Raw genomic sequence first — 144,179 nt, 5'->3', positions numbered from 1 at the left:
GCTTCTGTGGATGAAATCAGGATCCAGTTTTTTATTTCCTCTTGATGTGCTCCACTCAGTGAAGGACGCTCCAGCCTTTCTTACTTGTTTTTTACAACAGAACCATATGTTACTAGAGTTAGGAGATTGCTGAAATTGGAGGCTCTGGACACGTTCCTGGGGACTGTTCTGATTGTGCCACCTTGCTCATGGGCAGAGAGCACCTGTGACTGAAAATCACAAGAGACACTTGCGTTCAAGGGTCTCTCTGTACACAGAGAGGGAAAACTAGAAAAAAAATATATAAATGGTTGTCTGTGTGTTTAGTAACGATCTGCCAACAAGGTCCCAAAAGGTGGAAGGCAGTAGAGTTGGGACAGGGGCTGGTGACTAGTGCAGGATCGGTGCAGTAGCCCAAGACCACCTGGGGTGTCTGGCTTGGCCACCACCAGCAGGGTAAAACTGCTGCTTAACATAGTTAAAGCTCCTACTTAACAAGAGATAAAGCTTCATTAGGGCCACTCCACACCATTGTGCTCTGAATACCACCTATGTTTGGAAGAGGGAAAAGCTTGAGAGGAGCAGCTTCTGGGAGTTACTCTGTTTTGACACAAAATTTAAAATTAAAAGGGAGAAAACCTGTAAGGAACAGATCAAGGAGGCCAGCATTTTCCTTTTAAATACAATTTACACTTTGAGATCAGCCAAGACTCATCTGACCTATCCAATGTGCAGTTCTGCCTTCAGATTTGCTGAGCATGTACCAACATGAAAGGTAGCATGAAAGGTTAGGGGAGCCCGTGACAGAAAATCAAAAACCTTTAGAGAAGATCTGTAGAAATGCAAGATGCCTGTCATCTGTACCCTGTGTGGAGACGTCAGTCTGATGAAGCAGGTCTCAAACGAAGCAGTTTTGCCTACAGAGATGCAGACGGCTGGGGATGCCGGTCTCCAGCATCCCTGGCAGCTCCCATGTACCATTTCCCCCCATCCCACCCTGAACTCCTCCATTAGGAGACGTGTGTTACCTACCTGTGCCTTTAAACTGGCAGGAGCTGGGAAGCAAGATGTACAATGCTAGTACTCGCTTTAATCAACAGGACAGCACTGACACATCGCCCACTGAAATAGATGAACTCACCTTGACTTTTCCCTGCATTTGCATCATTCTTAATTTTTCTCATGTGGAGTTTTTTTACTGTTATTTAAAAGGTGAGAATTTAGTCGACTGAATGCAGTGCTGATTAGCTCAGTACTATAATTGTGCTTCATGGACACCTACTGCTTGTATGTCACAGCTCTCCAAATTCCCATTATACTATTAATCTAGGTTTTATGGTACTTCAGAACTGAAGTATTAAAAAACTATGATGTAAGTGGAAAAAATCACTGTAGTAATTTACCAAAGAGTTCATATGTGGTGTTATGAAAACAACAAAAAACAAAACAAGGGAGCCTGTTTGCGAGAACCAGAGAGAGTCTGCTGTCCCACGAGAATGAGGGAAAACCAGATGTAATGTGGCAATAGCTGCCTTTCCAAAACTGCCTGGAATGTGTCACCATGCTGGGTCCAGGGCTATGCACTTGTTCTTCAGCACAGAAGGAAGAAAACAGTGTCCCAAAGACAAATGAACAGAAGGTACACGAGACCACTTGGCAATGATTTAACAAAATCCATTCCTCTCCACTCAGATTTCCTTTCTGTGGCGTGTGTGGGCGAAGAGAAGGAGCCTGTTGTGACCGTGTTAATACACTCTCCACATTCCCATTTGTTGTTTTCTCAGCCACCACACTCAGAGAAGGGTTTTATACCAGAAGAGAAACCTTTGCTCCCCAAAGACTTACACCCCCAGGGATGCTGTAACAGAAGCATCTCAGTCACTGCTGTGTTTGGAATATCATTCTTGTGAGCATTCAGCCCAGCATAACCATACCAGCCCTGTTTTGCTCTAGCGAAATAACACACAAACCTGCTCCTCAGAGTCAAGAGGCAGAGAGATGCTCCACTGATCTTTTGCTGCTTTCAACGAGCTCCCCGTCCAGCTGTCCTCTTCAGCCCTCCATGACTGGGGCCTGGAAAGGAAACTGTAGAAAGAAAAATGGTTTAAGATGAAGTGAGCAACATTTGGAAGAAGTCTTACAAAGAAGTGTGATAAATCTGCCTGTGCTTCATGTGTGCTTGGAATGAAACCAGGAAACCAGTTATTTTTTACGGGAATGCACCACCTCACTTTGTTACGAAACAGTCATCTCCTTGCAGCGGACTAGAAAGGGGGTTCCCTGGGGGATCTTGGGAGAGAGGAAGCCACTAGAAACCCTTCCAAAAGCTGTAGCTCACTGAGCAAAGCAAAAGCTTTGCCTTTCCATCAGCCCTAATCCAAACCTTAACCCTTTTCTAACCCTTAATCTACATCCACCTCTAATCCTAACCCTTCTCTATCCCTATCCCTAGGTGGAAAGAAAGACGACAACTTCAGTTTTTTCTAATGCAAGTCTGAGAAGATTTCTCAACCCATGTTTGGGGTCAGGGTTGAAAGAAAGAAACGCCAGTACTGCCATGGCAGCGAGGCTGGAAGGGGGTTGCAAAAGGAAAACAGAGGCTGCAGAGAGGGTAGCTGTGAGAAATACTTCGTCTGGGTAACATCCGGAGGAAAACTGTCAATGGTTCAGTCCCAGCTGGGTTTAGGGTTAAAATTAGCATCAGGCTTAAGAGAAGGATAAAGTTTAGAGTTTCATTTACAGTGGGGCTAGAAAGGAGCAGCAAAAAGAAAACGAAGGCTGCAGCAGCAAAATATTTCAAGTGCATCTATTGCATTAATCCTCACCAGCAGCTTGTGAGGTGGTGGGGAAAGAGCGACCCGCTGCTCAGCTGCACCTCAGCACCCAGTGACACCTTCTGCCACAGCAAAACCTCTCCCAATTGCCGGGTGTCCCTCCTCCAACACCAGCCAATGCACGAAGCGCCGAGATTTGGAAACAAAGGTACTTTTCTTTCAATATCATTTAAGGATTGAGTATCCACCAAGTGTATTCTCTGTCATTCCTGGCCGATAGCCAGCACCAGCTCTGGCTCCTGGGCCAAACACATGGTTCGCTTGCAAATACAAGACTCAAAAAAGATGATTTGCTCAAAGTGCCTGATATAGAGCCTGACAAAAGAAAAATACATGCTACTCAGATACAAGCTGCGCTGAAGCACGTTCCTAGTTGTCCCTAGCCTCATTATGCTTCACTTGTTTATTAAGAAAAGTAATGTTTCACATCACTGGTCTCCAGAGGCTGTCGAACCAGAGCCTGCTAATTGCTCACCTACAAGGTGGCCCAGGTGGGTGCAGAGAAGTGGTATAAGGCTGCTTTCACCGACTGCGTGGCTGCTCCTGCATATCAAAGACCTACTGACAAAGGCAAGATCTTTGATTCCTGCCAGCAGAAAAGCAATTGCAATCTTATTGTTCCCTGGACATGAGGACAAATAGCTATTTACTGTGAACCACAGACTCATTGTAAGAAATTAAATCCTTTTGGTGGTTATGAATGTAAATACACATCTCTTCTCAAGATGAGACTCACAGATTCCAGGATTTGTTTCCTGCTTTACATTTTGGGTGAATAGCCAAGTCCGAGCTTGAAAAACGTATGGCTTGAAGTGAAGAATACTCTCCCCTTCCTTTCCGTCATTGCTAGGCAAGGGAGGGGGAACGCAGGCTGAGTCCAACTGTGGCAAAACCCTTGGGAGGATGTGCAAAGCCATCTTTTTTATTACATAATGTCTCTGCAAGCCCTTTGCCATTAAAATATGATTAAAAGCAGTGGCCAGGAGGAGTTCACCTTTAGAAAATGACACTTACAAGAAATCACTTCCCAAACAGATAGTTGCCTGAGTCCCTGAGATGAAGAAGAGGTTTGATGGATGAGAAGGCAATATTAAAATGTCTCCTAACATAAGAAAACAGAATGAGAGCAATCATCAGAATTTATCAGCCAGAGAGGAGCAGAGTGTTTTCTTGGCACTAAAGGGACACGATACACTAAATCAAAACCAGAACACAGGCTCATGAAAGAAAGAGACAGATGTCTTCGCCGTATAAATACCATATAAATGAACTTTCTGGAATGGGGATCTTATTTAAACACACACCACAGTGACATCTGAGAAAGACATACAAATCAAAGCGGAGCACAAAGTTGGTATCAACATTGGAACCACAGCAATTTGTGAAGGGTAACGGCCTGTCTGTCAACCACGCTTGGGAGTTACGGCTTTTTTATTTTGTATCTACTTTTTTGCAAAACCCCAGCACACTGTGACACCTGAATCAACACCCATGTACTTGCACTCCACCCATTTTGAATACATTCAGCCCAAAATGTAGTCCAGGCTCATTAGAAGCCTGTCCTCTGAGGGCAACAGGAGGCTCCTGGTGAAAACAGGAGCAATCTCTGATTCGAGGTGAGCTGTTTGTCAGGAAGCTACGGCTACACCCGCAGCACATCCCGATGCACAGCAATGATGCATCGCCATTGCAATCCCAGAAAATACGCTCAGAAAATAAGCATTGCCCCGAGACCGCTGGGCAGGGTGCCTGCTGGGACCGGCCCCACTGCTCCCCTGCCGCATGTGCAGACAGTCGTGGTGGGGCAGCCGGCCGAGTCACTCACTGCTCTCCTGAATTAAAATACATTGCAGTCCTCATGCTGAGCTCCTCAGGAAGGCAGTTTGAATATGGTTCTTTGTTAATACATGTATTAATCACTTTGATGCTGTATATAAGCCTATACAGATGAGCTTCAAAGGTTGGACACTTAAGCTTGCTGGCAGTAAATATCCACACTAAGTTTTAAGGTTCCCTATTTTCTAAGACTAGTGTCTTCAGACATGGCTTTTCCTGAAAGGTTTTAACACCTCTCTTTTGATTATATGCCAAACAGAAAACCATGACTGTAAACTTTCTTTTATGAAGACAAATTGAGTCTTAAATCAAACCAGACTTGAGCCTGAACATGACTTTTGCATGGCTGCTAAATATTCACCCGTGTGAAGTATGAAAAATGACTTCAGTTCCGTAATAGAGAGATAAAGACTATGTGGGGCTCTCCTGGCTGTAGAGGGGCAGAAAGGAGTCACACAAGGACTCAAGCTTTGCAACAGCTACCTGGGTGAAATACAGAGGGAAAAAATGGCTTAGTAGCACTTTATGTTAGAATAAGCTCTGAGAGCATGCAGGCACTTCCAGGAGAGGTCAAATATGAACCCCTGCTTGGGAATGGGCAAGCTGGCACCCATCGTAGCCATCTACGTTAACCTTAACTGTGGTGCTGATTAGCCGTCGTCCCCCTTCCTGGAAGAGCAGTCTGCAAATAGCATCAGGCCTGACCTACTTCTGCCTGCTTAGCTGCAAATGTGAGTTATCGTCATTGGAGCCTTTCTGTGCTGGGTTTCTTCCTGCAAAATGTCAGACTTTTCTTCCTCGCTCTTCAAAGACATCACATGAGCTCAAGATCCCAAAACGTGTTCCTCTGAACCAGGGAGGAGAGGGAGGGATGGGCTGTGGTGCGGGAGGTCGCCCAGCAAGGCACAGCTCCTTGGTACCTGGGTGTTCGCAGCGTCGAACGAGCGGCGCTGGCAGAAAGGGATGACGTTTTCAAGGCATGACTTACGCATCTGGGTGAACGCAGCCCGTTTCTCACAGGCAAGGAATGACTTTGTAAAGAGACATGGAAACATGAACAACATGCTTGACAGCACATTTATTTGGTGAGAAGTATTATACAAATGCCATGTGTGTTGAACACAGTTTAGTGCTTTGAAGGCTGAGAAGAGCTGGGGAGAACAGGTAAGGTCATCAGCTAACTCAAGAAAAAGTCTTATTGCTGCAGCTCAAAAGTGTTTTGTTGTTTTTTACTGCTGAGCTCTGCCTTCTGAGCAAGAACACTCAGGGACAGCCATCTGAACACAAAAAGTTTTGTCACTCAGCTATTCCAAGGATGCATGTCACCTCTTTGTCCCAGTCATTAGGAATTAGGTTGCAATTAATTGGGGAGTTAGGATAAGATAATGAATTAATTAGTTTTAGAAGTTTGTATTTCATCTCTGACTTGACAATTTATTATTTCTTAACAGGATTTTTTTTATCCCTCTATGGTCATACAGATTGAACATCAAATATAAATGGACCAGTAACATTTTCATCCTAGCCAGAAATAAGGAAAAAACTCCAACTTCTTACCTGTATGATGTAGAAATAGCTGCATCATGTTAATAGTAGGAATTTTCCTATTAATAAATAACACAGAAGAGAAAAAAAGTCTCGTCCTGAGTGAAATGTCATAAAAGAAAAATTCCTACAAGGTCCAGTTCCGCAGCCCTTTATTGTCATGCTTCCACTAACGCAAGTGGAAATGCAAGTGCAGACCCTTAGCAGGACACGTTTTTATGCTATGCCGTGTACAGTGCTATGTACAATGGTCTGTCCTTTCCAGGAGCATGAAGTCCAGTTTAAATTTTTCCCCGCAACTAAACTGGTGCAAGGAAAATCAAAGAAGATGGTAAACACGTGGAGATGGAGTGTTCTTTTGATACATTGATCCTTGTAGCAATATACACAGATCCTAGTATTTATTTTAACTCTCTTCAGTGTTCTATCATAACATGTTTATTAAATCGACACATAAAACCTCTTACTAGGCAGATGGCAGTCTGGTCTTAGTTTGACGAAGTTGTTGAAAAGCATGGATGATTCCTCTTTTAAAATTATAGATTTCTTTCAAGATTTTGAAATTTCTTTATGTTGCAGCAAAATTCACTAATGCCTGTTTTTTATACAATTCCTTTCAAGAAGATTAAGAGATGATGAAGAAACTGCTCATTCAGACAGAAGACAGAGCATGGACTTTGCTACTGCCAGGGAGTCTTGGGAAAGTTTTTGCTGAGGTCACATTTGCAAAACCTGCAAATTCATGGTGACCAAAAATTTTGAGAGACAAACTAAAAGTGAGCAGCAAAAGTACATATTTACGCAGTTTGTTCACAAATCCTTGATTGCATCCCTGAAAACCAGTGGAGCACTTCAACTACTATAGCTATGTATGAAAGGGCTGAATAATTTTATGGCCAGTAATAGTAGCATTTTTACTTTCGAAAATAAAGGAAGCTTGTGTCAAGCAGAAAGATGATTGCCACAGGCTTTAAAGAGAAATGAGCATGTGTGTGTAGCATTGTGTGCTGGACCAGGTTCATAATGCTCGGATGAACATATCATCAAACTTTCTACTAATATTCAATTTCATTTTCATTTCCTTCGGGTTAGAACCACTCTGCCGGATCCCAGAAGCTGGTGAATGCACTGCCACCCTGAGCAGTTAGACCCCAGCACTAGGTGGGGAAGGTTGCAGGCCATTTAAGGCCATTCAAGACACAAATTGTTTGATTTAGACACTTCTCTCTCTTCCTTTGGCTTCTGTAGGGAACAAAACGACTCCAGAGGGAGATGTAGAGCACCTAACACTACTCTTTCTACCAATGATGTAAGGAACCACTGTGAGGCCTAAGGGAGTTCCACTCACCCCTCCAGTCCTCTTCACTACAAGAGAGACATTGAGGTGCTAGAGCGTGTCCAAAGAAGGGCAACAAAGCTGGAGAATGGTGTAGAGAACAAGTCCTATGAGAAGCAGCAGAGTGTATTGAGGTTGTTTAGCCTGGAGAAAAAGAGGCTCAAGTAACACCTCATAACTCTCTACAACTACCCAAAGGGAGGTTTTAGCGAGGTGGGTGTTGGTCTCTTCTCCCAAGGAACAAGCAATAAGACAAGAGGAAACCGCCTCAAGTGTGGGAGGGGACATTTAGGATGGATATTAGGAAAAATTTCTTCATCAGAAGGATCGTCAAGCATTAGAACAGGCTGCCCAGGGAAGTGGTTGAGTCATCATCCCTAAAGGTATTTAAAAGACATGTAGATGTGGCACTTAGGGACATGATTTAGTGGTGGACTAGGCAGCATTAGGTTAACAGTTGGACTTGATGATCTTAAAGGTCTTTTTCAACCTAAATGATTCTGTGATTCCATGGACAGGACCAAAAGCACAGGTGATGGTCCTATCTGGCACATTAGCCTTATAGCCTGGGAAGTGGGAGATTCTGGTTTTTGACTCCATAATATTGACAAGGATTGAATCATTGTCCAATAATATATCCTGAATAGCAAATACCTACTATAGGACATTGGATCACCCAGGGATATTAGATAGTCATTTAATGACACATCAGGACACATTTAAAAGATCGCTACTACGCTTCATGGAGACCTCCTGTCCAAGTGAACATCACCAGGTAGGCTGGGAGTCTCTGATTCTCAACACTAAGTTCATCACCCTGAATGCGTACCCTGCGCCCAGTCTGCCTGGCAGCTGTCACATGTGAGCGTCTAGGACTACTAAAAATTTTCCCTCCCAAAGATCCTGGAAAAACATTCTGAATGGGAACCAAATAAATCTCACTGCCTCTCCTTGTTCAATCCCTGCCTGACTCTCCTGCCTCATTTTCCCACCTTCTCAGCTCCCTACCGCCCTCTACAGACTTCATGTGAGGCTGGTGAGATGTCCCAGACATCACAGCTCACTTTGAGTCCTGACTTGTACCACCTCAGACCTCGGTGGAGCTAACACTGTATTTTGCTTTCATAACTCCCCTTGGTTTCCTGCCACTGATCTTCTCTAAAGGTGCGTTTGAAGGAGCAGCAACGTATGGCAAGTTGCTGCAACCTGACCTAGAAGACAACACACTTGGCACACTTCACAGAGATGCTCATTTTTCAGTGGTGCTCACACAAGGAATAGGGCCCGCTTGGCCCTACTGCAGCACCCTGGAGTGGCTGAAGGATTGTCCCCTCGCAGTGGGAATATCCAGCAGTACAACATGGGATGGAAAAACGCCTGAGACATTTCTATCTGAAAGTATTAACTCTGGTAACGATGTCTGCAGTCCAGAGAGAATATATTTCTCTTTCTCAGGCTGAAATAAAAAGTTAGCATTTTGAGAGCTTCGCATACATTACAGGAGTCAGATATACTACGCCGCAAACAGTGTCGTGCGGCGCAGGGCCTCTGCAGTGCTTTGGATGTATGTGTCTATAAATCAGATGCTTCAGAAAGCAAAAGAGGGTGATCTCTCCGCTAACACTACACGGCACGGCAGGAACTTTCCATTGTTTGATGGCAGCGTGACTGTACAGCTGAGAGCTCCTTACAGGAGCGAGAGCTCCTTACAGGAGCAAGAGCTTGCGCAGCACCTACTGCAGTGGGGCCTCGAGGACGTAGCTGTGTCACCAGATGTTCAGCAGCAGCTTCTTAGACAGCGTTTGCCATTTGAACGACATCCCACATCCCTTCCCAAACAGGCTCTGTCCTTTTCTCCCTGCCCATCCAGCTGCAGCTGCCATGCTCCAGTGAAGCCAATGGAAAAAGATATAGTTGTTTCTTCTGCTCTCCTGCACCTGGAGCTCTACCAGGAGAGAGAAGCGGACCCGCACACTCCCTTTGCGAAGCCAGGGAATGACGGTTCAGAGGACAGTAACTGAACCTTATCAAGGGTTAGACAGAAGCTGAACTTTAAACTGAAATTTCTTCCCTGACTTACTCCAACACCCATGGAAGGTCACAGCAGAGTAGCTGATGACTCCCTTGGCACAGGACTGGGTCTCTACAGTGCAGATTATCTATTTCTTTTCCTAAGAGGACGGCACGAGGCCACTAAGTGACTTGACTTAGTTGCTCACATGCAAAAAGAATTAATTTGCAGTGGCTGTAAAGCAGCAGGACAGCCAGGTGCAATCATGAATCTCGGCAGCTCTTCATATTTATATTAGGCCCTTTGCAGCTGCTCTAGAGACGCCTCACTAACTCTGAACTTCCCCTGAATACCAAGTGACTGTGGCTACATGCAATGTGCTGTCCCTCCTCTCAAGAACACGTACACAGCAGAAAAAGATAAAATAATCAAAGGAAGCAGTTGGAAAGTTTTTCCTTTTAGAGAAAAAAAGAGGTAAGCGATTCTTCTCCCACAAGAGCAGTGTGAGAGGATGGAATAGACTAGATCAGCTCCCTTCTGCAGTCAGGTCAGGGAGGTCATGTATCAAGAACCAGGATAGCCCAGTTTGTAGCACCCCAGGAGCCAGGAGGGTTATTTTAATCCAACATTAGAAGTAGATATCTATATATTTATGCCTGTGTACACATACAAAGAATGCAAATGAGACACACCAATGGAAAAACTTGTACATGTATCTAGGCATGCTCCTTCACTGAGCAAGAGCATGGTGATGGGATACCAGTTGCATGAGCTTCTCAGTTTGGTTCCAGCCTCTCCCTGTAACTTTGTCACTTGCTGGACCGCTAACACAAGTGTGGCTTCCTGGCTTAGGTGATTCATGACCCACTGCCCAAAAGGCTAGCCAAATTTTATGCCAAGACTGATGTAACCTGAGTTATGGGCCACACTTGTGCACCTTCACCTATGCTTGTGTTCCAGTACCTTCTAGGTATGTATGGGCTACAGGTGGCTTTAATGCATCCCTGCATCTTTGGATCCCTGTTTTGCTTCATCCTTGTGCCATGTGGTGGCACACATGGGTGTAAAGGAGACACCCAGACACTTAGACACGTTGCCTGCATGTAGCTGGAGACTGAGCAGACAAGTTGACCTCTCCCTCACTTGAAATCCATCTCCTGACCACAAGTGGTTAAAAAGTTTGCACCATAACATTTTGGCAACATGTGTCATTTTCCTTAAAAGTTTCACAAGGAGATTTTGCAGGAAGGGGGTATTTCTTAAAATTACTTAGGTGTGGTGCTCTGATTTGGTACATGAGACATCCACACTCAAGCCTCTGCTTGGAAGCGTCTGCAGTGAAAAGTGATGTGCAGAGCAGGGCACTCAGCATGGATCTCTCCCAGGAGAGAGGACTCCAGCGCCCAGCAAGCACCAGCGTCGTGTTACTGTCACAGATACACCCCACATTTTGGTGTGCAGCAGAACTCAAAAAAAATTTTAAAAATTGTAAAAATGGACTAATGGCCTCTGGCTAACTGTGCCTTGACAGTGAACTCTCTGCCCTTCCTCATGTTGCAGAATGGGCTCAGGAGGCCTGACGGGGACCCTGGCCGTACCAGACCAGGCTCTAGACCAGAGGAGTTCTGCAACCATCTGACCCATCACAGACCATTGAGGTGGTCCAGTTGCACTTTAAAACATGTCTGAAGTGGTCTGGGGAAGAAGCCACAGGCTGCAAGATGTTAGCAGGGAGGGATGGATGCCTGGACACAGGGCTAAGCAGCACGAACCAGCTTGAGGCAAATCCATGTGTATGAGTTTATCTAAGACTCAGAAAAGCTAAAGAAAAGTGCGGTGTCACAGAGCCAGGGAGAGCAGCAACCAACATGACTGAAAAGCAAGCAAGCAATAAATAGAGTAGCTACCTATTCTGTGCCGTGGAGACACACTGCCAGCCTGGCTGGCTTTGACCAGGAACCTGCAGAGATGCCGGGTGCAAGCTGTATCACTCTCGCTCCTTGTCTCCCTGTGTTCTCACTTTAAGTACTTAACTAGATGCTCTGTATCGACCTGATGGTGCACTTCCTCACCCACATACGCTTCTTGGGTGTGCTTTATGTCAAAAAGCTTATAATCCTGTGAAGGAGTATAAGAAAGTCATGTTACGTGTTTGTCCCTCCAACATCCAGTATGAGCATCCTCTGTTGCTATAATGAGATTCAAATACGACATGGAACTGGAGGACCACTTTTAATTTGAGTGAAAGACAGAAGTTCATTATCCCGTAGCCTCAAGGGACCTGTGTTCTCCAAGGCTATCCCATTCACGTGGGCAGTGTACCCAGCCCTGCTCTCCTCCGTCTTCTAAACCTCCATTTATTTTATCCAGTGATTTAGGGCATCTCTGAACCTTTCTGAATAAATTTACTCAATAAAGGGCAAAATAAACCTCAACAGTCTTCAGAGATCTGGAATTTCACTAAATAGATGTAGAGAGGAAAGAAAAAGAAGCGTGAGTGTTTTGACGCTTGGCCTCAAATTATCTCTGCGGCTCAAATCCCCTGCTTAACTAACTTGTGTCATCTGTACTTTTCAGCTCCACCTGCGCAATCATTTGCAGAAACATTATTAGCTGTTTGATTTTTTCCCCCAGTTTGCTTCCATAGCAACATCCATCCGGAAGAGAACAGCAGGAGCATATGGGGAAGTTACAAAGCACATTTTCTACAAGAAAAGGAGGCCAAAGCATTTAACAGACAGCACTTAGGTTTCCCTTAGTAACTGAAAATCCAAAATACCTCTCTTGTTTCAGTATGTCCTAGTATTAATTAGGCTGCTTAACGATGTACCAGTGCAGGCTGGAGGTAACACTTGGGTTGTCTTTAATTAATCAGGGTACTGGAACATTTCTTTGAGATTTAAGCTTATTGCCAAAACACAATCTTGTTACATTTTTGTGTGCGCATGTTTTACAAGCAAGGCTCGGAGCTGTTAGACAGCCTTTGACATGCTAAATATTGGGGAAGAATTTTTGCATAAAGCTCCAAAGAGAAATGCAAGAGCTGAAAATTATCTGTTTGAATAGTTCGAAATCCGTCACCAAGGAATAGCTAGAAACTGTCAGGTCAATTTTAGAATAAGTATATAAAAAAATAAAAGCATATCTCCTGCTTAGTCATTTCTCTCCTTGCCAGTAGCAACCTATATACCATGCACACTGATATTTTATTAATGAAAACTGTACTGGTGTTCCTCTTTAGTTTAAAATACAGCCCTTAAAGCTCAATATGAAAATGTGGTTTTGAGGGAAAGGAAACAACACCTCCTTACTCTCCAGTCTATGAGGGAAAGAAGGAAAACAATTTGCAGCATATCAATGTTGGAGAAAGCTAACAGGCGAAATAAAATAAACCAGACAGCCGTCTCTCTATCTCTCTCTGAAACACCAAGAGTTGTTAGGCCTTTTTAGTAAATCAAATACTCCACTTGTCTCTTGGCTAGATCCATGTTTCTGACACTGCGTGCTTGAAATGGAGATGCTGATGTTTTGGGAGATGTTGTATACTGCCTAAGCATAAACCTGACAGGGAGACTGATGAGACTGCAGTAAAGGACGTTGATGGAGATGGAATTACTGGTGCCTGGACAAACACCCTGGAAGATGTTGCACCGAGCAGAAATGCATCCCACTGGCAGACTGTCATTTGTGCCCAGTGCGTCTGCTAGCTCGGAAGCGCAGCCAGTGCTGGATGTAGGATGAGATACACCATAATCCTCCTGGAGCCACTGAGAAACGTTGTGAAATGTAGCTACAGTTTCATCTTTTTCTTTCCATCTTTCCCTATAAATTCCTTGCTTGCTTTCTTCCCATATCCACATCATTCCCTGCTTCACATGTGCCTCTTCAGCCTCCCCCACTTTTGGCTCCCCATCTCCTTGGGGCTTTCCTCTGTGGCTCCTTCTCCGCCTGGTCCATTTGTTCACTGCTGTCCAAACTTGCCATCCTTCAGAATCAGCTCTGCCCCATGCAATGTCAATCCAACTGCCCTTTCTGCAAACAGTTTAACAGTTCTCTCTACTCCCATGGAAACACTTCTGCCCCTTCCCAGCTCCGTACGTCCTCACCTCCTCCTCCATCTCCTCTTCCTGGTAGTCAGTCCCCATCTGAGCCTGACTTGTCTCCACCACCCCAATGCCACCTTCTCACCTCCTGTAGCCCTTCCACCACTCAGCCAGCTCTGCCTCTGTCCCTCCACCTTGTAAGGGCAGAGCAGGAAGAAGAGCAGGAAACGTGTCCCGCTACAGCAGAGAAGAGTAAAATCCATTCACACATTTCTGACATATCTGGAAGCCTCCTGCCACCCATCAAGGCCACTTTGCCAAACCTGAGCCAGATCCCAATGTGCTGCCCTGCCGCCTCCATCAGCTCTGCAACCAGAGCAGGCTTCTGCAACAGGACCCTTAAAATCTCACTAAAAATCAAAATTTGCCAAGAAGCTCCAACTCTGGCCTTAGACAGCTATTGAGGAATGTAATTTCCTTGAGGTGTCTGGCCAAATTGAATGAACAGACTTAGAGCTACTTGGGTACATACAGCTCCAAACCACTAGCTACTGCTGGAGGTTGCTTTATATTTGTGCTAAAGTTTTGCTCTTTGAAACAAGCAAACATGACTTTGTCTTCTTTCTACTCTCATGTCCCAGGTTGCAAGGGTTTGCTGTACAGTAACAAACTCTGCCATTATGTAGCCACATAAAAATAACCCACTTGCCAATCCACAATCACAAGTGAAACAGTGAGGAACATGGACAAGTAATCGCACTGCCTATAATTCAGCCAGATGCAAATTATTGGCATTTTTTGGGTGATGTCAGTGTTCTTCTGAAAAATACATGAACCTACGCCCCTACACCATCCCCTGATTTTGAAGGAAGAACTAATTTCTTGCCATTTGATCAGTGGCATGGGTTTCAAGTGGGAACCTTTGAGTGACCATGTACGCGAAGACCAATCCTGCCTGATGAGCAAAGGGTTAAGGCTGCCTGGAGGACTAGTCCTTCTTTAACACTGGGTCCTCTGATATTACAACAGATCCAGTTTCTATTAAGGATGGTATAAGCAGAATCTATCTGCCTAGAAGTTATCAAACACGAAATGAACAGGAAAGCAATATCTCTCTCCCTTTATTTAGAAAGCACCTGCTGCATCAACTAAGTTATAGCACAGATCGAACATGAAAAATAAGAGCTGGCAGAGACTAAATTGGAGAAACAATATTTCAGTTGGTCCTCCTACAGGAGCGACTCTTGTCAGACTAGCCATGAGGATGGACAAAGCCAGGCTCTCCACCCTCCTTGGCTTTTAGAGGCAGCTCTGGTAGTAAATCCCAGCCAAGGAGTGCTGTTGGCCAAGGTTTAGCAAAAGCAAAGCCAGCAAAGCGCACAGCAGGCGAGAGCAGGGAGGCTGAGACAGCCAAGCCTGGGTAACGTGGCATTAGGCAGGATTCCTCTGTCTGTCTGGAGATGCCACGCGGAAGAGACAAAACGAATTGGTTTTATTCCAGATAAGACCCTAAACTTTTACTGCTCCAGAGGGGTTGTGGACAGCATCTCTTACCTCAGCTAGTGGGTATTTTTTGTTTCTTAATGTGAGCAACATGTCATTTATATATATGTAATGTAAATGCCATTTTAATATATGTAATGTAATTACAGATAAGTTCTGAAGGGCAGATGAACCCCAGCTTTTGTTTACTACAGAGTCATAGAACTAGAAGAACCAATAGGACTTCATTGTTAGCAAATTAGAATAATACCATTCTTACACTGCCATCATTATTAAGACTTTTAACTGCTGAACTGTGCTAAATGCTCTGTAGAAAACCACAGGGCTACATTCAGACTATCAAGTCTAAGGACAGAATCCAGCTCCAGACTAAATCAAGGTGCCACCATTTAAGCTGCATCTTTAAGCTTGTATTACACTCAAGGGGAGCTCATAGAGTCAGCAGAGCACAAAGAATGATTCAGCTCACTCTAGCAAAGTCACCTCCAGAGTGATTCATTTGCCCAAAGACAGGCATCAAGTATTTGAGATGTTGTAGGCATCCTGCTGGCATCCCAGCAGTGATCTCACAGGCTTATTGCCATATCCACCAGCCCAAGCAAGTGTCTCAAGTATCTTGGGACATCTAGAATAACGCAAGCTACTATGTTTGGGCACCCTCAATAGCTGGGAGGACAATTTGCTCTCAGGGCTCAACTGACTGTATTCAGCCTAAATAGAGGCTTCAAGTGATATTTGAGATGCTCAAGAATCTGCTTCCTGAAATACAGTGGCCACACCAGAATGGCAGGCTTACCCTGAGTCATTATCTGCCAGACTAGTGAAGTTGCTTCAGATACACGCGGAGCATCTCAAATGGCCATTTCTTAACACAGGCACATAAATCCACCTTCCACTGCCTATACTGCGAGTGAGGATCCCTAACCTCTACCTGTGAATAGATGTCTCAGAGAGATCCCTAAGCTTAGAGTACTGGAGTCCGATCCTCCAGGGTATGAACCCTCCAGGGCCTGCAGAAGACCCTGTCCTCCTGGACCAGCTTGTACAGGAAAACTCACTCCATCCTGGTGTCAAAGACAAATATTTCATCTGTGAAAGTGTCACACTAAAACAAAAGCACTTCAGTGTCCAACCCTCCTGCTCAAGCAGGCCACCTAGAGCCAGATGCCCAAAGTCCATGTTAATACGAGATTATTGTAAAATTGTAATGGGTAGGCCTGAGAGTTGTCAGCACGAATGTGAGTAAATGAAACTGGACAAACGGAGTCTTTCAAGGGTCATTAGCAACCCGAGGGAGATCAATCCCAGAAGCCAAAGGAAGGACTGGTAGGAGCAAAGGTACAGTTAGAGAATACTCAGCTCCTTCACTGAGCCTAGAGAACGGGGTATAAGAAAGTGGGGTCAAGAAGCAGGGGAGACAAGTGTCAGCTTTATGAAGATGGAAAATCAGATCATTGCTTACACTTTAGGAGGAAAGAGGCAGGGAGGGCAGGAGATTAAGGCTGAGGGAGAACCTGCAAGATGCATGAGTCCTCAGCAGCGGCTGAGCCAGGGGTCACGAAAGCGGGATGGGGGCTTCCTCAAGGTAAGCACTGAGGGCAGGGGTGAGGTCAGGGCTCACTCTCTGATGTAAAGGACATCAATACTGCTAAGAAGAGTATATGGTGTGTAATTTTTTTGCCAATAAAAAAGAGAAAGTATTGTGAAAAAGAAGTACTTGCTTTATTACTGCAAATAAGTCCAAAACCCTCAAATGTTCACTTTATCATTCAACTCACCCTCTGTAACCATTCTAAATCTCTTCTGAGACCCTCTATTTTAATATTTTAAACAACTCTGCAAGGATTTAATAAGGATTTAGTGCTTTTATCCTCCTATGGATAACAACGTGAGGCTCTTTCGCCTGTTCGTTGCTGCACTCACTCCCTTTGCTCTCTGTGTATGTGACACAGATGCTTTCTATTCCTCTGCTCCGAAAATTAGCCTCCCCAAATACTGACATGCTTAACAGCTGTTGTTCCTCAATTTGCACAAAAATGGAGTATTATTCCATAATGCCGCATAATTTGCCAACTCTTACACCTCCACAGTCCTGAAATCTTTTTCTCTGCATCAGAAGGCATTTGCATACCTCAGGTCATATCTAGCCTCTTTATGAAAATCAAATGCAAACCATGCCTGTTTGTTTCTTAATGTACCAGCAGTCTGAAATTTCTATTACCTGAGCTGGTTGCAAACAACCCTCTCAACTCCGAACCCTAACCAGCATCATCCCTTCCCATCCTTGCTGGGAAAAGCCAGTGAGAAATTTTGGAATTTGCCCTGGGGGAAGTGCCCAGTGACTGCCATGTGTTGAGACACCAGAGCAACATGGCCATGCAAGCGGGCGACACATGCCACTGCGGTGTCACCACAGCTGTAGGTGCTCAGCTCCAAGCAGAGAGGTCTGCAGGGCACAGCACCACAATTGATGGCAATACCTGCATCCCAGCGTGGTGGCTGCTGCTTTGTGCATGATGCTGCTGGTGGGAGGACTGAGCGGGGTTGGAGGAGAGCAGCTGCTCATAGCCTTTGGTTGAGGAGTGGGCTGTGCATAAATTCCCACCCATCTGGCATTTAGAGGTGTGGACCCCATTCCTGTCCACTTCAAATCTGTCTGCACCTTATGCTATACCATAATCATGTGTTTAAGCTTCACAGGCAGTTAAATGTTCCTAGGAGTCCTTGCTTTGGTCTGACCACATCTTAACAATGGGTTTGGAGAAAGATATGGCTTCAATGGGCTGCCTACGGGATACAAATGTGCAGAAATGATCTACCAGGCCATATCCACAGCCAGAAAACACAGGCAGAGGGTGCCAGGAGCATGGAATGGTAACTGGGGACATTGCTTGGATGCCACAGTGTAATGCTGGGGCTCTGTCTGCAGCCCAAGATCTTCTACATGGCACTTTCACTCTTTGTATGGTCTTGACATTGAAGAAATCCAGGCAGGATTTCTGGTGTCAGAATTTCCTCCCTTGTTGTCATGGAGGAGGTCTTGCACATCCTCCTGTTGATTTAGGTTGCTATATCTCTCAGGAAGATGCTTGCACCACCTCAAGCCCACTTCAGCCCATCCCCAGTCCCCTATAGGTGTGTCTGGTTCCAGCCTTGTATCTGGCTCATGGACAGGACCCCCTTCTGTCACCCCCAGCTCTGATCATCTGCTCGGGGGCTGTGAGATGGTGGCCAGAGGTGAGGGCATGGCCCATGCCATGGTCTCACATAGCTTGGCCCCTCACAGAGCAGCCCTCTCACTCACCAGAGGCTGGAGCTGGTGGTGGTACCCAAAAGCCTATCGTCCTCAGAACCCAATGCACCTGAACGCCTTACACATAGCAGCTACAAGACTGCACTTTTTTCCTCTCTTCTTTCTACAAAACCAGATGAAAATACTGTTTTTTCTTTGTCACGGTATGTTGGACTGCGGCTACCTCAGCCATCTCCACTGCCAGTAACCAGCTGCTTGGTCCAGTCTCTTGCTCTTTCACAGGGCCCTGCAGCACACACAGAGGTGATGCCCTCCCCTGCAGAGTCCTGCTGGACGTGGGGCTGCAAAGGACGAGTCATCTCATGTGACAGTCATGACCCACCGTGCCACCTCCGGGCTGAGGTGCCTCCCTGTGCCAGGCAGCAGAGCTGAGCACTGCCTGTTCCACACATAGGAGATACTGTGAATGAGACAAGAGGTAAAAAAGCCTCCTGCAGTTCAACCCGCTTCATTTTTCAGCCTTCGCGAGGTGTTAGAATTGAATTTCCAGATACACCACTCTGCCTTGGATCTGACGGAGAGATTTAACGCTTCAAGAACATATTTTCTGTCTTGTTCAGATGCAGATGAAAACTCACAAGAACAACTATTCTCATAGGATTTTTGCCCAGAAGTGGTAGAAATCTCAAACAAACAATCCATTTTATAATACCTCTGGCTTTCCTGCTGAAAAATCTCATGAGGATATTTTCCAGGACAGTTGAATTTAAAGCTGAGTGTTACCTAGGTTAGGTCTCAAATCCAAGTGAGTCCACATAATTTTTCCCTCCCCCCCTTCTTTTTAAAAATGACTTGGGCTACTAAAAGAGAGCAGTGCTCCCTGTGCTAGCATCGCTGCTTGGTGCCGTGCTGTCAGGAGGCACAAATGAAATGGAAGCAGTCGCAGGGTGAGCACAGCACAGGGCTGACTCCCCAGTGGCATGCGGTGGGGTAGGGGCAGGTCAGCAGTTGGCTTCCTTTACAAAGGTCCTGATTTTTCACAGCTCCACAACCTCGTTGTGATTGCACACAACTGGTAAAGAAGCAGCAGGCTGACCTGGCACAGCTCTGTAGTGGGCAAGAGACCTAGGACCACCCTGACCAGGCTCTGCTGGACCAACACATACCTCTGGCCTTGGCTTTCTGTCTGGGTCAATGTGTCTTTCTGTCTGCAGCTTGAATAAGGCATTCTTCAAAAACAAAACCAACAAAAGCATAGCCATCAGGTATTTTAAATTATCCCACCAGTAGATTCACCACCACTAGATCCCAGATTCTGGGATTTGCTTATATTCCCACAGAGTTTGCAGCATGGGAGTTTCCTTCAAGTTTGAAAACCTGTGCCTGTGGCATGAAGGGTGCTGGGGCATGGTCACAGATGTACAGGCAGGATCTGTAGCTGATGGGGCATATTGACTCCAATAGTGAAAGCAATTTTGAGAGGAAAAATAGAAGAACAGAGGAGAGAGAGAAAAAAAAAGAAAAAGGGAAAGAACACAAGGCCCTTTGTAGTCCAGTAATAAATGGCTTGGAGACTACGGTAGGTAAAATGTCTTGGGGAAAAAAGAATTGGAAGGTGAAGAGCAGGGTGTAGGAAAGCACAAGGGAGGGAAAGGGACAGGCTGCGGGAGAAAAGGAGAACGAACAGATCTGAAGATGAGTGTCCTGTGGCTGAGAAACCCAGCCTGTCTTGGCTTGGTGCCTCTGAAAGTCCTTGCAAGATGGACTAATACATTCCCAAGAAGGATGAGAGAGAAAGAAGGGAACAGTGGATTTTATGAATTTGGTCTTCCAAACATACTCTATGGAGAGCTTGATGAGACAATGAGCAAACCCTTGGGAGATAACACTTCTCTGCGTCTCCCACTGCTAAAATGGCATCTGAAAGTGCCTCCTGCAGCCCCGGTGAGCTGTGCTGCAAAATAACCAGCTTGTCCCAACTGCAGCTACAAGGGGGAATTTATGGTTTAACACTCCAAAATCTGACTCCTTCGGACAGACTTTCCACTGAGAACAGTGCAAAATTCCCCATGTGCACCTCTCCATGCTCCCTTTCCAGAGTATTTAGACTGCAGGTCAGGACCTGCTTCTCAGAAGGGGCATGTGCAGCATATACAATACCAAGGGCTCTCAGTATTATTAAGATCCTCAGTGTAATAGTGTGGTTATATTAAGGAAGAATAGTGGTATCACACTTGCAGACACCCTCAATCCTATTGAGCTTAACAAAACCAATGACTCTCAGTCAGGCAAAAGAGCGGTATCGAATCGCTGTTGCTCATTGAGGCAGACTGGCAGAGCATCCCCTTCTTTGGTGCTCCTGACAGCCCAAAGGTTATGGAGAAGTTTCAAAGGTCTGCCTGCAGCCTCCACCTGCTACCGGCACTTTTATCTCAAAGACAGATTTTGCCTCTGCGCCGTTTCCTAGAGCTGTCAGGTAATCACAACTGCTTGTGCTCTCCCAACAGATTTCATGGCTACAAGGCTTCAAAATGAAACAGCCAGGCAATGAGGCGTTTCTCTGGAGAAGACGTGTTGACTAAACAGTTTAAGATTTTTACTTACAGTAGAAGTAAAATGTACCTGCCCAGTCCAAAGCCCGCTCCTGTTCAACAGAAATACAAAACCACTATCCTGTGCAAAAAGGAAAGGAGACAGAAATTCCACAGAGGACATGAGAGGTAAAAGGTCAGACCTGCCAAAACTTCGGGGCACCAAAGCTGCTGTGAAGTCCTGTAGAAGATAGATTCCTGCAGCGTAACTCAGAGAAAAGGTTTTCCGTGGTTCTTCTATTAGAGGAAGTGGAAAATGCAGAATAAATTCAGTTAGAGTGGATCTGGTCCTGCCATCAGCTGTGCCTAAAAGATGGGCGTGCTGCTCAGTAGCTATATGAAAACAAGAAGTATGAAATGAGGTAGACTGGCAGTAATGGCTCCTGAGCGCTTCTCTAAAATCTCTGAGTAGGTCTATCTCCTTTCTAACTTCCCTGGCAGGCCAAGCCCTGACCCGGGGAGCTTGACATGCAGGAATAAGGAGGTCTTCCCTGCCCTTTCAAGCCGGAACATATTCGCTGGAGCTGTCAATCAGATGAGCAGCCAACAGTATTTGATGAACTTCTCTCTAAGATGTCACACCTTGGACATGATGGAGTCTAGTTTTTAGCTTTGAGGTCTTTAAAAGACAACAATTTCCTGCATGATGGTAAATGGCAAGAGTGACGATCAGGAAAAGGGAAGATGGGAAACTCATTCATCTGACTGGAGATGCCTGCAGGGTACAGGGTTGCATCCAGCTAGTCACACCAAGGCTCCTTTTATAATGACCAGGAGAAAGACGCAGGTTTGGGGCAGAGTGCCATTTGGATCTTTCCAGATCTGCCTTACATTTCTGTCCATTCAAGTGCACATGTGGTCAACATTTCTGGCCATTCAAGTGTGCCTATGGTCAGATGATTCATGCCTGGCATGTCCAAAGTTTTGAGCAGTGGTCTGATTTCCTGCTTTCTCCTGCAGGTGGAAATCCAGAGTTTCTCCAATGGTCTCCTGGGAGTCCCTTGGCACAGTCAGAGAGGTTAAACAGATTCTGTAGCCAGGATCTTGCTAAATTCAGACAAAGGTGCAAGGAAATACAAAACCAGAGCTGTGCTCGTATTTGTCTAGGCAAGATTTGCCTTGACAGAGAAAAACAGGTTTAAAATACAGTAGAAACAGACCAACTGAAAAACATTCAGGAAAAAAACCCGATGCATTACTTGCACTGATGTATTTTAAATGTCTGAGAGTAATGAACTGGCACCTCACTTGAACGGAAACAAAAGAGGAAAAGGTCTCACAAGGAGGAGTGGGGGGAGCAGAGAGGGATTAATCCTGATGCACATGTTGTTCTCTGAATGTAAACCTACTTCACATTCCTGTGAGTTAACACACCCTCCATGCAAACATCGTTACACTGAAAGAGCTTTATTTATGTTCATATAAAAGGAAAATTTCTGTTGCCCAGAAAATGTGAAAGAAAATTAAACCAGGTCTGACACAGCCTGCTGGAAATAGCAAGAATAGAAAACATGAGGTGGTCTCAGTGATAATTTTACCTTTCCATTACAAGCAGTTAGCCCCACCTTCCTGGGATGCACATACTGCGTATATGCTGTGTTTGCTGGGAATGGCTGGGCACAGCCATGGGATTGAGGGTAGGATCCTAGAAGTTGGGAAGAAGCAATGGATAACCAATAAAGAAGAAAACCACCTGTTCATCAAAACCTTCAGCTCACCACTTAGCAATTTCATCAGCAAAAAGAATACAGAGGCACTGTAAGGACAAGCTGTGCGTAACTCAAGAGCAGCACTGGGGATTAGGGGAAAAAAAAAAGTAATCTGCTAGATAAATATTTACTGCCTTTTCTCTCTCCTAACCTCTGTGGCCCCAGGCAGTGGGGAGCCTTTCCCGGTCTGTAAGGCAGATGGTGGGGTCTCAGCTGGCTTCTCTCTGCCTCGCCCCGGCAGCTCAGCGAGGTTCAGCACTGTCTGCCCGCGCAGGAAGCCGCCTGTTTGATGTAACTGCTCCCCGCTGCACAAAGTGGCCAGGTGCTGCGACAGCTCGTTGGAGCTCTCCAAGTCGCTCTGGCTGGGTTTTTCTACCATTATCCTCCCACAGCCCTCAGGGATATGATTAATTCATGGAGCGTCACTGAAGGCATCTTTCTGTGGCATATGGAGTTAAAGTGTCCTCTTCACAGAGCTGCCTGGGGACAACAGTGGAATTTGTACAGACAATCCCACTAGGTAGTCAATCTTGTAAAAGCACTGATATTACAAAGTAAATACAAGTGATCTATTTGTTTAAGGTTATTACTGTGACCGACAGGGTATTAAAACAATCTTTCTACTGACAAAAGATATCAGGCCTGCACTCCCATTTGATGTTCCCGGGCAGGCTTTTTCTTCTCTCTTTCTCAGCCACCGAGCTTTGGGGTGTTCATCAAATTTGACTGATACGGAGATTGGAGTACACTGCACAACCAGCCCATTGAAATTCAATTCAGATATGGGCTTAAATTATAAAAAGAAACCTTAGCTAGTAATAACACTTTGATCTGCAGATGCATAAAAGTTTTAACTTCTACTTTCTTCTGAAACAAATCAGCTTCCAGTCATGCTATTTGATTCATATTTTATCTTTTAATACATCCAAAGCACGAATATTGAGCATTACCTTCTGTGGTCAGGAAAATTACAGTGGGTGCCATATGAAGGCTTCCATTTCATCCTTTTATCAAGGTTGTATACGGACACTTCCCTGGGACACAATATACTGCCCAATGTTCAGAGAAAAAAAGTCAATCCCTTTACACCTGGCCCCTTTTCAAAAGCGTACCATTTCTTTTGGAACTGGAAACTTCAGCTAGAAAAGGACATCACCTTCCTGGCTGCATTATATAGTCTAGCAGCAGGCAGACCTAAGGAGGAAGTCCTGGACACAGAGAACACCCGAAAAGGCTCCCTTCCACTCTGTGCTTTGCTGCCCATGCCTCGCTCTCCTGGCTGCTTTCTATTCTGAATTATGCTGGCCTATGCAACTCCCCACTTTGCTTATTCATCCATTTTTGCTTTTATTTATGTTTATCCAACAGTGTCAGAGCTTGCAAAGCCAGTAATGCTCTAACATCTCTAGTCTGCTGTACCAAACCCAAATCCTCACTCACCCCAGGAAGAAGCCTTACCGTTTATTCACCCATACCCATGCCAGAGCAATTTTCTGCCTTGGGCTCTTACAGGATCCAACAGCAGGTACAAAACTCTTTGCCTACACAATGTCCAAACCTAGCAGTGACCCTAAACTTAACAGAGCAATAATTAATTATCACCTAAATACAATCCACGTGTTCATGTGAGAATCAAGCTTCACTGGAAATTTATGGCTCTTGCAGGATTCTGTCAATAACATGTGAAGCCTGCACTTCACTACCTCTAGCCCTCAACCCCAATTCTAGTTTTAAACCCAGCCCAGCAATATCTCTGTGCCCCCAGAATTAAACATGAGGGATTCCTTCATACTGGCACTAACTTTGATCCCAGCATGATGACTCTTACAGAATTTAGGAAGAAACATAGTTTATCACTAACCAGGAGACATTTGTCCAGTTTTCCTCCCTCATTTTAGCATTTCATGTTTCCCCCATGTGTTGCTCACCAGCCTAGGCTGCAGCTCTAAGGATGGCATTGCATCTTCCACAACCAGGAGGAAATGGCCCACATTTTGTAGGCAGGGCCTAAACCTTAATTAGATAATTACCAATTCAAGCCAGCTGGGTGATATATCCATAATTCCCCCTTTTTGTTTTACAGGTTTTTTTGGTTTTCAGGAAGGCTTTACAGTGAGCAGAGACCCAGTTCATTCATTCCAACTCCAGCACACTTCCCTCTTTTGGGGTAGCAGCTTTACCTTCTTTATCGAAGGACTCTCACTCCAGCTCTGGCTCTTTTGGCTCTGGCTCCAGCAAGGGAGTCAGGGTCAAGGTTTTCAGGGTCTCTCATGAGGATCACATCGGGTCACCAGATGTTGCTCACCAGCCTAGGCTGCAGCTCCAAGGATATCATTGCATCTTCCACAACCAAGAGGAAATGGCCTGCCTTTTGTAGGCAGGGCCTAAACCTTAATTAGGTAATTACCAATTCAAGCCAGCTGGGTGATATATCCATACCCATGATGCTAAACTGAACCATGTCTTTAATCATAGAATCATAGAATGGTTAGGGTTGGAAGGGACCTCAAAGATCATCTAGTTCCAACCCCCCTGCCATGGGCAAGGAAATCCTCCACTGCACCAGGTTGTCCAAAGCCTCATCCAGCCTGGCCTTGAACACTGCCAGGGATGGGGCAGCCACAACTTCTCTGGGCAACCTGTTCCAGTACCGCACCACCCTCAATGTAAAGAATTTTTTTCTTATATCTAACCTAAATCTGACCTCTTTCAGTTTAAATCCATTGCCCATTGTCCTATCGCTACATGCCCTTGTAAAAAGTCCCTCTCCAGCTTTCCTGTAGGCCCCCTTTAGGTACTGGAAAGCTGCTATAAGATCACCCCGGAGCCTCCTCTTCTCCAGGCTGAACAGCCCCAACTCTCTCAGCCTGTCTTCATAGCAGAGGTGCTCCAGCCCTCTGATCATCTTCGTGGCCCTCCTCTGGACTTGCGCCAGTAGCTCCATGTCCTTCTTGTGTTGGGGACTCCAGAGCTGAACACAGTATTCCAGGTGGGGTCTCACGAGAGCAGAGTAGAGGGGCAGAATCACTTCCCTCGACCTGCTGGCCATGTTCACTTAATCCTAAAGTTCTTAAGAACTTAATCCTAAAGTTCTTGAGGTTTGGTCAGGATTAATACTTCAGTGTGAGGAAAGGACTGCAGAGCTAGATTTATGTTTCATGCCTTCATGGGCTAGGGTGAAGACCCGTGCCCACAGGAGTGCTGGTTTGTTTGCCTAGCGATACCATCTGAGCCAGTACACAATGGCACATGCCAGCCCATGGAAGCCTCACAGGGATGCCAGTGCACAACCCCCCCCAGGCCCTTAATTCCCGGCTTTGAAGCTGACCTTAGCTTTAAGCCAGACACATAACCTGTGAGTAGGTTCATCCCAGAGGAACCATCCCTCACTCTGATGCTTCAGGACCTTCAGATGTCACCTCCAGCTCTTTGGTGCTGTGCCCCACACTGTGCAGAAAGTGTCTGAGCCAGCTGACTCCATCCAATGCCCTACCAAGGACTGTGCTAATAATTAAACAACACAGTCAATCGCACATCCTGGTTCTATTTAGTTTGCTATTATAGATACAGCCAGAGACACGATAATAAATATGGCCCTGCAAGGCCTGAAGATCAGAAAGCACGTTCCTTATCCCACTCCATCTCTGTCTTAACTGCAATGCCATAAACAATAACTGTGCTAGATAAAAAACAAGTCATTCAACCCTCAGGCATCAGTCTTGATTCTAGTATGGAGGATTTGGCAGAGTATAATGCAGATAAACAATAAATGATTCATTTCCCAGGTCCCTGTTGTAAATGTTATTGCTGGAAATTAAGTTCTAGGACAGAAAAAGGTAAAATCAGATAATTAGAGAACAGTTTAGATGAGAAAGGATGATCGATCAGAGGCCTGTGGCCCTATCTCCTGCTCAAACCAGAGTCAGCTTCAAAGCAGAGCACATTGCCCCAAGCCTTGCCCAAGATGAGACTCTGCAACTGACTTGGCCACCTTGTTCCAGTACATAACCACTCTCTTTCAAAATACTGAAAGAGCACAACTTGAGGCTATCGCCTCTCGTCCTATCTCTTGTTACTTGGGAAAAGAGACCGATACCTTGCTACGACCTCCTCGTAGTCAGGTAGTTGTAGAGAGCAATAAAGTCTCCCCTGAGCCTCCTTTTCTCCAGACTAAACAACCTCAGTTCTCTCAGCCACTCCTCGTAAGACTTGTGCTCTAGACCCTTCGCCATCTTCATTGCCCTCCTTTGGACACATTCCAGCACCTCAATGTCTTTCTTGTAGTGAGGAGCCCAAAATTCGACACAATATTCGAGGCATGGCCTCACCAGGGCTGAGTACAGGAAGATGACCACTCCCCTAGTCCTGCTGGCCACACTATTTCTGATACAAGCCAGGATGTTATTTGCCTTCTTGGCCACCTGGGCACACTGCTGGCTCATATTCAGTTGGCTATTAACCAACACCCTCAGGTCTTTTCCCTCCAGCCAGCTTTCCAGCTACTCTTCCCCAAGCCTGTAGTGTTGCATGGGGTTGTTGTGACTCAAGTGCAGGACCTGACACTTGGGCTTTTTGAACCCCATACAATTGACCTCAGCCTGTCCAGATCCCTCTGCAGAGCCTTTCTACCCTCAAGTGGATCAACACTCCCACCCAACTTCGTGTCGTCTGCAAAATTCCTGAGGGTGCACTCAATTCCCTCATCTAGATCATTGATAGAGATATTAAACAGAACTGACCCCAGTACTGAGCCCTGAGGAACATCACTTGTGATCAGCTGCCAACTGGATGTAACTCTGTTCACCACAACTCTTTGGGCCAGGCCATCCAGCCAGTTTTTTGCTCAGCAAAGAATATATCTGTCCAATTTCGTGAGTTTCTGTTGGTCCACTCTTCCAACTTTCAAGGCCACTCTGAACAGCAGCCCTGCCCTCCGGTCATGAACCACAGCTCCCAGTCTGGTGCCACCCATGTCTGTACCCATCTCAGCAACAAGCCCTGAGGAACGCCAACTTTACTTAATTATCAATTAGACTTTGAACTATTGACTACGCCTTGAGCCAGAGAGGTCAGGTAGCTTTTTGCCCATCTTATGGGCTACTGGAATGGCCCAAGTCCCTTCAATGGCCAAAAAAGCCAGACACCTGCCTGGGACCTGGCCTGCTGCCTGTTACCTACCCTGCTGCTCTCCGTGTCGCCCTTGCCGGAGCCTCTGAGGTTTGTCTTAGGCACAGCTTTAGAGCAAAGGATAATGCTCCAGATAAACCTAGGGCTGAGATTCCCAGGAAATGGACAATTAGACTTCCTGGTGGCTTTCAGGGAGGCCATCAGGGATAAGGGGAAGGCCACTATGTGCTGGAATTAATATGGATTTTTTTTTGAGAAAATGACTCCATTTATTGTAACATACACTGGTTAAAATTAGATTCAGGGTTGTAGATCTATGTGTTGGTGGGCTATGATCAAGTGTTAGTAGACTAGGATGAAGACTAGGCTTTCAGTTCAGGCTGTGAGTGGGGACTTCAGGAATTGATGAGTGTAGGTTTTCCCCTTTCTCTCACAACAGTTACTGGATTTGGGCTGGGATAGGCTCCATTGGACAATTCAGTGTTTTTCTTACTTAAGGCCTTAACTACACCAAATGGCTAAACTTTGTGTTAGATTTCCAACAGAGGGAAAAATCTCTTCTGCAGGCAGAAGGAAACAACTAAACACGTCAGACTGATGTGGGAGCTAATGGTAGTGGAACAGATGGACTCTTTTAGAATATGGGAGAAGCGGTTTCCTTAGCCTGACTGAAAGCCTGCAGTGACTGCAGGCAGGAATGAAGGCTGGTGTGAAATGAGGCCAGTAGATCAGAGCTATTTCTAAACTTAATAGTACCATAGCATGTTGTGCAATGATCATAAAAAAATATTTTTCAGCCCCTAATTTCTAAACCCTACCCCATATCTATCTATCTACCTCATCTTCTAACAAACAAATAAATGCAACGAGCCCTAGAGCAGATCAGTCACCTCAGTGAACACTGCTCCTTATCTTAGCAAACGGGCCTTGCAGGACACAGCAATGGCACTGGCACTTCACTCACAGGAATCCCATGTTTGTTACATGACTGACTATAATGTGCATGATTCCAGTGGCACCAAACTCGGGCAAAGGCTGCATATTTTGCAGGACTCGGTACCGTACTAGTTTTCCAGTCCTGGATTTCACAAGTTCTAATACAAACCTGAGGACTAGGTAGCAACATCTGTAGTTCAAAGAACTGTAAGTCAATTGATCTATTGGCATCAGTCCTTCGTCCTCTTCAGAGACTGTGATGACAGAAAGAATCTCTAATTTTTCAGCACCTGGTTTCTCATGCCTCACTGAACCAAGTCAACTATGCGGTATATGATATGTACCTCAGGATATGACCTTGAGCAACGTGATCTAGCTCTGAAGTTGAAGCTAGCTTCAAAGGTGGCCATGCTTTGATTGCAGGGTTGAGGCTGATGCCCCCAGACAATCCTACTAGCCTTAGCTCTATGAGCCTGCATGTGAACTCAGCTGGCCAGCGGGTCGAGGGAGGGGATTCTGCCCCTCTACTCTGCTCCCATGAGAACCCACCTGCAGTACTGTGTTCAGCTCTGGGGCCCCCAACATAAGAAGGACATGGAGCTGTTGGAGCAAGTCCACAGGAGGGCCATGAAGATGATCCGAGGGCTGGAGCACCTCTTCTATGAAGACAGGCTGAGAGAGTTGGGGTTGTTCAGCCTGGAGAAGAGAAGACTCCAGGGTGATCTTATTGCAGCCTTCCAGTACTTAAAGGGGGCCTACAGGAAAGCAGGAGAGGGACTTTTTACAAGGGCGTGTAGTGATAGAACAAGGGGCAATGGATTTAAACTGAAAGAGGTCAGATTTAGGTTAGATCTAAGGAAGAAATTTTTTACATTGAGGGTGGTGAAGCACTACAACAGGTTGCCCAGAGAGGTGGTAGATGCCTCATCCCTGGAAACACTCAAGGTCAGATTGGACAGGGCTCTGAGCGACCTGATGTAGTTGAAGTTGTCTCTGCTCATTGCAGAGAGGATTGGACTAGATGACCTTTAAAGGTTCCTTCCAACCCAAACTGTTCTATGATTCTATGATACTTTTCCACTACTCACAGACAGAGAGGTGTTGATCACTCTCCTCTTCCCAGCCTTGCACGTGGTGGCTCCCTGTCCCCTGCCACCACACATGCCACATTCCTCTGAGCCACACTGCTGCTCTCTGTCTCTTCTCTCTCACCCAAGATACAGAAGTGTATATTACTGGCTTTACCCTTGTACCTGTCCTTTTTGAGAAGATTAAAGCTTTAATTTTTCCCCAAGTCCTCAGCTTCTTTTCTCAAGAATGAGAGTAAGGTGAACTTTCCTGGCTTTCTAAAAACAAATACCAATTACAGCATTAAGATGGCATTTGGAGAACCAGGTGAAAAACTTGGAAGTTAGGGGTCACCTCTAATTTAATAATCAAGTAAGACTGGGATGTCTCTGATTTAATTTGCTCTCTTGAAGCTGCACCTTTTAATGGAGGAAGAGTTTCCCCTTCAGAGCAAAATCAGCTCTTGCCTCTGCCAAAATTCAGCCTGGCACAGAGCTGTGTCACTGTGCCCTTCTCAGCTCCAGGGAAATGAAGACTTGTACAGTGCCCTTACTGAGGACCCAGGGACACAGCATGTGGCAAAGCCCAGGAGGAGTTTGGGGCTCCTATGGCCCCAGAGTGTCCCCGGGCACAGCCTATTGAAAACCAGCAAGTGGGACAGGGGGATCTCAAATGCATCTTGGTCACAGCAGTCGAAGTCTTTTGCCCTCTGCAGCGTCATCCCTCATTTACGCCTGAATGTACAAAATGTAGGTTGTCCAGGTGGACGGCCAGTGGCAGGTACCTAACTCACCAGCCACTCGTTCCAAGCTGCGGCTGTTGCTCAGGTTAATTTTCCTGCCAAGTCTTAACTGTAATTTAAGTTTCCTACACTATTTAAGCTGAGCAATCTGTACTTCAGATCTCTTGAGCATTAATAAAACAGTTATGAGAAGTTTCAGGATAAAAGGTTAAGCCCATAAAAATATGCAACTCATTTATAAAAATAACTCCATCAGGTTTTTCACAGACTATAAAGACAAAGGTGTTAATTTCTGCATTTGTAATAACCTTGGGACTGCCAGTGGTAGAAGTCGCAGGAGCAGCCCCTCTTTGGGAATCAGCTGCCCCAAACTTTTCAAAATCTGTAGCTAGACCATGGGCTTCACAGCACAGTGTCAGTGTGGCATTGCCTACTTTGCAGCCAGAGAAATAGCTTGGGAGACCGAGAGAGATCCTTGGTCACCTCAGGGTGGCTTATTGGAGCTCACGCCCTGCTATGAGGCTCAGAGCATGACCCTCTCCCCCATTATGACCCCAGAGCCTGAATGTCCCAGCGAGATTGTCCCTTTTAGCAGGATGGGCCATTTCAAAGAAGCCATGTTCTCCACCACCTGGAGATGCTCTTTGTAGGGTCACAGAGACTATCTCCCCATTTCACCTGACCATGGCAGTGCCACTTATGGGAGATGCTCCAGGGCATGACAGACATCCGAAGCACCCTCAACGGCTCCTGTTGGCTGGAATGAGTCAGTTTGTCTCCCCTGTGACCAGGGGAACCACAGGGGCTAGCTCCCACGCAGCCACTTGACATTGTGGACATCCAAAGTACTGTAAGAAGAATCTCTTCTTATCTCTCTCCCCTCTTGGTAAGGAGAATCAAAGCTGCCAGTGTTACCAGTTGAATTCAATTGAACATGGTTAAAATATTCCACAGTCATTTATCTTTACAGTAACTTTGTAATTAGTGGTTCCCTTTTTGGGCTGGGATTGCCAAAATCTAAAGTGTGTTAGCTGCCCAGCAGATAACCAAAACCAGTGGGGTCTGGAGACAACTTTTAAGCTCTGTTAAAACCTCAGATCTTTTGCTATTGCTGTAAAATGCTATGAAAAATGTTCATGCAGTTCCTCAGGAGCTCAGAAATTATTTTAAAATAAATCAGCTTAAAATAAGCCAAATAATTCCTTGTTATACGTGATACCATATTCATCCTCATATAAGCAGCTTTTCTCGCTAAGCATTAGCCTGTATTTGCCTATCAATTTTCGAAAGCCTGGTTTCTCTCCATCTAGCAGCTTTTAAAGCCTTTCCCTCTGCAGCATTTGCTGGACAGTCAGGTAAGTGCAAGGCAAGCATCCTCCTGGCTCGTCACTGCTGATTACCCAGCTCTGGCCTGTTTTTGTGCAGGCCTGGCCTTTTCTGGGAACTGCCATCATTCCTCACAGCAGCACAGCACAGCAGAGCTGTTTCGAAACGCTGCTTTTTGTGGGGTGTGAAAGGATGCCGTGCTGGTGCTGCTCACTGTACGTGATGCTACTCCAGAAGCAGCATGCGGCAGCCCCAGGCTTGGCCGCAAATGTGCGGCCAGGTTCTTTACTAGAAAATACCCAAATTTACATCTAAACTGTGCAAATCTATGTTGCCATGAGCAGTATCAACCACTGTGGCAAAACCCAGCGACGGGGATTTCTTGCCTGTTTGATGTCTTGGTCACACACCACACCACCATTAAGCTCCAAGCTATTTATTTAGCTTTACTCTGATATAACTAACATCTATGTCTGCCTCAATGTCTTATTCCATCTTACCCATCACAAATGACATTTAATACAAATCCCCTCTCAGACCAATCGCTTAATGAAAGGGAGAAGTGCCGTCTCCTCCCCAGCCTGCCTGGGGAGAAGGGAGCTGGCACTCATCGCCCACAGCCCCGCAGCCACTGCCCTTGGGGGTGCCAGTGAGGCGTCGTCAGGTGGGAGCAAACTGTGGTGATGCCAACGGGAGATTGAGCAGGTCCCTGGAAAACATTGCCTTGTTCAGAAAACCATAATTTCATGTAAGCTAGCTCACCATAGGCTGACCATCCTCCTAGATGTATTTTTTTCTTCCTATTGGTGTTAAAAATGAGAGCGGAAGCAGGAGAGTGCTTCAAGCATATACTGTGTGAATAGAAGTAGCAATAATAGTACTTAGCCTTTATGTAGTGGCTTTTCATTTGTAGATTTCAAAGCACTCCCACAAAAGGATATTACTGTCATTCTCCATGTTCTCCTGAAAGCAGAAGGGACATGACCAAGCTCACCAGCACATTCCACCAGCCTCCCACAGCTGCCAGCTCTCAACGCTGGCCTCCTCATCACTTGTCCTGGTGTGGCTGAGCTGTGCTGGGTTTCTTCTCACCACTTCCCTTCCCTAAGTGCCTACCAGGACGGGGACCAGCGCTAAGTGGGTGGGAGCAGCCTGCGAGTGGGAGCTGCTGCCAGGGACCTGCTGCTGGGTGATGCAGGGAAAGGGCTCTCTCCAGGCAAGGGCATCTTCCTAGCTTCTCAAGATGGGTAGCCTGAAGAGCTGTTTCTCTACCTCCTGCTGATAAAAAAGGAAAAAGTCAATTAGTGCCATGTTAACAAAACAGACCTCCAGGTTTGTTTGCCTTTTTTTTTTTTTTTTTATAAATGCACAGTACTTATACATAAAATAAAGACCTGTGAATAGGGAAAAAAGAGTAATCCAGTTGCTCTTTCCTGTGTGAGGAGCAAGGGATGCTGTCAGAGCCCACCTTCATTCATCCCTCCAGCAACCATGGACACTTGAGGGATATGCAGTCACTGCCAGGAGAGTGGTGGTCATGTCAATGTGAGTTTTGTACCTGCCTGCAGGTCTTTCACACCGGCCTGTGCAGGAGTCTGCTGCAAGGTCAGATTCCTTCAAGGTGTTTCAAGACAGTGAAAGGCTGAAGAGCTGATGTTTAAAAACGTTTTAAGCTGAGCTGTGGTACCGAGTGAGCAAACATCAGCAGGGAGCTCCTGGCAGCTGCAGGAGGATCTGGGACTGCTCTTTACAGGGGTAAAATGCATCTTCTGCACTTCACCCTCGTGCACTGAGAACGGGCTGCAACATCAGGATTTCCATGGAGATGGAGGCGTTTCGTATTGTTGAGGCAACGATGTGAATTTAAAACAGAAATATGATTGATCTCCAAATGCTGCTCAGGGGGCAAGGCACTGTTACGCTAAAAACTGTGTTTTCCAGCCCTCTGCCACAGCCGCGGAGGGCTGCCACTGTTAACTCCTGCAGTCCCAAACCTGATAGGCATCCTGAAAACGAACCTGGCTTAAAAACTATTCAGATGTAGCAAGGTACCTGCCTGCCTGATCCCTCAGCTCCAGCTTTTCTGTGATACAATTGTTTCCTTCGCAGTGTGGCCATAAGTGCTCCCCCTGCAAGGTGTTGGGAAGCTTCAGTTCCCCCAAGGAGTGAAAGCGGAGGCTCAGCAGCCTGAAGGAGAAGGCCATCAGATTTTGGATTTGCAGAAGAATTTAACATGAGGAGTTAACAAAAATGAGAAAAATGTTTTTCATATGTCAGCCTTCCATTAAATTCCAGAAAACGCAAGGAAAACATATTATTCAAGCCAAATAAATATTTAGTGCCAATATTCTCTCCTTTTATGTCCCCTGCCTGCAACTCAAAACTTAAACTGAACTTGAGACCAGGAGAAAAGGAAGAGAGAAGGAGGAAGATGACTTGACAGGTGGTTTCAGCTACTTTTAGCTAAAGAAGTTCTCTCCTCAGATGAAGGTCTTTTAAGCTCTCTTAGGACTGAGCAACCACAGAAATATTAAAAACAATGCGTATTGTGCACCTGCAGAAAAAACCTTGGTGTATCAGTGCGGAGGGGCAGTCAGCCTTGCAACAGCCCTCACACCAGTGCACAAGGAGCAGCCAGCCCAGAAAGTACGTGGGTGAGATGCTTGGGAGGGAGACACGGAGGCAGAGAAGATGGTCACCTCTACAGAAGTAAGACAGAAGAGTCTCTACAAGAAGCCGCTGAGGGTTTCTGATTCAGCAGGGACATAATGTGGCTCCTAAATCTGTCACAAGAAATTTGGCATGGTGGGAGGCCAGAAGCAACCCTTACTCTCTGCCTGGGGAAAATGGTCTCTCTGCTTCCCCAGAGGGATGGCTGGGGAATGGCCTCTCTGCTGCCAGCGTCCTCCAGCCCTGCAGCCCTGCCTGCCACCCAGGGCAGGTCCCTGAGCCCAGGGCTGCACCAAGGCACCGGCACTGCCATGAGCAGGCTACTGCCAGCATTAGGAAAGGCTATGGAGTCTTTGATTTATTTGCAAAGAGCTGAGGACCTTGTGAACAGTGTTACAAACCGATTTTATTTAGGATTAGAGGCACAGGGAGTGAAAGGGGGAATTAGCAACATACCCCACTGTGCTGCATTTCTGTATATGACGAGTGAAAAAACTCTAGTCCGGAGATCTTTGGGGCTCAGTGTCCTTTGGTCCTCTCAGAGCAGCACGTCTGAAGCCCTACCAGCCTTTCCTGGCCCCCAGATCCCAACAGCTTTCCCCAGTCACTGCCTCCTGCTCTCCAGGCTCCCCGGCTGCACGGGTCTGTTCACATTCTGCCTGTCCGCCTGCAGATGGAAGATGTCACACCATTAATTGTTTGTGACAGGACTAATGTTTGTCTCTCGCTGCTCTTCAGACTCCACAGAAAATGAAGCATTTTACATACTCTTGATTAGACGAATGGCCTACCAAAGGCAATCTTCATTAAAATTCCATATACATAAGTATCATTAAAACACAGAGCTGGCTTGTCCACACATACAAATTTCTCAGTGTTAAATCATAGAATTATAACACTTAATGGTGTTAGAAACATAAAAGTTGATCTGGCAACAAACCATCAGAAAAGTACTGCAGGCCTGAAATTCATTGTAAAACTATTGCTTGGTTGTTGGCGTTTATTTTTAACTCTACCCACAATGTCTGGAAACCGCAGACTGAAGATTTCTTACAGTTCTGAATAAACAGAGTGCGTGGGAGGGAGAGAACAGAAAAGCATGCCGTTCAGCATGAGAATTTTGGGAGGGATCAATCCAGACAAACGGGTCATGCCAGCAAGAAGCACGAGCCTGCTGGGTCCTCCCTGCTCGTGGAGTTCAGCCGTTGTCATCTCAGCAGTCAGGCAGTACCATCTTCATAAACTGACCCAGGTCCACCTTAAAGTTATTTAGATAGTTGCATTTCCTCAGCTAGGACACTATTCCCACATCTTATTCTTCTAATAGGTTGGGATCCTTTTAGTAATTTCCAGCCTATGTTTATTCAAGATCAGTTTGTATCCCTCGACTAATATGTCCTTCAGATCACAGGGCATGTAGTGATAGGACAACGGGCAATGGCTTTAAACTGAATGAGGGTAGATTTAGATTAGAGACAAGGAAGAAATTTTTCACTCAGAGGGTGGTGAGGCACTGGAACAAGTTACCCAGAGAAGTTGTGGATGCTCCATCCCTGGAAGTGTTCAAGGCCAGGTTGGATGAGGCTTGAAGGAACCTGATAGAGGGTGTCCTTGCCTGTGGTAGAGGGGTTGGAACTAGATGATCTTTAAGGTTCCTTCCAACCCAAACCATCCTATGAATCTATGATTCCATGAAATCTCCCTGAGGATCATTCCTTGAATATTGTATTTGCAGTGAGCATATCCCCTCTCAGTCCATGTTTACCAGGCTAAACACAGACCCTTTGCTGTCTTCTTGAACGGTATCTTCTCCTTTCCACAGACAGACGTAGTAATGGCTGGGGTTTGCAGGCACCTATTCTGGACGCTGGTGATCAGACCTACATATTTGCAGTCCACAGGATGAGTCTGGATTTGAAGGTGGTCTAGAAGGTCAATGCTGTCAGTGTAACAGCAGTCTTACTGGCTTGAGGGACTTTGATGCTTGCGTTAGGCAGTGATTTGCCATCCCATTCTCTTTGGTAAAAATAGTTCCATTCCCTGGTGACATTTTCAAATGCAGCCAAAGGAATGCTTAAATAGAACATCCATCTTTGTGCTCATGGGATAGGGTGGGCTGAAAGCCCAAGTGCCATCACGCAACGCTCTACCACCGTCCAAGGCTGCAGGCTCTTCCATTTCTCATCTCCCAGGCTGCTAATTAAGTTGGCCTTCATGTGAGCAAAGTTTAGGTGCATCCTCATATTCTATCTCAGTGAAGACTTCGATGTGACAAAAAGATTCAACATAAAACAGGTTTCAGAGCAAGTGACAGGGGGATTAAAATCCAAGCAGAGCATAAACATACAAGGTTAGCATCATCAAAATGAAATTACTTTCGCCTTATTGTTCTTTATAGACTGCATATTGACCATGAAAGTGAACTGTTTTCTATAGCATGTTCAATTGACTTCGGGAAACATCCTTAAATCAAATTGGAAATGTTTTGAGACTTCTCAGGAGAATAAATGAGAAATAAATAGCAAAGCAGCATCTCGCTGAAGTGTCTAGTCACCAGTCATCATTAGATCTGACAGACAGAACAAGATGTTTAGAAAACTTATTGAATATGGTCTGTTATCTAGCTATGTACCAAGGCTTTTATCTGATATATCTCTGGTTTTCTTTATATAAAAAGAACTCTGTTGTGTTTGCAACAAAAATATCTGTTTATCCTAAGGACCTTGTTGTCCATGGTATGTTGTCTCTGAGCACTATGCAATCTATTTTACAGCAACATAGTTCTCTGTTTTAATATTGCTGTGAAAAATTAGGAACATTGCAGTTTGTCTGGTGAAGGGCAGACAAAAATCTGCTCTTATTTATGCTTGAATAAATCGAAAAAAACTGTTGACTTAAGTTGCTCATCTAGATACCCACTGCTGCACCAGAGGAGAAACCCATCCACAGAATGATGTGGGGTTTTTTTTCCATAACGCCTGTCCCTACATGACTGAGTCCAGGGTCCTGATGGATAATGTACCAAGACTTTGAAAAAGTAATTGTCTTTCAGTCTAGATCTTCAGCCTTGCTCTGACCATAGCTCCAGCCTTTCTCTGCTACGTTACAGAGACTCAGAAACTTCAGAAACCTTTTCCCTGGGTAGGGACTTACAGGCTATGACTGAGGCACTTAAGCTTCTTCTGGATAAATTATACTGAGCTCTTAGCACTCTCTAAGCTTTTCCAGACTTCAAATCATTCTTGCAGTACTTTTCTGAATCCTTTCCAATTTATCAGCATACTCTTTAAACTGGGGATCCAAGAAGTGGTCAGTTTGTTCCAGTGATGCTCTTGCTAATGCCTCACAGAGTGATAATTTCTCTTCCCACCTCCCATCAATATTTTCTTCCCAAGCAGCCAAGGATTGCTTTAGCACTTTAGCCACTTGGCTAGACTGGGAGCCCATCAGCAGTCAGCTATCCACCGTGAAACCATTTCTTGGCTGTTGCTTGCTGAAATATAGTCCTGAGTCCTATCAGTACTCCCTGCATAAAAATATTCCAGCGTACACAGTTCCATCTCCAGCCCAACATTAAAAGGTGCATTATTCAAGGAAGAGCAGGCTGCTGGGCTGTCAGATGGCTCTGACGGGCTGCCCTTTATCACCTGCCCCCTCAGTTTTTGCAGCCAGGTCCCCTATGGTGTGTTGGCACCCTAACTGCAGAGGATGTTGATGTGAACAGGACCATGAGCAGGCACTTTCTGAAATCCCGGTGAACACGCTCCACTGGGAGACCGGTTTCTCAGATATAATTACTTTCTGACATCTGTCCATTAGCCGATTTCTGAGCCTTTTGATAAAGGTTTGTATTGCCTTGTGTACAGAAATGGTTATTTTTTTTAACGGAATGTCGTGCGTTATCAAGTGAAATGCCTTACGGTGTCAAGTCTGGCAGTGCTGTTACTTTTATCAGTCAAACTGCATCTCAAAGAAAAAGCAGTATCAAGCTCGACAGAAATACCGCTCTGTGCTCATTTGCCTGTGCACACAAAAAAGCAGTCAATCTGCAAAACCTCAGCAAATAAGAAAATATATTCAGTTATTTAAATTTTCAAAGCAAAAAACAATCTTTATTTCATCCTCTATGCCATATTCCTGAAAACAGAAAGGTTTTTACTCCTTCCTGATACTCAGCAACTCCCATAACATCTGAGACAGCTAATTTCCCTCTCAAGCCATTTAAAGCAGATGGACTGTAGTCATGCACAAAACTCTCTAATGAATAAGTAAAACTACAGTTACTTATTATATTATATAATAGCCATTTGTAAAGAACTGATCATTGAAGCAGTTGAAGTTTTCAGTTTCTCTCGGCCTCGCTTTATTTAATTGCCTTTGTCTGCCTCCGGTTTGTTGTGCATTTACTGCCATCCAGTGCTTCTGTGAGATATGACGCCACCAGCCGCTATGAAGAGCTAACCCAAAGCAAGAATATTTGGTTCTTAACGAATTCACTGACCTCATTTGCAGGAGAAGTGCTACAGGTATTTTGCAGTGACAAGCCAGCGCATCGCCCCACTGTAGCAGTGTTCTGAAACGATGCGGTATCTGACTGTGCTGACGGCTTCATCATGATGGGACTCTGATTTTTCCGAGCCTGCAGGTCGGCCTCCATCTGCCTGGCTTCGGAGGGGGCTGATTTGGAGCTGCTATTTTGCAGGTGCCGAAGAGAAGAGGTTTCATGATGAGTACTTTAAATAATGGTTTGCTTTGGTTTTACAATGTTAATCTTCTGGTTGTTTTGTGTTTTGTTGGTTTTTTTTTTTTTTTTAAATTCCCTGCACAGAATTTGCTTTTGCATTTTGTAGCCTGCAAGTATTCAGAGTGTGTGCTACTTCTGCTTCTCTGAAAGATAAAGCTTCGTACTTGAAAAGCACCCATCTGACCAGGATGATTTCTTTTTGTTCTTTTTAGACAAAAATCACACTTCATAAGATCTGCACAGGTTTACACAATGCCTAAGGAAGTTAAAGTAGTAAAGATTTCAATTTTAAAATATCTAAATTTTTCATATTTTCAGGAAATATTGGGTGGGCTTCATAATGAATAGCCCATGTAGCGAAAAAAAACCTGGTACTCTCTCATTTTACTAAGTCCGAGTGTCTTAATTCTGTGAGGAATGAACTGTCTGGGGCTTCAGAAAGGCCAAAACTGTTATTTCAGATCTCATGAGAAGATGGACAGAAGATGGATCAGATAAAATGAAAAGTTCAGGGCTGTGAGCTGGGGAGTCAGGCTTAACCCTGAATCTGGCCAAGTCAATCAGATCACATTTCTGAAGCTCTGTACGTACTCCTTGGTTTGGGTGGGTATGAGATACTTAAATAGCTTTATGTATCCAGCCATCTTCTTTGTACTTCTGGGGTTTACCAGCTAGTAGCATTTTCCTTATTACAACGACATAATACATTGTGGTGAAAATTTACTTAAGGAGAAATGTATATTTTTGTGTTAAACTGCTGTCTATTTTGCCATTGGATGGTTATTTCAGGGAGACGGAACTTGCAGTATACTGCATTTAACCACTTTTTTTAGTGTGGGGGACATCAAACACTGGAACAGGCTCCCCAGAGAGGTTGTAGAGTCTCCATCCTTGCAGATATTCAAAACCTGACTGGACATGTTCTTAAGCAACCTGCTGTGACTGACCCTGCTCTGAGCAGGGGATGGACTAGATCGTATCCAGAGGTGCTTTCAGCCTCAGCAATTTGTGGTTGTATGGTACAATATATAGATTTGTCCTGAAATACAATACTACATAGACACAGGAAAATACTGTACACTAACCCTCATCAAAATCATAGCCCAACAGTTTAATTATGTTCACGAGCTAACAGCTTTTCACTTTCTATTAAGATAATGAACCTCTAATGACACAGCAACTCATAATAGCATTCATAAATATGACAGAATTTAACTTCAAATATACTAAAATGTTCAAGCACGTGCTTAGGTATCGGAATAATCCTGCTGTGATCAATACTCAGATTTAGGCTAAGCACATGGTAGACGAACACAGAAGCTTTACCTCTTTTAACACATTCACTACTCTGGTATCTGCATTCCAGACCACAGAGCTGGCTAATAAAGGGCAAAACAAGGGTTTTATGGATACTAGAAGCTGGTGTGTGTCCAGGTGAGACACAAGTGAACAGGGAGACTGAGACCCCAAAGAAGAGAGAACCTGGCCCAGAAAACACTTCCTCGTACAACCATAAATCCCCATGTAAAACTTTGAGCACATACAGTTCAGCTACTCCACATATACCTGGGAAGCTTAGCCTCAGACTGGAAATACAGGGAATTCATACTTCTACAGCTGTATTTAACCAGGGAGGCTGGCATACGTTGAAGCCCTCAGCTATCCTGGTCCAGTTTTCCTGATTGTCTGGTCCTTGCCTGGAACAGCATCCCAGAGGTCACCCCATCCCCAGGAGCACATGTCCCATCAGGCACAGTGCTCCATGAGCACCAAAGCCTTCATCTCCCCTTACCATGAATCCACCCTACACGTAGACCTCCCCCAGCCTTCCTTCTCTCCTAGAGTAAAAGACAAAAAGCCTTCACAGCTCTCACCTGCGAGCTGTGAACACCCACACCACTGTATGTACCTGAGCAGCAGCGCCGTGCTGGCACTGAATGCTTTCTGCTTAGTTTCTGCCCCACAGCAGCAGAAGGCTAGAAGGAACTGCTGAATGCAATGTTTAGTATTAGACTTTGTGCTACAGTGGCATATTTTTACTTCTAAAATCATTTTAATTAAAAATCTTTGTCTCAATGTCCATGGCTTATAGAATTTTGACAGAACATTTAAAAAAAAACTCTTTTCCCTTTTATCATTTTTTCTATTTTTGTGTTTCTTTCAGAGTGGTGATTCGAAGAGGTTTAATCTGGTTCACTTTGGGTTTTAATTGATTCCAATTCCAGATGGTTTTACATCCTTCAAATGTCTTAAACAGCGATGGCGGGGAAATGCAGTTCCATTCTAATCACAAAAACTGTCCTGAAGACTTCCGTTCTCATCTAAATCACAACACCAAGAGCACAAAAATCTCAAACAGGAGTTTGCAGAGAACCCACTTAAAAGATCTGAATCCTGGGGAGAAAACTGTAGGGTTTTAATCCTCAGCAGAAAACAAAACAACATATTACTGGAATTTTTGTTTTAATAACTTCTCCCTACAGCTTTAAAAAATCATAGAATCATAGAATCATAGAATCATAGAATGGTTAGGGCTGGAAGGGACCTTCAAAGGTCATCTAGTCCAACCCCCCTGCAAGGAACAGGGATATCTCCAACTAGATCAGGTTGCTCAGGGCCTTGTCCAACCTGGCCTTGAACGTCTCCAGGGATGGAGCATCCACCACCTCTCTGGGCAACCTGTTCCAGTGTTCTACCACTCTCATGGTAAAAAATTTTTTCCTAATATCCAACCTGAACCTACCTCCCTCTATTTTAAAACCGTTACCCCTTGTCCTATCATAACTGGCCCTCCTGAACAGCCTCTCCCCATCTTTCCTGTAGGCCCCCTTGAGGTACTGGAAGACCGCTATAAGGTCACCCCGGAGCCTCCTCTTCTCCAGGCTGAACAGCCCCAACTCTTTCAGCCTGTCCTCATAGGAAAGGTGCTCCAGCCCTCTTATCATCTTCGTGGCCCTCCTCTGGACCCTCTCCAACTGGTCCATGTCCTTCTTATGTTGGGGACTCCAGAACTGGACGCAGTACTCCAAGTGAGGTCTCACGAGGGCAGAGTAGAGGGGGAGAATCACCTCCCTCGACCTGCTGGCCACGCTCCTCTTGATGCAGCCCAGGACGCGGTTGGCCTTCTGGGCCGCAAGAGCACATTGCCGGCTCATATTGAGCTTCTCGTCCACCAGTACTCCCAAGTCCTTCTCCTCAGGGCTGCTGTCGATCCATTCACCACCCAGTCTGTATTTATGCCTGGGATTGCCACGACCCAGATGTAGGACCTTGCATTTGGCCTGGTTAAACTTCATGAGGTTGGTACGGGCCCACCTCTCCAGCCTGTCGAGGTCCCTCTGGATGGCATCCCTCCCTTCCAGCGTGTCGACGGCACCACACAGCTTGGTGTCATCGGCGAACTTGCTGAGGGTGCACTCCATGCCACTGTCCACGTCACCGACAAAGATGTTGAAGAGGGCCGGGCCCAACACGGACCCCTGAGGGACGCCACTCGTGACCGGTCTCCACTTGGACATTGAGCCGTTGACCACTACTCTCTGAGTGCGGCCATTGAGCCAATTCCTTATCCACCGAGTGGTCCATCCATCAAACCCATGACTCTCTAGTTTAGAGAGAAGAATGTCGTGCGGGACAGTGTCAAAAGCTTTGCACAAGTCCAAGTAGATGACATCCGTTGGTCGACCCTTGTCCACCGATGTTGTCACCCCAAATATGAGAGATGCGCAAAAGAAATGGCATCAGGTTTGGGATTCCTCAGGGTAGGGGGCAGGTTGTTTATTGGTCCCACTTTTTAAAAAGAAAAGGTAAGAATCTGACCCTATGGGTGGATTCATCAGCAGCTCCTTCACTCACCTGGGTCCATGTACATTGAAACAATGCTCTTAATTCTAGTCCGGTCCCAGATTGTCCTGAATGGAAGTAATGAGATCCAAATGAGCTTTGATATTGCTCCGCCCACAGAACTAAATGGTAAACTGATCATCTAAGTCTCTTTAAAAACATTAAGAAGAATAAGTAACATGGTGACTGCTGAAATCACAGTCGAGCCACAGAAAATAAGTTTGCTTTTGAAGCAGCAGGAGAAGAATGGGTTTGGCTTTTCCACTAATGTCTGTGAAATCGGGTAAAGAGAGACCCCTTAGCCTTTTCTGAGCACTGATATGTTTACAAGACTGTTTGATATGTCATGTCTCCTGAAGTTTCATCTAACTTGTTCCCAGATGCCTGCACTGTTGGTGACTCAGCTCCCTATTTCACCATGGCCTAGCCTGTTATTCATACTGTTAGATTTGTTGCAGAATATAGCCCACCTGTTCTCATGCTTGGTTTCTTCTCCTACAGTCTCTGAAGAACTCTTGACATTATACATTTGCTGGCACGGAAGTATTGACGGGCTATGACACCATCCCGGTGACGTCCCTTCCTGTACTGCATCACACCAAGTTTCTTCAGGAGCTCCCCCTCATGTTATCTGGATCTTAATTTCTCCTTGGTTTGTGCTTTTCCTATGCTTTTAGAAACTCTGTGAATCACATCAGTCCTTCTCTCTGCATTTTTAATTTTGTTTCTGGATCTGAAATGAGCATTGGCAGGTAAATGTGTGGTGGATGCTCTGCAGCCTTGGCAGACCTGGGTGTTAAAACAAGTGAAGGAAAGGAAAAGAAACCTTGCTGTGACTTCAGCCATGAAGAATGTTAACTCTAATGCTTGCTTCCTGTGCGATCTCACCCTGAAATCTCTTTAGTCATTTCATGGTGCCTGATCAGACATAAACCCTGCCGAACCTAAAAATATTAATTGGGTTCTGTCTAACACGAGAGCAGTTTGGGAGTCAATATACTTTCTGAAAGTAACTGAGAAAACATAGTACAGGTAAATTTATCACATCGAAAAGTGGTGGTTCACACAAGTCTCCTTTTTCCTGTTGGGAATTTGATGCCATTACCAAACAAGTTTACAAAGCTCATCAGGAGCTTTCTATCAAAAGGATTTTTGGATTTAGCACGACTGTGGGTAAACAATGGGAGATGTAGTTGCACCAAAGAGAGAATAGCCAGGCCCTCAGCCCTTCATATCTTCTCAGGACGCTGACAAGGACTCATGGAGGTAAATGAGAGAAAGTAAAGTAGGTTGCTGCCTAATTGGCATTCCTTTCCCAGGATTTTTGGCTATGAGGTAGCAAAGCCTAAAGACTAACGTCACGGGGGAAAACGGGAGGAAAGAGGATGTAAATTCATACCCCGACAAACTGCAGCTTCAGGGACAGGTACGTGCTATAAATTGCAGCTTGAAGCAAAAATGTCTAGATGTTTCCAAATTAGATGGTGTTTTTTGAACAATTTGTTCAGATTTTTATGTGCACTCACGTGAGGATTCCAGCCTGCATGAGGACAAAACAGCAAATGTTGAACAACACATTTTTCCCCTGGGATAAAAAAGCTAATTTCTACTTGGCTGTAGAAAATAAACAATCTGCAGTAGCTAAGAGCTTAATTAAAAGCAGACTATACCTGTGGCAAGAACTGGCAAACATCGACTTTTTAATGGCTTCCTTGAGCAATCAAAAAATCCCAACAAACCAACCTACTTGACTTTGTAGTTTAAGGAGGAATGTGGTTCTGAAGAGCAGCCAGACTTTGGGACCTTGACCTTTGCTGATGGTACCCTGGGAGATAAACAAGACCAAGGCAAGCACTTAAGTGATACATGGATAGAAAATATTACCTTAACGACATGTATTTTATAGAGCTATGTGTTTTTACTACCAGGTCACAATTAAGACCTAATGAAAAACAGAAATAGAAGTGCTTTTGAGATGGTGGAAACAAAATTTATTACCATCACTGGTGGAACGGCAAAGAGACCTAAGCCACTACGCAGCGACGCAGCCAGTCAGCTGGTGGAAAACACAGCAATACTCAGCAGAGATTACATGGGCAGGATTTTAAAGAAATTACAGCAAAACATGCAGGGTTTAATTATATTTTAAAGGATTGTTTACTGTGAACCTTCTAAGAAAGACCCCCTGTGATGGTTTGATGTGGGGGGGGGCGGTTCTGGTGGCAGTAGCTGGCCACCAGATTGGACTCCCATCCCCCTCGGGGTTTGAGCCAATCAGCACCTCTGCGAATTGACCTATTTATGTTGGGACAAAGGAACCGAAAAGGTGTGCTTTGCCCAGGAGGAGAAAGGGGGAGGAGGGCACTGCCCCGGCTCCTGGCTCCCGGCTGGGCCGCTGCCCGCATCAGGCCGGCACCACCCGCTGAGGATGGTGGCAGCGGCAGAGCCACCTGAGCCACCTGAGGAACTCGGGGAGAGCCCCGCTCCTGGGGTGTCCACTGGGCCGAGTTCACCCAGAGAGGACTAAGACCTGAGAGAAACAGCCACACAGACACCAGGTCAGTGAGGATGGAGAGGGAGGAGGTGTGCGAGAGCTGAGTTTCCCCTACTCTGGGGAACCGGTGGCGAGACGGCAGGTGGCCCCTCTGCAACCAGGACAGACTCGGTGGAGCAGAGACCCACTCGCAGCCCGTGGAGAAGCCCACGTCAGGGAAGGGATGCCTGAGCCTGAGGACGGTCATGGAGCATGGGATGCACGACGAGGTAGAGAGGCATCTAGGGTCTGTGTGACGACCCATGCTGGAGCGAGTGGCAACAACTCCCTAAGAATCCGAGACTGTGGTGAAGCCTGCACCGGAGCAATCCGATGGGGAAGGATTGCATCCTGCAGGTAGGACTCACGCTGGAGAAGTTTGTGGATTTTCCTCATGAGTAAGGGATTCACTGGAGCATGGAAAAAATGGTGTAAGGACTCCTTCTCCTTTAAGAGAGGAGCAGCAGTAACAACATGGATGAACTGACCTGCACTCCCCCATTCGCTGCCCCCCTGTGCTGCTGGGGGGAGGAGGTAGAGCTGGGAACAAAAGGAAAGGGGGGGGGGAGGGGGAAGATGTTGGTTTTAAGATCTGGCTTTGTTTCTTTTTATCCTCTCAAGTAACTGGTTTTGTTTCCCTTTGTCCCTTTTAAGTAACCGTTAATAAATTGTTTTGTTTTGAGAAAGCCGAGTCTGTTTTGCCCGGGACCATGGTTTCTGGGTGCTCCCTCTGTTCTTGTCTCAACCCTCAGTCCTTTTATTATTTCTCCTCTCTCACTTTACTGGAGAAGGAGTGAGAGAGCAGCTGTGTGGAGTTTAGTTGCCGGATTGGCCTAAACCACGACACCCCTGCTTGCTCTAAGGCTTGACTCACAAGTGAACAGAAAGCCATCACTGCAGAGCTGGACAGGATTCAGCTGTCCTTAAGACACATTCCAATAAGAAGAAATAATTAATAGCCTTGAACAGGATAGCAGATGAACAGAACAGAGTTCCTATCAAACTCTCATCCTTACCACTGCTCTAAAACACATTCTAAGACTCATCCCATTTGTGTGAATGCTTTCTAAATGGCCCATTTGTTTAAAAGTCCTGCTGAATCTCCCTTCTAGTAAGAGTCACATTTCACATTAATAGTAGTGCTGGAGCTAGTGGACCCCCTGCTAACACAGTGCTCATCGCTGCTGCCTTCACCGGCTTGCAAGGAAGTTATTCCACATTGATTCATTACTAGGGAGAAGATGCAATAGCACATTCTTTCAGGCTTGCTGATTTGTTCATCTGGTAGTCAAATAAACAGAGCAGGGGAAGCTGGTGAATTTGGTATCGGGAAGGCTTCCCTCACCAAAACATCACAGGCAACAAATAACCATTCAGTGGGGTTTCATTTGTTCCCTTGATTATTCTATGTCTGTAGCAAAGAGAATTCATCCGGTGTTATGTCTAAATGAAGAAAACATATATATAGTCATTTGTACTGAAGTCATATGTGGGAAATCTAAGATGTTTGCAAAGAAAGATTAAAATTGAAAATAAACCACACACAATTTATTACTGACTTTAATTCTTTTTCTTCTTTCTTTTAGACAAGCTCATTACAGAAGGAGAACTGAATTTCTGCAGTAGCTGCTTTCGCTCACAGGCCTCTGATGAGCAATCAGCACTGTGCACTGAAGCATGAACTTTATATGTGTACAGAAGTTCACAGTTCAACAAATCCCCCAGATCAACCTGGAGATGGAATAACAACAGGATTAGACGTGTTATTACAGATCGTGACCCAACACCTTAATTCTTCGTCTTTCATTTACCTTTCCCTTTGCCTGCATCCAAAATGACAAGCTGAGTCTGTCTTTGCTCAGTCACTTCTGTGATGAAGTGTTCGATTAAATTTCTGCAGGCCTAAAATATTACTGCTTTCTTTTTAATTTTGATGTTGTTTTTCTTACATTGCTATTCATGTAGAAGCCACATACTGGTGGAAGAGATAAAAGAAAATGTCACATTGTACAAATTTTGAATTAAAATAAACTTCTTGCATCCCATTTTTTTCATATAGGAAAACACAAGAAAGATCCTACTTGTCTTCCACTTTTCCAAGAGAAATCACTGGGTGATTTTAATCTTTGCCAGTGAAAGCAGCAACAATTTCAGACTGCAACAGGTGGGATAATTTTAGTATCTGTTGTTGACTACAAAGCAAACTTTTCAGCCAAATATTTCTCCTCCCCGCAAGCCTGACACCATGTCCCTGCTCATCATGCTCTCCGAAAGGCAACTCCAGCCCCTCTGTGCTGCACGAGCCACAGCGATGGGCATCTCTGTGACACCGACAATGGGCAGCCGAAACGCCAATGTCCCTGGGCTGACCCAGCACCTGCAGCCAGCGCAGAAGACAACGCACCAGTTCCTGTCAGGGTGGTCAGTGGTCTGCTGGGGCAGGCAGAGATTGTTGTTAAATTACAAGGAGTTATTAGGTCCATCATTTTTAGTGTATCTTGGCTTTCCTTCTTCATACTAGTCTGCAAGGCTTGCAAAGGCATCAGCTTCTTCCTGTGGCACTGGGGAGAAGGACACCATGCTTTTAGGCTTGTGGAAAGTGAACCTGAAATCCATAGGAGCTGTTTGACAAGATCTTCTCATTTAATATTTGTATATTCTGAGGCAAAGAAAGGAAAGGGTGGCAGTCTCAATTTTGGATTTACTAAAAGGAACTCAAGCATTTCTCCTACTGAAAATGGACCCAGGAGCAAGTCTTGCTTTAGCAAGGCATTGCTGGGCCACGAGCAACACAGGAATGTGCTGCCTGACTCCTAGCTGAGCAGAGCCTGTATTTTGCAGTGGGACATCCCACTACACATCACATGCTGCCAACCAGGCTGACAGCATGTGCTGGTTTGGGCTGAGATATAGTTAATTTTCTTCACTATAGCTGGTATGGGGATGTGTTCTGGATTTGTGCTGGAAACAGTGCAGATAACACAGGAATGTCTTCGTTACTGCTGAGCAGCGCTTACACAAAGTCACAGCCTTTTCTGCTCCTCACCCCACCCCACCAGCGAGTAGGCTGGGGTGCGCAAGAAGTTGAGAGGGGACACAGCTGGGACAGCTGACCCCAACTGACCAAAGGGATATTCCATACCATATGATGTCATGCTCAGCATATAAACCTGGGGGAAGAAGAAGGAAGAGGAGACATTTGAGTGATGGTGTTTGCCTTCCCAAGTCACCGTTACGCATGATGGAGCTCTGCTTTCCTGGAGATGACTGAACACCCGCCTGCCCATGGGAAGTGGTGAATTAATTTCTTGTTTTGCTTTGCTTGCGTGTGTGGCTTTTACTTTCCCTATTAAACTGTCTTTATCTCAGCCCACAAGTTTTCTCACTTTTACCCTTCTGATTCTCTGACTCGTCTCACCAGGGGAAAACGAGGGAGCGACTGCGTGGGTTTTAGTTGCTGGCCAGGGTTAAATCACGACACAGAACTATGAGTTCATGAACAACACATTTATGCACAGATAAAGGGAGGAGGGTCAGGCAAAAACCACCATAAAATCAACACAGCACAACTAAGCACAACTGCTTGGTGTCAATATCCAAAACCAACCTGTGCAATGATTCTTACAGATAAAAAACACATTTACTTCATTCACTAAAGGGATAAATACATTATCATATTTTGAAACAGTCCCCAAAAGACTAGAAGAAATGCAAGTGTGTCTGGACAGCACCAGCTTCCCCCACTGGTGCTCCTTGAAGGCTCCTCTCCTGCTTCTGCCCTGGCCCCCTGCCCAGGGGATCATCCTCCGTGCCCTTCTCTGCAGCCATTGGTCCTGTGGAGCTGGCCAGGCACTTGCATGCCAGCATTAGTGATGCTTTTCATTTCTTTAAAGTCCTCTAGCACACATGTGTGTCCTGACAGGCAGAGAGATGTCCTACAGTGAGTGCTGGGGTTTTCTCCTTGTCTGCTTCCTCTTTCGAGCCCTGCAGCTGAGGTCTCCTTCAGCCTCCCTTCAGGTCTCCCAGTTAGCTTCCTAATTCAAAGCTACTGGCCTCCAAGCACAGCATCACTGCTGCAGTTCCTCAGTTGGAAGTGCCAAGGGTGGTGGCACACAGGGTCCCACCACTCAGCTTTATGGCTGTGAGGACTTGAGGGTCCAAAAAGGCCGAACATCTTCAGAGGTTTTCCCTCCCTGGTACCGCTGCAGCGGAGCCAGACTCCTCACAGAGCACGTTTGATGTTGCACCAGTGATGGAGGGTGTCCCTGACAGTATTTTAATTAGTTCAAGCTGGCTTATTCTCCCGTAGGGGATCACAAAGGTCCTGTAGCTTTATCATCACAAAGCTCTGAGCCGATCGGTCTGAGAGCAGCCTGCATCAGATCTGTTTGCCATTAAATCATTAGCGGCCCATAAAAGCTGAAAATGTATCAGGCTACTATTCACCAGATTTTTGACATTTCCTAATCTCATGAAACACACAAAAATAGTTATGCTAATGACATTGTTATGAATCCAGTTTTCTTGCTCGTCATTACCATTTTAAAGTGGCTTAAATGGGCTAGTAATCACCATAGCAACAAAGCAGCAGTCAGGAGGACTACTATCAAGAGAATTTGGCATCTTAAAAGGAAATGTGTTTTTTTTACATCTTTTCAATGAAACCTAGGTTTCTTCTGATTTTGAACCTGATAACAGATCAGAAAGAAATAGGAAGAAAATATGAACATTCTCATGAAAGCACTGAAAATCCCCAAATCTACACTTCTTATTTATTGATGCAAAGTTTAAAGGGCATAAATAGAGAAGCAAGTAGGAATTAGTACACCAGGAAAGATCTAAGTATACATTAGGGTAAATAATGCATTCCAGTAGCAAAAAGGCAATGTTGCATCTAAGAAAACAAATAACTGAGGTCTGGAAGAAGACCACAGTGTCTGGCTGAACCTCAGTGTCATGGTTTGATGTGGAGGGGGGGGTGGTTCTGGTGGCAGGAGAGGGGTTTTGCTCCCTGCGACCTCCCCGGTTTTGGAACCGGGTTAGGCTTAGTTCTGGCCACCAGATCAGACTGCCATCCCCCTCGGGGTTGAGCCAATAGGGCGCCTCTGCGAATTGCCCTATTTAAGTCAGGACAAAGGGACCGGAAAAGGTGCTTTGCCCAGGATCGAGGAGAGAAGGGAGGAGGGCACTGCCCCCGCTCCCTGGCTCCCGGCCGGGCAGCTGCCTGCGTCGGGCCAGCGCCGCCCACGGAGAATGGCGGCGGCGGCGGAGCCGGCTGGGGAACTCGGGGGCACCCCACTCCCGGGGTGCCCACTGGGCTGAGTTCACCTGGAGAGGACTGAGATCTGAGAGAAACAGCCGCATCGACAGCAGGTCAGTGAGGATGGAGCGGGAGGAGGTGTGCCGGAGCCGAGTTTCCCCTGCGGCTGATGGTGAGATAGCAGGCGGCCCCCCTGCAACCAGGACGGCCTCGGTGGAGCAGAGACCCACTCGCAGCCCGTGGGGAGAAGATGCCTGAGCCTGAGGATGGTCGTGTTGGGATGCACGACGAGGCAGAGCGGCATCTGGAGTCTTCATGACAACCCACGCCGGAGCGAGTGGCTACAGCTCCCTAAGTACCCGAGATTGTGGTAAAGTCCACACCGGAGCAATCTGTGGGGAAGGATTGTTTCCAGTGGGCTGGACTCACGTTGGAGAAGTTTGTGGATTTTTCCTCGTGGGTAGGGGATCCATTGGAGCAGGGGAAAAGGGTGTAAGGACTCCTCCTTTAAGAAAGAGGCAGCAGTAACAGCACGGAATGAACTGACCCGCACTCCCCCAGTCCCTGCCCCCTGTGCTGCTGGGGGGAGGAGGTGGAGCCGGGAGGAAAAGGAAAGTCAGGGGGGGAAGGTGTCGGTTTTAAGATCTGGTTTTGTTTCTTTCTGTCCTCTCGAGTAATCGTTTTTTTTGTTTCCCTTTGTCCTTCTAAGTAATCATTAATAAACTCTTTTGCTTTGAGAAAGCCCTGTCTGTTTTGCCCAGGACCATGGTTGGTGGGTGCTCCCTCTGTTCTTGTCTCAACCCTCAGTCCCTTTGGTTTTTTTTTTCCTCTCCTCTCTACTTGACTGGAGAAGGAGAGACTGTGTGAGTTTTAGTTGCTGGATCAGCCTAAAACCACGACACTCAGGCTTCAGGGATTTTTTTGTAATGACTTTTCCTGCTTCTGTCTCCTCCTTCCCTTGGTAAAAACTCACAGGCCCTTAAAATAACCTGTCAAGGTATACATCACAGTCTAACATTGTTATTTTACTTGTTTCTTCTCTCATGGAGATCCAGCCTTGCCAGAAATCAGAAGTCTGAGCGAGTTTGTCACCACCGTCCCCCCACCGTCGTCTATGTCCCGTTGCACAGTGTGTGGCATCTCACCCAGGTGCTCAGGTCTTCTCTCACCAGCTCATCTGTTTCTCAGCAATCTGATGCAATTGCTGAAATGGCACTGCTGAAAGCAGGGGAAAAGCATCTTTCATCAGGGCTTTCTTGATAAGTAATGAAAACATCTAATTTCTAAAAACAAGAACTAAGACATAGAAGTAACTGAAACCTGGCACCTGTATGTTGATTTTATATTCTCCAGCAAAAATATTAGCAGCAAGAAGGATTATACAGTGTTACAACATAAACGCATCTTAACATAAACACATGCTACGCACAGAGGGGTAAGATTTTGGCCTGTTCATTTTTTGGCACACAGCTCCATGCCCACAGGCTCAAACGCAGAAAGGAGAAGGTAAAACTGGAGAGTAATATGAGTTAAAGAAAAACCAAAACAAACCCATCAAATATATCCTTATTTATTTCAATTTAACAACATCCAAGATCCTTACTTGTGATTTTCAGGAGGATGGGACAAGTCTGCTGCTCCTCCTGTGTGGCTGCTCTGAGACGTGACCCCACCTACCCTCAGCTTCCAAGAGGGACCAGCCAGACATGGCGCAGGGCTTCCCTGTGCACTCGGCGCTGCTGGCAGAGCTGCAGCCCCTGAGACAATATACTCAAGCGGAAAGACCACGACCGCTCCTGGCCGTGCTTCCCAGCGCCCCAATGACCATCCCTGCTCTGATGGCGACCACACAAAAACCTAGATGGGCAATTACCACCCCCTCCTCACCTTCTTTTTGCTGACTCTGGTTGAAGTTTTGAGAGAAGGAGCAGGAGAAAAGTCAGTGCTTCAAGGAATCGGATGTAGCAGATTAAATGCAGCTCTAACGACAGTGTACCGACTCTCTTATTGGCACAATCAAGTTTTGTGCAGAGCTAACTTGCACACACAGACGTGAGTTTTAACTCAGTTTCTTGGCGTTATTCTTTAACATTACAAACTCAGGATCAGCTTTTAATGTTTACCCAATTTATATTCAAAAAAGATACCTCTGAAATCTGATGGACGTTGCAAAACTGAAAGGGGAACAGAGAGGCAATTGGACATACCAGCTCTGTTGTGGTCACCAAAAACATAGCCAGGGCTGCAGATCCGAGGGCAGCTAAGCCAGCCCATAGCAGCTTGCTGTGCTGGAAAGGGAGACATATGCTGCTCTTCTTACTGCGCTCATGTCATCTGCTAGATTTCAGTCGTTTCAGGTCTGGTGAGCCCCAGGGCTGGCCTAGGGTAGGTGGCTGGAGGAGGGAGCTCTTAGTTTGGTGTGAAACCACAGACAGCTCAAAACGTTTGCAGAAGCACAGGCCAGAGTTCAGGCTTTTCAAGAAGGTGTTTACCCAGGTGGACCTGGAGCCTGGCACACCTGTAGAAGTAGGCATGAAAGGGCTCCTGTCTCTACAAGTTAAAGAGAAAGCTGTACGGTGCACTGTAAGGTTTCACTGAGCAGTCCATGTTGTCAGGAATAAACCCAATAAAACTATTCAAATACTAGGAATAAATCTCAGGCTTGAATTAGTCAAGCAGCATGTTCAGGTTGTTTGCTGAAGCCATATATAATTTTTGTGGGTGTTTTTTTTTCCCCAAAAGTCACCAAACGCAACTGATATTCACCACAGTGGCCTCACATGAAGACCATGGTGGTCGTTTTTGAAAATGGCTGTTGGGGTAATACAAAAACCCCACATTCTTCACATGAACATTCTTTATACACTTTTTGGCACATTCAAAAGCAGAGTCTCAACCTATTTACATGTCTCTGAAGACAGCATCTCTTCTCCTTTTCCAAAAGCCCTTCAGAACTCTGCTCTGCCACAGATGGTGGGGGGAACACCCACAGCCATCCCAAGTTCCAGTTTTGGACTCAAAGATGCCTGTCCTCAGCATCCCATCTGTCCTCCCTTCCAGCACACACTATTTTAGTCCTGCATCACCTAGATCAAGTCCAGGGCTTAACCTCCCTCTGGTGTGTTTTGCTTTCCTTGGAAAGTGCCCAGAGCCACTTATCTTGCAGAAGGATTTGAGCACAGACACAGATGCCACCACTCCATGAGCTATGTAGTCGGGGTTCCTTATTTTGGGAAGTTGTAGGGGTCACCACGCCATGAGAAACACAATGTGAAGCTCCATGTATGTGCAGGAAGGTGGTTTTCTGAGGCATCTCCCCTACCAGGTGAGCAATGATGATGCCCTGTGTAGCTTTGGAAATTTTCCTGGAGCCTGTCCGCTAGCCAAGACCATTCAGATGTCTTCTGCAAGCATCCAAAACACAGGGTATTGCAAGAAAAACCCACCTGAACGCAGGAAAGTCTTGCATTAATATAGTAAATTCCACCCCGACAGCAAAGATAAATACTACCATTATATATATATACACTTCACAAAGAAATGTCCAATGGAGGTTGTCGTTAGTTCACACTCCAGGACCCATCCCAGCTTTTCCCAAATAGCATCTAGAACATTTAATCTCTTTCCCTGACCTTTTTTGCAAAGAGCTTCTTTTGGTCCCAAATGCTTCTCATACAGATCCCACTTCTGCAAATTTATAGATTGCATATTTTTAAGGATTGTTTGGCTTTGAAATAGCTCATGTGACTCCTGTTGTGTGGCTGGTTAACATTTGTGAGTGGCTAATGACATTTCTGGTCAGAGGAGATGATTTTTCAAAAAGCAAAACCAACACTGAATATAGTTGTTTGGTTTACAGACTTTACACTAGGAGCAGTCCTTATCTGACCTAAAAAAAACTATGGAGAAGATTTTCAGAAGTTCTCACTGATTCAGCTGTGAAAGGGTAAAACCTCACACCTTGTGCTGAACAGAGAAGCATGGAGATGCCCGAGTTTAAGTTCAAACAGTCCTTCTCAAATACCATTTTTCAGCAGGCAGCTACTTCTACGTTTATTCCTCTGCAGACACGTATATTGCTCGACATAGGCTTGCACCTGTAAAACTGGCTTGGTCATAGAATCATAGAATGGCATAGGTTGGAAGCGACCTTAGAGATCATCTAATCCAACCTCCCTGTCATGGGCAGGGACGCCTCTCAACTAGATCAGGCTACTCAAGGCTCCGCCCAACCTGGCCTTGAACACCTCCAGGGAGGGGGCATCTACAACCTCTCTGGGCAGTCTATTCCAAAGTCTCACCACCCTCATACTGGTCAAGAAGAGATTGTCCACTTTGAAGAGCTCGCTCAACAGTTTCAAGAAGCATCCACTCCGTTCAGCTGTGGAGATCACCAGGAGCAATGACATGATACATCAGCATGAGAAAATGGAAGCCACTGAGTAATCCAAATCAGCAGACACAGTAATTTAGCTCAAATTTACACAAAATGGAAGATGTAACAAATGGAAGCAGCTTTAGTGAACTTGTGACATGTTCATCAGCACACGGTCAGTCAGTATTTCTAAATAATCAGGACTGAACACATGAGAGTATTTTTGTCATAGGAAGAAAACTGGAACAACGCTGAAGCAGAAAACCACAAATAAGAGGAAACAAAGTTTTCAACTAAAAAAATGAGTAGTCACGAGGATAGCAAACCAGAAATTAGGGCAGTTTAGGAATGAAAAAAGAGCAACTTCTCTCTGGACATAGTTCAGCTTGAACTTTCAGCTAGACTGTAAGGTAAAAGCCAGCTACAAATTACTACATGAAGAAGGGACGAAGAGAAATTTCTCATCTAGGCACACAAGCACTTAGCAGGATTTTATCCGTTCACATGAGATCATTCAGAGATGAAATAAAGAGCAGGGGATAAAGGGATGCAGTAGGCTAAATGGGCCAATTGGTTTTGAAGGAAAGTTTGTCTACGCACATGAGGAGAAACAAGAAAGAAGCATAAAGGAAAACACACACAGAGAATTCAGAGAGGGTGAAGTGTAAGGCAGAGGCTATAGAATAAGCAAAGTTAGTAGTTAATACAAAAACATAGTGAAGAAGTACCATTGAAGGAAGTAATTCTCCACATATAACTATTTTCCATGGAAATTGTCAAAGATGGAGCTTCAATAGAGGATGCAAAAGCAGAGGTTTTGCCTAATTAACACCTCAGATAAGCTGCAAAGTTCACAAGATTCAATGAAAAGCCAAGTATTTAAACACAGGAGGTATTTATCTTCCCTTCATCTTCCCTGCCTCCCAACCAAATCCAACCTGGCCAAATACAGCATCAGTGCAGGCTAAATATCGTATCAAACACATGTTCACAACTGCATCTTTGAGGCACTGCATTAAGCTCAACTTCTAGAGCATTCACGGCCCAGTGAGGACACTGCTGCTGCAAGGGACTGCTCCCTTTGCCATGCCCTGACTTCCCTAACGCAGAAAAGGAACCCTCCACATCTTTAGTTCCTTATTCTCACAATGTAAGAAAAATATTTGAAGGTCAGAGAGAAGCCAGTATTTTGTGAGTGAAACATTTATCTTATGCTAAAACCATTTAAACACAGGAATTTACTGAATCCAGGGATTCAGTAGAGGAACTCAAGACTTTTACTTAAAAGTAACAGCAAAGAACACCCCTCAGCTTCTCCAAGCTGAAAGCTGTAACTGTCCTTTACCATTAATTCTGGTACTGCACAAGGCCCTGCTTTTATCCGCTCATCTGCATTGAGCCAGCACGTGCTGGTGACCCCCGCAGACCACGGCCGGCATGTCTCCTTTCCTGGCACAGGCATTGGAGTTACACGACGGCTCGTTCGATTCAATTCTATTATTTTCATCAGCTGCTAAAACGAGCTTGAGAAAGCAAACGCTGCTTTCAAGGAGACTGTCCCCTCCTCCCAAGTGCCATGCAGTTCATGGCCAAAATGAGACTTCCAGGCTCCACACTCTCCTTCCATGAGGCTTCAGGCAGACACGGCTGAATTCAGTCTCTGTGAGTGCTGCCGCAGATGCAACTCATCTTGTACAAATATTTAACGAAAAACGCATTAAAGTAGTACAAGTGTGAAGTTAAGTATCCTCAGAACACATAAAATACCAGCTTAAAAGCACCATCGCATTGCCGGACGCGTCGCTGCCATCACGAGAAAACTAAATATTGAAATAAATAGAGCAGCACGCATTCCTGACTGGAGGATCTGTCCCAGATGGATCTATTTCAGTGGGGAAAAACACATTGGGAGCATTGTAGAGGCAAACAAATCGGTCTGGATTAGATGACCAGGCAGCTCACTCCTGGTATTACATTCCTCACTGCAGACAAAGGCCTGCGTACTCAGTGAAAGCCAGCGCTGGGCAGCGAGCCTCCCTGGCACACACCGGGATAAGGCAGCCCTGCCAGTTATCCCTGCCAGGGTTACAGCTTACATGGAAGCACAGCCAAAGGCTCAGCAATTAGGTACGTGTCGGTGTGACCGACGAGCTGAAGCGACCACAGACGCTGCAGAAGAACAGCCACATCTGGATGTGAAATGCTTCTACTGAGCACACGTTCCTGCACACCACTGGGGTGGAAAAGGGCTTATTCCCACCCGCAGTGCCCACCTGTAGCAGTCTGCAGCTGTTTGTTTCATGGAGGAGCTCCAGCAGACAGGAGTCTGTACTCCTACAAACAGTCTTGTGTCACCCATGCCTTCCTGCAGCGGCAGCATCTTAGAAATCGCCGGTTGCTTTTTCATCCCTTAAAATAACTGAGTGATTACAAAGTGACGGATGTACTTACACACAAAGATCTAACCAAAAATATACAAATGCTCTCTGATACATTAACAGGATTACTTAAAATAAAAGCATGTTCCTTGGGCTTCAAAAGCAGTGAGAAACAAAACCCACCCACCCCCTCCCCAGTGATGGACTTGAGGTGGCTAACGAATCTGCCAGAAAGCACTAACTCGCCTCGTTTCAAGAAATCAGGTGTATTTTTGATAGATAAGTTATATTAAATTTGTAGAAAGTGTTAGCACAAAGCATTTTCAGGTTTATTTAAATAAAAATTATAATTTATACAAGACTTTTTAAACAAACAAGATTTTCTTAAAAAATTTACAGGGCAAATCATTTCATTATTTCAATTCTTCATACAGTATAAGTCTGTTGTCAAACAAAAGTTACACTGATAATGAATTATTTACAACTTCAAAATATAGACTCAAACTTCAGACATAAAAATTTTAACATCCATTATATTTCAATGATTAGTAGAAATTAAACATCTGCCAAAATGTACAGAGTTCAATAAAAACTACCAGTGTTTTTAATACAAGTTTAAGTAGCCAAAAAAAAAGTACATCCTTTCATCTCTTCTTTTTGTCTGCAGGAACAAGGGTAGGTTCTGCTGCTGGCATCCTGTGTGATGTTGCTACTAATAAATAGCTTGTTTCATTCAATCTTGCCTCACAAAAGCTACAGTGCACGGAAAGGCATGATTTCATATTTCAGCTTTTTTTTGCCTTTTGAATTTAAATGGTCACGGATAAAGAATTAAAGCAGTCAGTTTTCATCTCCCTTTTTTTTTTTTTTTAACTCTTTAAAAGGGACTCAAACTAACCAACAAACTTCTAAAGAAGTTAAATCCAATTACACGTGAATGATCCAGCAATGAACCACAGACGCCAACAGAACTGCAAACATAAACAGCGAACGGACAGGCAGAATGACAGGAACATCACTTTCTGCTATCAGAAAGTAGCACTTTACATCAAGTGGTATGACCCGGCCTGTTACTGAAGTACAGCAGGCTATACTGCAAAACTATGTAGGCAGATTGGAATTTAAGGTGAACTTCAGTGTAGTTACACAAGTCAAGTGTACATTTACTCACTGTCCATCCCCTCCTGCCCTCCAAACCTGTGAGGGTGTAGCAGGAGGAAAAGCACAGGAGTACCTGCCCGCAGACGCACTGAGGTTTATCTTCTAGTGTCTCTGATGTTACGTACACGACAGGAGCAGTTATGTAGCAGGAACCTGGACAGCCCAATGTAAAGTGAACTTTGCAAAATATGTACACAGATGTTTGTTAGTTATATTACAACTCTATTTTTTAAAAAAAACAATCCAGTCTGTTTTCTATATGTTAGAATGAAACAATGTTGCATTGCAGTTTGCGCTAGGTTTACTGCTTTAAGAATTGCTAATTTTTACGTTCACACTGTTAAAAGTGCGGATTAATTTCAAATGTCAACACACTAGATTTTATAATAAGTTTCTAATTTCCTTCTCCAGAAAAAAAAAGCATTTAAGAGCATATTGTACGCATGAGGCATTTCAGTCTGGGAAAAGGATTACAGCTTCTTTTCTCCCTCTCCAAAGCCTAGGTATGGTTAATTGTCCTGGCACCATCTGCATAGGACCTATAGCTCCTCTCGGAACCAGAATCTAGGACAACCCTACCTACTAGGGTCAACCAGTGAAGGGTGGGACGGGAAGGAGGTCATAAGTGCAAGTCAACTGATTTCCTACTGAAACTGCTGTTATGATCAGAGTGAAGGTATAAATTACACTTGAAAAATGATACAAAAATAAGAAAAAGAGCATGCTCTCTGTAAAAAATATAGTTTTCTGTTTCTTCAAAAAAAAGGATAACCTCAAACACACCCAAGGGATTTCTTTTCTTAAGACAAAACAAATGAATCTGATTAAGATTTCTATAACATTAAGCGATTTTAATGCCTATTTGTTAGCCACACTTAGTATTCAGGGAAGCTTCTAGAAAGGAAAGCCAAATGATAATAGATTAATTGAACTTAAAGTAGGTTTGATGAGAAAAATTTAAGATGAAGGGTCTTCCTTAAACATAAAACCTGCATGTGTAAAGTGAAGAAACCATAAACTGTCAAGCTACACCCATATTAGACGGTGGCAAAATGGATCTCCCTCCAGCTTCACTTATAAGTTTTCAGACCCTGTGTTACACCATACCCAAACAGGTGTTAGAAATGCACCCCTTTCTCAGGTCATGTAAAGACACGTTCAAGTGCTACTCTAAAGGGAGAACTCAAAAATAGTATTTCAGTCATTACGGTGGATTCTCCCCTGTTCTTGTTCACGTTTCCACCCACGGCACAGAGTTTTACCCCATCACTGTTTCACTTTATAATACCCAACCAAATCACAGTATTCAACAATATTTCTTCATATCAAGTTCTTTGTATCATCCCTCTTCATGGCCAGACTGAAATAAAGTTTGTACAGTTTGACTGTCACCTTTTTCATTACTGCTGCATTTGTTGAGAGACTTTAATTAAATTCTGTGCTAAGAGTTGAACACCCTTTGGTGTTTGTCTCCCCTCTCCCTCCTTCATTTTACCCCTTTCCCTATAAAGAAAGAAATTCCAGTTTAAAAAAAAACCAAACCCAAAACAACTGAAAAAAAAAATAATCCATGAAATGAAGTCCCATTTTTACACAATGATCTGCATCTCCTTTGCTTTTTTGGGGGACATTAATATAATGTCTGGAGACATCTATAACACTCAACTCAAACGACACGGCAAAGGAAAAGACACACTGGAAGGCCTGGCGTAACTCCTACTGTGCTTTCGTGAAAATGCAAATAAAATTCTAAACCTCTCAGATGGGTGCCATTATATAGAGTAGAAAAGCTTTCTAATACTAAAGACAAAGGTCAATATGTGCTTTGCTGCTAGAAATGCCTGAGAGAGTTTAGAGAAGGAGCACAGCCTTCCTGTTTCAGCTGGCAGTTGGGTTTAATTGTTACTAACATTTAATTTTGCAAGGAGAAAGACAGCAACATATCAATGCCCCTCAAATTATGCTTTGAAAAGGAACTAGTGCTTTCAGCTGCTATATTATAGTGTTTTTTTATTACAAGGTAACTCAAGAGAAAAGTCAAATTAAAAAAAGTCGTGTCTCAGTTTAGTTTCATTATTCCCACCTTCCCCAACACAAAAAGCCTGCGAGTCCTTAATGCATTAACATACAAACACCTTGTACATACAACATGTACAACAGTTGAGCCCTTCTATGACAAGTATCTACAGAAATACAAATATACGATGCCTAACATTTTAGGAACAACATTTTGGTGCCCTCTTTTATAAAAAGTATCTGCCTGCCTTCCCTCCTCTTGCTTTGGTTAATCAGGAAAGGAAGATATAGTTACAAACTTTCTCCTCCAATTCACTGTACAAGCAATTCAAATGTCTGTGCTGGAAAAACTGAACCTAACCAAACCAGGAAAATATCCTTCTGCAATGCAAGAACTAGCAAGAAGGAGTTATTTTAAGTGCAGTTATAAATACGGAAATACTAAGATGATAATACTTCCTCAGTGTTGCTATCAGTTTTAATAAAGAACCCAATTAAAAAAATCAGAGCTGAAGAAAGAGACTTCAGGCTGCTGCAGTCATCATTCTCACACCTCGGGGAAAAACTAAGATAAAGGGACCAATGTATCCCTAGTGATACCAGTGGAGTCAAAGGGATCAACAATCTGTTTCACTTTGTTAATTTGTCAGTTCTCCAAGTACCTTCCCAGCTTTTAATGTCAGTAAATAAACATTAAAAGTGCTTAATGTGCAAGGCTAATAGTGATGATAGCACTTTCAACTGTTTTGTTTCATTTTGTTTTTTGTTTTCTTTTTTTACAAAAACCTTAAAAACAAACATGAAGGCCTATATAAAATACACTCAATTTATGTAACAGATAGAATATAAACCACCAGACAAGAAAAATTATTGCAAAATAGATGAGGATGTTCATTTTTTTCACTACCAAGTTGTAAAATAAGAAATTTTCCATTAGATCTTCTAAGATAAGATACTAGCTCTCACTGCTTGATGATGCAGAGGTTATTTTCACATATTGGTTGAAAATTGTCTCGAAAGCTTCATCTCTGTGTACCATGGCACCAAACACTAAAGGCTAAATGACAGAAAAAAAAAAGATCATGTCAGTGTGGAAAAGAAAAATCTTCCTTTAGGTATAGTTTTGGCCAAATCAATATGAACAGGAGATGAACTGTACTCAAAGTGCATTAACAAAGACATAAGAATATTTTTTCTGTACTAAATCCTTGGATATATGGCAGAGTTTCTAAGATTTTTTCACTCCTCCACGTTCTTAAAACAACCATGGCATAAAATGCATCTGCACAGAATATTAGCAATCGAGAACACTTTGACTCTCCTCTCCATCCACTCAGTGCATGATGTCTTCCTGATTGACCTCTACCCCCATTAAAGATTTCTAAAAATCTTTATCAGTGCCTTTTTGTTTCAGCTCATATAATATTTATTTAGGCAGATGAACATTTTCAAACTCGTAATTAAGTAGTACTTTTCAATATCAAACAACAGCAGAAAGCCTGGTACAACAGTTGTGTGACTTAGAGAAAAGTTATTTATAGGTGATTAGTTTAAAATCAGGTTCAGTCATATGTTAAGAGGAGCTTCAGTTGCCCAAAGGGTAGTTGAGGCTTAGAGAAGCTTAAATCTTTACCATAGCAGACTGAAACAGGAAAACTGCATCGGAGGGTCGGGCCCTTCTACCCCAAAGCCTCCGTGCCCACAGATACTCTCAAGCCATCAGCCTTTCATTCCAGGCTGCAGAGCAGAGCAGCCCCCATGCTCCGGATAGAGGATGCTGAGGGAATGGTCAATGGAGGTAATGAAATAATGGAGCAAATCTTTGTTATAGTTAAAATACTCCAGATGCAGAAGAACAAGCTAAATATTTAAATCATTAAAATTCTGAAGCCAAATACACTGAATAATAGACAAGTGAATTTTTTATTAAAAAAAAAAAGCAAGCCATGCACTGACATAAGGGGAAAAAAAATCCACATAAACTTTTCCTTCTCTGGCTAGCACCAGCATAAGACAAAAAGGGCATGAAGTCCAACACAGCAATACAGATACAGCTAGCTACTTACTTTTTGTGTAGATGGTGTTGATACAGCAATACCCATCCCTGATCCCGGGAGAACAGAGAGCACTTTATACTGAAAAGAAAAAACAAAACACACAGACCAAGGATACCTTATGTACTGAACTGCTGCAAAAGGTGCTGAGAAGGTTACACATCTCATCACTGGTGTATCCTCCCAGACACAATGAACAGACATCTACTACTAACAAGAAGAGGCCAGACACTGTCCTCTCACCCTGGAGTCAACGGGCACAGCATCACTCCTACAGCAAGAGCCTGCCTCTCTCTTCTTCCTCCCACGTGCTGTGGAACCCATCCTGCCTGCTGGATCCATCCCCGGCCCCAAACCGAGAACCCCGGTACTGCTACGGCGTGTGGGAACTGGCCCAGCCATGATGCCAGGGACCAAGCCAGCAGCTGGATGGTGCGGCAGGTAGGACAGCCCAGCCCCACGTGTACACATACACGTACGTGAGAGTGTGCCTGTGAGTGTCACCTAGAGGTTTCCCTACAAGTAACATTTGCTCACTGTTTAAAGGAGCAGCAAGCAGACCAGAAAAAGCTGCTTTTTCAAAATCAGACAGAGTGTATATATGTTGTTTGTTTGTTTTAAAGGAAGTCCATAAGAAGGAATACAGTTGACTGAACTGGGGAATATTCCCAAGGGGGAAGAGATCCTGAGTCTGGCCTGCGTTTCCCACCCTCAAATAAAACCAGGCGCAGTACATTTTTATGCTTGGCTGCATGATCCCTGTCTCAGCTTCACTGAAAAAACTACACAGATGCAAAAGGACCCTTATGGCAGTAAAGGCCTAATAAACAACAGCATTATTTCAAGTATAATGTTTAAAATCCATCAAGATGAATTATTAATTCCAACAGGAATGTTCAAGTTGAGCCTAAGTTGTCTGGTTTATAGATATGTGATATAAATAGAAGGAATTCATTTGAAAATTGGGAGATACTTAGACACTGGGCTGAGGTATTTCTTTGCACAACATGATTTAATCTGTGGCACCCAGGGCCACAGGATGTGAGTAGAAAACAGGGGTGTCTGCGTTTAAGAGTAAGACAAGTTAAGAGAAGGTAACAGAAAGCGACATTAAATGCCATACAGAGTGCTGCAAGGCACCAATAAAACCATCGGTGACTGCAGGCTGACAAAACGTGACCAGAGGAAGGATCACATTGTATTTGCCATGCTTCCAACCATCCACTACTTGCCTCTGTTAGTGATGGGATCCCAACCACGGGAAACTCCAGCCTGATCCAGCCTGGCTATTCATCATTTACCTTGCTCCACTAACAATAACCCCTCTTCCCTCTGAGGCATCTACTTTTAAGATGGTTCATCTATCGATATCAACACCCAAACTGAAGTTACTATTACACAATTCTTGCTAACAATAAATCTTCTTAAAGCCTACACAGCTCTAGTCAATGCAGGAATTAAGAAACAACACAACTTAAAAATTAAAATAATTTACAAATGTAAGGGTTTAGCAAACTACTTTGGTTTTATGCTCATAGTGAGCTTGCTTATCGTGAGTTCAAATGGCTAAACAAGCTGTTCTGGGAAATACGTTGGATCAAAGAATTACATTTTACTTATAAAAATGATAAATGGCATGCTTTTTCAAAATAACGTAAGCAGAAAAGCAGAACATGACTAGCTGAACAGAAAACCAGCTTTCTCCCCTATTTGCAACACAAAACAGACTTACCTTCTGAATATCTGTTATATCCGTTAGCTTTATAACTTTATTTCTTTTAGATGAGCCGGATTTGGAGCTTTCAAAGCACAAGTAACTGAAGACAGGAAAAGAAAATGTTAATTTCAGACAGTATTCTAAAACAAAGCTCTAGATATCCCTCCTGTCACTTCTGAAGTTTGAAATCTTACAGATTAAAATAAGCTTTAAAAAAAAAACCAAAGAGGCACACAATATGCAATTCAGTTATGTTTTCTAATTTAGAGCAAATATTCATAAATTCTAGCAACTGGCTAATGTGTCTGAAAGCCTAGAACACACGGCATGCACACACAAAAAAGTCTTGTATTTTTATTACTGCACTGAACGGTTTAACCTGACAAGCATTTTAAACACACAGGAAGCACATATATCCTTAAAGGGCTGAAGTACCAAATCTCAAAAAGCTTATAAATATTTTACCATCTTAAAAGAAGATTAATGGAAAACACTGTGTTAGTGTCATGTTGTTGCGATGCAGACAAAAACTCAGATTTCTAAATGCTGAAGAGTGGTCTCCATCACTAGGTGACATTGCATACAGATGAGCTTCACTTCCATTCATTACATTCCAAAGGAATTTCGGTGCAAGACCCAAACAGAAGTGACAACAGTTATTCAGCCCTGGGAGGCTGAGGGTTAAGTAAGGATTAAGAAAATAAAAATTAAGTACTCGTTTTGAAACCAAGACTTGAATTTCTATTTTCTTTTTGTTGCACATTGTTTCAAGGGAGCTATACATTCAATTTGTTTTAAAAAAAGAAACTAAGAGTATTTGCCAAATAAGCATTGATCACAAGTCTCAAAATACACTTAGCTTTTAGGATTTTTTTTAAGTGGATAGATAGATAGATAGATAGATAGATAGATAGATAGTATGTCATCCACATCAAGAACTGTGGATACTAACAACTGACTACACAGAGCTACTCTCCATTCCTATGCAAGCCTTTCCAAGGCAAAAATCACATTTGTTAAGAGTTACCACACCCCAGATTCAGTTCTCCCTCTCCTACGGTGCTTTCTTGAGGTTTTAAAGCACCAGGAAAAGGCCTTTTTGTTTCAAAACATTGTTAAAGGATTACTTTTATATTCAACGTTTTTTCACATTGGTTGCATTTCCCTTCTAAGAAATGTGTGTAGCGCAACGACTCACTTTTCTGTGACATAAAGAACTCCATTCCTGATGTAGTCTGTAGGCATCTTTCTATCTCTGTTAATCAAGCAACAGCGCCAGCCATTTTCACACACTGAAAAAGTCATAAAAAGAAATCTTACTTTAAGAGAGAGACAGGCGTTACCCCCAATAGTTTCCATATTAAACAACAGAAAACACTGAAAATTAAACTTTAGATACCTAAAACTAGAAATGTTTACAAATAAAAGCCTAAATAAGGTGGTTTTAGACATCATAACATCTGTTTTAACATTGATTTTAAAAAAAAACAAAACAACACAAAACCCAAAAACCACCCACACAATTATCCCCTCTAACTTGACTACTTCATTTGCATCACCATAAAAGACATGCCAGGCTGCGCATTCTTTCAAAGAACTGTATAAATGTGGAATGAAAGAGACTGTCTCCATTCATCCTAATTTAATGCAAGTCTTTTTAATCAAAAGCTTATACCAGTACATTGCACAGAAAGGGAATTCAACTTTAAACTATCCTTGGCTTTTTAGAAAATACTAATGTAGCCTCCCTGTTGCACGATACCTGCCAAAGGACGCTCATTTTCCGACAGGTTAAAAACTTCATGGAAATTCCCCCTCTTGGTGGTATGAAAACGACTTGTGTCTTCATCTTTGCTTATTCCGGTTGGGGCACTTGAGCCCACGTAACTTCTGGATGCTGCTGTTTGAAGCTGCAGAAAAATAAACACAATTCCAAAATTTGAACAGCAACATTTAAGCTAGGCTCTTAGAAAGAACTTGGCTAACTATTCTTGCTAAAAAAAAATACAATAAAATCTGTAACACAACAATTTTCATTAACTACTTCAATAAAGTTAACGTGGACTATTGCACTACACTATTGCTTTAATACAAAGCTCTAATGTGCTATCTGAAGATCATATTTCAAAGTGCTGCCTTTGATGGATGCCCTTTGCAGGGGCAAAAGCACATGGTGCTAGATGTACCTATCTTAAAATACTATTTTTCTACAGTAAAGAGTATATCTGATTAGATACAGCTAAGTCACTGCACACAACTCCAATTATTATACTAGTGAAACTAATAACAGTTAATGTATTATCAATACTTGGTTTGTCTTCAAGAGACAGACCAAGCATAAACTATCATTACACAAAGTAAGGTTAGAAAGAAAAAAAAGAGCAAACAAAAAAAAAGCCACACAAAACTACAGCAGCTCATTAAGAACACGTATGCTGAAATTGAAAGGAAGTTTTCCACGCTACGATCCATACCTTTTCATGCCCTGACAGCTAGCAGGAAAAGAAACAAACAACACAAATGTGACAGTGACAAAAGAAAAAAAGTGAAGTCTATTTAACAGTATAATACATAGAATAAAACATGAACTGAGTGAAGCTGCAAGATCTTGCTCACAAACCAAGAGACTATACACAATGAATGCAATTAAAAAAAGAAGAGTTATCAGTGGTTAGAGCACACCAATTTATTCAGGTTCCGTTAGAGCCATTGATCTTTCCTTTGCTTTGAAGATGCACTGAATTTTGAGCGTTGACATGCGAAATAAAATCAGAATGCTTGTCAGCATCCTTAGGGAGGGAAAAAAGGTAGCATGGAGTTCTCAAAACCAAAGTACTTGAGTAAAATCTACTTTTAAGCAGAGCTCCTGAACCACTGGAGACTGCCCTGGCAAACAAGCTTTGCTTCTGGAAGGACAGCAGGCTGTTTCTTTCAGAAAGCTTGCTTGCGTTTGCTTTTTCATCTTGGTGGGGCACCACACGATTCCAAAGGCTAGCTTCTGTCGTCGAAGCACTAACAGCTCCGTTCTTAGTCCTACCGTACACACGTAGTTAAACAACTGGCAAACTGACAACATGCAAGCTCAGGACTAAGCCCTTCTTCTGTAAAGGCCCGATGCTCTTGGAGGCCAACCAGCCTCTGCTTTTTTTTTTTTTTCCATGTCAGTTGGCAGCACTTAACACTTTGCAGGATTTAGCGCTAACAAAAGAAATCCAAAGCAAACGAAAAACCAGACTGACAAAACAGGCATGACAGAGGGTATTTACCATCCAGCTTTTAGGGTAACTGTAATACAACGATGCCTCGGGAGAAAAGAATAAAGAAAGTTGACATGGAAAGCAAATGGCTGATGATAACTGTACTCTTGCTTCAGTTACTGCCCCTCTGCTGTGCCCTTAGCAACGATCAGGCCGCTGGAGCCAAGGGAAATAACAGCTTCTCCAACAATTTGTGTGCAAGTGAAGATTAGATGAATTTTTGGAAGTCTTTCTTGGACAAGTTATTTGGCTCCATATGCACGTAAGCAGGTGAAGCTCCATGGCCCAAAACATACAAAAGGTCAGGGCAAGAGATCTAATGGTTTTTGCACTGAAACGAGGATTATTCCTGCTTTCTGCTACACTACCTCCTACCTACCTGTTTATGTAAAGAGATGGAAAAAAAAGTCTTTAAACTTCAGTACAACATCCCACACAGCAACTCAAGATGCAAGAAAGTTCTGCCCTTACTTCTAGTCCCTCTTAAACCAGGCAAATGTTTCCTCTACCCTTAAAAGAAGCAGCTAATTTATCCATAACCACGCAGGCTTGAGACAACCTATGGTCCATTACTAAAAGAAAAGCATTGCATCCAATTTTGATAAGACTTAAATCTAACTGGAAGTGATTGGATTTGTAATGCTGGAAGAGTCTTGACTGTCTAAAAATGTCACCAACAACCTGGGAGGTAGGAATACCTGGAGGTATTCCTTTTCACTTCATCTGTCATCAGCTTTTGACATACAGCCTTTACCCATCAGATACCCTTGTCAGGATTGTTCTCTAAGGACACGGGGCCATTGAGGGTACAGGCAATGAATATTGCATTTTGTCTAGGTTTACGGTGTCTTGTACGCTGTTTAATGACAAGAAGCCAAAGCAAATGCACGTATGCTGGCACGACATGCTTTCGCACTCTGCCTTTTCTATTAAAAATCGATTTTGTTCTATGAAAAAAACCCCAAAAAATCTATTTTGGTTTTACTTTTTTTGTACAAAAATCTATTTTTCACACTATGAGGTTCCCAGAAATCTCTCAAGGGGTAAGAAGGTCTGTCTAAAATTATTGAGACCAACTTAATGTTTTCAAAGACATTTGGAAGCAGATAATGCAGTCCTGCACATCCTTTCCAGGCAGACAAGTCAAGCTCATCAAGTCAGACACAGCAGTACTAAAACCCTAGTCTACTTATCAAAACTTAAGCCATAAGGAAGAGCCAGAAGGGAGAATTACTCTCTAAGTTTATGGATTCAAGTTCAGCAACTCAGAACCTTTCCACCTCTAAGGCAGATTAGAGATGTCCAGCAAGAAGCTGCCATAACCATCACAGTATGTGAACGATAACCTGTAAGTTCGAGAGGCACAGAAACTTTGAAGATCATCTTCTGCAAGCAAGAGAGACGCAGGCTATGGACGGCTCTGTCCAAGTGCTCATTCACCTCTCTCGTCCCTTGGCAAATAGGAGCAAAAGACTCACTTTCTGTCAGAGGCTTTCTCTTCTATTTCCTTCTGAAATACTCAGATGACACTGTAGTTATTTTACCGACAACTGCTCCATCACCCCCAAAACCCCACACTACTACTCCTTTTTCACAGGTTAAAAACTGAGGGTTCACGTGTTTATTGCTTTTGCTCTCCAGTTGTGTACCCAGGCTGCATTATTGCTAAGTGCTGCACGTTTCACTCAGGGAGCTTCTGACAGAACTCAGATAGTCCATGAACGCAATTAGATATTGTGATAAGAGGCCTTAAGCCAATGCTAAAATGGGATTAGACTGAAGTTTTATTACAATTATTTTTATTCTTAAACTAATAAACATCAACAAATTCAGGGATATGGAAAAGCGTGACTTGCTTTTCAGTTATCATGGCAGGCCCCAAAACAGTTTGCAGAGATGCACAAACTATGAGATATTAATAAAAGAAAAATTTACTGTTGGAGTACCAACATGGAGAATAGCCATTTGTCACCACTATGTGAAAAAGTCACCTAACACAAATAACTGTAAGACATAATGCCTAAATCTGTAAACTACTTTATTACCTCTGCTAATGCTTATCCCTTTAGTAAGCTGCATATTATTGTCAAGCTTTTATTTATTTTTTTTTAACTAGCTGTTCTTCAATCTACACAAGTATCTGAATTTCCACTGAAAAAGAACGTCTAAGAACAGAGAAGGGGAATACAAAAAGACTAAATTTGGACAATAAAATCACATAGAATGTATGTTACAGAAATTGATATGAATATGGATGGTGCTATTTTTGTGTGTTTAGCTACATACAATTTCTAGTATATATATTCATATACACACTTCGATAACAGATTCCTTTCATACAAGAAACATAATCCATCTAAAAACTCTTTGGATTTTGAAAATAATAAAAAATAGAACTAACATTGACTGTTAGGATTTAATTAACCTTCCCTTGAATGTGCTCTAGTCACTGGGGAGAAGGGAAAGGGAGAAAGGGATCTGACTTTCAGATGTTGAGAACAGAGGGACAAAAAGATTTATTACCCTTACCCGTCTCGACACTGTAGCATTAGATCTTTCTTTGAGCTGAGGATCTGTTGGGAGACTTGTCCAGATGATATAAGGAGTATCATACTTAGCTCTTAGTCTAGGGCATCGTTTGAAGATAAAATCAATAAGGAAAAACTTGATTCCAGCATAGAGTCCTGAAAAAAAGGTCACTTCAGTATGCGTGCTGAAGGGGCATGAAGAACATCACTGTTTTGATCATGTTTTAACAAGTTCATGAATTAAACCAAATTCTGTCTCTTCGGTCATAGTGCTAAATCATTCTCTTGGTTTTAATATTTTGATTCTTCTTCTAAAGACAGAGAACTATTTTTCTTTTCCTCCCCTGCCCAGATTCCTTCCTCATCATCCCCAGGTTCTTTTAAACCACTTATTATGCAGAAGAACAATAAAATAATTCAAACATACATTCCTTATTACCAGAAACATTCTGAAAACATGATATAGTTTCAAAACAGAAAACATGCCAGAGCACTCAATTCTGCAGCTCCTTGCAAGAATTTAAATGGCAACAGAGGGCTCTCATGTACTACATTAAACTCTGTCTTCCAGTGCAGTATGTCCTCTTATCTCATACAAGTTATTTCCTTGCATTCTGCCAGATTAAAAAGGGGCTGAAATACTCTCTCAAAACATTAATTAATGCAATTCAGATCTCTTTCTAAGAGTCAAAGTAAAAAAATAATTCTTCACACATCTAATTTACAGCCATGTCAAGCAAACCTACGTTTATGTTCAAGCCAACACAATTTGAAGTTCACTGCCACTAAAAGTAATACTCATTTGACTATATCACTACTTTAACAACCAAAAAAAAAAAAAAAAAAGAGAATTCTTGATTCACAGGACATGGCTTCATATCTTAGAGAAAAGACAGTCTCACACTGTAGCAAGGACTCTCTTTTCCCAATTTCTGCAACTTCACCCACAGTAATCTGTTCATTTCATCCAGCCTATCCTCCAAGTTTTACAAGTAATCCCATTAACCTTTTCAGTTTTTTCTAACCCTGTCACCTTTGTGCCTTCTATGTGGTCCCACATATATAATTTGCAAGGATGTACGAGTGAAAAAAACCCAAAATATAGGGCTTCCCAGAAGCCTTATAGCTGACTGTCTGAAGACCTCTGCTAACAGCTCATCATAAACTTTCCCTCTTCAAGAAGGAGCAAATGCATTATCCAGTCTTTTTCTATTATATTATGTATCCAGAGATCGTTTTCGAAATGCACATGATGAATGATGCCAAGCACAATGAAAATACTTTAAAAGACCATGTTATTTATTAATGTAGAGTTTTCTTTCTTAAACTCTAAAATTCTCCCTCTAAGGATCACGTTAAGTTTTAGCATGTTAAGTCTTGACTGTAACAGCTCAATTATTCATTGTGTTTACCCATTGCAAGCCCAATAATCCTGTAGGGCAAAAAGCAGGATGCAATAAAAGCTGCCCATAGAGCAACGTAGAGTTTCTGTGTTATTTCTGGCTGGACCCACATGAACAAGCTGAAAACAAAAAAGAAACAAAATTTTATTACTAGAGTTCCAGATATTGGTCAAGTCTTGTTTCAAGAGGAAAAAAAGACTCATGTCAGCTAACTTACTTTTTAATTTTTTCCAGTATGTCTGCCATCTTGCCAAAAAGGTTCTGCATAAGAAGCAAGAGAATTAAAACCAACCTGCATTATTTTGCTTTTTTGTCCACATAATAGAAACCAACAGTTATCTTACTTTGTTGGTAATAAGCAATTCATCATTTTTTTTAAACTTACTTTTAGCCATTTATGCACTTCACAGTTGAGAAAATAAAGAACAGAATAGCAACATTCGACGACTTCCACCTCATTTAACACCTTGTTCTGTAACTCGCGATTGATTGTTAGAAGTGAAGAAGCTATCTGACCCCTCTGTCACGACTGGAAAGTGTTTACATCACTGCAGAATTTTAAATTAAGCTGTTGATCTAAGAGTTAAGAGCTTCTGTCAGTAGGTAACAAAAAGGGAAGTTTCTTCACACATTTTGAGCACTGAAGTGTCAGGAAGTGGTTACTGAGTTCATCAAATGTTGTACGGTTAGCTTCTTTGGAAACACACTACTACTGAGTTTTTAAAATACACCCAAATACACCCTTCGAGTTACTAGATTCCATGTAGTTCCAACAACTATTGATGCAAACTGACTTCTGCTCAGGACTAAGCGGGTTATTCAGTCATCTCCTCTGACCAATCTTTCCTGTTGCAGCACCTGTAAATTTCACCTTCCCAATAAATTTCCAAAGGTGTCCATATAAACATATGCACCGCCACCAGTAGAAGGAATACGAGTGCACACAGCTGGCCAGAGAAAGGTACGTTACTTCCAGCAGCAGCACATCGTTGGACATGGCACAAGGCTGCAGTTCAACTGGATGGTGGTGTCACTCAGCTGCTAGGGTAGCTCGAACTGATGGAGCTGGGAGAAAACCTTCCTTCACCCTCTCCCACACAAGCAGATTTCAGGGCTGGCAGCGGGGGTGGTGTTGTTTAAAATAGGCTATTTCAGAGATGCTGTACAAACTGTTGAGTTAACACAGTTAAACGGACAGTAGCCTTCAGCTAAATCTTGAAGGAACAGGGTCTCCTGTTATGGAGACCTAATATGGATCCACACTCCAGTACATTGGTTAAGATTTTCCACCTGATCTACATTATCCGAAGCTCATATGCATATATTAGGGGAAAAACTGTTAGAAGCTCCTTCTGTTCCCCTCCAGACCTCGCTCAGAGCCGTGACTGGAGAACCTCAACCAGTTCTCTGAAGCACCGTAGCATTTCAGAAGCTCCAAGAATCTTGCTGAGATCTCTACTGCTCCTAGGTAAAGATCCCTATGCAAGGAAAGCATTGCTTGTCTGAGTGTTTGTTTTCACATGCCGCGTAACAACGCCCTTTGACCGCTTGGACTATGAACCTCCTTGTTTCTAAGGAAGCAGTCAGAGAGGTCTGAGAGCAGCACAGTACCTGCGCCTTCTGAGCCACGTCTAGAACAAGCTGAAACTTTTCAGACACGGTCAGGTCCTCTTTTGGGGGTTCCTTGGGCAAGAAAGAGACAATCCATTAATTTTCAGCTCAGCTAAAACCGGTATTTTACAGAACTTGTGACAAGGGGACCCCTGAACATTCTTGGCAACAGTCCTCTCACTTCAAACAGTCTCTAAATTTCTGAAAACAGAAATAAATTCCTCCCTTGTTTCAGATCTATTGCTTATGTCTTTTGTTGCCAGTTATCTTTAGTTCTCTTTTCCTTCATGGTATGTGCAAACATACTAATATGAGGCTGTTAAAGACTGAGGCTGCTTTGGAGCAGCACAGTTACCATGGCTTTCAGTCTATGACCACATGCTTAAACTGACCCATTTCTGGTCTAGCACAGAAATACCATTTTTTTTTTTAGAAGATTTACATACAGAACTTCATAATTTATTTATTTAAATAGATTATTGGCTTCTTAAGAGTAACAAAATTACCCTGGAAGCAAAGCCTTACTAAGTCTTAGTAAAAGGCTTGAAATTCAAAGAGCTCCACCTTACATTAACACTTAAAATGCTTCCTGCTTAAAGCAGAGTAGACAAACATTAATTTGAAAACGTTAAAGAAAACAGAATGCAAGGCTTGCAAGGCTTCTTGAAGATCCCACAGGATCTAACTTGACCCAGGCTGGCATATTAACATTGATTCCAGAAACGTGGTTCAGGTTTGGAATACTTTAGGGTGAAATACCCAAACTTAAGAGTGCTGTTAGTGAAGATTTCTAAATTGCAAAAGAAAGAAAAAAACCCTGTGGTGTCTTTGTTTGCACCTCACTCTTCCTTCCTTTCACAACTACCCACATAAACACAGAAGAAGGTTTTAAAGGTGCAACTTTTAATGCAGGCATACAGGACAAGCTGATCAAAGACCTACCATGGGTTCAGAAACTTCAGGCACAATGCTCCACTGTATTCTCCAACCCCTAGAAGTTACGGAAATAGTTAAAGAGAGCAAGCACTTCTTCTCCACCTGCCAACATGGATTATTTGTAAGAGGTTAAAAAGCAGTTTTCTGCAATGAGCACTTATGGCTTAAAAAGATAGTAAAATAATCCCCAAATCAATGAAGAACCCAAACATAAAAAAAGTACAAGTGGCCAACCACAGACAGCTTCAAAAGTATATACGTTTAAAAAAAAAAAAAAAGAATTGGCTAGGTAGATACTAGATAGAATCACTGCTTGTGAGTTTTTAAAAAAAAAAAGTAAACTGTGTGCACAGAGTAAATAATTAAGAATTTTTTCTTTTTTTTTTTTTATGTGAACAAGATCACATCAACTTATTCAGTTGCCTATTTTCTACCAGTGGTTTTCAGAGAATAAAGTGTTAGACAGTAAGTACCAATTAAGAAGTCAGAAAATATGCACATTAAGGTCCTCTCCATCATTTTAAGCAGGAAAACACCATCAGCCTAAAATAGCATTTTAAAAAGACCCTCTCAGTACAGAAAGAAAACGTACATTAAAAAAAAAAGTCTTAATTTTTAATAGAGACTGAATTTACAAATGGAAGATACTTTGGATAAAGTGAAAATACTGAAAAAGGCAAAACTGCAGTTTTAGGCCTAGGTGAAAATTCTCTTCAAGGAAAAGCAGCAGCTTCAATATTTAAGGTGACATTCTCCAATGACTCTGAATGTTGCGGAATTTTATTTTAGAATTTCAGCGTGCTGAGGGGTTTGTCTGAGAGCATGCAGCATTATTTATGACGACCTAAGTCACAGGACATGAAGATAATTCCTTAGAATAGTCAAAAATTATAGAAATTGAGCAATGAAATTAAGGATATTAGAGTTCAAATTTCACTTTGTTAGACTTAAATCACAATGTTAGAAAAGGTAACAGTTCACAAATCAATGCAAGGATAAAAAAAGCATCTTTCAAGCAACGTGCTACAAGAGAATAATCTAGTATTTAAGTAAATACCTGGCTATGAGGTAATTTAGGGACAACCTCAAAATTGCTAAAAATAAGAACATAGGAATGGCCCAGCCATGCCATACAGCATTCATGTAAATCTGCAGATTAAGAAAGAAAAAAAAAAAAGAAAAAAAAAGAAAAAAGAGAGATGTGTATTACAAACTGGAGTACAGCAGTGAGTTGCATGAAATACCGTTTCCCACTGTACTGTTGGGTTCAGAATCATGCAATTGAGATCACAAACACTAATAAATTTTAGCCAACAACAGCACTGCATTCATGAATGTAAAGTTGAAACTAAAACTGAACCAAATCTCCAGAGATGACACTTAACCTGTTCTCAGCTGCTTGAGAGAGAGCATAGAGTATTTCCAACACTGCAATTACATGAAGGGGTAGAGGGGAAGGGAAAGTAAACCCTAAAGTCTGTGAATCTGCTGTGTGACCACGATACAGTTTAACCTCACCTCAGGCAGCTGAAGCAATGGTACAGTAGAAGAGTTACAACAATTAGCCCCATACAGGGCAACAGGATAAACTCTCACTCTATTATTTCAGGTGAATTAAATCTCAATTTTTCATCAAGCTTAAAAAGATTGCAAGACGACAGGTTTTATTTTACCTAACAAGTACAAACACAGTGCCTCAAAAGGTATTCTGTTTCCTTTCCAGCTTCTGAAAATACAGAGACTACAGCCTCCCTGCTGAGTGACGTTAGGCTTTTTACTTATAACCCCAAAATGAAGCATCGCTCTGGCTCTGAAGTCCCAGAGCCTTCTGAACAGCTGAAGCTCCTTCTTTCAGCTTTTATCTGAATGAGTTTGTCAGGAGAGGCAAGAGAAAAATCAGTAGATTAGGAGAAGGGACAGACACAGGAAACAGGGAGTGGAAAGTCTCCTCCTCGATATTCCTTCAGCTGTGCAAAGTAGCATTAAATAAGGCCTATAACTAACAGGGAGGGATCATTTAATGGAAAGGTGCGTGATGTTTTCACCAAAAAGGTTCATTCAGCTACAACGACCGGTAATTCATTTGATATCAAAATATCTCATATACACTGTGACCAAAGAACTTAAATAATTTAACTAACAATTAGAAGGAAAACAAATCAAAACTCCACTAGTTACATCACTTTGTGGCACGCGAACCTCCTTACATAGCATGGGAATGTTGGAATTCAGCTCACAGACTCAATGTTTGCACATTAAATATCACGGTATTTTGTCTCTCATCAGTAAGCATGACACTAACGAATGACATAGAACACTGATGGTGAATGGCAGCTTCTTATCAAACATAGCCACTTCAGCCCTAGACAGTAAGAGATTTTGCAGAGGCTGAAGTAACCATCAAATTACTGGACTGGGAAACAGGAAACAAGAAATGAGAGAACAATGCTCAGATTATTATAAGTTATTTTAACAGTTACAGAACTATGCCACAGTAAACCCAGAATACACAATTTAAGTGGCTCTGAAATATAATTGAAGTGATAACTACCAGTACTTTGTGTTAAATGAAATTACACTATGTGCTTTGACTTAAACTGTAGCATAAGCCCTACTCAGATACGGCAGTTTCAATGAATTTCAGCAAATACGTTTTAAAAGTTCTTACTACTCCTGGAAGAATAAGATAACTTACAATAAAGGCAATAGCAGAAGTGTAGATAGAATACCAGTCTGATAAGGCAGAAAGATTCTTCACAAAATTAGTAACAGGTTTGGCACCTCTCTCTAAACAGAAGGGGAGAAAAAACACAACTGTTAGAATTAGCCGGCAGTGGTTAAATCACTTGTAAACGACAAGCAAAGAAATAAGAAAATTAATAGGAATATTCAAGACATGTCATGATAAAAAGGCTAATTCAAATCAAGAAAAATAAAAGCCACCAATGTAACTGAACGATTAGTTAAGGAACACATTTCCAAAAGCTAAAGTGTTACTCAAGACAAAGATGATGCCTAAACTTTTAAGTATAGACACAAAAAAAAAAAAAAAAAACACACAAAAGAAAACAACAACTCCCCCCCAAAAAAAATCTAAACCAATATCCTTTACAAGGGTACTCCGGCTGCTGACAGCAGTCTGTTCTGAGCCCTGTTCATACTACTCGGAAGACCTTCACACAGGTGAGTTCATCCCACTGTAAAACAATGTGCATCAGCCTGACAGGATTCCAAGCCACTGAGGAACACCTCACTGCTGCTTGACCAAGCTAGGTTAAAACCAGGATAGATCTCTCTTGGCTACGTTTCTGCAGGAGTCTATCCACTGGTAGCACTTCGTTGCTTACTCTTCCTCAGCCAAGAGACACAGGACGTCGCTGTCTGAAGAAGTTTGTCTCAAACCTCTGCAGACTTTTGCTCTCACAGTCACTGCCCAGGAGACAAATCTGTCCCAGAAGAGGCATCGCTCCCACACACAGATGCACACAGCCAGCCAGAGCTCTTCCTCAGCTCCCTAAAAAACATTAAAAACCTAAAAACTAGGACTAGATTTCCTTAAGCATCAGTGGCACAACCAGAGCAGCAGATGAAGTAAGTGGAAGGGCATGCCCAAGGCACTGGAAGTGTTCGCAGACTCAAGCAGTGCTTCCATCAGCTCTGCTCCACAATCCTACACCAAACCTGCAGGAAAGGTCAACACCTGGAAACCACTGGTGACAATAGGCCCTTGAGAGCTCCGGGTGATCGTCAGGCACCCTTGGACAACAGGGATCTAGAACTTGTAGCTCATCTCGTGGAAGTGAAGAACCACTCAAAGCTCAAGTTTAATACTGTTTTTTTTAAAGCGATTCTGAAGGCAATGCACGTCCACCAAGTCACAAGTATTCTCCCAAATGAAACTAGAATGAACACCAGTATTAGAATAAGGAGAACAAAACTGACCTTACATGGAGGTTACGGACCCTTATTTCAACTTCACCTTTTCCCCTACAATTTAGCAATCTGGAGCACAAATCTGCCTTTTTTTTTTTTTTTCTCCCAGCAATTCTTTGCTGCAAACAACTTTTGGAAGACTTAACTACTTTGTTTAATCTGCCATCTTCCATCCTGCACCTTCCAAAACAATTTATCAGCTGTTCAAGAGAAACAAACGCAAGACACACTCAGAGTGTGCATTGCCCAACCCCTCTCTCTTTGAAAGTATAAGTTAATAGACCAGCAAGCGAACTACAAGCAGCTCAGGCGTAAGTGTATGAACACAGTTACTTTTGCCATTGGACAAATAACCTGTTTTCATTCATTCCACGTTGTGATGGTTTGATTGGGGGGAGGGGGGGCGGTGCAGTTCTGGTGGCAGTAGCTGGCCACCAGATCGGACTCCCATCCCCCTCGGGGTTTGAGTCAATCGTCTGGTGCGAATTGCCCTATTTACGTTGGGACAAAGGAACCGGAAAGGTGTGCTTTGCCCAGGAGGAGAAAGGGGGAGGAAGGCACTGCCCCGGCTCCCAGCCGAGCGGTGGCCCATGCCGGGCCGGTGTCATCCGCTGAGGATGGCAGCGGTGGAGCTGCTTGGGGAACTCGGGGAGCGCCCCACTCCTGGGGTGTCCACTGGGCCGAGTTCACCTAGAAAGGACTGAGATCTGAGAGAAACGGCCACACAGACACCAGGTCAGTGAGGATGGAGTGGGAGGAGGTGTGCCGGAGCTGAGTTTCCCCTGCAGCTGGTGGCAAGACGGCAGGCGGCCCCCCTGCAACCAGGATGGTCTTGGTGGAGCAGAGACCCACTAGCAGCCTGTGGAGAGGAAATGCCTGAGACTGAGGACGGTCGTGAAGCATGGGCACAACAAGGTAGAGAGGCATCTAGAGTCCGTGGGATGACCCACGCCGGAGCGAGTGGCAACAACTCCCTAAGAATCTGAGACTGTGGTAAAGCCCGCACCAGAGCAATCCGATGGCGAAGGATTGCATCCTGTGGGTAGGACTCATGCTGGAGAAGTTTGTGGATTTTCCTCATGAGTAGGGGATCCACTGGAGCAAGGGAAAAGGGTGTAAGGACTTTTCCTCCTTTGAGAAAGGAGCGGCAGTAACAGCATGGGATGAACGGACCTGCACTCCCTCATTCCCTGTCCCCCTGCGCTGCTGGGGGGAGGAGGTAGAGCCGGGAAGAAAAGGAAAGGGGGGGCGGGGAGGGGGAAGGTGTTGGTTTTAAGATCTGGCTTCGTTTCTTTTTATCCTCTCAAGTAACTGGTTTTGTTTCCCTTTGTCCTTTTTAAGTAACTGCTAATAAATTGTTTTGCTTTAAGAAACTGAGTGTTTTGCCCAGGACCATGGTTGGTGGGTGCTCCCTCTCTGTTCTTGTCTCAACCCTCAGTTCTTTTATTATATTTTTCTCCTCTCCACTTTACTGGAGAAGGAGTGAGAGGGTGGCTGTGTGGAGTTTAGTTGCCGGATTGGCCTAAACCACGACACATGTTTAATTAACATTACATTTTTAGTTCAGAGATACCCTATGTAATTCAAGACTAAAGGCAAGCTTCTACCATTGCTCCTCTAAGCTACTTTGAACACTAATTCAGGATTTCAGAATAATTTCTGCTTAGGAACTGGCAGAAACATTTCAAAACACTGTATTTTAAATTTCAGCAAATCTCCTAATAGAGTTACTAAGAGCTACTTTTATTTCCACAAAATAAAATACTGCTAAGTACTTACTTAATCTTCTCATATTTTCAGTCAACCTGAAAAATAATGGATAAAAACAACTTGTTACATAGGCAAGTAGTGCACAGTTGTGTACATTTGGTCCCTGAAATACAGCTCACAGTTATAAATTAGAGGCTTCATTCTTGGCTGTAATGAAATGTGTTTCTAGTAACTAATAAAGTCTACCTTGCATCAGACCAAAAACTGAAACGTAAAAGCTCTCCAGCCTAACTAAGATTTTGTCCACAGTTTTTGAGAGGCATATACCACAGAACCTGGTTAATAATACAACTCTTATTCTACCTCAGACAGCAGATAGACTTCAAATTTCATGTTTTGGCCAAAGCATTCCCAAATGTTTTTAGATGGTTCTGTATTTTCAGTTGTATTACTTGTTACGCAAACACTTGCCAAACTATGTAAAAGGTTGTAAAAAAAAAAAAAAAAAAAAGGAAAAAAGCAACTCGTAAAGAAGCCAACAATTTTTCACAATCACATTAGAGATTTACCTTCTAGCACTAAGTGGCTCTTCTGTTTCCACTGTATTTTCCTCTGGCTGAAATCTGAAGTCCTCAACATACTCCCCAAATTTGTCACAAAACCACTTCTGGAGTCTTGAACAGACTGTGTGACTACGCTTATCTATTAAAAAAGAAAAAAAAAACACAACCAAACCCCCAAACACTAAGTATCAGGATAATACCAGAAGACATCTTCAGCCAAAGTCTGCCCCTGTTCCCACACGCCGTGCTTTGTTGGGAAGCAGGCTGGTACAGTTTTCCCATCCTTCACCAACGCTCTTCATGGAAACTCACTATGCAATTTACTGCTGCCATTGCACAGAAACCCTGACTGCACTAAGCTGGTAAAATAAGACTAAAGATGACTTGTGCTTTGTGCTACATACAGCACATGGAAGCATCTTATTACAGAAGTACAGAGATTACTTAAACATCCTAACAAACGAGAATTTTTAGCAAACACTGTAAAAACATTTTCCGGTTAAGAGGTTCCTGTAAACAAAAGACTGACATAAATCTCAACGCTCCCATTGTGCTGAAGGGTCCACCTGGAGAAAATCAAGTGTAAAGTAAAGCACTCCTGAGCAGGAAAACCACCTCGCAGTCACATGCATTTGACAGGAAAGGGAGGTGGAAACTTCAGCAAGATTCTGCAAGAGGCATTTTTACTACCACTTTCCAACCATTTATAGGCTGCAAAGAGTGTGTGCGCATGCGTGTATATATATAATGTGCACTTTCTTTTTTCTAAAGCCAGGCTACAGAAACTATGCTGTACATGCCACTTTCTATATATGGAATACATAGTCATAATACTGCCTGGAAAGTCTTAAATGGCAAAGTACTGAAGCGATGCACACTTGCTTTATGTCAGTTTCAGCGGAAATATAAAACATAAATACATGGGTATATGGAAACAATATAACAGTAAAAGCCTTAAGGCAGCACAGGTGAGAACAAAACAATCACCTTTTCCTTCAGCTGTAACTCAGAAAAACACTGTGTAGAAGGAACAGACAGACTATTCTTTGGAAAGGTAGGTCAGTACAGCAGTGTCACGATGAGGACATTGGTCACAACTGTTCCAGAACCAAACTTAGTACAGAACTCCATAAAATTAAGATATAATTAAATAGAGGCATGAAATATTAATACAACAGCCAAAATGATGCTTTTAAGCATGTGACAAAAAGCAACTGGCGTTCAGAAAACAGAATCAAACTATTTATTAATGAATGGCAGTTGATATCTAGAAAAACAAGAAATTTAGTGATGTTTTACAGCTGAGACACCACTTCCATTTGCAAATAAAAATCTATGAGGTAGCTTCCCACATGCTAATACTTTAGAAAGTACTGAGAAAGAAATTTTGAGTGCACAAGGCAGAAAAAATGACAGGTTGTAGTTCACATAACAAAGTATTGACATTATGGGAGCACAGGAGGAGTAACTTCAAATTTAATTCACAGATTTAAAAGCCTAAGTCTCAATCAAGAGGTGTGGAGAGGAAAGCTTGAGTGTACTGAAAGAGTGAGAATCTGCCTGTTGCCTTAGTTCCTTCAGAAATCACTATATTATTGAATTAATAATAAGCAGCAGCTTGAGAAATGTAGATGACAGTGTAGGTGTCCAAAAAAATGAGTAACCCTTAAGCTTATTCCTTCTAGAAAAAGGAAGAAGTAATATGGTTAATGGCATGAAAGAGCTTTTGCAGATGAGAACAAAACAGAACACCTTTTCTATGTATTACACCTGTTTTCTGGTAAGTCAAGGATCAGCAAGGCATGCAAGAATGATAAAATCAGGCAACAGGTTTCATTACGTTCCTAAAGGCTTTACAATACACAATAAATTCCTCACTCAGGTGTGCAAAGTCAACTACAAAAAGTAAATGCAGAATCATGCACAGAGAGGTGTGAAGCTGCTCAGATGGTCTTTCATATTTGGCTTCTTCAGAAACCCTGCTTAAGGATCCAGCAAGCTTTTCAGCAAGGTTTGATCTTCTAAGGATCAAAAGAAAGCAGTGAAAAAAATCTGACTGAATTAAATTGCTAGTAGAGAACTGATCAAGATTACCGGTTCCGTTGGCTTGTGTCTGTGGCTTTGCAGGTTGCTGAGCTGCAGGCATTTCTTCCGTCCTACAAAGGAAATGGAAACAATATGAAATGCTACATATGAAGAATTTATTCCCTTTAGGTTAAGGGAACACTGGAATCTCCATGGTTTCTATAGCTAATACAACCACGACAAGAGGAAACCAAACTTACGTCCATTCAAAAGATTCAAAATATTAATTGCACTTAGGATCCAGGGAAATGCCATCCACTGGAAGGGGAGGTGTGCTTTGGCCAGTTCCCATCACCAACAGCTCAATTTCATAATTACTACATAATTTAGTATCACACGTGTGTCATTACTTATGCCTTTTGTTGTACATTCATTGCAATGCCTGCCAGGAAAGCTCTTGGGAGCCTCCGCTTTTCCAACAGTAATAAATGAAAAGGGAAGGGATTCCACACTGCAAACTGATAACTGCAATACTAGAACTAAACCACAGCTTAATGCACAAACCTTGAATTCTGCCATCGTTACTAGAGTCAAACACTACTCATCTTCACAAGGAGAGGAACAGGTGCCAAGAATTATTTAAAATGTTACATTGTAAGCTCTTGACATGCACAGATACTCACCAATTTTAAAAATACCTTTTTAAAAACTTGTAAAATTTAAATAACAGTCTGAAATACTGAGACAAAAATGTTCTAAAAATATATGGTAAGAAGCAGGCATCATGGGTCTCATCTTTCAAAACGAGTCAAGAATAATATTCTCATCCATTAAAAGTGAACAGATTTTGGAAAACGCAAATGCTTTTGCCATTCTGCACATGTGCAAGGCTTCAAATTACATTTGCATTACCCACAGTCTCCAACTGCCAACCTGTCTTGAGAACACTTCAGGCTTCAGTCCGAAAGTCTTCAGCCATCCACAAAGATATCCTACAGCAAGATTTCTCCAATGAAGCAGCAGCTCTGACAGTAGAACACCAGCCACAGCAAGCTTTACTTGACAGGGAGTTGTACGATTGAAAAGATTAATGTTTTAAACAAAAATGTGTTGGTTGTGCAATTTCATTATCCCTCATTTATTAGACAATGTAGGTGCTTTCAAATGGTCCCGTCTTTTGCTCCTCAGGAAGGGAATCAAGTGGGACGCTGGTCAGCAAACAGAGAGCAGGAAGAGGGATCCCACTGCACGGGGCAGATCATAGCAATATAGATGGATATAGAGTTCTCTCTCTTGCTGTTCTCCTCTAGAAGGTACACTAGGGAAAGATCTTGCTGTACTGTCTGCACGTGGAAAAGGTCATTACTAATGCGTGCTGCCTCAACATCAGCATACATCAATGAGTATGATGGAGAAACTACAGAACTGATTACCTCCCTTCCTTCCTAAGCACTCCCCATATTTAACGAGCTCTCCACATCCTTGTTCATTTCTAAAAGGAACATTTCAAAAAATAATTTACTGATTTATAAATTATGACTGGACATCTATCAGTGTGCAGTAGCTGAATTCAACTGTTTCTGCTTTTAAGCCACTTGTTTTCAGGACTTTTCCACACAGCTTCTGTATTTGCAGCAACTTTTCAAAAGCCACTTGAAACTCCACTAGTTTATTTTTCCTAGCTAAACTTTAACTCTGGTTTCTGTCCCATTCTTCCTCAGTTTCTATACAAACCACAGGTTCCCCACCTAAACTCTCCTCCTTTCCTTACTCTTTCCCCCACACCCTTGCATCTCCTCCATTTCCAGCTCTGTCTCTCTGAAGACAGACAGCAATTAACATGACCAAATTTGCACAAACTATTGCACATCAGAGTCTTGTTTTCCTCCATCAACACATCAGACAGTTACACCGTATTGGTGGGCATTTTCATCCAATCTGTCTCCACCACCGTGTTTCATTGAAGCTGAAGACATATTTAGATAGAAAGGATTTAGTCATTCACAGGCAGGAGCCAGTTACTCAACCTGTTCCACTCATGGAAAGGCCCTGGGGGTGTGTCACACCTGAATGGCTCCGGTGACAGAGCCGAGACGGGATCCCACCACCACCGGCTGTCAGAGCCTTCGGGCTGGGTCTTCCTTTGACATGCTGAGATATATTTTCAGAAGCAGCACTGCGTCATTACTCGCCATGTTTCTTGGCAAAAAAAAATCTCAACAAGAAGGAGTTCTGGACAGCAGCCTCACTGGGCTCCACCAAGAGCACAGGATGGTTTGGCTTTGGCCTTTCTTAGTGCTTTTTTGTTTCATTTCTCTGGCAATGTCTTATTTGCCATCTGCCTGTTACTCCTTCCCCATGAAGAACCTGACCTTTACGAATCATCAGGTTAATGACAGCTCATTACTGCACCTGTGAATCAGGTTATAATTAGCCACTTCAGACAGATTTGGGACAGGAAGCTCAGAATTCATTGTTTAGGCTTGCACACCCACTGGGAAGCTCAATCCCAAAACTGGGTCATGTACCAGCCAGTACATCAAGACCACTGACAGAAAGGAGGAATTATCTTTCCTACAGTTTCTGAACCACTCTTCATGCCAGAGATCAGTTAAAAGGCTAGAAACCAGAAGTGGTCTCCCAGAACAGCGCAGAAGGTTGTGTTTCTATGAGGGCTTCCTACCTGCAACCTATACCAAAGAAAACAAGCTGCACGAATTCCTCCAAGACCACAGTTTCCACCCAGAAAAAGGGTGTGATTGGTAACACTAACAGGTCCCCATCCTGAGGCTAGGTCATGTTCAGGTAACTAGAGATTGCACCCATTTAAAAGCACAGGCTGATAAAAACAGATAAGAGCAATGACAGCCAATGGAGAAGATAAACACAAATATGCTTTTTTTTTTCCTTTTTTTTTTTTTTTTTTAAATATACTGAAGTCAGGGAAACATGAACGTTAGAGCTGTTCATGACCAGTACATGTGTACCATTCAAAAACGACCAGCACACTCTGAAGCAGCATCCACTCAGCCCTGCCCCACAGAACAGCACCAAAGCATTACTTTTGTAGTAATTGCACAAAAGTAGTAGTAGTATTGCAGTATTTTGTAGTATTGCACAAAAGTTAAGGGAGTCTTGACACTGAAGGCCATTTATCTTAAATAAACATTTTTGGTTTATGCATATTTGGCCTTGAACACAGATGCGAATTGAGGCATACGTGAATCAGACTCCCCCAAAAACTGCGTGAAGACCAGACTTGCTGCACGCAACAGCACCGGTTGCTGCTGGGATGTTCTCAGCCACATTAAAAGCAATTTTCCTACAGGCTAACTCCAAGTTCACAAGCAACCCATCATCATTATTTCGACAGCTGTTGTGGAAGCCAGTCAAGGCTGTTACATCTTTCTTACGGCTCAAAGCAACATGAACGTGTGTGTACTTCCATCACAAACACCTTCCAATCTCAGAAATGCAAAAATAAGCACAAAGGAGGTATTTTCAAAGCCTAGTTTTAAGACACATCATTCAGGTATGCATGGCTTCTTAACCTGAGGAGCTGTCATAAAACTGAGTTAATCCATTTTCATGTTTTTCATCTTCTTCCCATTAAAATACACCAAATGCTTCAGAAGCTTTTGCCCTTCTCATCCGCATTTTACATGGCTAGTGTCCTAAATGTGTAGTTTCAGAAACAAAAGAAAAGGTTTCTGAAGAAATGTCATCAACCTACAGCCATACAAGTGTTCCTGGGCAGAAAAAAAAAATAAAAAGAAACTCTTGACAGGAGCTACTTTACAAGCAGCCTGTCACCAAATCTGCTAAGTTCAAACCAAAGACATGCACAGAGCACAGCCAGTTGGTTATGTCAGCAATCGCATACGTATCTCAGCAAGCCCAGCACAGCACAGAAGCCAGGTGAGAAACTTTTGACTTGGATCTCGGGTTCTCGCTACCTGTGCAGAGCCCCAGTCTGACGGGGATCCTTCCAGGAGAGAACGTTTTCAGCCTACAAAGCAATCTCAAGCTGAGGCATCTTCTCAATGGACAAAGTCAACCATGCTCAAAACATCGCATGTGTGGAAGACGACGTCGTTTAACAAGAGGCCAGGAAGAGTTAACCAAGATGAGCAGCACAGAAGGAGTAGTGGCTTATGCAGAAGCACTGTCTATTTGCTCCTTTTAAAAATAGTTCACAATGATGTTAATATAAAAGCTTGCATAAGTCACAGCTTGTTGGTAGGTGTAGTTACAAGGCTGCTTTTTTTTTTTTTTTTCTGTGTGATGGAGCTAGCTCACAATTCGTAAAATAAGGCAGCAACAGACCACAATTTACACTAAACAAGCACTGCTCTCACAGACTATTCCAAAATTATTTATGCATTGTTCCACTAGCAAAATGTCTTAAGCTTCAGCTGTTGTACTAAGTGCTGAGATGTCCCAAAGTGTGTTTATGGAAAACTTCAGCTGAGGCCACCATGTTTCTGAATACTCAGACATGCATATTATGAACACCATAACAAACAAAACCACTAAAAATCCTCTTCTTCCACTCCTCCCTCCTCCCTATGCCCAACTCAACAAAAAAAGTCCATGTTCTTCACAAAAAAAAAAGTAATAAAAAACCCTGGATTGTTAGTTCATTATTTTCTCCTTGCTGAACACTTTGCCGTATGTATTTATACAGCTACATGTATTGATCTACTTCACAAATACTTTTGAATACTGTAACTATTAAAACAATTGCATCCTTCTTACACCACAGCATGATTTGTTTTTCATTAGTACTTCATGTCTGTGAGAAAAAAAAAGAGCATAGGCATACATGTTTACGCCTATATATATTTAAAGATTATATGCACAATTAGATAGCTGAGAAGTAGGACTGATTTGTTGACATAAGCAGAGACAACTTTCTGTGATAACTTTGCATGATAAAATTAAGTTTCCATCAGGTGTAAATTTGTCCTATTACATATTTGATTGTGTCAGCCAATACTTTGCCTGTACTCCTAATAAAATTATTTAAAACATCTACAGCGAAGTGCAAAAAGATAAAAGCAGTGAAAAAAATTTTCACACAATGGAGCATAAGTTAAGGAAAAACCACAGGCAACCTGCTTTTTCTTCTTCTTGGTAGAATCTGGGAACATCAGCAAGGTATTTTTCTGTTGTCATCTTACGTATACCTGCCTGTCCTAAAAGGTTGGAATGTTAGCAACACTAGTTAGAAAAAGACTCGGATAAAGGGGATAATTGGCTGAAAGTAATCCCTAAGTGTAATACCCAAGCTAACAGGGCTAGTATAATGCTTAGGATATCTAAATGGGAATACAACGTTGAAGCAGACAGGTCATGCTACCTTAATTTAGCAATGGCACACCTGCTAGAGATTTGCTGTGGTCCACAATCCAACAAGACACAGATGTTGACACTCATATTGATAAACAAAGACCTTCAAATCCTTTTTTCTATGAAACACATGTACTCATATGTCACAGTGGGTCCTATCAGACCCTGGGCCATCCTCATTACTCTGAAAGAGAGCAGGATGATGGGTACCTTCCAGCAGAGGAAGGCAGCTCCTCATCCTTCTCCAGGGCTCCTGGCAACGCTGGGATCACTCTCCCCCTTCTCTGGTGCATGATCTAGAGCCCAGGCATACCTGCTCTCGGGAGAATGCCTTAAGGTCTATGCTGGTGTTAATGGTATACTCTGTACTGTGCTCAAAGACAAGCATGTGGAATGAGTATCTCAAATGACTTCAAGGCAGCAAATTAGAGACAGAAGGTATCCTGAAGCATCAGTTTTATCTACCAACAGTAGAAAACAATACTCATTGCTTTGTACTGCTGTTACAGAGCTAACAGATACTTTTAGCGTGGGCAAAGGTCCAAGTTTGTCCTCTTCCACGGTCCCCAGTAGCCCACTCAACCAGGTAACATCAGTCTAGACACAAAACGGAAGTTACATGTGCAAACAGCCAGGCCAACTAGCAAAGGCAATATGTAAGCTATAAGAGCAACTTTAAAATGCCACCAAAAAAAATCCCAGATCAGAGTCATTCAGATCACCTTCCCAGTGCATGGTCATGGGCCTGGCTTGGGAACAAGCCTCCTCCACAAGGACCTCACAGAGCCCCTTCCAAACGTGCAACTTGGCAGCTCAGGTCAAGACTGCATGTGGACCAACCTTGCAGGGAACCAGTGATACTGGAAAACTGTCAGTGTGAAACATCAGCCAAAAAAAACCACAAATCACTGTACTGAGTACTGAGGACAAGAGGGAAGGCCCGATTTATCTTCTATATAAAGCCTTGGCAAACTACGCTTTGAATACTGGATGAACTCAAGCTCTTCATCTAAAGACATAATAGTTAAAGAACAGCAACCGAAGCGATGAAAGGGATGAAGTACTCTTAAGGAGACACTGGAAAAGGTGGAATTCTTCAGTCTGGAGAGAAGTGTAAGAAAGGAAAGGCCTGATCTAGGGCGGTTAATAAGCTGAATGCTGAACAGTTATTCACCAAATCTCACAATTCGGTAACTATGGGACACTTCCTGAAATCCCCAAGAAATCTGTTAAAAAAGAAAGAAAATAACTTTCTTGTTTAGAGTCAAGAGTGGACTTCTGTAATGTACTGCCTCCTCTCCTTCCAGGCAGAAGGTACTGCCTCTACCTCCTTCCAGTGGTAGATAGCACCAGCTCTTTCAAAAGAGGGTCAAACAAATTTATAGATAACAGGTCTGCTGCAGATACTAAAGTGAAAAGGCAGCAATGTACGTTCTGATACCCCTAATACAGTGTTTGTGGATGCTATAGGAGCAGAAGGTAAACAGATCACAGAAAGCAACTAGGCTCACATGCTTCTTATAAACAGCTCCTATTCCCATTGCTACATAATACCAGGGGACAGAGACCACTGCCTGATCAGAAAGGCATTTTTACACCTAGCATGAGTATAGAAGGAAGCACCAGGCTGGGAAGAGCTTGTATGGCTTTGGGAAACTTCATATCCAAGCAAAAACTTTTGCCAGCTTGTTCTTGCTTGTCACCTATAAGTAACTGGCAATGCTTATCGCACATGATTATCACCTCAGCCTGCACTAACTCCTGACAGTAGTTGATGGTGAACCACGAATCCTACTAGTCAGCCAAGTAATCTTGGCTACTGCTGAGGAAGATAACATAGGCAGCTACATATGCAAGTGGTCTAGACCAACAAGGCCACCAAGTAGCTGCTACGGTCTTAAGATCTGAAGTCCATGCAGCTAGGCAGGCTAAGGAGAGACAATATCAAATGCTTTTCATCATCAAGGTGGGTGTCCTCAAGGCTGAAAGGACTAAAGGGTATAAGGAGGTATGTTTCCATTTGTCACTGCAGCAGCAAGGAAGGCTCAAACTCCAGTCACTCTCACACGTTTAGGGTTGTGTGGTGGTACTGGGATGTCTTTGCTGCTGGTAGAACAGGAATAACAAGGACTGGGCAGTCTGCAGATGACAGAAGTTTTGGAGAGACAAAGCATATGCAATGGCATGGCAAAGGCTCTGGCATTCAATAACACACAGTGCACACTCATAGCTTCAGGTAGGTGAAATTGCAGAGGGAGGGCATCAGAGAAGGTGAAATGAAGAATACCCCCACAAGAGAAATGTCAGGACAACTCTGTAGCCAGGGCAGTATGCACGGCCAAATAATCCAGGCGTACGTGGGTGTACAAGATGTACTTTTACAGGAAAACACAGAAGACAGCTTCTCTCTCTGTGAACTACTAATTTATTTTAAGAGAGCCTAGACTGGAAACGGATGCTTTCGCCAGAACTCCTCAGAGACAGTCAGAGATCTCAAGTGGCTTTCGGCTTTACAGTGAAGATATTTCTCTTACCTTGCTTTAGATATTTCTCTTACCTTGCTTTAAGTACTTCATTGACTTTTTGTTCTAGTTCTAATCTCCTCTGCCGTTCCTTTTCCAGCTCCTGCCTTAATGTTTCAGCGTTTGTTTCTTCTCTCAGCTTCCTGAGCTCCTCCTCTGTTCATTAAGGGAGAAAAAAAAGATTCAGTTACCCTAAAGTATTTGTATAAGAAAATTAAAACCTAATTATGACAGATTAGATGGTGGGGTTTTTTTATGTGTGCTATACCAAATATATTCACCGGAAAAAGCAAGTAATCAAGGGCTAGAAAGACTTCATAAAAAGCACACAACTGTATCATATAGAAAACGTTTAGTTATAATTGTTAACGCAAGGAGAAAAACAACTTTAAAGTTTTATTTTCAAGACACAATGTATCAAAAATAAGCCCTTGGCACAAGCTATCTAAATACAATATGATGTAACCTTCATTCCCCAAAGAAATAATCAGCAGGAAAGGCTGTCTATTGCTAAATCCAGTGGTCATAACAAGAAAAAAAAGACACTATCTGTTTTCTTCCTCCAGTGTCTATGAGTAGAAAAAAAACAAACATATACTCACATAAAATTATATGATGCCATATAACCCTCTATCCATCAACTTCCGGCACTCTTGTATTTTTATGTAAGTGAGACAGCCCCATCATGGACCTGAGCATCATCATCATGGACACAGTTTTTAAGAAGGGGTTATGAGATGAGGAACTAAGTTCTGATTTTTACTCTTTTCTGAGGTTACAGTGTGCCCTACTAACTTCCATGTAATAATTTCTATGTAAATATATACACACACACAAATATTTACTTATACAAACATATATACACTCTCACAACTTTTTTCATGAGAACTTAGTATCAACTATGCATAAGGCTCTTTTTTGTGGCTAATTAGCCTTGCTTTTTTGTCACTGGCAGTAACGTTGTTCGTGTCCTTATTTTACTCTACAGCTACAAGGGCGACACTACACTGATCACTTTTCCCAGATAGGCATACAAGAGACATGACAGAAAAAGATTGGGAATCTCTCTTTCTTTTTTTTTTTCCTTTCTTTTTAAACAAAAGAATTTCTCTGCATTTTAGTCTCTGAGCTGTTTTTTAAGCTCAATCTCAACAATAAATAGTAGAACAGCAGGTGTATTTCAAGTTTAAAGCAAACTTGCTAAACCAGAACAGAAAGTACTTGCTAATTCCACTATCAACACAGACGCAGGGGTTCAGACTTTATGTCGTTTTACAAGATTCGTACATCACGTTCTACCCTTCAGCAACTTCTTCTGTTTCTTTTCACATATTGCGCTGTGAATCTTTGATAATCAGGTAATTTTGATATCTGAGCCTCTCTGACTCCAATCATTATCTCTTTTGAGAAGCCCTAGTGCAAATATTCAGAAGAACTGATAAAATCTCTCCTCTCTGCAGGAGGCCCTTGTGCAGCATCTCCGATCATTTTATCCACTGTGCAAGTTAGGTGGTGGTAGATTATCTGTATTGCTACAGCATTAAGAGGTTTAGAGCACAGAATTAGGAGAGACAGGAAAAAGATACACAAATTGAGAGGACATTACAACATGACGGCTTCCACTGTGAGGCTACAGGTTGAACACCACCAAACTGAAAGGAGTGCTGTCATCTCAGCACTGCTGCTACATTAGTGACCTCAGAAAGAAGAGTTGGAGCACACAAACCAAGTTGTCCTCCAGCAACTAAACCAGAAATTTATTCCCAAGGGTAACGTAAGGAACTTTCACTGTTGCAGCAGGTATTGTCTCTCCTGTAAATAAATGGAAAGATATGGACATAAAGGCATATCTGTACATGGAGCTGTTCCTAATTATGTGTCCACAAGGAATTTTAAATCCAACAAGAAACTACGTTTATAATTAGCTTACCCTACTTTCACGGGCTCGCCTTGTTCCAGAACAAGAGCGTGCACACAGCTGAGGGGAAACATCTGTTGCACTTCAAATGCCCTGGACCTTGTGCAATATCATGAAGACACCACAAAAAGTTCCAAAGCTTGATAGGGATGTTATCTTCTCAAGACCGTTAAAGGGAAAATATTCTTCGTTATGCACATCTTTTTTTTTTTTTTAAGAGGAAATGACTATGCATTTTGTGTACATAAGAAAACCACAAGTAGTGTAAATTAACTTCAGTGCCCTTGAAAATCTACTCAGATCTTCCAGTGTCCTTAGTTCCAGTTGTTCTGATTGTGCTACATCTTGTTCTATTAAAAACAAAGCAAAACCCCCAGAAACTTGACTACCAAGAGGACAAGCAGTGCTAGAGATGCAGAATTTCTGTACACAACGAGACAGAGTTAAAGGGTACACAACGAACGAGGCAGAACTCCTATAAAACAAAACAAAAAATACAGCATCTCATCATTAAGAATTGTCATAACTTCACGTTTCATGGCATTTCCTAACTTTCAAGTACATGACTTTGCAATTTAAATCCAGCCCACTACAACTGTTCTAGCCCCTGCAACTTTTTACGGCAGCATTTGTTGCTACTTTGGCAGCAGTGTGGTCTGGCACTGTAAAACCTCTGTGTTTGGTTAAATACTTTATGTTTGCTAAGCAACAGAAACCACAGGGCAGGGGGCGCAGGGGGGGAAAGAGAAGTGTTCTTCCTTGCTTTCTCCCCTGAAATAATCTACAATTTGGCCAAGCTGAACTGAACTCACAGAGGAGGTTTCTCTAGTCCTGAGGGGTCCTCCTGCAGAACGAGTGAAGTTGGCTACAAAGAGCAGAGGTCATGGACCCTTGAGAAGAGCCTGTAAGAACATTTCACCATCACATCTATCTACTGAGCTTTACGGAGGAGTATCCTCCTTGACAATGAGAACAGAGGGCTCCTTGGATTTTTTCTTCAGATAGTCAAAATTCAAACATCCTCCCCCCTCCACACCCACACAAAAGGGTAAAATATAAAAGGTCAAGCTTCAGGATCAAGATTAATCAGCTTCTGTAATTTTCCTCCCAGGTACATCAATCTCAGCTCCCAATGTCCCGCTGGGCAAGAAACTTTAAAATATTACAAGAGGCTCAGTGCACGTCTTAACTGGACACGCAGGTGATGTGAGCAGCCATAAAGGTGATGTGGTTAGAAAGGGAAAATTACTGAACAGAAGAAAACGTCTGCTGAAATGACAACTGAAAATGCCTGCCAGCCTGGGAACCAAGCCTGGGAACCAGAGGAATCCCTGAGAAGTGCAGCTGGTCTCTTAGATGTACACAGTTCGGTACCTAGAAACCAGAGACATCCTGAGATACCATTGATAAGTGTAAAAACAAGGAACTGTAACAGCAACTAACCATCTGAAAAGGTGAAAAACAGTGTGGGAAAAGAGGAAAACATCCTGAGAAAGTAAGAACTGGTAACTGCCTCTGGCTGTTCTATCTGCAAGAACAGGAAAACAGTCTGGAAAAGTAAAACCTGGCCTGTGAGAACAGAAAACATCAACATCTATTGGCTATTCTGGATGAAAAATAGAAATTAACAGCATTTAATTAACAGCTGCTGAAGTGATGGCATCCTGCATCTTCTTATTTCTCTATCATATAAAAATGACTTATTTTTTATCCAAAATAAAGCTTCTCTCTCTGAGAACTTCCCATGCAGCATGCTGTTCTCCTTTCCTAAATAGGTAGGAGTCTCCACACAAACTTTCTAAGAGATCTTGGACCTTCGCCAGGGAGGGCTTGGTTTGTCCTCCAGCTTCTAGGATGGTTGGGTCCCCCTCTGGGATTGGTTTGTTCTCCCCTCTGGGAGGATTTGGCACCTTGTGAGATCTGTCTAATGAGCTTGATACTGGTATTATTATGAATATACACATATATGTTCCTATAAGTAATCTATCATAAGTATTTCTGCTGCTACATTATCAGTAAGTTTGCTTCACTACTTATAAGTTTGTAGTAACCTGTAATAATATGCACCTACTCGGTTGCTGCCATACTATTGACTGCTGCTAATAATTTCTAACAGCTTTATATATATGTGCATATATATATTTTCATTCATATATATTCACTTTATCAATCACAGGTATAGCTGCTAGTGGTGATTTTAGTGATGTTTGTGGAAATCTATAAAGTAAAGAAATTTAGAGTAACAAAAACCTCTGTGTCCTTGTATGTTACGGAATCCTACCAACCCATAGTCACAATCTCTATATACCTGCAGGCTGGGTAACCCTTTAGGTCCTGACAGCAAGCGTGACCCTGAAAAAATGCTTTAAAAATCTGTGTAACAAAGTAAATTTGTGTCGAAAAGCAGGACAACGCCTGGATAATATTGCACTTTGAGGGAAAACTGTGCGCAAAGGCAACAATAGAGTTTCACCTACATTAACTTGCATATTATTGCACTGTAAACCCTAGGAGAGGTGACCTCATAGGAAAGACCACCATCAGTGATGTGTCTCACAAGTTAAAAATGTACCATTTCAGGTTTTCTACAGCATTTTATCCTGTATTAGGTGTAACACAGCTGTCACATCTGCACTCTAAGGATTTGATCATTTAAACTGAAAGACTTAATTCAAAAAAGTTTAGTTGATACAACATAATTGTTAAAAGACAAGCTACCCAGCATTTTGTTCCATCATCGTATATCATCAGTCACTAGGGCAACTGAAAAATTTCAGTTTGCTCCCCAGAATGCAGGAGCTTCTAAGAAACGTTTTGATAAAAAGCTCTTAAATACCCAAGTATCTAGTTCAGGTGAGACTGAACACTATCTGAGCAGCATTTAGAAAAGCAGGATGATACATCAGGCTGGATTTCTAACTCAATACCGCATGTGCGGTAAAGCGGATGTCTCCCTTAATACGGATATTGGAGGAGGATTAGGGAGTCTCCTACTAGCTGTTTTACATAACAGCATTCCTTCCTAGGCCTACAGGTACGATGCAAAATACCCCTACCCCAGACAAAGTGACTAAAATAAATTAAAAAAAACCCTATCTTTCAGAGCATATCCAGAGACTGCAGCCCACTGTTTCTAGCTACCAAACCAATTCAGTGTTAAATTTAAGGAGACAAGAGTTAAAAACTAGAAACGCCAAAAAGGCGTACATGCACTCTGTCATATTTACATGGGGAAACACCAGTACTTAACACGACAGAAATAACCCTTCTACGTCCATGTTAATTATGGCAAATCTCCCTACCACCCTTTGAACGTTACCAGAGTTCAAGCACGTTGTTTAATTGGTACTCAACACACTAAATCCCAACAACACACCATCAAACAGGATCTCACCAGCCGCGCTGACGGGGCCAGACATCAGCAGTTTTCTGCAGGGCAGGCAGCTGCTACCCTTGCCAGACTCCCAGCTCCTACATAAAGGCAATATTTTAACTTTGTCCCAACTAAACCAATTACATGACATTACTAACAAGATGTTAAGAGTTTGAAAACGTGTCTATTTTCATCATTATAGACACTGAAGAGCTTTTAGTCTTTGTCTTAAACACCAGCAGAAAACGGCACTGCTGTTAGAGATGTGGAACGGCTCCACCACTTGTGATAAAGACATACAAAGAACATTGACCAACAAGCAGTGAAGAAGGAACAATCCACCACAGAAATCCCTAACCTGTTTTTTTCCTGTTTACAGTTATTTTGTAATTCATATACTCCTTTGAAAGGAGACAAGTTCACAATTCACAGCTATAACTGGATATGGCTTAATTGTGTACTATTTGCTACCTGTTCTTCTAAACTCTGACTCTCCTTCCTCAGGGTTTATGTCCTTTCCACCAGTGGCTTGTGAACCACAGAGACTGCCAGAGACTCACCACATATCTATCCAAAAGACTTCAGAGAAAACATTAGCCTTTGATCCCAGACATTGCAAGACATTCTACTTCTTTGCAGTAGAAGAAGAACCTAAAATTCTCCCTTCTCAAGCCTCAAACTCCAGGCTAACTGTTTAACTCTTCCTTTGTCTTGTGTGGTTAAGTGGTCACTTCTGAAACGGATATCAGCCTTCTCGTTCTTCGTAGCTCTTGCAGAACTGGACAACGAGCGGTCTGCAGACTCTCAGCAGATGGACAGCAGCAATAGTGGGAGGAAGGTGGGAGATGTAGCCCAGCTGTGGCGTTATCTGATCACAGTTTTAGAAATTCCTTCCTACTATACCAATACCAGACACTATTACCAAGATGATTCAGTACAACAATGTAAACTGACCACATTTCAAGCAGGAGTTCTTCATGTTTTTTTTCCTGGACACTGTCCTCACATTCTTCACTGGAAAAGTAGAAATCCACATTATTTTAACTTTAACTCCAGCAATTCTTTACATCAACAGACTAAAGCCAAATTATGTTCCTACTCTGTATTTTTATTTTTCTATTCCCTTTAATTCCGAAAAGCCATGAGCGAACTTGGTGAGGCATAATGATGGGTTTCAGCATCTCTGATCCCTCTTTGCCAAGTGCTTCCTCAGAATTTGGTTTGGTAACTATGTTTTATGTGGACTCCATATTACACCATTTAGTTTTCAAAAAGTAGATAATGGAGGTCCTGCCAAACTGAAGGCAGAAGATCTCAGACTAACTCAAAGGTGGTTCTTTATAACAACTCAGACACAAAGACAAGAATGGTTTTTTTTCATAGAATCATAGAATGGCATAGGCTGGAAGGGACCTCAGAGATCATCTAATCCAACCTCCCTGTCATGGGCAGGGACGCCTCTCAACTAGACCAGGCTACTCAGGGCTCCGTCCAACCTGGCCTTGAACACCTCCAGGGAGGGGGCATCCACAACTTCTCTGGGCAATTTATTCCAATGTCTTACCACCCTCGTACTGAAGAATTTCTTCCTAAGATCTAATCTAAATCTGTTCTCCTTCAACTTAAACCCATTTCCCCTTGTCCTGTCAGTGGACACTCTTGCAAAAAGTCCCTCCCCAGCCTTCCTGTAAGTTCCCTTCAGGTATTGGAAGGCAGCTATTAGGTCCCCCTGAAGTCTTCTCTTTTCAAGGTTGAACAATCCCAGCTCCCGCAACCTGTCCTCATAGCAGAGGTGCGCCAGCCCCTGGATCATCTTTGTGGCCCTCCTCTGAACACGGTCCAACAAATCTATGTCTCTCTTATGGTGGGGTGTTTTGTGAAGCAACACTGAGGAGGCTAAGTGCCATATACAAACATTTCACAGATACATCAAGTGAAATGAAAGAGTTACTGAGTCCAGCGTCCCATTTGGCAATGGTCAGGAAGAGGTACTCTTCCACCGGCACAAGAAGAGGGACTTGTGGCAGTACCCTCTGGAACCACCACCTACCTGCAGCGCAGGGACTGCCTCTGCTAGGGATGCTGCACAGTGCTAAGGAGTGGAACAGCAGCCAATGTTAGAGCATCACAGAGAGTACTACACAAAAACTATTCCCAATACATTGTGATTACAGTTTCCTCTTTCTATGAGCACAGTTTATGGTGACAGTGAAAGCATTAACCACTTAAATAAGGAACAGAGCCATCTACAAGCCCTGACACACTTCCATAACCTAAAGCAGATCATGTCATAGTGAAATTCCCCACAGCTAGAGTGAAATTCTATCATATTTTTTGTATCATTCAACAACTTATTTATTCAGTGGTAAGCAGTCCTAGGTGAGCAAATGAACCCCTGTACAGAAAAAGTAAAACTGCAAAAACACCCCACCCAAACTACCCCAAATCCAGTATCTCACCTGATCCGCTGCTATGTAGGAATCAAAATGCCTTGTCCACACATTCAGCCACACAACTAATCCTCAGTGAACTCTCATTCCTCCTTCCTCAAAAATGCCTTTTCCTATTGTTCCAAATGACTCGTCCTGAACTAGTCTTTAGTTGATCTTTGCTCAGCTACACTGTGATGAAGAATCACAGAATGGTTTGGGTGGGAAGAGACGTTAAAAATCATATAGTTCCAACCCCCCTGCCATGGTCAGGGACGCCCTCCACAACACCAGGTTGCTCAAAGCCTCATCTAACCTGGCCTTGAACACTTCCAGGGATGGGGCAGCCACAACTTCTCTGGGCAATCTGTTCCAGTGCTTCATCACCCTCAGAGGGAAGAATTTCTTCCTTAGATTTAGATTAGATCTACCCTCTTTCAGTTTAAATTCATTGCCCCTTGTCTTACCAATATATGCCCTTGCAAATATCCCTCTCCATCTTTCTTGTAGCCTCCCTTTAAGTACTGGAAGGCTGCTAGAAGGTCTCCCTGGAGCCTTCTATTCTCCAGGCTGAACAGCCCCAATTCTCTCAGCTTTTTTCTTTTTAACCCAACCAGTCTAGGATGGGGACAAAAAGTAAGACATCCAAACTCTAATCAGATAAGAGGTGGAGGGGAACACAAACAAACAAAACCAAGTCAGCAAAGAAGGAAAACTGAAGGAAGAACTATTAGGGGGGTTTTGCATTTGCCAACACCTTGCTTTGCAAATTTAATGGTTTCCTCTTGCGGTCAGGCCTCCTGTTTGTTTGCATGAGTCTTTCATACAGAAAAAAGGGGAAAAAAGATTTTCTGATGTGAATATTAAGTGTCATAAAAAGCCAAAAAAGCAGATAGAAACATTAAAGATGAACTACGTTTATTGAGTGCATATCCTTTCCTCCTCCTTACCCTGTTTTATATAGGCACTTTGGTAGAGTGGAGAAATGAAAACAGTTACATATAAAAACCACATTTTCACTATAATCTTTCTCCAGCTCAGTCTGGTTTATGTACAGACATCAAAACCATGAAGTGACCTGTCATATTTGGAAACAGTCACACCAATTAGTCTTAAAAAAAAAACCCTAACACAGGTCTGGCAGTTAAACAATCTCTCTTTTTACTTTTTTTGTTTCTGTCATTCTGTTGTGCCTTTCTTTGCTCTTTCAAAAGCAGAGCTTTTGAGGATCAATTTTTGAGTCTCTTTGCATACGCCTACAGAGCTGGGAGCTGCGTGGGTTCTCTCAACGCTGATGGGAAATGAGGCAACTCTGATCCAGAAGCTGTGGAGGGAAGGCTAAGTCTGAACCATCAGGCAGGGGGATTGGACTAGATGATCCTTTGAGGTCCCTTCCAATCCCTAACATTCCATGATTCTGTGATTCTCAGTGTAATTAACATTTCCCTGGTACGATTTTCCTCACCTCAACTGCAGAGTTTCCTATAAAGTGTTCTTCTACATTATGTGATGAGGGAGACTGCTTTACCAAGCACTTCATATTTGACAAGATCTTCTTCCTCTGTGCAAGCTGGTCTAGTCTCCTCTCTCACCATTCCTGTTACACCCCACTTCAAGCAGGTGAGGTTAGACAGAATTAAGATGCCATTACTATGGTACGTACAAAATAGTTATACTAACAACCAATTAGTAACTTTACATTCACATATAGTGTTTTCAGCGGAGCTTTGTTGTGTTATAACAGATACAAGATCATCTCCCCTTCATTACAGAAGGATTTTAAATTAAGCTTCCTGAAAGTATCTGAACTATCTTAAAAATCAATAGCTTACCGAGACAGATCTTCTCAAAACATTAAGTGGAAAGTTTTCTATCGTTAGATTCACTTTTGCCAGCTTAAAGTCATGAGATGTACTGCTGCTCTATGAATTTTTAGAAATTTCAGAGACTAAAAATGCCACAAGAGTTGCAGAAACCATCTAGAACGAAGGGAACTGCAAAAATTTTGTCATTATTGCAGGAACTGTTTTCACTCCCTGGTTTTAGCAGAAGTGAAACAGGCTATAAACATGTCAACGTCTGGCTCAGGAATACCAGCAGGCTCTTCCAAGGCTTTTATGGCATTAAGCTGGGAAGGGCAGGTTCCACATGGGGCTCCCGAAATCTCTGGCCCAGTTATACAAAGGGGACAGGCACAGCAGTCCTGACCTCTGTCCTGTCTGAGCTCTCACATTGACTCCGCAATTCATGAAGCCAAGTTGGGTGCCCAAAAAGAGTCAGAAGCAAGAGCACATCCCACCTACGTAACACGATGCGCAGGCAGCATCTGTTTGAGCCGGTGGAGGAGCTAAAACAATACATCTTTGCAGCACAGTGCTGCACTTCAGTTAAATCAGCCCCAAGAAAAGGCAGCGTGACAGCAAGTGATCCTCCAGGGTTGGGCTCTCCAGCTTTCCGGCATCTTCATGCCACCATCATTCATATGTTTTGTCCAATGATGAGGGCATATTGCACAAGCTCAGCCTGGAACAAGGACTGACCCTTTCTCTCTCCCCTGGTCTCAGGAAGCTTGTGCTCTTGGAAGCCAAGCTGAGAGCGAGCAAGAGCATTACCCATCCTCCACCACTCAGAGCTGAGTCCCTGCAGATGAAAAAAATGGAGGTCTGAATCCTCCTTTATCTGTACTGAGGCCTCCTAAACCCCAGACGAGTGGTCTAACCTGCTTATGATTGCCTCTTCCAACAACATTCCCAGGAGAACCGAGCCAGAGCTTTGGAGAGTTTTTTTTGTCCAGGAAGGCTAGATATGAACTCAATATACATGGTGCATCATGTACGCATCTCTGGGTGTAAGTAAAACCTTTCCTACACCTCTTAATAAGCTTTCTCTAGTTTTACGAGAAGCCTCTCAGTCAGAAGTCAGACCTAGAAAAACTTCTGAACAAATCTGTTAGTACAAAGCAAGCGAGAGTGGCTTTGGTGAACAGACGGCTCTGCAGCAAAGCCTGGACTCACATCTTCTTCCTGTGGCTTCTCTGGGTGCCCAGGTAAAACATTCAAGAAGATTCCTCACCAGTCACCATACTTAAATCACAGTCCTCATCAGAGGACCTCCACAAGAGTGAAGGACACATGCAGATCTCCCAGAAACACCCTGTTAGCATCTAGGAGTCCCAGATTTTAAGCTGAAAGAAAGGAGGCTTAGGGGAAGAAGTAAAGGGTGGAAGAAGCCCTGGGTAAGCTCCACTCCAACAGCAGCCTTGGTGCTCACCAGCGTCAGCATAATTTAGGAGCCTGTGCTGCAACATCAGGATTCCTTGGCCAGGGTTGACCATCTAGCAAGGAATGGCTACTATGTCCCACAGCTGGTATCTGGGTGCTTCAGATGTACGCAGAAGCTACTTACTTCTTACCACAGTCTTCACCTGCTACACAAATCAACTCTTTATTCTGCTTCAAGATTTCTGAACCAAAGGTGACTATAGGCTTACAGGTCAGTAACAAGACAGTGAAATCAACACAGTGAAACTATTCTCTGCTCTTCTCTAGCTTCTCTCCTGGCATGAGGTGCTTGATCCTCATGCCAGGAGAAATTACACCAAGGGTGTTCTGACACAGCTGGTAATTGGACTCTGACTCAGCTTCATAGTCAATTTGTTGCATAAAATTACTAGGGCTGCTCAAGGAGGTATTAGCATTTTTTTACAGAACAGGACTTTGTAGTAGGTATTTGCTGGTCACAACCACCACCACACACTTCGCCTCTAAGGTTTACCACTTCCTAACATCCCAGATCTGTCCAATGACCATGTATGGTTTTCTAGAGCTCTACTTTCATGAGGTTTGTATTCTGCTAGGTCACTCTTCTGACAAAGAATCATCAGGCCACTTATACCAAAAAGCATAAACCAGAGAAAACACTGTGGAGCTATTTACGTACATGGTTTAAAAAGGCACATGAGAATGAAATTTCTGCTCCCTCACACTCTTCAATGGGAAAGAAACATAATCCTGACCTCTTTTGTAATGCTGGTATAAAAATCATAACCAAAACCGGCAGTTTTGTTAGCCCCTAGCCACTCCAGCCACAGCCTGCTATACAGAGTGGAATGCAAAAGCCTTGTGGGAGAGGACTTCACTTCCTCCTGAAGCTCTTCATCCTCACATGGGGTTTCTTCAATTTACCAGTTCATGACTAACCGTCTTCTCTAATCGCCACCTGGTTTGTTTACTCTTAGCTACTGCTACCACCAGCTCCTCTTCCCTGAGCAGCTAAAATTAGCACTGCAAAGGGCGTGAACATCCTTGAATGAGAATTAGCCAATACTTCATGTAAACCATAGGATGCACCTGTGCTTATAAAGCACCTTGTAGAATTGGGACCAGAGTGCTAATACCTGCAAAACTGCCCTCCATAACAGACAATAATAGGAAGAAAAGCAGAGTGTCCCTCAATAAGGTGCAAACCCAAAAAGGTATTGCCTCTCATGTTCTCTTTCAAATGCAAGAACACAAGGCAAGTTTTTATTCTTTTTTTAGATACAACTAGCTTTTGAAATGGAAGCACTAAAACCACTACTAATCTTAGAGCATTAACCTAGCTGCCCCTGTGTAGTAGTTGCCTTCCAAACCTGAACTCTCAGCCAGCACCAAGGCAGTGTTCACATGCATTAAAAACAAGGCTATAGTAATAGAATCACAAAATGGTTTGAGTTGGAAGGGACCTTAAAGATCATCCAGTTCCAACCCCCCTGCCATGCGCAGGGACACCTTTCACTAGACCACATTGCTCAGACCCTCATCCAACCTGGCCTTGAACACTTCCAGGGATGGGGCAGCCACAACTTCTCTGGGTAACCTGTTCCAGTGCCTCATCTCCCTCAATTGTAAAAAATGTCTTCTTTATCTCTAACCAAAATCTACCCTCCTTCAGTTTAAATTCATTGCCCCTTGTTCTATCACTACACACCCTTGTAAAAAGTCACCCTCCAGCTTTGTTGTAGGCCCCTTAATACACAAAGTCCTTTAGCATGGATGATTCTGATGGTGAGAGCTCCAAGAAAAACTTTATCCATCCACAAGCATTCAGAGGTCCAGCAGACTGAGCTCTTTGCACTTTTTGTTCAGCAGTTGTTCACCCCTTGGTCTGCAGGAACCCATCCCGACACCACAGCCTGGCCAGACCCAAGAGACACTGAATGTTTTCAGCATTCCTGTACTATGGCCCAGAAGGGGCCATTAGATTACAGAGATTAAGACCATTCCCACACAGACAGGAAAAGCAACTTTAGCCCTTTTGGCTGGAAGAGCCAGCTGATCCCTCCCATGCTTAAGATGTCATTATCCAAGATCCCTTCCTCCGTGTGCCTCATCCTCCTGTCAGTCTGCAGCTTTAACCTCTCATGTTTCCAGTCACATTTTATTTGCGTTTACAGCTACGCAACACGCTGAGCAATTCCTCTCCATCTTCACCTCTCCGGATCATCTCTTGCTAGGGAGGAGATTCATTCGGCATCTTAGAGGAAGATAGTCTCCCTTTACTGACAACTGTTTGTTTCCAGCAACTTCTCACTCCAGATTTCCTCTGCAGCTTTTAGATGCTATAGTTAGGTTTGGGATGTGTTTCACTGAAAACCCCACCCCAATGAAAGTGCACCTTTCACTTGTGCCTGCTAAAGGCTGAACGGAGTTCAGAGAAGAAGAGTTTGCAACTCCTTTAGCCAGGCACTTGCAACCACAAACCCTCTGTGAGTTGTAGCTGTGTTGTGTATGTGTCTCTGCCCATGGCAGGGGGGTTGGAACTAGATAACCTTTAAGGTCCCTTCCAACCCTAACCATTCTATGATTCTATGATTCTATGTGTACATTATACACGAGATATAGCTGGGAGGAAATCTCTCCTCTTTAAACCTCCTAAATAATAACAACACATTTATACAAATAAGAGGTATAGAAGAGGCAAAAATAAAGTTACAGGATCAGGCTGACAGCAATTAGAAACGCAACATGTTAAAAAGCAAATCCATGCTGCTTTAAGTATTTCCCCCACATACTAGCAGTTGCTTTGATTTTTGCACACCTAGTTGGAGGAAATGGAGTAAGAGGAAGTGGCAAATGGTGTATGTAAAAATACGGTTATAACAAGGTGTCCTTAAGGAATGTAATAATTAAAAATAGTATGCAAATACAGCTGAGTGACTAGTCGTCTTAAAAAAAACACCTATTGCAGCAATAGGATTTTAAAAAAAATAATAACCAGGCTTTCTTCCAAGGATAAATTAAAGTAAACAAACTGCAAATTTCAATAATGTTTTTCTGCTCACCATCAGTCTACTTTTGGAAAGAAAAAAAAATAGTATTTCCAGTATTTCAAAAAAAAAACCAAACATGCAACTCAAAGAAAAGGAAGAAGAAAATAGAATACAGGACCATATCCAAAAAAGTGAGCTCCTGCTTCACTCCAACTGACAAACATAGTTACATATTTCAGCTCAAAATTTTGAATGAGATGTAGAGGAATAAGGGATAAGCTTTACTGTGCTTATTTCTCTACCAGTTTATCATTCTTTCTCTTGTTTTTACGTATAGATTTACAACCAACTTGCCAGGACAACACTACAATTGCAGCCACAGCAAGCCTCACGCTTTGGTAGAGAGCTCTTGATGTAGCAGCAGGGGCTGGAGACACCCAGGACTGACCCATGCCACTCAGCTGAACCTCTCTGCTGGCCTAAACCTCCAAACATCTACTCAAAGTTCACGTGAAAGGGCGAGCTTTGTTAACCTTTACCTTGGAGTTTGCTACAAAGGTCTGTGAAAAGGAAAAAGATTCAGCTAGAAGTGGTAAAACTGTTGATCAGAAGGTTTTCAAACTACAGCAAGAACCTGAAGAGTAAAAAATATTCACAAATATTCACAAAAATGTGTGCCCCGTGTACTTACTGTAACCACATACTATGGACTGAGAATGGATTTGTCAGCCATAGAAGTGTTAGGGAACCATACCGTGTTTTTATAGCAAAAAGCATGTTCTAATTCAAACCAGAAATCAGTTCTGGGAAGTCCTCCTGTTTCTGTTACACATCAGATTACATCAGGAAATCACAAATGTCCCATCTAGTTTAAAAAATAATCTGATAACAGGAGCTCAAGCAATACGTCTTTGGGGATGGAAGGAGTACGTGGTAACTCTGTATTGCACAGTTAAATAAGAATTCAAATAAATCACTGAAACCAACAAAGCAAGTCAAATAGAGCTTTCAGTTTTTGCTTGATATTCCAAACATGGTACCTCTTCCAGATACCAGTGGAAGCTGATGGCAGCTCGCTATAAATTCTTGCCCAGTCTCCTTTATCATGCCTCCCTCTCTTACACAAGAGAAGAAAAAAAAAAATCTTTCCAAATGATAAAAAAGTCACAGAAAATTAATTCCAAACCCTTGAGAATATGCTGAAGATAAAACACATTTGTTAGTAATGTAGAAGTTGAATAGCATCTATAGCTTTGTTATTTCTACCCCTTAGAAAATATGACAAGCTTTGAACACATAAAAACAACTCTCATATTCTGAAGTTCAAAAATAATCCATTAAAATGACCATTTTGGGAAGGAACTGAGTAAGAGTTCTCCTTGATTTATTACAGAGGTCTCTACTTCTATTGAGCTAAAGGAATGCTTGTCTCCTATTTTTTTTGTTTTAACTATCCTATCTTACAAGTCAGCAGTTCAGATCTGCTGAGATAAATCCCAAAAGTCTTACAGCTGCCTTTAGCCATGAATGACAATTTTGTCTCATATATACATATATACACACTTAATACCAAATAATAACTCTTATCTGTATTTCTTATAACACTTGGCAGTAATTCATATACTGTGAAGAGACATGTTTTAAGACATATTACTTGTTGAAAGCTGCTGAGGAAATGCATGGATCACCCCTTCAGAAATCTCTTCCTTCTTACAATTACTACTAGAAGAAAAACAGCTATTGCAACCACATTAAGGTTGAGTTAATTCTAAGATAACCTGAAGATGTCAACATCAAGACTTCAACTAAGTAGCTTTTGTCATGTAGTGAGGTATGTTCTGAGGAATGCAGTAAGGAAAAAAACATTCAAGTGACCCAGAAACCTTGGGAATGCTTTTAAGTTCCTCCTAGAGAAGTATCAGCACACGTGCTTTGTGCATCAGCACACCTCAAAACTCTGATGCCAACTTCTGCAGTTTAGGGAAGCCTTATTTCAGCAGGTTTAAACCATTTATTTCCACACAGTAGTAATTTTATACTTACGCAAAAAGTGTTTTTCCAGTAAGGCTATTTCCAGGTGACCTTTGATCTCATTCAGTCTGTCAGATTCCGTTCTGTTAAAATCCTGGACTCCTGAAGCCATGATGATGGTCCCTGGACCAGCCTATAAGAAAGCCAGAACACACTGACAGCTCAGAGGCATCTTTTCTTTGGTCATTTAAATACATCAGCTTACTTCTGGGGCAGTAATTTAACAGTCACATGAGAAACATACAAGTATCGATAACTCTGCATACCTCTTATTGAGCATTAAACTACCGAAATGAGTGAAAGCTAATCGAATGCACAGCATTTCTCCCATTGAGTTTACAAAATGCACTTCTGCAGACCTGAAAACAAAGACTTTTTTTTTCCCCTCTCCTTTACCAGTTCTGCTGCATCATCATCTAGCCTTTCTTCTGCTGATTTAAAAGGTGTATTTACACTATCCCTCTCCTCTTCCCATTCACTGAACGGTCAATGCAATATCCTTTACGTAAAAATTTGTGAAGCTGGCAAAAGTAATACTTTTCAAGATACTCATTGAGTTATTAGAAAACACATACTGTATATCTTAATATCCATTTATGGATGTGTAATTCTGAAGAGCACAGTCTCTCTGCAAGGAAGATCAGTGTAGGGGACAGCAGCTCCCTCACCTCCAGTACTGCCCAGCTGCTGCTGAAGGATGTGGTTGGTGCCCAGCAGTTCATCCTGGCAGGCCAGGAGAAGGAGTGAGTGAGGAGATTATGCCTTGACTGCTTTACCAGCATCCCTCGAATGAACTCAGCACTAGAAATACTTCAGAATGCAAGAATTAAAGAGTGACTTGATTAGTTAGGACAAGCAGGGACAACTGCCACCTCCACGAAGGGAGCACAGAAAAACCCCAAGCTCACACAGCAGAAGGCAGGTGACACTGCTCTTCTCCCGTAATGGGTATTTTCAAACAGCCAGAGAAAGGGAGGGTGAGGGCATCTTCCCAGTAATGGCTGTTCAGGCACTGTGTGCAGTCCCCCTCAGGTACAAAAAGTCTGTCAATGACAATTATAGGAGCTTCTCCAACAGCTTATACTCAAAACCAAAGTGCTAGATTACAGAAGCCTACATCTGAGACACGATCTCAAGACAAAAAGTCCTCAGTCCCCTACCCCTTGTTTGAGCTCTGAAAACATAGAGGAGTTGTATTGCATTCAAAAGTCAGCTTGTATATATCTAACCACGACAGCTTAAATTACATACATATATCAATTCAACTAATTTACATGAGAGTTAATTAAAAGATATTTTCTATGGTCTAGGAAAGATGTACCGAAAGCTCACTGACAGCAAAGTACTTTCACTATGTGCAATGATTTGCACTTTCAAAATTAACCAATGTGGAGATACCTATTAAACATCTGTTTTTCTTTCTTGAGCTGAACAGATGCTGAGTTTAAGCCTCCAAATTTGTCTATACAGGCAAATTAGCACTCCGTAGGCATTTACTGCCTGGCGTTTACCTGGTACCAACTCCCCGCCTGAGCTCGCTCCATACAATGCCAGGCAGAGATGCTATTTCCAGCCCTGGAAGCAGCCTGGTGACACCCACGCAGCTCTGCCAACGCTGCTGGCCCCGAGCAGGAGCAGAAGCCATCAGCTCAGCAGCAGCCCTGTGCTGCTTCTTGTTTTGGAGCCAACACGAACCGTGTCACAGTAGAGATGGACAGACTCCATGGCAGTCCTCATGTGGGGAGCGCTACAGCACAGTGTCCTCCTCCCCGTGCTCCGGATCTCTCGTTCACAGCTGCCTTTAGGCAGAGAGGTGCTGTAAGCCGTGCCATTTGCAATCACTCCAGTCGTTGCTGAAGAGTAACAGCTGTCTGTTTTCAGAGGAGCATGGGATGACAATTAACCTCTGTGTTGATTTCTTATCTATAGAGCTATGTCATATTTATTTATGCTGCAATATTTAGTGTTATCACTAATATTCTCCAGACACTTGGAGAGCCCCAAAGAGGAAGGTGTGGCTGAAGTCGAACAGCAGCATAGGTGGACATCATGCTGTGTGGACAGGCAAAAGGAAAGTGCTATTAAAATAAAGACTGCTGTCCATATGTGCTGGGTTTACGTGATGGGGTTTGGTAGCACAGGAAGGGCTGCAGAAATGGCCCCTGTAAGTAGCTGTGAAAGCCAGGCTCCAAAACCGGGGGCAAAAACCCACGCGGGGGCAGAGATGCCTGGGCCTGAAGTTGTAGAGAAAGGTCTCTGTGAGCTGCTGCAGGCTGACGACAAGGTGGAGAGGCATGTGAAGTTCGTGGAGAACCCCACGCCAGAGCAGGTGGCAGCTCCCTAAGAAGCCGTAACTCTGTGGTAAAAGCCCACGCCAGAGCAATCCGATGGGTAAGGATTGCATCCTGCCAGAAGAACTCATGTGAACTGTCCCATGAGGAGGGGATCCATTGGAGCAGGGAAAAAGGGTGTAAGGAGTCCTCCTCCCTTAAGAAAGGAGCAGCAGAAATAACGTGTAATGAAATGACCTGCAAACCCCCCCCTCCCACTTTCTCCATCCCTCTGTGCTGCTGGAGGAGGAGGCAAAGCCAGGAAGAAGGGAGGGGTGGGAGGAAGGTGTTTTTAAGATCCGGCTTTGCTTCTTGTTATCCTCTCTGAATGAACCGTTAACAAATTAAATTGATTTATCCCCAAGCTGAGTCTGTTTTGCCCGGGGCCGTGGTCGGTGGGTGATCCCTCCGCTGTTCTTTTCCCGACCCTCAGGCCTTTTGTTACGCCTTTCTTCTCTGCACCCCACCAAGGGGAGGAGTGAGCGAGCGGCTGAGTGGTGGCTGAGCTGCCAGATGGGCTGAACCACGACACCAGGCATTAAAGCATGGCTTTCCATATTGTATATCCACGTCTGGTGCGAAGGGACAACCTCTGCTACTAGCATGCAGCTTAAAAGCTACTACCACTGCTTAAAAATAAATAAATAGATAAATAAATAAAATCACATACAGGCCAAAGAACAAGATGCTGTACTCATCAGGAATGCTCCTGGCCTCTGAACACGTATTGGGATGGAATGGCAAGGTTTTGGTAGCAGGAGGTCTACAGAGATGGCTTCTGTGAGAAGCTGCTAGAAGGTTCCCCTATGTCAGACAGAGCCAATGTCAGCTGGCTCCAAGATGGACCCACTGCTGGCCAAGGCTGAGCCCATCAGAGACGGTGGTAGTGCCTCTGGGATAATATATTTAAGAAGGGGAAAAAAAACCTGCTGCATAACAGGAGCTGGAAGAGAAAAGTGAGAACATGTGAGGGAAGGAGGAGAAGGAGGAGGAGGTTGTGCTCCAGGCACCAGAGCAGAGATTCCTCTGCAGCCTGTGGTGAAGGCCACGGTGAGGCAGGCTGTTCCCCTGCAGCCCATGGAGTAAGTGGATACCCAAAGGAGACTCTAACCCCATGGGAAGCCCACACTGGAGAGGGCTCCTGGCAGGACCTGTGGGGGATCCATGCTGGAGCAGTCTGTTCCTGAAGGACTGCAACCTGTGGAAAGGGCCCACGCTGGAGCAGTTCATGAACTGCAGCCTGTGCGGAGGACTCACATTGGAGAAGTCTGTGGACGACTGTCTCCCATAGGAGGGACTCCACACTGGAGCAGGGAGTGAGTGTGAGGAGGAAGGAGCGGCAGAGACAACGTGTGATGTAGTGGCCGCAACCTAAGACAGCATCTGGCTCCTGTCCAAGCAGTCCCTGGTCATCAGCCCCACGTGCTGCAGTGGGGACAGGAACATGGAGACTGAGGTGAGGGAGGAGAGGAAGAAGAAAGGGGCTAGCAAATATCTAAGCATATTCAAGTTTTCATTCTCATTGAAGATATTCAAGGTACTTCACTAAGAGATGAGGTACATTTCAGAAATCCATCTAGGGAACCACCAGCTCCACTTTTGCTTCTTCAGAGACATTAAGTTATTAATTAATAAGTCTAGGATACTTTGACTGTGCCTCTTAGGAAGCAGGAAAAAGCAAAAAGACACCTAGGACTGAGGACCAAGTGTTACACGTGAACAGAACTCTTTAAATTTCCAAATGTGTGTATCTGCTAAAGCATTAGAACTAACAAGTCTGACATCAGTTAATGGGTTAAAAATCAGCAGTTATACATCATTAAAGTAACCCCAAAAGGTTACAACAACCTTCTAAGAGAAAAAAGGAAAAAAAAACAACTAAGTTAAAATATAAAGCCGCTCACTAAGAATACTAGGAGCAAGATCATTTTATTATTACACAACAATCGCATGGTTTAACCAGAGTAGAAAGATACAGTGATCTAAGTTTGGTGGAAAACAAAGCATGCAATTTCCAAAATTAGTGACAACATAATGTATTAATGAATACAAGTTAGAAGCGTTCAGAAAACTGAACGCGTCCACGACAGCGATATGGGAGAAATGTAAGCAGATGCTTCTTTTGTCCCAGATTTTTTTCCCCACATCAACACACCTCGTTGTGTCAAGAGGTGTTAATGGGCTAAAAAGATAAGAAATAAGGTCTATACACTTGGTCGAGATCAACTGCCTGCCTCTGAATTCAAAAAAGTACCTGTCTGAAGTCATCATAACTGACTCAATTCACAAGTTAACAAAAAAAATTATCTTGTATTAATTGCAGCAGTAACTGGGCAATGTTTCCTCTCTGCTGCTGCCTCTGCAGGCTAGTGCTGGGACACAGGCTGGAATAACTATGCTTTTAACTTCACTACAGATGCCCTTTCTTGCTTCTGACTCAGAGTAAAAGCCTTGAAGGTTTCCACAGATTTCTGCTTTTCCTTCTGCCTCTCTATCTTTGACAGTATTTGACACAGGAGCCCTCCTAAAATGTTGGCAATCACTATTACTTAGCGAAGACCATGCACAAGGCTCGGCAGTGCCTAGGAAGCCAGCAAAATGCCAGAGTTGAGCACGGAGAGTCACAGCCAGAGGGGTTAAAGGAAGATCTCTGATGACGACAGATTGCCACTGACCCACTATCAGAGTTCAGAGTTGCTGCTCCAAGTCACATCCACCTCCGGGGCTGAAAAACCACGTCTACCCACAAATGTGTCTTTCAAGCCATCTGCAGTTCAGGCTTTTCGTAACAGCGCCCCTCAACCTGAGAGCTCTCTGCCTTCCCTACCTTCCACCCCCAAACCACCTTCATCCTGCGAGCCCTGGGTTTTTGTTTCGTGCACTGAGCACCAACACCACCTTCACTGTACAGCTACAGAAAAGGTCTAACTTTTTAACCAAGCAGATGCAGATCTGTCCTCTCCATCTGCGGCACAGCACATCTTCAACATCACACAGAAATGTAACTGGCCAACTCCCTCCTTTTATTTCACTTGCACAACATCACATGCAGATGATTTTTCTCTAGGAATATCCAAGAAAATGCTGGTCTCATTTCCAAGTTTGTCATGAACTTAGAGAGGAGCAGTTCTCAAACACAGAGGATGGGGAGCAGCGAGGACATGGCATGTCAAGCCCAGGGGCATAACCATCCACCCAAGTCACTCCTCATGGCCCAGCAGTATCCAGGACATGACACAGGGAAGGGGTAGTTTAAAATACAAAATTTTAACTTGCATTCATTTAAGCAGCAAAGGAGGCAAAAAAAAAAAAATCAGGTAGGGCCTGTAGCAATAGGACAAGATGTAATGGTTTTAAAGTAAAGAAGAGTAGATTCAGACTAGATCTAGGGAAGAAATTTTGGACAATGAGAGTGGTGAAACACTGGAAGAGGTTGCCCAGGTGGTACATACCCCATCCCTGAAAACATTCAAGGTCAGGTTGGACAGGGCTCTGAGCAAACTGATCTAGTTGAAGATGTCCCTGCTCATTGCAGGGGGGTTGGACCAGATGGCTTTTAAAGGTTTCTTCTAACTCAAACTATTCTATGATTCTTTAGTAACAGAACAAACTACAGAGCTTGTCTAGAGAGGTCATAGTCTCCCGAGTTTCTCAACTGACACTTCGTGTGCATTTTCTTACTTCAAATTAAGAAAGGGTTCCCCATGGCTGCTGCATTCACCTGCTGTAAGGAAAGGGAAAGCCCAACAACACTGCTTAAGAACAAAAGCATCTGCATGAATAATTAATCCTTAGTAGCAATTCTGGGAAGCATACCCATATTGGCGAGCTCCCAAAACACAGCTATATTCTACAGAAATTAAAAAAAAAATAAAATCTAATGCTAGCCAGGTTTGGAGACTTTAAGATATTAATTGTAATGTTTGCATCATGCTTTATATCTTTCAATCATTGTAAAAGAGGTGACTGATACAGCAGTGTTTAAAGTTTTAATTGACATGTTTCAGGAAGAGCCAAACTGTACTGGAACAGCAATTAAATCAGTGTTTTCTGTACTGCAATAACTCAGATTTAATCCTAGCATGCTGTCAGGGAACTTGCATAAGTAGATCAGGCTGTTTTCAGTACAATACGCCAGGTATGAGAGCTTCGATTTGCAATGCTTGCTGCCAGGTTAGTGCAGAACCTCCAAGGATTTAAACATAAATTTGTTCTTCCCCCTCTCTGTCGAAGGGGACGTGATCCTCCTCTGCACTGAGTTTATTCATAAAACTGTATGTGGTACTGAACGTTTTCTCCCTTTTATAAAAATGGGACATTTGTCACATTAAGAGTACATAAATTCATCTATAGCACAAAGTGACAAGGCACAAGTTAAAATGAGGCAAGAACTGGCAAATACGAGGGCAATCTATGATTTTAGGGCACAATCCCCATCCCTGAACGTTTGCATCTTAGCAAATCAAGTTGCTTGAGCAATATTTTAAAGCTTTTTAAGTGCAGAATTGTGATCAATCAGGAAGGAAACCATGTTGCAACTACAGAACAGGAAACCATGATGGCACTGAATAAAGGTCACTTCAATTACCAAGCAAGCAACATTACCTGAATTTCCAATGTCACAAGACGACAAATACTAATATGTTCATTATTAGGAAATAGGAATAGACCAGGTTACCCCCTCTGCCAATTTCGTGATTGTGGTGTTTTTACCAAAAAATGCAGAAATAACAGTGCTGCATACAGTGCTGAATGTTCCTGCTTTAAAAAAAAAAAAAAAACAAACAAAAAAAACAGCAAACCATCTACAGTAAAGGGAGGAAGAAATCTGGGAAGCCACTCAGAAATCAAAAGAGCTGCTTAGCAAAGAGTTAGTTCGTCAACCAACATGCTGTCTTGGCAATGAACTGACAGTGTCCAAGTACCCACAGAGACCTAAGAAAGTACCTGCTATCCAAGACATACCTGGTAGTCGGAGCATTTAAATTAGAGGGGAAAAAACATTCTCAAAGCAAAGAGACCAAACTAGCTCAAATTAAGAGTAAGACACCTTTTGAACAAAAAGTCTCAGAACCACTGAATTCTTCTCCATTGAGGAGAATTCAGAGGAAAATAACAAATCCTTCCAACCTCAGGGCTCTCCTACCAGGAGCTGGCTGTGTGCTTTACCCAAACAGAAGTTAGGATGTTTATTAGTGAACTAAATAGGTAAAGCTCACGGTTCAAAAAGAAAATAAGATGACATCACCTAGCCATCCTTTCTGTCCTTCCACGAGGTGTAAATTATGCATGTGCTACTTGCACATGCACTTGTGAGACAGGTGAAGTGTTGGGACTAAGTCCCACTGCTGCATCTGTGACCTGGGACAGAACATTCACTTCACTTGTTAGAGGTGTGCAACAGAGGATGTTCTGCTTTGCAGATGGTCAGGGCTCTGCAATCACAAGCTTTTATGACAAGTTTTTTTATTCTAAAACCTCTGGTTTTGGCAGATTTTTGCATATGCTTGTCAAGTTCAGACCACATACATAAAGAAGAGGCACCTAATGTGCACATTTTTAAGTGCACTGCGTACCCTTGAGGCACAGCACAGAAGGGCCTTTCATTCATATAACTGTGCTGTACTGTTCCAACAGACAGAGATCTTTCTTTAAAGGTGCCATAATGATTAATACACCGGGGGGGGGGGGGGTGGGGTGGGGGGAAGTCGTAGAGAGGGGCAGATATGAAGCCTTTGTCAAGAGAAGGGCTGACAGTGGAGTTACAGACATCTCTGTATTGAAGATGCAGGTAAGGGGACAAGCCCATGCTCAGTTCTCAGCCACCAATCTTGCTCTTTCAAGCCCATCAGTTCTGTACTCAGATTTTAATAGAAACAGTGAAGCAACAGAGGTGGAAGCACAGTACAGCTCACATCTACCTGAAAAGACACGCAGCCTAACTTCGATTTATGCACAAGACTTGCATTGACTTTTGTATGCTTTTAACAGTTCCCCAAAAGTATTGAACAGGAAGAAACTAACAGGACTCAGTCTTCTCATGATCAGTGTAATGAAAGAATAATACTAAGTTGCTTACAGAGACTATAAAAGAAAGCCATTTTGTATAAGCAATTTAAGATTTGGGTTTTAGTCATTGAATTAAAAACAATTCAGGCACAATTCAACCATATGATCTCAAGAAGAAAGAGAGGCATAATTCAGAATCGCCCTGTGCACACAATCTCAATCACTATTTTAACATCGACTTAAATAGACAAGTATTACTTTCTCTACTCCTGGCACCTTTGCAGCACAGGGGATTATTTCTTCCCCTTCATTTCATGGATGGGCAGCAGTGCTTAGTGGGCAGATGTCTGTGAGGGCCAAGTGCTAATCCCCCAAACTTCCCATCAGAAATTTATCCCTTATACGTCAGACCTCCTTCCTCATATGAGTTTGCTTATTTTGCTCGTATTTGTAACACGGCTGCTGCTCTTAGGCTGTTCCAGCATCACACTGGGTTTGGAGTTCCCAAACACCAGCAGCAGGGCAAAACAACAAGTCTGGTGCTGTTGCTGCTTTCCTCTCTCCCTTTCTCCCTGTTTTTGAAGAACTATACTCAACTGTATCCCAAGGACTTAGATCACAGCGGCCTACTTAACAGTACGTAATCAGCCAGAAAGCCAAGTGTTTCTCGTCAAATTACCTTCTCAGCACACAATGCTCAACAATTTCAGAAAATAGAGACCATTACGACAGATGTGTAGCTGTAAGGCTTTATAACTAGTCAAAACTGTAGGTATACCTCACTATTCCCTCAGCCATACCATCCTGGAGCTAACCTCCTGAAGAAATGCAGAAAAAAAAAAAAGTATCTAGGGTTTAAGATAGATCTTTCTGCAGCCTCTAGCTCTGCCATCCAGATCCTTCTGATTAGATACGGAGGGTATTCCCTGCTCTCCACACATAAATGTAATGCCTTAAGTTTAATAAAAATAAGCCCAGTATTTACCTACAAAAAACTCAGAAAACACCATGTTGGAAGGGCAGAAGCACAGATTAGTCCCAGTATACATGATACATACATCTTAACAAACGATAGATGTCTTCAGTAGAACAAGAGCAAAGGAAAGGCATTCAGCAGACTTCCTTGTCTGAGGAGCTTGAGGATTTGCCTATGACAGACTTTTTGCGACCGAAAAACGCTCTGTCATTACCACTTGTTTGTTCCATGATCATAGGAAAAAAAATCTGGCAAAAGAGCTCCATATAAGCAGGACTGTATGTGATAGCATGCAAGCCCACTTCAATTTAAAAAACCTAATAGCTACAGAATGGGGTACAAGCTGCCATCCCCAGAGGAGATGCTTAGGCATAGACAGTTTGAAGCCTTTTAGTCAAACACTTGCAGTAAGCAAGCTCTGTGCTTCTAGAAATGAGCTCTCGGGCAACAGCCTGACCACAGTTTGGGGATAAAAACCACACAGTGAGCTCCCACATAGGGTGGTACAAATTCTGACTTACAAGTCACATTCTAGAATACAGTTAAATGGACAAATCTTAATTTAGATTGTAGCACTCTAAGCTCAAGGATCCGCAGCCATATTTTAACAGTTAAAGTAGGATGATTATTTTTTTTTAACGAATATTCAACTTTTCCTGAAACAGTGTATTTGAAAAAGGTAGTTCTGTTTGGGTGTTTCTGCTTACAAGCATCAAAAAGTTTTAGCACCTGAAGCGTCTTGGTCACCTCCTGCACAGGTTTAAACCAGCTTTATAGCACAGAAGCATTACTAGATATAACACTGCAGTGAAGAACAAAGTGGTGTGACCCTCTAACGCTAATGAAGCCACCAGAAGTCTTATCCCTACAGTCCTGGCCAGTGCCATTTGAGCAGATCTGAGCTTCTCAGACTGAAAAGAAGTCCTTCCTTCAGATCTCTTCATTAGTAATTCAACAAAACAAATTAAAACCAGACTGCACTCAGAAGTACATCCGAAATGAACAAACCTGTCAGCCCACATAATCTAAAATCAATAATAGGGACCGGGAACCATAATAGTAAGAAATTCATTTGATCTTTCCACAAAATGGAAGCCTGTTACTGGAAGCTTACTTACTAGTCCACAAATCTTCAAGTGTTAAATCCAAAATATAGGTACAAAGAACTAGTAATTTATGTTATTTTTCTGCCTGACAACTATGTAACATAATATAACGATACTTAAATCAGGTACTTACAGGGTCTCTCAGCTCTTCATTGTCTCGAGTTGATGTTCGAGGTATTTTCACGGGGATTTCATCTCCACATTCAGTGTCTGAAGCATTTGGAGACTCTGCTAAATCAAGGAACTCATCTCTCTTGTGACCTCTGAACCTTATTTTGTCCAACTTCTTTAGCATGTTCAGCACTGCACTTTTCTGCTTTACCTTAACATGACGGTTGGAGTCTCTGCAAGAAACAAGACATCAAGAGTACTTTAGAAAGCTTCCAATAAACCCAAATAGAATCATAGAATGGCTCGGTTGTGTTGGAAGGGACCTTAAAGATTTAGCTTCAACTCCCCTGCCATGGGCAGGGATATCTTCCACTCAGGTCGCTCAAAGCCTCATCCAAAAAACACATTCTAATCACTAACTACTTCTAACCATCTTTCAAGAGTCTTCCTGCCACTGGAGGAAAAACATGCTGCAACTTAGCTTTTTAAGAGGCATTTTTTTCCACAGTGTAACAGATGCAGTTTGTTTTTCAGTAGTTGATGATTTACCATCTTCCCACACTATTATGGCCTCTTTCTCATGGCTATTTTCAAAACAAGTCAGAATGGGCACAAGTTAACAACCTGCACTCCAAAGAAAGATAAGGAAGACAGTCCTTAACAGGTTACTCGAAAAAAAAAAATTAGCTGGTAAGTCCAGAGTCTTCAACTTGCTGACAAGTTCCAATCAAAGACATGAAAATCCACTAAGTTTCACAACCAATCTTTAAATTCTCAGAAAAACTAGAGCAAAAGGCTAGGGAGGCTATCATATCTCCCTGCTGATTCAGGCTAAGAAAACAGAAAGTACCAAGGGTTTATTGAAGAAAGCCACCAGACAGATCCATGCAGGAGATCCTACCAAAAACTAGAGATTGTTGAAATTGACCATAAAACATACTCAAATGCATTGCTGAGATCCTTAAAATTACGACTACTGACAATCTGGCATACCCTTTGCTACATTTCTGTTACTCCCTTTGAGACACAAAGAAGAATCACTTTTTTAATGATGCTTTCACATTTTTTAAAAACTAGCATGACCAAAACTTTACTGTAAGAGAAACAGCGCAGCTGCATTTTTGCAGAACATGCAGGTGCCACAGCATTCAGAGGAACAAGAAGTGCCCAGGATGTTTCACTGCCAGAGACAGTATTTGACACAAGCAATACTTAAATTATAAACTATAAATCATACTGGGAGAAGCATTTTGCTTTTTAGAAGACAATAGAAGAAAGCTTAATTAATGTAAGTAAACTCATTAGAATGGTAGCTTTCCAAGACACTGCACTATATCATTTCTGATTTAAACAAGACCTGCTGAATTGCTTCGATTCAATGCTCTACACATATCATGCTCTGTACCAAAAGGTCTCAAGCTCCATCTTTTTTTTTTTTTTTTCAATTAAAGAAAAAGTTAGTTCCTTGATCCTGCCACTCCAGCAAGCTACCACTCTGGCAGTTTATAACAAACTAGACACAATTTTCTCTCCTACAAACTGTTTTCAGCTCAGAGCATTCCATTTGGAGGGTGCTGCAATTCTCTCCCAAATGGACTTTCGCAGCAGTAAAGATTTATTTTGAGGCACTTGTTCCTGTTACCATCCTTCTTTTCCCTATGGTCAACATCACCCTCCTCTTCATTAAAAAACACGCTTAGCTTCATGGCACATCAATTCCAGGCACTAGTGTCAGATAAAAAAGCAAAAGGCAGATCTAGACGTGTGTCACTTCAGGCATATAAAGAGCAAGAAAGAAGAGCCTTTTGCTACTGCCTCCCACAGCCTTCACACTCGAGGTGATTCTCACCTCCTGACACAAACCTCGTTCCAACAGAGCTCTTTGTCTTTCCCTGTGGATTCTCCGCTTACCCTATCGCTTTGGCACTGACTATTCACACCAAGTTCAAACCAGATCGTTCTCTTCAAAATCTGCCTTAGTTTGCACCTCTGCCAAGGTTTATGAGCACCCTTCACTTAAACACAGAAGTTTGAAACCTATACAAGTTCCCTATAGCGCAGATGGCAAAAAAAAAAACAACCACAAAACTCTCCCTTTATCAGAGATGCTTAAAGTTGCAGCCCTGCATTTAATATTTCACTTAAAGATAATCACTTGTGGTAACTCACACCAAGGTTATTTTCTACGAACAGCTTTTCTTTGCAGTTCTATTACTTGTCAAAGCTAAGTTTAAAATAGAAACACTTCTTGCTCATTCATAGACTATTCGATGAAGAAACTTGTCAGCTATCACATCCAGAAATATCTCTAGGCCCTACTATTAATAGCAAGTAGAGAACAAATGCTATCGGGGAAGTTTAAACCTCTGATAAGCACTGGCACCATTGTATCACACTCCCTCCCATCTCAAAGATCTCCATCTACATTCAACCAGTTTTACATTCCCTGTTGTCATTGTTTAGCCCGGCCGGCACCTAAACTCCACACAGCCTCTCGTTCACCCACCACCACTCCCCGGGGATGGGGAAGAGAATTAAAGGAGAAAAGGGAAAGAGACCCGTGGGTTGAGATAAGAACAATTTAATACTACTGCTACTAATACACGAAAAAGAAACATATATATATGTACAATGATAAATATATGCAACACGTGATGCACAGTGTAATTGCTCACCGCCCCTTGGCCAAGGCCCGTCCTGTCTGGGACTAACGATCCTGAAACAGGTAAGTCCCGACACCACAATCCCAGACGAGCGAGAGGCCTGAAAAGAGAGCGAGAGAGAAAGAGCACTCCAAGAGTCCGAAAGTGAGAGTCCCAGAAGAGCAAAGGTCCTTCTTTCCAGTTGACCCTCATTTTTACACTGGGCATGACGCTGCATGATATGGAATACTTCATGGATCATTGGCCCTCAATCCTAAGTACAAATCACAAGGACAGTCGTGGACCCCCCGTCTCGGCTATGCTCCCCCCTATCCTGTTGTGCTCCTGCACACTGGCAAGAACACAGCAGCTGAAAAGTCCTTGAGACCTCAGTGCCAACTATAAACATCAGTGCGCTGTCAGCGTTCTTCTCAGAGCGAGCCTCAGACTAAAACCAAAACACAGAGCTCTTCTAGCTGCTAAAAAGAAGAACTAACTCTGTCCCAGCTGAAACCAGGACACCTGCAAGTCAGACCTACAGCCAAGCAATTGTAAACCAAACCCTATTTGTTCACCATCCATGCTGTCACTGCTAATGATACAGCTATATGAAGAAATAACAAGGATGGTAGAGTTCTAACCCTTTTCTGGTCAGCAGTCATCAGCCCACACCACTGGAGGACAACCATGCATCCCAAGCCTTCTCCATTCCTCCTACAGATGGAGCAGTTATCTCAAGGCTGCAGATGAGCATTGCTGTTCTGGGTGCAATCAGAAGCCTTCAGTATTCTCCCGTTAATGTTTACCCATTGGTCTCGAAAGAACAGGGTTGGATCTGGACTTTTTTTATAGCCTGGCATATACAGCACTTCAGTGGACTTTTCAAGATCTGAATTCAGTTTTTCCCTTAGAGTGGATTCACATTCACTCATCACACAAAAGAAGTGAAAGGCAACAAAACCATCTTGAGACAAAGCAATCTCCAACCCTTCTCTTCAAGCTCTGCCTTCAGGCAATGAAGAATGAAAGACTCATGAGACCAGTGAAAGTGTCCAGTAGCATAACTGCCTGGGTTGGACATCATCTGTGAAGTCCTGAACTCCAGCCTCCTCCTAGGATGGTACCCATGAACACATGGTATTTTTTGCTAGTAAAACCAATGTACCATGTTACCACCTGGTCTTTTAAAACACAAACCCTACTTTAAAACACTAACAAATTGCTGCACTGAACACAGTCATCTTAAATTCTGTAGCACAGAGGACAGCAAAAAGAGATGACATCAGTGTCAGTATTTTTAAAGTATTATTCAGTAGGTTGACCATTAAAAGAGGAAATCATAAAGAATCATGTTCCTTGGTGGTTTTAAGTGCTTTAAGTACAAGAAGCTGTTATTTAAAAATATCTGTTCAGTTATAATTTAAAAATAAGATGATCATTTTGTCTAAAAGTTGTTTTGAGTATACGAGGCTCCCACATTACTTACAGTTACATTAGATTAACCTAAGCAAAAACCTAAGCTTGCCAACAAGCTCCTATAGAAACTCATTATCTGGCCTCCAGCCAAACACACGATCTAAGACAGGCTTTTTATGTCAGCAGCCTGTTCTTGCAACTAGCAAGTTTTTTTTTAGATAGAGATCAATAAATATGGCGACATTTCAGCAGTTTCAGGCTCACTAGAAAAAAATATCATAGAATCATAGAATGGTTAGGGCTGGAAGGGACCTTCAAAGGTCATCTAGTCCAACTGCCCTGCAACAAACAGGGATATCTCCAACTAGATCAGGTTGCTCAGGGCCTCGTCCAACCTGGCCTTGAACGTCTCCAGGGATGGAGCATCCACCACCTCTCTGGGCAACCTGTTCCAGCGTTCTACAACTCTCATGGTAAAAAATTTTTTCCTAATATCCAACCTGAATCTACCTCCCTCTATTTTAAAACCATTACCCCTTGTCCTATCACAACAGGCCCTCCTGAACAGCCTCTCCCCATCTTTCCTGTAGGCCCCCTTGAGGTACTGGAAGACCGCTATAAGGTCACCCCGGAGCCTCCTCTTCTCCAGGCTGAACAGCCCCAACTCTTTCAGCCTGTCCTCATAGGAAAGGTGCTCCAGCCCTCTTATCATCTTCGTGGCCCTCCTCTGGACCCTCTCCAACTGGTCCATGTCCTTCTTATGTTGGGGGCTCCAGAACTGGACGCAGTACTCCAGGTGAGGTCTCACGAGGGCAGAGTAGAGGGGGAGAATCACCTCTCTCGACCTACTGGCCACGCTCCTCTTGATGCAGCCCAGGACGCGGTTGGCCTTCTAGGCCACAAGAGCACATTGCCGGCTCATATTGAGCTTCTCGTCCACCAGTACTCCCAAGTCCTTCTCCTCAGGGCTGCTCTCGATCCATTCTCTGCCCAGTCTGTATTTGTGCCTGGGATTGCCACGACCCAGATGTAGGACCTTGCATTTGGCCTGGTTGAACTTCATGAGGTTGGTACGGGCCCACCTCTCCAGCCTGTCGAGGTCCCTCTGGATGGCATCCCTCCCTTCCAGCGTGTCGACGGCACCACACAGCTTGGTGTCATCGGCGAACTTGCTGAGGGTGCACTCCATGCCACTGTCCACGTCACCGACAAAGATGTTGAAGAGGGCCGGGCCCAACACAGACCCCTGAGGGACGCCACTCATGACCGGTCTCCACTTGGACATCGAGCCGTTGACCACTACTCTCTGAGTGCGGCCATTGAGCCAATTCCTTATCCACCGAGTGGTCCATCCATCAAACCCATGCCTCTCTAGTTTAGAGAGAAGAATGTCGTGCGGGACAGTGTCAAAAGCTTTGCACAAGTCCAGGTAGATGAAAAGCTTTGCACAAGTCCAGGTAGATATCCTCTCTGAGACTTTGTATTCCAAGTAGCTTGGGTCAAATTTAGATAAGCTTGAGGAAGCTTAAGTAAAACGCAAGACAAGAATGTGACCTAGAATTGGCTTTATTGTAAAATACAGTAACTAAATATCAAAAACACTTGCTTTACCATGATCGCTATTCATCCCCTCACTCTCGCCCAACTACCCATCCACATCCTGGTCTCAGCTGGTTCAGCTCTAAGTTTCAGGCTTTCTACCAACTCCCCATATCAGCAACACCAAAACCAACATGCAGTTTTGCACACGCAGAGCTCAGAGCGTGAACGTAGACCCACATCTCCTTCTGCTTTCAAACTAACCATAAACAAATATCACGAAATGATAATAAAAATACAGCTATTTTAACTCCACGCATTGTAAACACTCTCATTTCCCAACGCTGTCATAAACGTGACAATAATTGTTCTCACTACCATACAACAAACAAGTTATAAATAAGAATTAAGACTGGTATCATGCTTGCAAATTATTAACTTGAGCAAAATCAGGTCAAATCCATCCTCCCCGAAAAAGTTTATTTCTGCATACACACATCCTACAGTTAATGTAAGCAATAGGAGGTCTTTCCCACATTCAACACTAACAAAGTGCTGCAGAGCACAGCGAGACAGACGCTGACTCTGCAAGACTGGTTTAGGTCCAACTTCGTTGCACCTCAGCCAGATCTAATAATACTACCAGGCCCTCTGTCATAATATAGAAAGGGTATTTTACATTAATATGCTTACAAACAAGGTTATTCAGGCATCCAGGTTTTTAAGAAGGTGGCTGTTATTTCTCTTCTTGTGGTAGTAGAGGTCAAACACGCAAAATTAAGTAGCTTACAAGTTTTGGTTTTCTTTTGCTGCCTCTCACAATCTCTTTCCACAAGAATGTGCCGAATCAGAGCATGTGGCCCGGTAGATCAGGCAGAGATTGAACAGATCAATCTTCACGTGCGCTTTGTTGGAGAAGGGACTCTACTTCTCAAAAGGACGATTCAGCTTTCCTCAGCTATTAACAAAACGCAAACCAGCTACACAAAGTCAAACAGTATCGCCTCAGTAAGCACTCATCTGGAGCCTGGGGGAAAAATACAACCAAAAAACCAACTAGAACATCATGGATTAATTTAGTCTTAGGTCAAAAAGGCCATACAAGACTAGGACACAGCAAAGTAACCTTCAAGCACCTGTGTTCCTTTTGCTAGCAAACCAGAGTTTCAGAAAGCTGAAGATGACATTGGAGTAGAAACAAACCTAGCATACTCCTCGTTCTCATCTTTACACCCATCTCCTTCATATTCTCCTTTTAATCTTAAAATGTCTTTCTGCAGAAGTTCGAGGTAAGAGGTCTGGTGTACAAGAAAAGCCAGGTCGCGTGTGAATGAATAAATACCTGCACAGTGTCAACAACAGGATGTTTCAGTCTTATCGTGAGAGAGGGACGTGCAAATTGAGGGAGTGGAAAGTATCAGGATTACTTTAGGAATTCACTACTTCTTCACTGAAATGCTCCTGCGTCTTATCCTAAACGAGTTGACAGGAGAGCAGGAACATAACAAGATACACTCAGGCCATCCACATACCAACTGATACTGAAAACAAAGCTTGGTGCATTTTTTTCTGGACATGTCTAAATAAAACTGGAAACCTCAGTGAGTAGATCTAAGCCTACAACAGATTCACAGTCCAGCTGTAAACACTGCTCTGTGTAAAAAGTTCCCTCTTGCTACATGACTTTTCCCCCCAATTTCTCATTTTAATGGACAGAATTCCAAGTCACTGTCTGAACATTTTGTACTTATTAATATTTAAGAAACTAACCAGAGAAAGATCATCTGACTGCACTTGAGAGCTCCTTGTCTGCTCAGTTTTCCTTCCCCCTGTGCACAGACTTCTCCCAATTTGCTCTCCAGAAGGCTCACATCCACGAAGAAACCCAAACCTTACCCACAGCGTCTCTTCTTGAGCAACAGGGAGTGGATTTGTATAGATGACGTTGGCACCTTTGAAGAAAACTTTAAGTTCAACTCAACAAGAGGCTTAAGCACACGGAAGGGACACAAACCTCACTCAATGCAGCCCTTTCATCAACAGCGCCCATGTGAGACACGCATCACCCAAGACTACGCAGTATGTTAAGCTGTGTGCATAGAACGATGTCATCATTTCTCTTTGAAAACCAAGAAACGGCAATACTTAGGGCCAAACATCCAGCTGGATTGGCCAAAAGCGGCTTATAAACACTCTCCAAAACTTACAAGTGTTGCGCAAGTGCCCTCAACCTCCAACATCAATGAGCACACAGGGCTCGACCTTCAGAGCTGAGCTGTCCTCACACTCAACCCATAATAGGTTCATCCTGAACGTCATCCTTAAGTCACCGTCTCTGCATCACAGCCTGGTAAAGTCTTCCTTCAATTACATCACCCTTGGCCCCAGGGTCATAACATGATGTAATGCATATACAGAGCAAACTGCTTTCTCGTTTTGAGTAACATTACTAAAAACTCCCAACCCTTTCAGAGTCACGAGTACTTAAAACTCTAGGGCACAGACTAGACAGGGATAGACTAGGGGGATAGACTTTGTTGGTTTTTTTTTTCACGAGAGATGAAGTTATCAGCTAGGCTACCTACAGTATGGAGAAATATTATGCTTAGTAATTCAGGTTTATTTTTCCCATGAGTTCAAAAGGAGATGAGCAAAGAAAATCACATCAGAATCATCATCTCCACGTTAACGGACTGCTGGCAGAAGCAACATTCGATTAACACAGGTCAGAAATGAGCAGGAAGTTGTGTTTCAGTGTCACAGGCCTAATTAGATGCAGCTATTAATTACGCATCAACTCTGAAACAATTTAAATTGTCTACTGACTAAGGGGGAGGAAAACAAAAAAATCAGTGGAAAGTTGTGTAACATGTGCTACTGTACAATGCAAGGACTGGAGACAGAAGTTGAACACACTCATCTTGCCTGCCAGCGGTGAGGTTGTCACAGCAACCATAATGCAGCTTCATGAATATGCATCACGCTAGGATCTTTTTTTTTTCCCCCAAAAAGAGACTAAAATGTCATTCAGCTCACAACATGAAGCTGCCTGGGAGACGAATCGGGGTTGTACAATAAAAGTGACTTGTCTTCAAAACCTCCAGCTCGGCTGATGCAGACAGGAGGGGTTGGAGGAAGAGAGGAGACAGACAACATGGCAAGCATAGGGCTGTTGGACTCTCTTCTGTACCTGCCTCAGCCAGAGAGTACTTCAGACATATCTGGCAAACGTTTTAAGGCAGAGGTTCCCAAAATGAGCTGCTCAGCCCCTGCAAAGTTTGCGACCTGCGCAAGGCATCAACCTCAATCCCTCAACCACCTGAGGACAAGCCCTTCAGCAAGACAGAAGGAGGCGGCACCTCCAGTGACCCTCCATGGAAGGAGGGAGCAGCTCTCCGAGCAGAGGGAGCTGCTGCTCCCACTGCTAACAACAGTGCCCGAGCCAGCTGAAATTCAGGAACCATGGCTTGATCATCGCTGAAAAACTGTGGATGGAGGGGCTCACAAAACACAACCCCAAACCACACACTTGTACCTATACAGGTCACACACAGGTGCGTCAAGAAAGAAACCAAGGGCAGGACTATTTCAGCTGAGTAGTTGTGGGAGTTGTGCTTTGTACTTAATCCCCACCTCACATCACCCTGGAAACATCACACCTCCAAAAACACACCCCTTCCGCAAACACGTTGACACCCTGCACACGTCTGTGTCTCTTTCATCACGAAATTTAAAATTAGTAAGCTTTGTTAAATTAATTCCTCTGCAAACTGGTAAACTGGAAATTTTAACTCCTAAAACAGGAAGATGAAGCTCATTTTTTCCTCAAGACACCTGTGTGGGGGGAAAAAAAAAGTGAACCATTTACTATGCCATCTGAAGAGCGGCAAGAAAATGGCTTTGGCGCTGCAGCGAGGAGCTCCAGCTCCAGCAGCATGCAGGGACTGGAGGAACCACCAGTTCAGGCCATGGGGCAGCCAGCAGCTGCTCAGCACTGGTGTTCGCCAGCGACTCTGCCGGGCAGATATCCTCTGAAAGGGGGAGCATGGTGTAATAATAATAAAAGCCTATCGCTCTCCAATTGAAAGCCTCCCTTCCTGGTCACCCACTGGGTCCCCTCTCGCCGCCCCCATACCCCCTGCTGCCTACCCATCCCCATCCCAGACGGGCACAGCCAAGCCTGAAGCCCACTCGATCAGAGGGTGACACCACAGGGAGCAACCCCGTTCACTTCTGCCATGGCCTCTACAGCACTTGACCACGCGTGCGGTTTATCAGCTTGTTGCTGATAGAACTAATTTTTGTGTTTGTTTTCTGGCAAGGTCAGTCTGATGGGAGCAGACAGCCATGCAGCCTCACTCATGGCTGCACAAGCTACTAGAGCTGTCGTGCCTTGTGCACAGAAAATATTTCTGGTCATGGGCTGAGGCAGAAAGCATCCTTTTACAGCAGCCACCTGCACCGAAATCAGGTTAAATGACTGCAAAGCCTCACTCTAAAGACAGTGTTTATGAAGCTGCCACAAGGCACGTTTCAGAAATCAGTCCCACACCAGAGCTTCGGTCCCTCCTCCAAAGGACGAGGGAAGAGCTTGTCACAACTCGGCACTGACGAAAGGCTTTTTCTGCTTCCTCACTCTGCATTTTGTCCCTAGTCAGGGGAGCTGAGGGCGAATACGGGAAGAAGGACACCGCCAGCTCAGCAAGAGCTTCTGCATTCAAGGAGGCTGAGGCAGCTCAGATCTGGCTGGCTATCTTCAACCAAGCAGGACGCTGGGGCACAGGGGAAGCACTGCCATAAACAAGCACAACTTCTGCCTATAAAGAGAGACATGGGGGTGACGGATGCAGGGGAAGGACGGGACACAACTAACATAGGGTAAGATTAGGCTATCACTGCATATATCTCCTCTTTCACTGTTCAAATGGAAATGTAAGAAGCCGAGCCTGACAGCGCACTCAGAATAAAGTTGGCCTTTTACAATCTGCTTTCAAATAAACACTTAAAGTCAGAAGTACACGCACTAGCATGGAACATCTTATTCAGACTAGTAAGTATATTACGGAAGGCGATCACTAAACTGTTTAGAAAGCGCGAGCCCTGCCAGCCCTCAAGAAGAATTTTAATTCTATCATTTCAAGTAAAACAAGTGCAAGTTATTGAAACCAGTTACTGCAGTTATATCTGTCTGATACTGACTGCGTTTTTCATAATCTCAACTGCACGTTCATCATTTTGGATGATAAATACAGATAAATCAGAGAATGAGGGTACTGCAAAAAAAAAAAACCACTGTGGAAACAGACCATAATCTAGGCCTAAAGAAAGACACTTTGAAAACAGTATTCCAAGGTCTCTGCAGAATGGCTTGGATCTGGCAGCCATTGCTTGAAGAGGTGTCTCAGCAGCAGGCAAGCACTTCCTCTGCTCAGGGTGACTGATTGCAGCTTACTCAGCAATCTTCAGAAACAGAACAAAGTTACAAAACAAGGTCTAGTTTTGTAGAACAACTAAATATTCCTTTTTTGACAAAGATTTCACCTTGCTATTCATTGGGGGAAAAAAAAAAAGATACATTTTTTACATGTTTGAAGCAGGATGCAACTGAGGGCTAATGACTGCAGCCTGACTAATCTCTGCTGACCTCCGTGCTGGGCACGTGCCTCCAACTGCGCGTAGCGGAGCGCACAACCCACAGCTGGCAGAGCAGCCTGCCCAGCCCTGCCCAACACACATCCCCAGCACCAGGCGTGGGCAGCTGGCAGGTCTGGACAAAGCGTCACACGTGCTGCAGGGCCAAGCTACCTATGCATTAGTGTCGCTTACGGCAAGATGGACGGAGTTACTGAAGCTATCAGGCTAAAGACAACAGACCTACAACTTCTGTGTTACATGTGCATTGATAAAATGAACCCCCCTACTTTTTTGTCCACAAAGCAACCACAGGGCTACATTGAGAGTCCCCAGATCATTCAGCTATCGGGGCACCTCACTGAGAACAAAGCCAATAACCAGAGTACAGTCAGATGGTCTAGCTTGAGGGGCTTCCCTCAGTTTAGACAGACAATTCAGCAGAAGCCAACATTAACAGTTTTGTAAGCAAGTAACAAAAGCTATCACAAAAACACTTAGACGCGAGTTTTGAAAGATTCCCAGGATGCAGTGATTTTGTGTACAACACTTCTGTAACTTACTTCTGCAAGCTGTAACTATTCTACTGCTGATCTGAGAACCCATTAAGGCTCCAACATTTCTATGTCGCAAAAATAGACCACAAAAAAAAACAGGTAAGTGTTTGAGATGTCCGTCATTGATTTCTGTAGTCAGCACACAGCCAATGGAAGGAATTGTGTCTTTTACCAAACACCAGTAGCTCTCCAACCATCATACAGTCATAAGAATAATTTTAATAAATCTTTTTTTTTTAACTTTTCCCTTTATGAGTAAAGAAGTTCAACATTTTTGGTACATGAAGAAGAACTACAAAAGGCATAGTTAGGCACATACCAAATTACAACCACTACTATAATTAAGAACCTTTAATTTCCTTCCTATATACTCACCTTGATCTTTCAAAGAAAGTCTATAATCTCCAAATCCCGCAAATTTCCATGCAACAAGCAGTGCTGCTGGTTATTCTGTTCCTTCTCCCTTCCTCCCAACAAAAACCTGATAATGCTCCTGAAATTGGTGCTATGGGCACAGAAGGTATAGGGCAGAAAAAAAAAAAAAAACAACAACCAACCAAACCTATACGGATTATGTAAATTTGCGGTGTAATTCCTCACCATGCCACTGCTATGCTGCACAACACACGAAAGAGGGATTTATCCAAATTACACGAAGGAGTAATAGAGAAACAGCAAGTTTCATACAATAAGTCTGGCTTCAGGCATCAGCTTCATTTCTGGCACTGTCTGTACTAGTCAGCCTCTTGTAAAAGCCACGTAAACTATTCCTTGAAATCTTATCACAGAGTAAAAAAACTCAAGGTCAAGCTCTCACCAGATCCACAGAAACACAAACAGCAGCTCTGCTGGAAAGTGCCACTCTGGAAAAGAGCCTACTCCATTTCCCCACCCACACAGCTTGTCAAAAGACCAGAGGGATATTTTTCTCCACATCTGGAGTTTGGAAATAGCAAAGGAAGTTGGGTGACACAGGAAAGCCCCAAACTTGTCCTCCAGATTTCAGGGACCTCTTCTCCCCTTCTTCATAGCGCAACTCGACGTAAGTCTGTCTGCGCTGCTGGCACATTTGCTGTAAGCAGGATTGAATCACAGTAGCTAAAAGGCAGTTTTGATTTCTGGACCGCAATTACTCGTTCAAATAATTTGGCTATTTAACTTCTCGTAACATAGAGAAACGGCAGCTTTAAGGTCAAAAAGCCCTGCCATTCAAGGTAACCTCCCTTACAGGAACAAGCCTCTATTTCCACACATTTCAAACTGCATCATCCCCTCAGCAGGCAGAATATCTGCTCTTTGTCTCCATGTTTATGACGGTAACACTGAATTTAAAAAAAAACTCCACAAAAAAACCCTAACAAAATCAAAAACCAGCCACTGAACCAAACCCACAGGTTTAGGCTAGAACAAGCTGGTAAAGACACATCAGGCAGCGGAGTATCCAACCCTATGAGAAACTGGAGGGGCCATAAGGAATAGAATCACCATCCTGCAGATTAACTTTTGTTTAGTAAACTGCCTGGGTATTCTGCCATAACTACAGACCTTTCATTTCACATGTTGATTTTAACATGCTTTAAACAGCAAAAGTAAGTGGAAATCTTTGCTGTTAAGTCTGATTCCCCCAAGAGGCACGTGTAGCCTGGGCATCTCCTCCATGCTCTTTCCCAATAATCTTTGTACATAGTATGCACTGCTGCTAAAAGAGCCAATTTTGGTGATACTTCTAACGGCTCTAAGACAGACACCAGTCCAGGCCAGAAAAAGGCTGTCACACATGTTCGGTAGTTGTGGCTGATTAAACAGGCAACTGGCGGAAAAGTACAAACTTGAGGCTGAGCAGAGGTTGTCTTCTCAGCCTTCTTCTGTAACCAGCAGTTACAGGCAGGGGATGACAGTGCGGCTCTATGCTGGGAAGCAGAATAACCTCAGAAAGAATGATGGAGCCTGCAAGTCAGACACTCATAGGGAAACACATGGAAGAGAAAGAAAAGGAAAAAAAAAAACAACGAGATGTTATTACAGTTAAGTTTCCCATGCATTCTTGTCTTTTCTCGCAAATTTTATTAGTTCATTAAACCAATTTCATTTTGCAAACAAAACCAAAATAACTCATCGCTCAAAACACTCCGTGCTGCCACAACCGAACTCCGGCCAGCATCCATAATCCGCCCGTCCCCAAGGCCACACAGGGCCGCCCAGCTGTCCGCTGTCCCCAGCTCAGCACGCACGGCTGCACGCATGCCTGACACAGGGACGGCAAGGAAAGATGGAGATTTGCAGCCACATGACTGTGAGCAATTTTGAGGCTTCCTTAAAGCATGTGTAGTGTTGAGGAAAATGAAATAAAAAATTGCATAACTTCAAGAAAACACAGAAATGATGCATTACTGAAGTTTTAAGGAAAGTACACAGCCTCTTCCTACCAAGTAAACCAGCCAGCTGAGACTATTACTATAAACTAGCCCAGCTCTTACTAAGTTGGCCATACTGTTCAGCCTGGAGAAGAGAAGGCTCCGAGGTGATCTTATAGCAGCCTTCCAGTACTTAAAGGGGGCCTACAGGAAAGCTGGAGAGGGACATTTTACAAGGGCATGTAGTGATAGGACAAGGGGAAATGGATTTAAACTGAAAGAGAAGAGATTTAGATTGGATATAAGGAAGAAATTTTTCACTCAGAGGGTGTTGAGGCACTGGAACAGGTTGCCCAGAGAAGCTGTAGATGCCCCATCCCTGGAAGTGTTCAAGGCCAGGTTAGATGAGGCTTTGGGCAACCAGGTGTAGTGGAGGGTGTCCCTGCCCATGGCAGGGGAGTTGGAACTAGATGAATCTTTGAGGTCCCTTCCAGCCCTAACCATTCTATGATTCTATGATTTGTAGGAAATTAACATTTTAATGGTGTTTGTTATATCCTATTGCCTCATAACCGCAGACATGAAAAAAAATATACACAGGAGTTAACAACTACCTTTTTGATGCTGCTTGAAACAACTGGAACGAGATATCTTAGAGCAAGTATTTAAATAAACCAGGGCACATCAACAGACCCAGCTCCCCTCCTCTACCAAGCATCACCGAAGTATAGTTACGTGCTAAGCAGTATTTCTCCCAAGAGAAGCCAGCTCCTCTCTTGATAGAGCTATATTACCAAGGTTTCCATCATATTTCAACACAAGATGTACTGGACACAAGGAAGAGGCAGAAAAAAAAATCTCTGCCAGTATGTTTTTTTGATCCCACATGAGGTAACTTATGAATCCAATGGTGTTTGCACGTAACAGATCAGCTCTTCAGTTTATTAACCAAGTCTGTACAAGCACTCAGATTTACCATACTTTTTGCATGCTCTCCTTCAAAACAAAGTATTTTCTTATCTCCAAATGTGAAAAATACACTGCGAAGCCTGTCAGGCTGCTAAAATGATACAAACTCAATGACAGTAAATAGCAAACTGGCACATCTCACTGTGCCTTCAGACTTGAAATAGATTTAAATCAACACAAAGATGGTAGGACAGAGAGTTTAGTAACAAAGTGAAGAAACCAAGGGAGAAGAAATAAGATTACTTCAGTCACCATTTCAATCAGACCAAGCAACTTAAAAGCCAGCTACAGGATGGCATTTACGTTGCCTCTAAGACTGGGATGAGGGCCAGAACTGCACTACTTGAGCTGACGGGTTTATTTATGCCACGATGACACTTCAGTTCGCAACGATAAAGGTCTGAAGGTCAAAGTACTTTAAGAAAAAGAGCCCTATACACACAGTACATCTTTCTGAGCAGTTACAGTTGGGATGGGGAAGGAAGGGGCAGGGAGCATCACTCCTTGCACACACACACCTGCCCCACAAGCCACTGTAAAACCACTTCAGATGTGCCCATTTCATGGCTTCCTAAGTTCACAAAGGAGATTTCTGTAAAGATCTCATCTTTTTTCATCCAGCCACTCCTAAGAAATGTGAGCTTTTTCCAAGTTGAAGCCAGTGGTGTTTCATGGCAAAACCGAGAGGCCACATCACCAGCTGAAGCCCAGAGACCACCCACAGACCTCCAAAAGACCTCCCAAAAAGTGTCTAAAAATATCTGGGAGAAGGAGTAGAAACAAAGGCAGAGAGCAACATTTTTGACAATTCAGTCTCTTAACCAGGACTTCTTCCAGCTCTCACTTACTCTCAATTACTTAATTAATCTTCACATATTTAAATCTTGGAATATTAAAAACTGAACTATGGATTTCACTTTTCAAGGAGGATCCTAAAAGTTTAATTACCAATCAGGCTCAAATTCTGTTCAGGGATATCCAGCCTTTTGTTTACACTACACAAACATTTTAACAGATACAGTCTCTCAAAGTCATGGTGACTTGGAATCACAAGACCTTTTGCATGAATGACAGAACCATGCTGAAGACTGCAGGACATGAACCACCAGCTAGCACTGAACTCCCACTAATTTCTGATTTGCTTATATAATTGCCATCGATGTTAAAAAATATATATATAAAAATCCATTATATCACATTATTCTTGAATATTTTCAGGATTCCAAGAGGCTTCCATCTGTGCCCAAAACCAAAATACAGAGCATCAAATTTGCTGGGGCGGGGGGGGGGAGTAGGGAGAAAAAGGAAAAAAAAAGATTACATCTTTGACTTGCTTTGTTGTAGGGATCTGGGGCCTTCATCCAGCTGCAGGATCCAGGCAGGCTGACTAAACTTGAACAGGGAGGGACATGGATGGCTGTAAATGGGAGTCTGTTTTAAGCAAGACCTAAGTCATGGAAGATGAGATGACAAGAAACAGGGACCCGCTGTCTTTAGGGTGAAAATAAAAGCTGTAACTACACAATAAAGGGATAGTTCATATCCTACGAACACTCCTGCCAAACCCTTCTATTTACTGGATAGTACAAAATCTTCAGAAATTAAGCAGCCGTTTTAATCAAGGACTGTTCTGGGTTTTTATTGCTGCACTCAACTTTGATGCCCCACAGCATACCAGAGGAGTCAGGCATCCCCAGAGCTGTATTGCAACAAGCAGAATAAAATACACGCCCTGCTACAAGCTTTCCTTCAGAAGAGGCAGCCACACAACCCACAAGACAAGAAAGCAAGTTCTTCTGAACTAGATGACTGTTTTCGAGTAAGGGGAAATGTTTCTGGGTGCCCAAGAATCACAACAAACAGCAAGATGGGAAAGCTGGGTCTCATTTGGGTATAACCAGCCGCAAGACCTTTGACTGAGAGCTCACACATGTACAGAAAAGTCTTTGGATTTGGTATATAAGTTAACAAGGCTACAGAAGTGGTCAGACCACTTCATACTGGTGTCCCTACACGAGGGTGCGCACAAGAGCACATGGGGGATGGAAGAAGTCATCTCCTTTCAGGAATGACGAGACTACTGAACCTCACGCAATTTAATACCTTTAAATAAAGGCGTTTTCTTTAGCAGACTGGCTACCAGGTGAGCTTTCCTTTCCACCTTGCCAGGCAGCGTGCTTTGCTCTCCCCCACACCCCAGCAACAACACTCACGTTACTATGGCTGCATTTTGAAAAAAACTTTTACTTTAAGAGTTGAATCTACTGGTTAGCCTTTATTTAAAAAGAAAAAAGTTATTTCAAATGATTATCAACTTGTAAGAAAGAAAATCTGCATGCTCGTAGCTCATCCTTCAAGAGTGGGCATTTGGTATTTCCTTCACGGCTCAGAAACACCAGCAATGCATCCTCTTCCTAAACACAGTTTCTCGTCTCTGATTTCAGACAACAAGCAATCTGTGGTCAGAAAGTCACCCCCAAGGTCCAACCCCTTCTTAGCATTTCCAGTAAGTATATCTGTCTTTACCTACTTTTCTTCTTTTACAAGAATGCAGTATTAACTTCATAGTAATTAAACTGCTGAATTAAAAAAAGCTCTAGAAAACGCCAGTATATGTAACTACCAACACTTGGTTCAGCAGGAGCTTCTGAAAAGGGAGGAGAAAGTAGAAAAATCAAATGACCACATTTAAAGCAAAGACACTCTTCTTTGTCTCCGTCCATGTCATGTTTCCAAAACTCATCTAACACAATTGTTCAACAGTTAAATACCCACATGATTTTTTTTTTTGTGCAATAAGTAAGGTCTGCTGTACTTTCATATTAGCTCTCAGATATTATGACGAACTTTAAGCCAGCTGAGAAGACAACCACCTTCAGGGTAAAATAAACAGATGCAGTTTGCTTCAGTCAATAAGGAATATAAACTGCATGGAAAGATTTTCCATTACTTAACAAAGACAGTAAATTGTCACCAACAGCAGACTAATGAGTCACAGACAACAGCTTAATACTTCAAAGTTTATCTCTAAAGAAAAAAATATTTATGCAATTTCGAAGCATTAACAACAAAACGGAAAATGAGTTTTGAATAGATCCCATAGTCTACAGCCAGGATAGCTGTATGCATTCAAGTGAAATCCGAAGCGGACACTGCATACAGCCAGGCTTGCATTCCACCAGGAAAAACGGACTGAAAATGCCAGTCATTGTTTCTCATTTAAAAAGCACGTGCTGCCCCTGCTCTGCTTTAACAGAGGTCTGCCGAGGGCCAGAGAGCTTCACCAGGCAAATTCAAACGGCTAAGCAAAGTGAGCTCCACATTCCTCCTGCAAAATATTTCAAGGAACAGTATTTGTGCCTCACTTGTTTTCAATGTGTGTCGTAGAAGGAGAAGCAATCCAGCGTTATGGGAAATCGTTGTTCGCAGAGCCCTCAAACTGGGGAAAGGTTGCTACTGGAAGAAACAGGAAAGAAGTAGCAGTAGCTTTAGAAAAAGTGTATTTGCTGTAAAAATGTTTCCTAATACAGTTTTCTAGGGAAGTCAGAACCATCCCGCTTTCGCTGATTTACTCCCTGAAAGTAAAAATAAGAGCTGTTGAATACACATATATTCATCAGTCCCATAAGCAACTCCACAGGGGAGGGAAAGCAAACCCCTTCAAAATAGGCCCTTTTGTAAGCATCAAAACCTTTATACTCAGAACATTTCTCTGAAACAAAACAGGGCTAGCTCCAGATAATCTGGAAGACACCACAGTCCTCATTTCTGCAGTGTTTTGCAAACTCTTGACGTTAGTTTTAATGACTGCAAGTTTCCAGGAAGCTCTTACAGCTGAAGATCTCGGGAGCACAGCACCCTGTAGCAGCTGGCAGTTCTCTCAAAGCGTGTCCAGCCAGATGTTCTGTGGCTTGCTGGGAAGGACATTCCTCATTGCATGATCTCAGGTGATGAAAAACCAAGGCGCACTACGTTTTCGTACAAAAGGTCATCTCAGACACTCGGCGACAGCTTTTGGGTTGCTTTGTAGATGAGCCTTTAAGAGGAGTGTGAAGATCTCAGATAAAAGCACTGCAGAAGTGCAAAGAATTATAAAGTTAATCAAACAAGAATAAAGCCTAGAAGTGGTTTAATGCTTTGAAAAGTCAGCCCACACAAAGAACATAGTTATACAGACTCCACTTATTCCTACTCCTTCCAATGACATGATCTTTGCAAGCTAATGCAAGACATAGTAGCCTACAGAGCCAGGTTTTACTATTATCTGATGATCACAGTCCAAAGTCACCCCAATATTAGTCACAGAAGGATGTTTTGATGCTCTCAGGTCCCACATTTCACAGCTACCTTTGCCCCACACTACCAGGACGGCAGCTGCTGGGAATCAAACCTCTCAGCTACACAGCCAAGAGGAAGCAGCCAGGACCTTCAAGGATGGTATATGCCAGCAACTCCCTCAGCATTACTCCGTCTCACAAGGGAAAAGGTGAGGAAGAGGGAAGATGAAGAAAGTCCCAAACTCAAAAGTGAGCTCAGAGGTAGGATCTCAGACTAAAGATCATCTTGCAGCTTGATTCTGAATTAGGTAGCCAAAGTTGTATTCATTGAGGGCCATGTAAGTGCAAGGAACATCACACCAAAGGTAGACTGCATTTCATCTTTGGGTGCTGAACATGCTAGTTTCTATCTGTTGCAACATGGTATCTTGTTGCAATAGCTGCACATCCTACAAAGCGCTCCGAGCCCAGGCTACTGGTCCCTTCACTCCCAGAACAGGGTAATGGTTATTTTCAGACTGGTCTCTTCTCTGCTGTTCAGATCTCTAAGGCTCAAACTGGGCATGTCACCCTCTCCAGCCAACCCAGAAAGCACAAACTCACTGCATTTCTGGCAGCAGGTTATCCCTGGAAAAGAAACCTACTACTGGTAGTGGTCTCACTACTACAACAGTGTCTGGGGAAGCAGCTTGTGCCCAAAGCACACAACTATACGGCTCCCTAGACTCAGATCTGGAGTAAATTACAGGGTTCAAACACTCATATCAGTCCTAACATAGCTAGGAGGCACCCTGAAGTTGTACAGCTACAGACATCAGCTGGCTCTACCAAAAGGAAGATGGAAAAAAGATACCCTTGTCAGGCTCATAACGCAGCATCACGGACTATTCGCGGCCTTCAGACTACATTTTAAGAGCTCCTTCTCTAGCGGCTTCGTGTTTCCCCATCCCTACAGCTGTGATGCTGCTTAAATACTGCTGACAGTTACAAATCCACACGCCTCCATGTAGCCCTGCCACATTTCTCCAGGAATGACAACATGCTGTTAACCTTGAAAAGTGCAGCAAGTTATTTTAAAATAACATAGCTACTGTGCACACCTGGAACACAGAGATGAGATGCAGAGAGAGAGGAAGAAAAACACATGAACCATTTCCTGATCACAGAAGGAACGTGGAGCCTCAGGTAGTAAAATCCATGGCAAGAGGCTCGAGGACTTTTTCCCTGAAGGTAGCTCTAGAGCTAAAACTCTTAAGAGGTTCTCTTTTACATAAACATTTCTAACGTGAAGAAGCCACTTTTCAACATTTAAGCTAATGATAAACTTCAAGTTATGAAATACACTCTGCTTTGAGCATCTAAAGATGCTTGTGTATCCTTCATTGAAAAAGCTGGTACTCGTTTTCAGTCTCTGAGAATTGGTTGGTTTACAAACCAGTGAATTTAAAGTGTTCTGTATATAAGTAACCTGACACTTGAAATGAATATTAAAGGAACAAGTGGTTTTTACAACATGGTGAAAAATGCCAAGCATTAATAGTGCCAGATACTAACTCAAACCGCTGACAGTCCTATCAAGAGTTCTGATAAGACAGTTTTAGCAGTTGGAAACTAATTGCACTCAGTCACTAATTGCATACATCAGGCCAGCATGGAATGCACGGCTTTGTTCTCTCTGATTAAGGTAAGTATAGACCTCTCATGTTGTGCAGTTACTTTCAGGGAGTACTATGGAAATCTAAAATGCATCTATTAGCCACTGTATTTGGACATAGAGAAAGCAAGCAACTGATTTTTCCATGTAATTGTACCGTATTCTTTAAGAAACTTAAAAAAACATCTTAACCAACTACACACACCTACATATTCAGGTGGGCACACTCAATGGTCAAGAAATGAGAGTGTCCTCTGCCGCAGGGTTTGATGAGAATCCCAAGGATAAAGCAATATTTTGGGCTTTATGCCTTTTTCTTGTTTTCCTCTCTCCCTCCCGTCCATGAGCAGTGTTACCAGCATTACACTAAGTTTTATTCTGCACCTGAAGTGTTGACCTAAAAATAAAAATCTTGTTTACAAATTGTGTATTTAACATTGACTTCAGAATACGCATACAAAGCATACAAAGAATATGTGGCAGAATAAGGAAGCATCTGAACTTCACTCAGTTTAGTTCATAAGAGAGATGCTCATCTTCAGGCGTGTTGCAGGGGACACACAGTAATGTAGGAAGTGCCCATGGAGCAGACAGGCCAGCCTCGACACACGCACCCCAAGAAACACACGTACCCCAGTGACTCAGCATCTAATGATTACACTTAGGAGGCACGTGTAGCCAGTAAACCTGGTCGTAACTCCCTTAATCACAGGACAAAAGAGTTGTCAAAGCCTGCGTTGATGGGATCAGGAAAAGAGGGTTTTTTTTAACAAGAAACATCGGCTCCTGCGGAAGAGTAAAAGTACTCAGAGAAGATGCATCAGTGACTTAGAGCACCAAAGTGACGTCCAGGACCTGCATCCTAAAAAAAAACATATTCAAAATTTGCTTTAGATGTTTCTTATCTTTACAGTACACTGGGAAATGTGAGGCCACAGCTGGAGTACCGTGTTCAGTTCCGTGCTCCCCTGTATGAGAGAGACGTGAACATACTGGAGGGAGTCCAAAGACGGGTCACAAAGACGATGAAGGGACCTATGAGGAAAGGCTGATGGTGCTGGGACTGTTCAGCTTGGAGAAGGATCAGGGGGATCTCATCAATGTATATAAATACCTGAAGGGAGGGTGCAAAGAGGAGGGAGCCAGGCTCAGTGGTGTCCAGCGACAGAACCAGGGGCAATGGGCACAAACTGAAACACGGGAGGTTCTGCTGGAACATCAGGAAACACCTTTTGGACTGTGAGGGTGACCAAGCACTGACACAGGTTTCCCAGGGAGGTTGTGGACTCTCCATCCTTGGAGATATTCAAAAGCCATCTGGCGATGGGCCTGGGCCACCAGCTGTAGGTGGCCCTGCTTGAGCACAGGGTGAGACCAGAGGTCCTCCAGAGGTCCCTTCCAACCTCAAGCATTCTGTGAAATAAAAAGACTAGTTCACTTGTCACTGATGAGACACCTTCTTCTAAGAAGTTTCACACTAAGTTTCATGCGTTCTTGTTAACATGTACATCTAGAACAGGTGACACGGTCTTCACAGATCATCACAAAGAACTTGCTGTGTTAACTCAGAATTTGTAAGAAGCTGCAACTAAATGGAATTCCAGTTTCCACTGAGATGCAGATATTACTTATAATTGTCTCTTGTAGTTTAAAAGCTTTCTCAAAGCTTGTTTAGAAAATACTGTCAAGTTTTTTTTCCTCGTTAACACAAGCAAGTATTAAATACATGTGGTGACCCGCGATGCAAACAGAAAGGATACTTCAAACACAACTGAACACGTTGGGAACCTTTATCTTCCGCTACTCTCAGAGGCAAGCAACTGTTATCTTCAATCATTTAAACACTTCTGAAGATCTGGTCTTGTAAGTCAGAGGATTAAATCTTCTGCTTACCAGAGTGTGCACCAGGAGAAAGGACTGGGTGTTAGAGACAGGAGAGGAAAAGCAGCAAGAGTGCTTCTAACCACAAATATGGCATTTTTGGTTTGCATCCGATAACTGCTCTTTCAGTTTAGTCAAGGCAAGAAGATTTACTGTGCAAAAGAAACTGTACTATTAAGGTGAAGAAAAACATCCAGAACTTACTCTCTGTGAAGACTGCAGAGCCTGTTAATATTTATGAAGTCTGAAGTGGCTTCAAAGAGTCCTTACTTCATTTTCTTATGTCACAACAAAAAGCAGCACTAACTCATAAAATTTTAAGGTGAGTTTTACCACTAAATTCTGTTTTAATAAATTCAGAGCTCCTAGGAAAAGGCCTAACTTCTTTGGGGGCGTGTGTGTCTCATATCAATGATAACGACCACGAAATGAAAAGAAAAAACTTGGGTTTGTTCAGAAAGTCGAAAGATCAAAACACATAAACCCTGGAAGCACTCAACACTATGACCCAAAAGATATGTTTGACAGCTATACTTCTGTGCACAGATTATTTGATGGATTAACCTGCCACCGTGCAAGGCCAGGACAATGGGAGAGAGAGAGAATCTCTTTTGGAAGACCCTGATTAAGCACTTACTGTCAAAAGCCTTCCCTCTGATCAAACTCTGTGTCATAAAAATAACACCTTAGAGGAATTCACCTCTCCTCCTAGCATGAATGCTGCCACACAGATATTATTCAGCTAAGAAAAGTCTATGTAGGAAAGAAAAGGAAACAGTGTTACAGGATAAAGCTAGAAAGGCACCTACTTTACTTGTGCCTGACAAGGTCAGGTTTGGACAAGGGAGCCTCCAATTTGGGATGGCAGATTTTTCTGCACGTAATACTGGATTATTTGGGTAACAGCTAGGGTTTTGGGGACTTCGAAGTTAGAGAGTATCATTGCTAAGCCTGATAAATACTGGGGGAAAGGACAGGGAGGAAGAGACCAGGACAAGCCATTGAATAGCTACATAGCTTTAACCCAAAAAATTCAGCAAGGTACATGTTGCCTTTGACTCAAGCATTCCTGAATAGCGTTATTTTCCAGACCTATAAGAACAAAAAACATCAGGAAATGTGATCTGTTACTCCTTAAAGAAAAATATATCCACTATAAAGCTGTTAATGGGACCATATGTTATACAAAACACAGTCTTGCATCTTGCAGAATCCCTATAGATTTGGTCGTGACTGAGTCAAAAAACAAAGCATAACTTTTCAGCCGACAAAATGAGGTGAAATAAGGTCTTTGTTAATTTTGCAACATGTGTGTCATTGCTTTGGAGGTTAAACAGTTAACATTCCTCCCTAGCTTCAAAATCTCTGTATTAAGGAGTGAATACTCAACTATCAGAACAATGCTGAAGACATTTATGTTGTATCACACGTATGTATGGCAAATGTATCCACAGACAGTGTTCCATACCCCAGAATTAAGTCTGACCTTTAACAGCAGCACTAATCACTTCTCAGACATTGCAGAAGTCCCCTTACCAAAATAAAATATTAAAGTTGTTTTGTTTTTTTTTTTTCCCCAGGTCTCAAACAATATGGAACCTCTTTGGCTCCGATACTGCCCCAGCCATTCGCTCTGATAATGAACTTCGGTTCCTACTTTGAATATCACATGCCAGGAGGAGGAGAAGGGGTAGGGCCAGGGAACAGCCTCTGCACTGGCTACCTGCTGCAAATCACTGGGAATTTGTTTCCAGCCAGGAAGACAGCAGGGCTGCCTGTCACTCCTGGATTTTGCCTCTTCAGTCGGAATCTCCCCTCTGCCAGCCTCTCCGAAACCCGTCCCACAGAAGAGTAGAGCCAGGACAGGCTTTTCCCAGCTGCTGCCCTTAATTCCTCCCTCCCCCACAGGCACTGACGTCAAGTCACCAGGCCACAATGATGCTGGCAAGATGGGCCAGGAGGGAGGTCAAAGCCTGGGTGATGCCTTCACCCAGAGCAGAAGCCGCACCGTGCCCCGGAGCGGCACACGCACGTTCAAGCGGCAGCGGCCTCCCCTGTGCCCCTTGACAGTCACCCCCTGACCCACGACATGCTGAGCAGACCAGACCTCACTGCTGCCACATTCAAAGAGAAAAAAAACACACAAACCCATCAGCCTGACACTTTAGCTCAGGTGAGTCCCACCTGCCACCGGGCAAAACCATCTCTGAGAGCTTACCTGCAGAGCTGGAAACACGACATGGCTCATCTTCCATTCAGTCTGGCATCTCAGCCCCAAACCACCTTTATTATGGCAGAGGGATGAGCCAAATATGCTTGTGGCCACTCCAGGAAAAACAGTGAAACATAACTCAGGCTTTCAGGGATTTTTGCACTATTTGGTATCATAACACCACCAATTAATTTTATATTTTATCAGTTTCACAGCTAGTAGCTTAAATGTCAGCTTCAGAAGAACACAGACTAGGACTAAAAAAGCTTCCCTTTCTGAATAACTAGATATGGCATTAAAAAAAAAGGTTTAAGACAGCTCATAACTCTAATTCTGAGGAACGAAACTACTTATCACACGTTAAAAACTAAGGCAGGATACTGTCAGATAATGCAGAGTCCAGGCATCTGGCTGGGATCCCTATTTTATTAAATATTTCCCCTTCCCACCCACATCTCAACCACCACTGGAAACACGATACCCAAGCACTTGTCCATCATCCATTCCAGGTTGACACAAGCTTAACAGCCCCACATCTACTCCATCTAAAACTCTGCAGCTGCAGTAACAAAGCACAACACAAAAACATAACAAAAAGCTGTTATTTTCCCATTTGCCCCACACATACATTTAAGCCCAGTGCTGACCCACAGAACTACGCAGGATGTTCAGGACATACGTGCAACACCTGTCAGACCTTTTCGAAGGAGTCCGAGTCGACAGTTCGGACTGTAAAACGGCCATTTACCCGCCAGCACGGCTCCACCATCCTCTCAGTCTCCTTGAAAGTAAGCTCTCCTGCAGCGTTTCTCTGCTCCTACTCCTCCAACACTCCTGCACCTCATCACTCCACATCAAGATGCATCCAGACACTGCTCGCTTTGAGGGCTGCTGGCTATTGCTGGCTATTATTTAATACAAACATTTGGCCAGCCTCGAATTCAGCTCGGCTCAGCTAAAGCTCAAGAAACAAACCTCACAACACAAACAACGTCTTATTTCCAAATCAGATACCGCCCAGATACCAGGTCTTATTTCTAAATCAGATGCCACACCGGCCGGGGGCTGGAAGAGGTAAAGGAGGGGTGTGATGCAGCTCGCGCTGTCCCCTCCTCGCCAAGGGAGACCCCTGCAAGCAGCTGTAGGAAATACTACCGTGACCAAAGCCAACTGCACGGCAGCGTGAAGATGAGGAGCAGGTCTGGCAGGGACAGCGGTACCAGCAACCACAACACGATCTCCAAGATGACAACAACAACTCGGGAGACCAGTCAGGACAAGCGGCGTTTGTACATAAAGATGTGACCTTTACCAGGTTCACCGCCACCCTACATACGCTGTGTTTACTACAGCCTGTGACTCCCGGCTCTGCGCTTTTCCTGGACGGTGGCGGGGATGCACACCTGGCCCCGCAGCCCAGGACGGCCCCTCCGTGCTCGGGAATGCGGGGAGGAGAGTAGAGCTGCGCCTCCGTCTCGGGAGGAAAGGGGGGGAGAAGCGAGGGGGGCAGCCCAGGGGGACGATCTCCCGTTTCCCGCAAAACGGTGAAGGGGGCGCAGAAAGACTGAGCCCCAGCACCCCCCCCCCCCCCCCCCCGCAGCCCCCGGTCCGCGCCCTTCACTCCCCCAGCCCCGAGAGAGCCGAACAAAAGGCGACGGAGGAAACGGGGGCAGCAATCCCCTCCCAGGGGTGCCCGTCCCAGGGGGCGGCGGGCTCTGCCTGTCCTCCCCTCCCCTGCCCGGCCCGGCGGGAGGCGCCGCGCCCCGCACGCAGCCCTGCCCGGGATGAGGGGGCGCGTCCGTTCCCCAAGCCCGCGGAGCCTGCGGGTCCCCGCCGCCCCGGCCCGGGGAGGTCGGCGCCGCGCTGAGGTGGAAAGGCTCGGACAGGGAAAAAAAAAAAAAAAAAAAACAAACGAAACAATTAATTATTATTTCTCCCCCGAGCCGGCCCGGCGGGACACTTACCCTGCTCGTAAATCGGAGCAAACTCTCATTCACGCTCCCCGCGTGCCCAGGTCGCCGGAGCCAGGCGACGCCCCGAGAGCCGCCGGTCGCTGGGCTGGGCCGAGCCGAGCTGGGCCGGGC

The 144,179-nt window shown here is 43.3% G+C and overlaps 1 protein-coding gene across 4 annotated transcripts; it reads right to left on the bottom strand.

Annotated features, from left to right (window-relative positions):
- Positions 1–61,774: 61,774 nt before the first annotated feature.
- GRAMD4 (GRAM domain containing 4) lies at positions 61,775–117,162 on the bottom strand. 4 transcript variants are annotated; one of them, XM_086610284.1, is made up of 19 exons: positions 116,986–117,162; positions 106,444–106,564; positions 90,466–90,586; positions 82,620–82,687; positions 80,538–80,673; positions 80,038–80,063; positions 77,021–77,112; positions 75,383–75,474; positions 74,332–74,380; positions 73,390–73,461; positions 71,996–72,039; positions 71,788–71,897; positions 70,377–70,531; positions 67,065–67,082; positions 66,353–66,500; positions 65,789–65,882; positions 64,606–64,690; positions 62,886–62,954; positions 61,775–61,876 (listed from the first exon to the last, which is right to left on the bottom strand). In XM_086610284.1, the coding sequence occupies exons 1-19, from the start codon at positions 117,145–117,147 to the stop codon at positions 61,775–61,777; spliced, it is 1,764 nt and encodes a 587-aa protein (XP_086466410.1). In that variant the 5' UTR covers positions 117,148–117,162. The 4 variants fall into 4 exon arrangements, with proteins under 4 accessions (XP_086466410.1, XP_086466409.1, XP_086466411.1 ...); XM_086610283.1 differs by lacking the exon at positions 67,065–67,082 and adding an exon at positions 67,857–67,892 and having other exon boundaries at positions 80,538–80,670; positions 82,626–82,687; XM_086610285.1 differs by having other exon boundaries at positions 80,538–80,670; positions 82,626–82,687.
- Positions 117,163–144,179: the final 27,017 nt, after the last annotated feature.

The sequence above is a fragment of the Tauraco erythrolophus genome, chromosome 4, assembly GCF_009769465.1.
Source record: "Tauraco erythrolophus isolate bTauEry1 chromosome 4, bTauEry1.pri, whole genome shotgun sequence".
NCBI lineage: Eukaryota > Metazoa > Chordata > Aves > Musophagiformes > Musophagidae > Tauraco > Tauraco erythrolophus.
This window is presented reverse-complemented; position numbering and strand designations above follow the sequence as displayed.

Coding starts and splice junctions, on each gene's coding strand:
- GRAMD4 (XM_086610283.1), bottom strand. CDS start 117,147: ATGCTAAAGAAGTTGGACAAAATAAGGTTCAGAGGTCACAAGAGAGAT. Junction 71,898..71,995: donor ATACTGGAAAAAATTAAAAA/GTAAGTTAGCTG, acceptor TTTTGTTTTCAG/CTTGTTCATGTGGGTCCAGC. Junction 61,877..62,885: donor CAACACCATCTACACAAAAA/GTAAGTAGCTAG, acceptor TCTGTCATTTAG/CCTTTAGTGTTTGGTGCCAT.